A 130,445-nucleotide genomic window follows, 5' to 3' on the forward strand; every position below is an offset into this window, starting at 1 on the left:
GTGAAAATAATTTGAATAATTTCCCGAATATTTTCGCACGTGCTCGGGCCACCCTTTTGCCGTGGATGATAATGAGCCAGTGTGCTGGAAAGTAACCACTTTCCCGCCTCGAATGGCCAACTGTCGTCGCAATGACGGATATGCATTGACATGGCAAATTAATATTAATTTCTGACACACGCGCCAGTGACACTTTTCCAAGTTTTCAAGTTCCCCGAGTCGCTGCTGAAAAAATAACACGAAATTATTCTCAAAACATTTATTTTGTCTGCGATTTCCAGGGGCAATGATGAGGCTGTCTGGTTCTGGATTTCGAGATGCTCGAGATGGGAAGTGAGGACGGTCCTAACTGGCATCCTGTGACAGGACAGGATATCAAGTGAAATGATGCGAGCGTCCGACGGAGCGGCTTGAGTAATTAGTTTGGATTTTGTGGCATTATAAAATCTCCTTTTTCGGGGCGGCTGGCGCACAAATATTTATTCAAGTGTTAAAGTGTCTGCCGCGCAAAAAGTGTTTTCTTTGAGCACTCACTCCGCGCTCTGCACTGAATTCCTTTTCCCTTTCCCACTTTTTATTTGTGCGTTCGTTTTTCGTTTTATATTTAAAAATTTCATTGGCCCCGGCGACAAAGGCCGTCAATCTTGGCGTTCTGTCTGCCGTCCCGCGGAAAACCCTCGCGAGTGCCATGAAAAATTAGACACCTTATGCATCTTTGCATTGAAAAGTTCTCGCAGCGCGGGAAAACATCATTTTCATACACAATCAATCCTTGTAATTGGCCGTTCTCGCGCTTTTTTCTAGTTTTTCCCATGAAAAACGTAGCGCTAAATGAAACTGCAGAACGGAAAGGCGGCAAAAAAGGGCAGAAAAGGGCAGAAAAGAAAAGCGCCGCCATTTTTTCCGCGGCCAAAAATCAAAGAGCAGATGAGAAAAGCAAAACTCACGCACAGCAAAAGGGAAATGCCAGAGAAAAGTTTAATTTCACTAATCACAGCAGAGTAATTACGTGGAAAATGAATTCTTTCTTTCCGCCGCCAAGGAAGTTCTGGAGTTTCGAGATGGAAAGGTACCGGAACTTCGGGGCAAACAAATAACTGGCAATTTGTACGTTTTAATTTTTGTGTGCGTTTTGGAAAAAATTTCAATTTTACTTTGCTTATTAATCAAACCTAAAAGTTGCCAGAGGTCGAAGGGTTTGGGGGTGGCCATGATCCGGGGTCATAGAACTTTGAACTGTGGTTTACTTACGAATATATCTCTATAGTGTAAGAACGGACTTGTTTGAGCTAAGAAACGAATTCAAATATTTTAAATATCCAATTGATATTATTTTAATGCCACATTGTTTCTGTGTAACCACTAAAAAATCGTTAAGTTAAAGTGAAGGGCTTGCGAGCATTTGAAATGGCTGCTTATTAATCAACGAAGCTGTCAGAAGCACGAAGGTTTCTCAAGGGGAAAACACAAGACGAATGGAGGGGTCAGACAAGTTTGAGCTGCGGATTGTTAGACACTTTCGAGTGATCCGCGGTGGAGCGGGGTGGAGAGGTGTGGAGCGGGGGAGAGACACTTGTTAGTGAAAAGTCTGCGGCACACATGGCTCTCCGATGAGTTTCCCACATTTTCGTCACCCGCTCGGGACGGGCTGCACATAAATCGCTCGGAAAACTAAACACGCAATTCGAGAGTCTAATAAAGTTGCGCAAACAAATGATGCGGTGGCCCCTGGAACACCGAAGTGCAGCATCAGCATCAGCACCAGCATCCCACATCCCATGCCCTAGCCATGGCCCATCCCATTTTTAGGCCCCTAATGCACAGCACAGGGACAAAGATACAGATACATTCTGCCACTTCCCCTTCAATAAGTAGACTTTTTTTAATTGCATCGAGAGGCAAAGTGTTAAAGAGTTTATGTGCAACATTTACGGGGGGGACACCATTTCCCAGACACACTCACACAATTATAAATGCAATAAAATACTTTTCAAGCGAAACTCATAAATTTCCAAAAGCATTCGTACGTACAAACCTCGATGGCGACACACAAAAGACTCGGATTCTGTCCCCGAGCTCCGAGGAGGAGTTCACCACCACACATTGCCCCTAGGTGCCCCTCGTCCCTTCCGGATCCGTGAGAAATTCCGGGGGACAGGAGCACCCCTTTCGAAGCTTAGAGCCCGGAGTTAATCACGCCAGATGGTAATGGGTTTATGGAGATGTTTGCTTTATGGCAGGAGATATATACCATTCTCAGCAAGGTGACATCATCATCATCGGATCTTTGCACAGGCAAATTAGTATTTGGAACTTGCTGCACATATAATAAAGTTTAGCAGTATGGTACATTTTATATTCAAGGTTTGAATTTCAAACCAAGCCTAGAAGTTCATCATTTTTAACTTATAGTAACGATGTTTTGTCCTTTTTTTTCAGTGCACCCCATTGAGTTAAACTCTCTTGTCAGACTTGGTTTGTTTATTTGTTGTCAGCGCTGTTGAATGATTTGCCAGGGACAAAAACTCACAAAATGGCTCTTTTATGTCGGAGTCTTCGGTGTTAGGGCATCTCCTCTGTCCATATCCGCATCTGTGCCAGCCGTGATCTGTGATGATAATTAGCCATTGAATCGCAACTAATCTCCCGGGGAAGCCGCTCCCGAGTGCCTAAGTATGAGTATCATCAATTACTGGCCACAATTGCCGGCGATGCACATGCCACATATAGAGCAGTGCGAGTATCCAAGTGGCCACCGAGTGGTTCCAAAAATAAAACCCAACAGCCGGGAGCGGAACCACTCCTCAGCTCGGTCCAGTTCGACGGGTCTCTTGCGCCTCTGCGCACATGGTAAATAAATTGCCAAACAAATATCAACATGACAAATTGATTAATTCATGTTATTATTCCACTGATGTGCTCGAATGTGTCCCGGAAAAGGCGGCTGAGAATAATGCGGCCGTGGCGCATTTAGTTTTTGGTTCTAGTCACACATTAACCAAATGAAAATTCGGTGTTGACGCATTTGTTTTTCCCACTCTCCGGAGGAAACGGCGACAAATGAGCCAGGCGGTCGGCAGCTGACAAGAAAAACAGGGACAACAAGTACACCACTGAGGCTGAGATATGTGGAAATGGAAACGAAAATGAAAATGGAGACATTGAGCACGTTGCTACATTTGTCAACGATTTCCATATGGCAAAGTCCGCCGACCATCTCTTCTCTTCTATTGGAATTTTAATGATGCGCGAAATGTTAATTTTTCATCTTGATCGCCTCGAGTTCGCTCCGAGTTCCGTCAGCCTCCGTTCCCATTTCCCAGCCACTTAATGAGCCGGCGGCTGAGTCATCCGCGCTGGCTTTCAATTAACGTTGATCACCTCAATTGAGGAACGTCGCCGTTAAAGGCACTGCGAAAAACTTAGCACATAGTTAACTTAACTTACTTTTGAGATCACAAACCAAGATCTTAGAGATCATTAAGCATTTCAACATTGGAATCTTCACTCTCTGGCATAATTTCGTTTCTTACTTTTAGACCTAGATGCTGATATTATTTTTCGCAGTGTCAGATTGTCCCCCTTTATATCGGCCAATTAAGGAACATGGCTTCTCTACCTCCTCCAACTTCGGCAGCGGCAGTTGGCCCGAGATGTGGGTACATTCCTGTGCAGGGTGCATCGCGACCCGACTTGGCCATATAATTCCTGCTAATTGAACCGAATGGCTTGGAGTAGATATTAAGTTACGCCCCGCGTGGCGGCGAGGTGAGGAAGAAGTTTATGGCCACCTACCCAGCCCAGAAGGCCAGCAGCTAGCGAGGGTCGCGTGTTTAATAATAATTTCTTTGGAATATGTTTATGGTAAGCCGTGGTCTAATTAAAATCAATTGCCTTAATTGAAAGTACAACAATGGCAAGCCAAGGAACCCTGCCAGAAACTCGGCTGCCGCGCTCTATCGACACATGAAGGTAGCAATTTGATCGCCGGCATTATTTATGGGCCCGCCGAAAGTTCTTTGGAGCGTGGAATCCGCCGAGCTCCCATAAATCAGCATCACTTGGAGCATCAAATTGGCATAAATCTATGGGACTGGCCGATACAAAGAACTATAGCTGGCTTGCATGTTAATTTTTCAAAACGCCGCGACAGTTTGCGCTGGTAATTGCGGACTTGGCAAGTGCCATATATTATATTATTTGGCCAAAACACTTGATATATGGCCGGGCCAATGATAAATCTCAGACGATAGTTGCGCTCCATTCTAGACCCACACTTTGTGTGGGCTTTGTTCTTGGCCATAATGTCGCCAATATTCCTTTTTCCTTATCTTGGCCCGAACAATTCATACTTCCGAATATCCCTGGCATTTCATATGCAATTCTGTTTATTGGCCTGCAAGCCTTTGCCTCGACTTTCTCGGTTTGCTCTGCCAATTGTCTTGCATCGTAAATTATGTAAATTGTTTTGCGAATACACTCCGTTGGCAGTTTAATTAGCTGACATTATTTCGGGGGATTGGAGCCAAGTGGAGTGGGAACACTGTGTCATAGGCAAAGCTAAGAGCCAATAAATGGTATAGTTTTCAATAATTTCTTAAAGCTTAAATTAAATCCATCTATTTAAACAGATCAGAACATTATGATCTTTTTAAAATGTACATTGAGAGTTGAATAAACAAATAAATTGTACGTTTAAACCAACATAGGCCTGCAGACATAAAAAGTGTTTGCCCATTACACTTAATATTTCATCGCGAACTTCAACCTCAATTATGAAAATGAAAGGGAAGCGCCGCTACTCGCAACTCGTATCTTGGCCTCACCCACCCCGGGAAAACTGGGAAAACCCCAAAGGCAAGCCACTCCACCCCGTAGGCTGTTTTTCGTGGACAAAAACCAGTCGAACATACCTCAACTCGGGCATTTTAAAATGGTAAAATGGTAAAATGGTTCGGCGCACTTTCGGATATGAGCAACCAGAAGAATGAGCACATAACATTAAATGGGTTCACTTACGGATGCGGGTTTACGGGGATAGTGGGCACCGTACGAGCATCATATGTGGAAAATGTACGAGAGCGGGGCAAAAGGAAAACAAATTTCAATTTAGCTTAAAGATTTTGCACATAAAATTTGTAACACTCAATTAGTTTAAACGACAACGAAAAATGTTGCCAGACCGAGTCACAACAATGGCTAGAAGCTACCCCCATCTGTTTCCTGCTGGTTCTTGGTTATTTTCGGGGATCCTGGGTAAATCGCATAAATGCGGCGACGTATGAATTTCGCTTAATATGATTAGTGAGCGGTCCTTGCCACATCCCCGAATCATCGGATGATATGCGAGGTACTACAAGTGCACTAATGGAGTGAAACACTTTCGCTGCATACTTGCGGCACACATCATTATGATGAGCTTGCAGGGGATGGAGATGCTGGGTGGGTGGTGGGTTCTGGAGCAGCCTCGAAATCAATTTCATTTCGCTAATGTCGTGTAATACTAAAATCGTTTACGCTTCTGTGCCATTCAAGTGGGATTGCCCGATTAGAAACAAATGCTCTATTCCAAAGTTCGATGGGCGGGGATGGCAATCGCAGCTGGTCGAGGTGGGTCAGTCAGTCAATCACCGAGGACCAAATCTTTATTAATTCTGATCGATGAGCCTCGTCCCCGAGTCCTCCGCAGTTGCAACAATCAAATGATGGAGCGCTTACAACAAAGCTCTCGATTCCCAGCGAACTGGAGACTGGCCACTTTCATGCACTCATACAAATTCGACAGCTGAAAGCGTTTCCGTTTCCGTTTGCTTGTCTCTGTTTGTCCATACATCTCCCTTTGGCTCCCGGCCCCCCATTTTCCACCTCTCCAGCAGGGCTACTGTCCATCGATGGTGCAATGAAGCGCGTTTATTTGCCGCTCGTAATTTATTTACTGCCCAACTCCGTGCACTTCGATTCCATTCGGATAGAACCATTCGAACGTCTCCTCTGCAACTTGTTAGTTAAATATTGCCAGAAGCTGCGACGCTTCCTCCAGATGCACTGGGAGAAATGCATGGCATTACCTATCAATAAATCCATTTCACTAAAATAAATCTGCTTTTGAAATTGCGATTCTATTGAAATGAAAGAAAAGAATTTTAAGAACTTCCTAAAACGAACTTTATGTCAATGAAGACAGAAGTTTGGAAAAATAGAAGTACTCATATTATTGAACTTTTCGAATAATAAGCAACAGTACCTTATGATTAGCTAGGGTATTAAGAGTGCTCATTCCATTTCTGAGTGCACTGCCTGCAAGTGATAAATTAATCGCTACATCAGTTTTTAATTCCGTGTTGCTGGCGATTTATCTTGGACTCCATGCGTTGAGTCTTTCGAAGCACTGGGACAAGGTTTTCCTGAATAGAGACAGAGAGATGGAAGTGGAACGAGATGGGGCTTTCAATGAAAGCCAGGCTGTGGCTAAAACACAGTGATCCCTCACTCTGCGCAACCTTTATCCCTCCCCCAGGCTGCACTGTTTAAAATGATGTATGGCACACATTTTGACAAATGTACAAAAATGAGTCATGAGTTCGCGGGGCAAACAGAAAGCGCTTCTTTGGTATTGCTGCTCCTGCTGCTGCACTATTTTCTGTTGACTTTTTCATGTACTGGCTGTTGCTGCTTTTGTTGGCATTATCCATAAAACAAACACAAACTGGCGGAGAAGATGGAGCTGCTGCTTACACATGTTTTGCGAAAAAGGGGAATGGGTCTGGAGCCTGGCGCCGTAATTAATCATTTATGGTTTACCTTAACTGGGAGCTCTGTGCTCAGCATGCAGCAGATTTAACTCCAGCTTGGCTGTAAACAGAGCTCTTCCATTTTGTTTCGCACAAGTTGTACTATAGGAGAAAAAACTATTTTATGGGAATTTAGTAGGGAACAGCATATATTCTATACATTTCCATCGAGTGGGATTGAAATCAGTGTCTCCGGGCTGTTAGAAATCATTTGGAACCCTTTAGCTCCGACTCCAGTCCCTTGTCTCGCGTAGACTTATCAACAGCGTCTGGAATATCGAGCTCCGGACTTTTTCTTTCAGCGTTTGGTACTCCGTGTGTCCGTGGTTAGAGGATTGCGTGGCTACGGCTAGGTATATATATTTTAGTAGGATTGGGACTAGGACCTAATAGCATGGCCAATCGCTCCAGCCAGCGGGACCAAGAGTTCAATCGTGATAATACATACAATTATCGAGACCATAATCGGGACAATCGCGATAATCGGGACAATCGCAGTAATTTCCAAAACTATCGCAATCGTGACAGGGATCGCGATAGGCAGCGTCAGGTGCCCACGGAACCACCTTTCATCGCTTATGTGGGCAACCTTCCCAAGGGTCTCGTCCAGGGCGATGTAATGAAGATCTTTTCGGACTTCGAGGTGAAGAATGTGCGCCTGATCAAGGACCGTGAGACCGATGAGTTCAAGGGCTATGGCTACGTGGAGTTCGAGACTCTGGCACAGCTGAAGAGTGCTCTTAACTGCAACGGCCGCATCAAGCTGGACAACTTTTCGGCCCCCCTGCGTATCGATATAGCCGACCATCGCCGGCAGAACCCGGGTGCTCCCAGCGGAGTTGGCGGAGCTCCTCCAGTCGGAGTGGGCCACGAAAGAGGTGGTGGCGCCGGAAGAGGTGGTGGCGTCGGAAGAGGAGGCAGCACGGGACCAACAAACGGTAACAGTCCCTACTACCAGAGGCGCAACTATCGGCGCGACGACAGCGTGGGATCCCACCAGTTTAGAAGGAGGGAACCCCGCAGCACCAGCAGCAACCACCATATGTCCAATAGCAGCCCCACACAAAGCACCACGTCCATTAACTACAACCGCACCATTCGAGGTGGTTTCAATAGCCGTGTTGGTGTAGGTGGAAATGGCAATCGTTACCAGGGAGGAGCTCCACGTAACTTCGATGACCGCGAGGACCAGCAATCGACCGGCAGCGGAGGATTCCAACGCAATCGCACTTACAACTTCAACCGGTAAGAAATGAATTGCCAATGCAGCACTCAAATGGTCTTGACTACATATTCATTTTCCAGATCCATGAACAACAGCGCAGGCGGAGGAGGTGCTGGAGTAGCTAGGGGCGGCAATCCGCAGCGGAACTTCAATGGAAATGGAGGCGGCGGTGGATTCGGGGTCGTAAATGGAGGCGGCAACTATACCAATTTCGTGCAGAATCGCAACCGCGATCGCCGTGGACACTACAATCCAAACAACTCTGGAAGTTCTGGCGGCTACAATAACCATGGGCACAGCAGCTTTGGCGGGGACAACAATCGTCCTGTGCACGGAGCGTCTGAGTCGGCATCATGTGGAACAGGTCCATCTTCGAGCAATCAATTCGCAGTACGCGATGATGATGATCGGCCCAAGCTAGTGCTCAAGCCCAGGACTGTGACTGCGCCCATAAACTCTCTGGCTGAAACCAAACAGGCTGCTCTGATCTTCGGAAATGCCAAGCCTCGCGATGATAGCTCCACTCCCGTCTCCTCGCCACGCCAGGATTTGGACGCCAGAGCCGATGGCTTGAGAGCGTCTTCCCCTTTGTCAGGATCGTCATGTGCCCCAAGTGATCATGACCATGATCCAGGCGTGGGCGACAACTAGATCGGATCATACGATGTTGATGGCAGTCTAGACCGGTGGGGTTCAGCATGGCGAGACCTTTCAATAAACTTTTCATAGGCCTCTTATATTATTATTAGATTTGTATCCACTGATGTTCGTGAACTTCGTCCTCGAAATCAAGACTGCAATCGCCTTACTATTTAAACGTATTCAAAATTCACATTGTGCAATTCATTGGCTTGTTTCTTTCGCTTGTGTTAAATTCTGTGATAAGGCAAAGAAATAAATAAATCATTGGTTATTAAGCCCATGTTCATTAAAGGAAGCACGAATAATACGTTTAACTATTTTCAGATCATCTGTAGGCTGGATGTACAATTTATTCCTATTCACGAGCCAGCAACCAGGAAAGGTTATTTCCCTAATTAGGTCCTGATCAGCCCCAGATAACCATAAACATCAGGACGCCAGCGATTCCGCTTGGAGTGGCCATAAATTGCCAAAGTTAATGCTCGGTGACAAAGTCGGGGCAGGAAGATAACTCACCTCCGGCGGACAAAAAGGACATTCGCGGACACTTGGAGCGGCATTAACTAGTCAACTCGAACTAATTGAATTGAACAAGATTAAAGAATTTTACGCCGGAATAAAGACGTTTGGCAAGTGAGGCGAAAAGGAGCAGAAGGCCCTGGTATTTATGGGCCAAGATTTACGAGCCACAACAAGTCGCGGCCACTTTTGGCCACGGCTCCTGAAATTGAGCCGCACATCCTGGCTTGTACAGGCAAATTGGCTTAATTTCTTTTTAATTTGCTGCCGGTTTTCCCGGCTTTTCCTTGCTTTCCACTTTCACTTTCCGCTTGGCCTTCTCAGGAGCTCTCGAAACGAAATTCAATTTGAAAAAGTGGCAGGCACAGCGGATGTGAGGTGACCTGGCCACGCCTGTTTCCATTTAAATTTCTGGCCGATATGGAGAGCATCCCCGACCCAAAAGCCAATTTACGCACGAACATTTTTTCAATTTGCGCCGAAGAAACCGCAGTGACCCCCCATCTAATTTCCCCATCCCACACCCCGCTGCACTTTATAGAAATCCCGCGGAAAATTCACGGCATTAAAGGACTTTTCTTTTATTTTCTCCTCTCCTTTATTTCTTTTGAAGTTCGCCCACTGGCCGCGAGTTTTATTTGCCTTTTTTCCCTGTCTGCCAAGGCTTTCCCGCTTTTCGCGCCGGACTTTTCCCGTTAATGTGTCACACGCACTTTATAAGCAATTGTTGTTGCCGGAGCTGGGAGGGAAATGGAGGCGGTGTTGGCGTCTGGAAAAGTTGACGACGCCGTCGACGCCCATGGCGCAATTATTATGATTATTAGGTACAGCTGCACTTGCCCAGCGGCTGCCACTTATAAACAAAAATTGTAATTTACCTCAGCGCTGGAGCACACTCAGAGAAAACTTTTCTAAGTCATTCCCACAATAACCAAGAAATCAAATATTCAAGCTGTTATCAAAAGCAATCATCCAGCTTCTTTTGAAATGAAATTAAACAAATTAATGTTAACTGCATTCTTCTGGTCCCCGTTTCGACCTTACATCGATAGAAACATTTTCTCTCCGTGCACTGGAATTTGACAGTTCGTTCTGGATGCTGTGCATCGCCTTGGGGGTCACGCGTTAATAATCGCGCTGAATGACTTCATAATGAAAATATTAAAGGTGTTTGTTGCCATTCTTGTTGTTGCTGCTAGCCGCCGGCCAGGATCAGGATAAGTATATACATATAGAAGGAGCACCCGCAGGACTCGCTCACACAAAAGGCGCAAAGTTTATGTTTATGTCATGCTCTCGAATGGCAACGAAGAGGTGAGAGAGGGGACTTCTTGGGTATAATTTAATAATAATGCTCCTTTTTTCATTAAATGTAAGTGCTCCATGGGCAGAAGCTGCCTCAAGTGGGCCAAAGTGAGCCAAAGGGGAGGTCGGAAAATGTTCAACTCAGTGCTGGGCATTCAAGAAGACCCATTCAGAAGGTGTAATATATTAAATGCTTGATTAATCAGCATTGCTGCTATGAAGCAGAAATATTTAGAAACACATTTATTGATAAGGGAAGCTCTCATATACTTTTCCTTATCAAAATCTATTTATGCTTGTGCATGGAGAGAGCATAAACTTAAGGTTTTATATGCTGCGTGATCCACGTTTCGTAGAAAAGAGCATTTGTGTAGACACCTGGCCAGCTTCCCGAGCACCAGTAGTTGCCAAAGGACATAATGCCCGCAAGGACCCAAACGCCCTCGCGGAATGCCATCAGTGGTCCGCCGGAGTCCCCATTGCAGCTATCACCCTGACTTCTACTTTCGACGCACAAGTGGGAGTCATCCACGGCAGGTCTAGAAGCATACAAGCGACGACACAGGGCAGGCTTCACGTATATTACCTCCAATTTCATCTTGACGGGACTGCTTTCTCTGGTGAGAGTTCTACCCCATCCTGCCACGGTGAACGCCTGACCGGATGGCCAGTTTTGCACACCCACAGTCGAGGGCAAGCAAATAGGTCGTATGCTGGGCGAATAGGCAACCTCTCTCGCCAAGCGGATCAGACCAATGTCGTACGACATGTGGCGTGTACCGAAGCTTTCATGTACGTGGATCTCCTCGACCGCGATTCTCACAGGGCCCGGTAGGCGCTCTGCATTGTGGGAATACACGATGTCACTAGTGTTATGCACGCCCAATCTCACAGAGACTCTGAAAGAGGCAATAGTTAATAAAAAAAAAAAAACCCTAGCAACAAGTATAAGACCGTTTACATGTCTCCATAGATGGCCTTGTTATTCGACAGGCAATGAGCCGCTGTTACAACATATCGGCTACTGATCAGTGATCCCGCGCAGTGAGTTCCCAATTGTTGTTCACCATGACGACGGTACTCTAACAGCACCATCCAGGCAAATTCCGTGACAACGGTTTCATTGCCTCTAGTGATGTGGTATTGGGCTATGTTGCCCCCACAGATGGATTGATCGGGAAGCGTCGTCTTGTAGTCCGTATCCTGAGTGCAGCAGACGAATGGCGGATTGTTCTTGGTAGATCCGCAGCGGGAGTCTCGCATGAACTGGATCTCGGAGTCTGTAGGATTACTCTTCGCCAGCACGGAATACAGTGGCACACACCTGGTGATGTCCACGCAATATCCAGTCTGCTGGTTGGGATTCCGGCAACTCTGGACTGTAAATAACCACAAATACGAAAACCGAGTTCAATCGAGTATCGGTATGCAGTTTCCATTGAGCTGGCTTCTTATTTGGGTACTAATTTCCGCTTTATGCACTTACATTGTCCATGGGTCGTGCGGTTAATTAAAAAGCACAGCAAAACCGCTGCGATCACCTTCATTGTGTTTGCGACTGAGCTCCGTAAGCCTCGACTACGATGTATCACAATTTGGCAGTCTTCCTTGACTTTAAATAAAATTGATTCTAACTTCAGTGCGATTATTTCTGTTGTTTTGTCAACAAGTCAATGATTACAGATTAATCAAGAGAAATACCGCAAAACATAGATTTGTCATTGAAAAAATAGACCGTTGGAAAGTCCCGAATGAATAATGATAAGAAAAAAAGCTATACAAGATATAGCACATTGGCAATTAAAACTCGCTTGAATATAGTTCTGAAATCAATATATATACATACAATAAACCACTTGTCATTCTCGACGAATAGTCAATAGTCGGGATATCAGCAATCCGATTGTGTTTGCACTTTCGACAGACGATCCCAAGAAACAATTAATGCCGGCAAAGGACGAGGGCACAGGATACAGGACCACAGACTCGGAGGACCACAAGTAATATTTTAAATGTAGTTTCGGGCTAATTGTCATGCCATCGACGGCGTCTTATCGGGCGGTAGCAAAACAATTTGGCTAAATTTATGCAACACAAACGGGCTGAGAGCCCCTTTGGGGCAAAGGGACACGAAGGACACACAGGACATGCAGGATGCCCAGATGGACAGATAAGTCAAAAATGCTGCCATTAAAATGCTGGCATTTGCAAGTCTATCTGGGTATCGACAGGGCTTCGCAAAAGTTACGAAAGGAGGTGAGCGGAAATCTAGCCGTGGTGGTCATTAATGAACATGGGCCAGTGTCCCCGTACAGTGGAGTCCATTAAAAAGGACTAAATGGCAATTAAGCACTGGAGTCAAACGGCAGAATCGGAGTCGCAATCAGAGGCTGAGGCAATTAAGCCTCCCCTTTCGCTGCAAGGACACTGGGCAATTAAGCCGGACCAAAGTTGCCCAATCCCTTGGAGTCGACCTTATCCTTTTCACCTATCTCTCTGGCCGAGGAAAACTTAAATGAGTTTTCCGAGAGCAGAGAGAGAGTGTCCCGCTGCGAGCATTCAAGTGGCTGCAACTTTGATTGGCTGGCCGCTTGAGTGGGCAGCAGATTTATCTCCTATTTCCGAGCCCCCCGATTGCACATAAATCCCTACGACGATACCTACGCCCGGCCAGGCAGGGATCCAGGGATCTAGCCATAAAAATATTTCGAATACCCAACGGCACATGTGTGAGTTGAATTTTAGAGGGCGACACATCTTCGATATGCTCGTTTAAAATAATTTATTGCACTGGCTCTGACACCCATTGAACGTCTGCCACCGGTTCCTAAGTAAAGTGTCCCAAAACGAACTCACAAGATAAATTGCGCAAATAGAAAAATGTTCTAATTAAAATTATGCACAAATATTTTGGATTTCTTCTCGCTGTCCTCCATCTATGGGGTGCCAATTAAAATTGATTGGAAATTCCGGGACGGCATTCCTGGCATTTCTACGGCACGTGGGCGTTCCTCAGCGCCAAGTAGCAGCTGCCCGAATCCTGTAAGGTATCCTTTCACTCGGTATTTGCATGCAGAGCCTTGCTTTTGAACTCGGATATGGGACTATCTGTGTGTCCTGACCATTCCGCATGAATACCCACTACGGAACACCAATAAAAAGAAATCTCAATTAACACTCTTGTTTCTGGTACGAAATGCAGCCAGATGGCTAAATGCATGCATTTAAGTCGCCACCCCGACCTCCGCTAATGTAGCAAATAAAACGGTCACCTTAATGGATTTCTGTTACGCGGTCTAGCTTCGATTTGGACAGAAGGTGGTGAGGCACGGGAACAGGACGCCCAGGACTCTCGTGCTGTTCCATTGATTGTCCTTGAATCGCCGTCGTTCGCCACTTAATCCAATCGCGCACATGTTGAGTCCTAACAATGGACTCCTGCCTCGTCCTCGTCCTCGTCCCCGTCCATCACCCCATCCCCTCATCCACCTTAAGCGGCTTTCACCTTGACGTTGCCACCACCAACAAGGGCAACAAGGAAAGCGAAATAACACCACCAGGATCTGCCGCGGATTCGGGATGCGGCATGGGGCAACTTTGGCCTCGACTTGATTTTCGCACTAGCCTACACTAAGCGGTTTTCAAAGTTTTATAAAAATATGAAATGCGTAACAATCCAAATCTGTTATGTAAATACTTGGAGCTAAGAGATACACACACATTTTTGATTTAAAATTTCTCTATGGAACACTTACCTTACCAGATGATAAGAAAACGAGAAACCATTTTACGCATGTGAGAAGAATATTGATGCATACATTTTTCCCAGTGTAGGTATAGTTATGGGATGTGAGGAAATCAAGGCGAAAATAGGGGCTGTCCTGAGGGTTGTGTGCATTACCAACTGTTGTGAAAATTAGAACGTGTAGTCCGGCGCTTTCCAGGACTTATCACACACACGCACGACCGCACCACTGAGCCACTGAACCACTCAACCGCTGCACACACACTGCACCACCTTTGCATTGACTCGCGATGATGTATTAGCAGTGGAATTAAAATTAAAAAGCCCGATCAGGTTGCCCCTTTTGATGAGGTCTTTGTTGCGAGTGTACATGGCGGCAAAGAGCCCGCCCGTTCCTAATTAATCCCACAGAAGAGAATGCAGAAAGCAAACCGAACTTAAGCAACATCTGGGCTCTCTGACTGACATTAACTAAAGACCGACGCCACTTGAGGCACAAATTCGGCCGAATTTCAGCATTCCAGAATCCCAAATTGGGGCTGACAGGCGCGAACGGAGCATACGAAAACCACATTTGGGCACCCCGAATGAAAGATCATTCAGCTGTCAGAATCATTAAGAAATGTGAAATCGTTTAAATGTGCTCTGCAAGAGGTTCCATCATTTTTCTTTCCTAAACCAAGCTTTTTTTTTCGAGGAGAGCTGATTGGATGCGGGATGGGGTGTTGGCGCCCAGTGAAACCGACACACATGGAGACTGGACTTCAGAAGTTAGCTGGAACATATCTCTAGTACTGACTAATTTATGTATTATGCAAAAACTAATGAAGCTGCCTGCTGATAAAAGAGCAGTGCATTACTCATCCATGGCGAGATTCGTATTTATTTTTTGTAAACACTTGTGAAATGAGTTCAACTTGTTTCCCCCAAATCGTCGGCACTTCCTTCCCCGCTCCACCCGCTTCATTTCGGGAGGTAAATAAAAATGTTCAAAAATTAATGCCTGTCTCTCATTTGCGAGGCCTTTTTGCGCCTTCCGCTCGGAACCATTCCGTTTTCAATTTCGCTCCCCAAAATCCTCACTTCTGGCCACACGTTTGCCAGTGCGAAACATTTTTATTACGAATTCGTGAGTTTCGCTGCAAATAGCAGCTCGCCACAGGCGAATATATAGCCGCTCGGGAGATATATGTCTAGTTTTACACTATTATGCACGGAATCGCGAGCGCGGGGCACGGGCAATAAAAATACCCGAGCATATCAGGCACCAACTGGAGGATGGGGGGCACTAGGATGGTGCCCGTGCTCCAGGCGGGCCAGGCAGCTGCCTCGACTTCGTGTGCCATTCGACACGCCCACAACATTCGATTGTCTTAGGCTCGCGCAGATACAGATACACATACACATCTTACAGTGCACCTGAAGAAAATCTAGAACAAAGTAGTTAAAGGTATAAAAACTGGCATAGCACAGTTTTTTGCACATTCACTAGCTTTGTTTAATATAGTTTTACTTTGAATTAATTAGATTTTAATATCATCCATGGACTATACTCTTCTTTTTTCCAAGTGTACAAAATCATTTAAATTTCGGCGCGTTCATTGAAATTTGAACGATGAGCTGACGATAAAAGTGGACGCCACGGGCTGGTTCGGAAATTTTCATATAAAGTACCTTTTGTTGGCATTTTAATGGCGCGCTTTATGGAAGGATTAAGCACATAAACTTGTCAATAACTCGAGTGCCGCACACTCATATACTCGAATGCTCATATACCCATATATACCCAAATTGCCAGCGACTCGGCGACTCTCTTCCAATAATAATGTCACCGCACTTCGACTAAGAAACCCTGAATGGAGTCAAGTCGCCGAGGGGACAGCGATTTTATTTATGACCTCAACGTTAAATTGTTGCCGCATATGTCGAGCGGTCCTGGAGAGCGGGGTGAAGAGTCGGGTCGGGGGCGGGGGCGGGGGCAGAGGGCAGCGACTTATTAAAAACAATCATGAGCCAAACACCAGAAACGCTGAGCACATTATTGATAAACACACAAGTCTGAGGCAGGAGGAACACATCGGATAATGGATTGATGGGGTGAAGGAGAAATTCTCATAACATAAAGTGGAGCCGATAACGAGGACTCTTACGTTTATGGGTATTCGTTGTGGATATGATATGGGGGAATTAGAGGGATTACGCCAGGAGCTAGCTCAGTGCCCATGAGGAAGAAAGTGCTGAATGAAAGTCAAATAAATGGTATTTTGTAAACAATTCATATAATGCATTGAGTAACTTTAGTCTTCATTTCACTCTTGCAAAATGTTTAAAGCAAGCTCACCTTTTCGCGATAAGCAATCGATGGAAATCCCCTAATGAAGTTGTTCAAATCTCTGGCTTCAGGACTTGCCAAGTATGCCAAACATCCATAAATATGTCCCTCGTGTAAGCCGCCGTTTGCGAAACCTTTTAGCTGCTTCAAAAAATGAAATCACGAAAAATGGTAAGCCAAATTTGGCCGAAATGAAAATTGCAAGCCACCCAAACCCAGAAGATTACAAACCCCTGCGGCAATTATTTTACGATGCACAAAGGTATTGTTAAATCGCAGGAAGGAAGGAAGGAAAGCGAGGAGCAAACACGCCGGCAGCCAAAGTAAAGCCAAATATGTTGAAATGCGGCCAGGACCGAGCGAGATCCAGGACAACGGGGGAAAAGTCCTGGATGCGAACGACGCCGCAGTTCAATATGCAGCGGCAGGCAATATTAAAATATCTTAAGGATATTATGTTATTACGCACACATTACACAGCAGACTGCGGGCAGGATATCGAGATGGATGGATGGATGGAAGGCAGGGCGCGGGGCAAACTCCACTCAAATGAGATAATTCCCTGTAAAATAATAATAAAATAAGCAACCTTCAGACAATGTTCAACCCACCGCTCCGCTCCGCCCCGCCGAAGGTTTTTATGATTTTCATATTTTCGCAACCCCCGCCGTTTAAGTGCTTTTCAATATGAGTAAAATGCATTAAGGTATATCTCTCGGATTTTCCCTTCTGGCCGCCGGCTAAGCAATCTGAATACTGGGCGGGGGCGTGGCAGATTGGCCAGGGCACTCCCGCATTAAAACAAAACACACCAAGCCACAATCAGGCTTCGGGGCCAGTGGTAAAAGAAAGGACCAACCAACCAAACGGCGATCTGCCGACTCAGCAGAAAAGGACGAAGCCCGTACAAATGAGCCACATCGCAGTGGAACATGGCAAATGGGAGACAATTTTTAGTTTTGATCTAAATGTGTCAATAAATTTTAACACTTTCAGTCGCTCGGGCGACAGAAACAAAAGTCGTTTCGAGGCTTACAATAAAAAAGGAGCAGGCAAACGAGCGGTTTAGGATACCCTAGAAAAAGTCAGTGCAATGGGCTTACTACTTTTCTTAAGAGATTTTAGATATTTCTGTCCTAAAACAACACATCAAATGTGAAATGAAACCTCATAGATATCTTATATAAAAACTATCTTAAGACTTATAAGAGAATATGTCTATACGTTTCATGTGCTGAGTATCGGTTAGTCGAACCCGTGACTCTCGCACACACGCTCCACTTGCTTTTTGGCCACCTCAGCACTTTCTTTTACTTCTGTGCCAGCTCCGGCTTATCAATGGGCTCATTTTAAAATCAACGCCTAGTCCTGGGACTCCTGCGAGTCCCGCTTATTTACGAGAGATGTCAATGACTGGGTTTTCCCAAGTTTTTCATTCCATTTATGGCTGCGAATCTGGGCCGGGCTAACTTATCGCTCCATGTGCATCTTCAGTGCCACTTTCAAAGGGCTTTCTTCGGGGCGGTGGACGGGCAGTGATACCCTCAGTCAGTCAGTCAGTTTGTCAGCTAAGGACTGTTGTCCTGTGGCCCAGAAGTGAAGCATTCGCAAAGAGTTCGCAGTGAGTTTTAGCCCTAATCCAGCAAGGGGACGGTCATCGTGGCACATGGGCAAACACTGCTGCCATGGCAAATTTATCGCCGCTGATAAGCGTTAATAAATTAATTAGAATTATTGAAATGCGTGGTCTGTCGAGGTCCTGCCACCGCATATCCTTCCGCTCCTGTTCCTGCAGTCGAGTGCAAACACAGCCATGGCCATGGGCATGAATACGGCAGTGGATCGGGCATCGTGGTCCATGGCCATGGAAGTGGACATGGATGGCTGGATGGCAGCCATTATGCGCTGATTTGTGTTGCATACTTTTGCGGCACAGGCGGAAACAGGACGAAACAGTGCCACATCCGGAATCGCACAGGACACGCACTTTTGAATTAGTTTGTTTGAACTCCCGGGCCTTATCTCAAGTTGTAGATTTTCAACATTTTGTAGTCATTTCCGGCCGCACACTGCATTTGCATTTCGTGCTGCCCGCTTTTATCAATTCAATTTACGCACTTGCATAAAGAGGCTTCTGCAAAAATGTTACGAACATTTTATGGCAACAAGAAGATCATCGTTGTTTATGGTCGCTGTCTAAATTAGGCTTGCATTTTTAGAAATTACCATTCAAAAAGTTCCATTGAATTAGGTATAAAACTGCAATTTACTTTAAAAGCTAGTTGGTGGATTAAGTTATGTTTACGAGTTAAGAGAATTTTTGTTTTTTAACCATTTTTTTTTTTTTTCTTTTTGATTTGACAGGACAATAATGAATTTTTTCCGTGCAGTCTGGTTGGCTATTTCCTTCTTCCTTCTTACCTTTTAGGCGGTGGCAAAGTTTTCACGTCTTGTAGCGCCGTTTTTTCGTCCTTTAATGGCATTAAAAACTTTGTCCGCCGCTGGCCAAAGTTCTCAGCACTAAGGTGCCTTTTTTTATTGGCGCCAGGACGTGTTTGCCCCGCAGGAATTCACCTCCCGTTCTCCACTCCCAGGTCCTTGAGCTCAAGGTGCAAGGAAAGGCAAGGAAAAAAAGCGGAGGAGAAAAAATTAAATAAAACTTTTTTAGCTCACAAATGTTTTGCTGCTAATTGAAAATATCTGTTGGGTTCAGTTCAATTAGACGATGCTGCACCGTGCGGCGGCTTAACCGGCTGACTGGCCACGCCCCCACGCCCCCGCCTCCCGTGAGATAAACCGTAGAAAGAAAAAAAAACTCGCTGATTTAAGCAATTTTTTGTGCAACTTTTCGCTTGTGTGGCGAGACTTTTCAGCTTTTCACAGAACAACTTGCAGCTGATGGATCGAATTTCAGGCCGAGGAGGGGCAATTTGATTTCACACAATTCTTAATGCCCGAAGAAAGTTTCTCCACACAGTTTAGTGGCATACAAATGAGGCGGACAAGCTTCACCTGCAGCTGAAGTACGCTTTTTTCGATTGAAACTAATCCCAAGAATTGGAAAAGTTCTGGCCAAAGGTTAATTGGATAGAGTGGCGAGATGGGTGCGGAAGTTTAATCAAAGGTTGTCCGAGCTTAAACTTATAAAATATATACTATATATACGTTAATTGTGTACGTTGTACCCAGAAGATTAATTGGGGTTTCTCTTCACTGTTCCGGCTTAAATACATTTAATGAGCCAGCCCACACACACAATAAATAAACAAAATCAGCCATCAAATGGCCAAACACAAATTGTCAATTAAAAGGTATTTAAGCTTAATACCCAGGTCACACACTCACGTCGAGCGCTTAATCCACGTAAATTAGTGCAAAAATCAAGTGGATACCTTGATACCTCGCTCACACATTAGCCCCCAAATTTCCAGGAGCAAGGGGGAGTGGGGAAGCGGGGGTCAGAGCGCACGGCAACCGACACCAATAAAGCCAACAAAGCGTTTTTAGGGTTAAGTCCATGTCAAAGTGTCAGTTTAGTATCGGTATCATGTCATGTTGTCTGTTCGTTCATGGTGGGGATGTTGCTGTTGTTGTGGCTGATATTTCGGTGGCAAAAGGGGAGTGGGTGGGGCTGCTCATGGGTGGTGGGGTAGGTTTTAATTTCGTGTGTACTGTGTGGCAACATCAGGCCAAACAGACGTGTGCTCCGGACCCTCTATCTCTGACTGGAAATTGCGCTGAAGGTGCAACGTTTTACTAATGAATTTAACAAGGATGCTGGCTGGCAAAAAGTGGGTGTGAAAAATGGGGTGGTACACTGAGAGAAAAGAGTGGATACACTTCTTAGCAAAATGGTACTTAACATTCGAGCACTGACTTTAATTGGTAATGGCATACTTTTCGATTCTTTTAACAGTGATTTCAATAAGTATTTTCTTTACTGCTAAAACCACTCAATGTTTTTTTCTGTGTGCGAAAGGGGCACGTTGCAGCGTTGCATGCTCATTAAAACGTCAGGGCGGCAGAAAGCAGTCTGGAGAGGCCAGTTCGTCTGGGGGCATCAGCTGCACTTTGTGGCCCTGCTGTTTATCCTGCCAACATATTTTTCAAATGTTCCGTTTGCATAAGTGAAAAGGCCAAAAAAGGAAGATAACACACACATGGGCGGGGGGATGGTGATCCAAAAGGGGGTGGGGGGTGTGAGGGGGCAGGCCAACATTGGCGTCAACACAACAGGAGCATCCCGGGGTTAAGGTATTAGGGAGTTGGGCCAAATCTGCCAACAATGGCGCGTAAATTTACGACTCACCTACGCGACTAGACGGCTTTTGACCGGGCCAACAGCTCCAATGGGGTGGACCAAAAAACAAGGAATGGGCGTGGCTGAGGCACATGTGTGCGGCATATTTAAATTTGTTTTTATCCGCATTTCAGGTTGCGCCTGTTAATCCAATAAAATTGCGTAATTAAATTTGCGCTTCATTTGGCGTTTGTCATGTTTGTCGTTGCGGTGACAAATTTAAAACCTGTTGTCTGCCGGCCTAAAACCCAACCCTTTCCCCCACTTCGAGGTGCGAAAAAATGAACTGAAACCGAAATTGTTGTACACGTAGTAATTTTTCAATTGCTGCATAATTGAAGGCAAACCAGCGGAGTAATTCGCACCGCACCAGAAAAAAAACTGGCAAAATATTGGCAGCAAATTGTCGGCATGACAAAGTGGTCCAGGACCAAAAACCCCGGCTCCTACATTTCGGCCTGTTGATGTGTGGCTTTGTTTGCCACTTTTTTTCTTTGCCATGGATTCGTGTCCTCTGCGGAAAATGGAAAGTTGACTAGCAATTGTGTGAACGGCAGATGAAAAATGATTTTTAATTGCTGGGCGTTGAGTGCTGAGGGTTTTGTGGTTGGAGAGAAAAGGGTAAAAATCAGTGGAACTGCCTCTCATTTAGCGGGCTTTTTTATGCTGGCTGCAGATAAAGCCCTGTGCAATTGTGAAATTGATAAGCCCGAGTCGCCGACGACAACACACGGCACTCATTACTTCCGGCCTTTCGGAGCAGGGCCTCGAAGGAAGTCGATAAGGTCCGTAGTCCGACGGACCCGATAAGACCACTGCAGCAATCGCCTCGGCGATGCAACGAAACTACGATTAACTCAAACGCTCCTCAGATGGCGGGCGGCAAACTTGAAAGGCGCTGACAATCTTCAGCTAGAAAGCATCACACTTGAAGAACGATTTGCAAGTTATCTCATACCACAAGCATGGAAATCACTATCACCACAAACTTTGTACATATTTTGGAGTTATTTCTTGGTAATAGTCCTATCAACTCTTATTTTTTGCGTACCAAAAATGTGTTGGAGTCACATTTTATTTCCGGTAGGTTAATTTTCTGAGTGCATGATGCCACGGGGTTTGGGTTTCTCCTATTCGACAGCCGTGCCAAGCACGGAAAGTCACTTTTCTTATCACTTCGAACTGCGACTCGGTTTTTAACGGTTGGCAATGGGATAATGAGGTTGGTCGGCTATGCCATAGAATTTCCTCAAAGATGCCCGGTCACCGAGCATCTCCTCAAGCCCCTGGTCATTGAATTCGCGTGTGCCCGTTTCCCATTACTCAGTATCTGCAGTTTATTCTTGCGTTCATGTGTTGCGTAGTTTTCACAAAACTACGAGTTAAAACTTAAAAGAAATACCCTTTCATATTTTTACATTAAATTAAAGCGATCTGCATGGCAGTAAATTAAACTTACATAAAACAAGAATACTAAGTACACATTTTTCATTAATTCCAAACAAACTGTAAGGGCATTTTGCGAATCGGATATGCATTTTGTAACGGTTCTAGGGCGCCATCTTGTCTCGGAGTAGCGCGAATTCTTCACTGATATCTGCGAAATGCGTCAAACGTCGGCGGCGGCGGCGGCTTGTGCCACAAATTCGGCGATTAAAACAGAGTGGAGAGTGGCCCGGATCGGGGGCAACATGCATATGCTGCATATAATACGAGTGATGTGAGTGTGTGGACGCTGGCCATAATGACGAAATGTAATTTGGAGCAGAGGGATGGGAATGGGGGGCTGTCGCGCTGTTATCGCTGTCGCTTTTGCTTTGAGTTTAATTAAAAAGTTTCGCTCTTTGTGGCAGCGCAACAGCCGAAAGCAGTGCTCATTCAAATTCATACTTTGATTATGCGTTTCGTTTTTTATATAATTAAAATCCGCTCCCGAATGCACTTTGCGGGCGTGGCTCTGGCCTGCTTTTCTCCTGTCCAGCTGGCGGAGATGGCCCAAGATAAACCGAAGAGCAAAGGATGCGATATTAGTGTGTGCAAGATATTAACAGCATATTTGACATAACAATATGGTGAGTGCCCTGCGAAGGCAGCAGCATCGCCAACAGGAAGCAATTTCTCATCGTTTACTAGTTTTTATTAGCCCACTCAGACCACACGCATTCACATCCGCCCACCAAGAAGCATTCATGGCATCCTTATAAGGATTCTTGGCTTCGGCCAGGACATGCCGGGCAGCTCATAAGACAACATAAAGTATGACAGACATTTTGGCAACACTTTGCAGACCGTTAGCAGCCCCGGCTTTTTAAATTGTTAATGCTGCCACTCGGGGGTGTGGCGTCCTACTTCCCCGGAAAGACAAAGGAGCTGTCATAATTCGCTGCAAAATATTGTCACCCAACCAGATGCACTCTCATATGGGGCCAATTTGCCTTGGCCTGGCACTTCTTGGCTCCGTTTTCTGGCAAGGCATTAGTTGGCCATTATACGGGCTCGTTGGGCCCCCAAATCCTCTTCGGTTGCCCGGAAGTACGCGCCATTCTCTAATATTGCAACGGAAGCAATTAATATGATCGTAACAATGCGAGAAATCCCAGCAACAGCCGTCTTAATGGTAATGCCCTTCATCAAGCTCTCGTTATGAGTTGGAAGTGCAAGAGAAATGTGGAGACAGGATGTTTATCCTTCGAAGAGTACAATACAAGGGTTACAAAGTTACTATCATAAGAAAAATAAACGATTTCCGAAACGAAGTAAGCACTCACGCATATTTTGTTTATTTTCGAATTACCTTACGTCAAGTTTCGAAAAATTTTTAATATAACTCATCGTCCCAAAGCCAAGTTAGCAGCGACATGTCCTCGCCCACCGATTTCGACCGATCCATGCTGGTGGAGTTCAGTGCCGCATTTATGTACTACATTGAGAAGCACAAGCTGATGGAGGTGATGAGTCGTCTCCTGGCCGAGATTTCCGTGGCGGATGGAGTGACAGATGTGCGAAGATGGATGGGCGAGAACATAACCAGGATCGGTGTGGAGATATACACCAAATCGATGGACGCCTTCCATCGGGGAGTAAGGGGTGATTTCTACCAGCTGCCCAGGAGCTTCTACCACCGAATAGTGCTGCACGGCAAGCCGGGATCAGGACGAAGGTCCTTGGCATATGTGCTAGCCCAGCGCTGGGATCTGCTAATACTGGATGCCGATGTGCTGGCCTATCACAGCATCAACAAACAGGACCAGGATGAGCACTCTAGATTCCTGCAGGAAGCCATTGAAAAGGACTGTGTCTACAAACGGTCGGAGGCAGTGGGCAATCTCATCCAGAACAGACTCCTCCAGGAGGACGCCCTTCACAGGGGTTGGATTCTGATCAATTACCCAAACAACAAGTGCGAGGCTGAGGAACTCTTCGAGGGCTTCACTGTGCCCCCGAATCGATTCGTATTCCTGCAAATCGACGAGCGTATGGCTCGCACGAGAATCATGCTCAATAGCTACTCGCCAGGACCTCAAGCTAACGTCAGTTTTATGGACCGCCAGATGGCCCAGTTCCGGAAAAGCGAACCTGCTCTAAACTCCTACCTCAGCCAGCGGAGGGAAGTGGTCTATGTGGATGCGTCACCTTGTTTCGAGCAGGTCAAGTGCGAGATCATCTCGGAACTCACCAAAACTCCCTATGTGCTGGGTAAAAAATACGGCGAGGCAAATGCCAAAATCTGAATTTGATTCCAGCCACTCTGCATCCAAATTGACTAACAATGTGTTCTTGGAGTCCTTTCTGTGATTACTCTCGTCATTATTATTATTTGCTCAAGTGTCTGTCGTTGTTTGTGTTATTATTGCCTTGGTTTTTTGGGGTCAGGCCTATCAGACTTCTGACCGTTTCACCATTCCCCATCCAACAAAAAAATATTGCTACGTTTTCGTTTAGGTAAACAGTAGAAGCAAAAGAGAAACGTGTGGTGAGATGTACCGACTATAGGATACCCATTAAGAGTATTTTACAATGAATACAGTAGAAGGAGTTTCGCTTCATCATTCTTTTTCATCCAAAACCTGGTACACAAATCCCCACCAAGTAAATCACCATCCACGCCTTGAAAACGCTGAGTAGCAAAAAGTGATTTTCTATTTGAATTTCCACCACTGAAAAATGTGAACAGAAAAACAATAAAACGCAGGAAAAATGAGAGAGAAAAACAAATGATTTTATGACCACAACTTAAGTGCTCAATTTTTAATTGTTTGACGACGCTGATAAGACCCGTGGAGGAAAGCTGCCGAGGGCGGGGAGACTTTTTAATGGCACCCAAAAGTTCAATCAAAGTTTTATACATTTTCCTTCTGCCCGAGGCGTCCGGGGGTTCAAATTAGTCGCCAGCAGGTTGATGATTATTGGAGTAAATATCTTTATTCCTTGAGGTTTTCCCCAGTGGGCCGTAAGCCAGCTCACTTATAATTAAAAAACGCACGAAATCGTTAACAGAAAATAAATGCATTCGCCGCAATCAGGGGAACAGCCAATATAGCTGCTTGTATTTTAAGAAAGTATAGGAATAAAAAGCGCTACTTGCACATCATTTAAACATCACGGTAATTTATTTTATTTGGGAGAAAAGGTATAATTCACTATTTAATTTAGCGCACATGCAGCGATGGCAGGAATCAGCGCACCACCTTGATGTCGATGGTGAAGCAGCAGCGCTTCTGGGAAACCGGATCCTTCAGAGCCCAACGGATGGTATAGGGACTCAGGGGGAACTTGGCCTCGATGGGCACCTGGGTGGTGTAGGTCTGCTTCACTCCGGATCTCACGGGGCAGGGTGTGTACTTGCAGGCCGCGCTGTCCATGGTGAGCAGGGGCAGCTCCACGTTCTCGCTCTTGGCCCAGCCCAAGCTGGCTACCAGGGTGTCCGCATCGAAGTTGGGCGTGAAGTCGAAGCTCATCTCGCTGTTGTGCTTCCGGCGGATATTGCAAGCCGCATTGGAGAGAGCCTCCGGACACGGCGAGACTCTCACCTGCTGGATCGTACAGGTGTCCACGCTATCCGCACAGGGTTCAAAGTTGACCACCTCGGCGGAAGCGGATGCCGAGATCAGGAAGATGGCGATGGCGACAGCCTGCAGCGAACTAGGACGCAACATGATGGATCGAAAGCCGGACACGGAATGCAGGCACTTCTACATCGGACTTGGACTCAAAGCCGGGCTTATCTCCGTACCCGTTTGACCCGTGAACTGGGTCACAGCTGTGGCTACAGGCGTGCAACAGCTGATTAGATTCGAGCTCCTTATCGCAATGTACTTAGAATTATAAGGGTGTCGGAGACGGCACTTTACAGTTTTGTAAAATTCTAATCAAATGTTAAAAAACTTATGACTGTTCCAACATTTTTAGTAAATAGAGTATTTATATTTTCAACTAGAAGAATTTTTTTCAACACTACTAAAGTATGTAACCCTTCATTTAATTGGCATGCTCTACCTAATTAGTCATTTCAAAATGATAATTGGCACGCTTATCATCAGCATTCGTTGTTCTGCTGACATATTCAAGGTGAAATGAGTCCAGTTACCGCGAGTCATCTACTGATTATGAACAGGTGCCGCTAATTACACTAGTCACCAAGAAATCAAAGCCAGCAATGGACAGCACACCAAACTATTGTGTGTATCGACCCACTTGTAAATCACTTTAATTTCGAAGATATTTAAGATATGTTTAAAAAAAAATGTATTAATCCAAATTTTAAGTGGAGCATCCATTACGGAGAGCATCTGGCTAGCGCACCACCTTGATGTCGATGGTGAAGCAGCAGCGCTTCTGGGAAACCGGATCCTTCAGAGCCCAACGGATGGTGTAGGGACTCAGCGGGAACCTGGCGTCGGCGGGCATGTTGTTCGTGTAGGTCTGGGTGACTCCGGATCTGACGGGGCAGGTGGTGTACTTGCAGGCCTCCTGGTCCATGGTGAGCAGGGGCAGCTCCACGTTCTCGCTCTTGGCCCAGCCCAAGCTGGCTACCAGGGTGTCCGCATCGAAGTGGGGCGTGAAGTCGAAGCTCATGGTGAAGCGGTGCCTACGGCGGATGTGGCAGGCGGCATTGGCATTCGCCTCCGGACAGGGCGTAACCCGCACCTGACTAATCGTGCAGGAGTCCACACTATCTTCGCAAGTCTGAAAGTTGACTATCTCTGCGGAGACGGATGACAACGCCAGAGCAAAGGCGACAGGCAGGAGCGAGCTCAAACGCAACATGGTGGATCGAAAGTCGGACGCGGAATGCACGTACTGCTAAAGTCGATTGGATTGTGGCGATAGAATGCTATACTCTAGAGAATGGAGCATGCCAATGTTTCTTACGTAATTCAAATTATTCAAAATAGTTTCTAACACCGAATGATGTTCGTGTTGAAACGTCATTACATTGAAGCAAACAAAAATTTAAATATAACCAAATTTTAAGTAAATGAAAGGCGGATTAAACCCAATAGTTAGAGTACAAAAGCAAAATTTTCAAAAATCTCGAGTTCCTAAATAGTTCTTATCAACGGTCGGGAACTAAGTGTTATCACCAGAGCATATATATATAGAGTATAATTAATTGTTTTATAATAGGGAACGAGACCATTATGGAAACCCGCCGACAAGCACTAGTCAGCCTGGAATCTGAGCCCATCGTAAGAGTTGAATATAAAGCAAATGACAGTCGCATCCAGGACAAATGAGGTCCAGTTGAGGTTGTCAGTGCCCGTGTCGCAGATCTAAGGCATCTGCCGGGCACGAAACCAATTGATTTCGGCACCCCGCGCCACATGACAAATAAATCGTCACACTTTTCACAGTGTCGGGACCCCGAGATGGAAACCGACGGTTGTCAGTCAGGGAAGCCAGAGATGGAAACGCGGGAGTGCTCCACGCTGCGACTCTGAAACTCGAGACGAATCCCGCGGGTCCAAGGATGAGGTCCCGTCCCGAGATGTACATGTGCATCGAACTATTGACTATCGAACTGGGAGCTGTCAATAGGAGGCAGCCCGACAATTGCACGGCTCATTTGCGGGAATGCATGTCAACAATCAGGGACAACAAACAACAGGCGAGGCGATTGACAACCTGACACCCCAAGCCAGCCCAACCCCAAGGTACACTGCGAGAAAATGTCAGGGCTTACTCAGGTGCAATGATCCAATTAAAAACCAAATGCAATGAGATGGTGGATGTGGAATCAGACCTAGAGCTTGACTTATCATATATTTCGACAAATCAGTAGTGATTTTTTCGAGTGTTCCCCAGCAATTGCAATGTGATGAGCGCGATTTTTCAACTCTTATAGGGGAATCCCCAGGAGTATGCAATTAGCCGCCGAGGAAAACGACTGGCAAAGCGCAACATTTTCCCTGTTTTTCCCCAATTTCCATATCTCCGTTTTCATATGCAAAACATGTTTTTGCGCTCTCAAATTTGTATTCTCAAAAATTGATAGGAAAGTTTTGCAGCCAGAGCATAATTAACACTCGACAAACGCGTTCCTCCGTTTTCCCTAATGTTTTTCGCATAAATTATACGAAATATTCGAGCCCCTTTCCCCTGGCGAATGTGCCGCAGTTTTATTTCCGCGGCGACTTTGCGCCTTTTTTTTATCAAAGTCCAGTGAACGGTGAATCAACAGAACCGAAACCCAAAGCGAAACCAAAACAGAATTAATTCATTAAAGAAATATGCAAAGCATTAACAAAAAAAAAAAACAACCAAAACAGCAGCGAAAAAATGGGAAAAGTATCAAGAACTGGATGACGACGGGGTGTTGAGAACACAAAACTGAAATTTATGTTTTATTACTTAATGAACTTACCGCAAATTAAGCCAAGGGTGGACGAGGTTACAGGCCGGCGGGAAAAGGGAAAAGGGCGCTGGGGGACGAGGCCGTGTCTTCAATTAATATGCAAAAAATGTCAACATGGACTGCTGCTCATCAAAGTGGCAGCAGGAAAAGCGGGAAAATCGGGAAAAGCGGGAAAGTCCAGTGCCGAACACTTGAGACGGCAGCAAGGAAGTGACCGGACTGCAAATTGGTTAGCAATTAATGGTGACCATTTTTTAATTGAACACACGAGCGGGGAATTGAATGGGGTAACATGCCATCTGAATGTGACAAAAAAGGGGTGACTCTCTCGAAGTTTAAATTAAAGGTTTTATATAAATTGCTTGGGATAGTTAAATAAATGCAAATATCTGGATAACCGATTCACTAAGTCCTCGCCTAATTCGATTTCATTAGGTTGACTTAGAGAAACTCTTTCATGAATTGCAGCTGGTGCCAAAGCCGGCCATCATTTGCGGGTTAAATGTAGCTTGTGATTTGGCCAGATTTCAGCTCCACTAATGTGAAGCCCCCGCCATTTTCCCCAAGTAATCCCCTATACCCCTGAGATTTTCCTCGAAACGGGGCCGGCGAACTTGAGCAAATCACCTCAAGGGGCCATAAAAAGCGAGCGAATGGAAAATACAAATAAAAACAAGCGCCCAGCAAAAGCCGCTACCAAAACGAAAAAATAATGAACCCCGGCTATACTTGAGTATCTCTGGGTGCTCTTATGTATCTGTTGGATTTTTATTTCTTGGAATAAGCTGGCGAGCACACGACTAATCTTCGTTTAATTTCATTTGCGCCAAGCTAACCGAAATTGAAATAGTCCACGGGGGAGTGGCGGGTGGAAATACCTCCATTTGCTCCGCAAGGACAATGTAAGGACATTTCGCGGAGCAGTGCAACATTTCATTGGCTGACGGGGGAGATCAAAAGTATGCGACACCGTGGCTTAATTCGATTTTAACAATTGCAGCCAGCCAATGGCAAATGCCAAAGGACTCGAGGTCCTGCCATTCCGCTCCCACTGCCATCTAATTGAAGCGAGCGCGAAGATGTCCTGGAGACGCTTCTCCTTGGGGCACATAAAATTAATCCGACGTGTGGCGCCGCTTCTTTGTCAGCGTCCTCAGCGATTTGAATTTAAATGTGGCTCTTCTTTTTCCACTCGCCTGTTTATTCCCCCTAAGCCAGGCGAAAGAAATACAAATAAAAAAGAAGTCGAGTCAAGGAACCTTCGCGAATTGAATTAAACGTGTCCTTCGCCTCGCGACGCTCAATTTTCCCTTCTAGGTGTGGACAAAGGGAGCCCCACAATCATCATCGCCATCAGAACCATCGCCATCAGCATCTGAGTGTATTGAAAACTTTATTGCCTGGAATAATTAGGCGAATTAAGCACACAAATTAATTGCCACTCGCAGCATATGTGAGAGAAAAATACAAGAACGCAGCGAGTTCAAACTGATTTACTTTTATAGGCACAAAGCCCTGGCTCTGAAAATTACGAGTGCCTCGTTCTTTCGAACTGATAAAAGTGAACTAATCACACTCGGAGACAATTGCACGCAGAGGAAATGAGCCGAGTGAGCTCACTATCCACTGATGCCTAATTGATCTCACTCATGGTGAACTGGGGGTCATGTTCTTCCACTGCTGACTAACCGTCTTCCGTTGCCAGAAACTCACTCCTGTTACCATGATTCAGTTCCAGAAGATAAGCCGGCTAAGCCGTGGTTATTCTAGACCAAATGAAACAGCAGGCTGAGCTTCTGCGATCGCAAAGTAAGAAAGATAAATTCACAGACCTAGAATCTGAATCCGAAACCCTTTAATTAATATCCGACACTACTATCCTGCAATAGTTTGTCACTTGGACAGCAGAGTCCAACTTTCCACAAGTCTTGTGCGTACAATGTAATACTTTTAGCCCAGTCCGCTCATCCGTTTCCCCACGAAACCCCTGAATTAGTGGAAACATATGCATCATGCTCGCAGGCAAACAAAAACATTTCATGCAAAAAAGGTTTTTAATTTAAATTTCTTGACTTGACGTGTGGCATGTGCCGACGCTGTCGTCTTTGTCCCCCGATGTCTGAGTCTGAGTCGAGACTCATTCTCAGTTGCCGTCTGAGTTCTGCGTTCTGGAGTCTGCACAGATGTGGGCAAGCGGGCGAAGACTCGGGGGGCGGCGACGGGGCAGGGCCAAAGAAACTACCCACATACTCCGGCGTACATTGGCCATGCACAATTGACGCTTACATTGTTCTCAAGAATTATTATGTGGTTCCCAGCATGTGTGCTCCTGGTTTCAGTTCCTGTTTCCCCAGCTCCTGCGGCAACCTTATCACTTTACCTACAGGCGGCAGCAGCCGAAATTGGTTACAATCTCACTCAAAAGAATGGCCATTTTATCTGGGCCATCAAGTCCAACACACATGTGGCAGGCCCTCAGACTCAAATTGAATCCCTTGGCGAGCTGAGGCGGAGGTGAGAGTGCTCCTTAACCCACTCAGCCACTTACCTCATCCCTTGCTTAGCAGGGAACGCCTTCCGCACTGGAAAAAATGACGGGTCACCTCTTGGAGAAGCTAGCAGAAGCGGGCTGAACATGGACCCCAATCAAAGAGGTAGTTCTTTTGAGTTCCTTTCCATACCTCAACCCTTTTCCCTCAGTGCAGACGCCTTGGCTTGCGGTCTTTCCAAGGCAAGACAAATTTGCCCTAAGCCTTTAAGAGGCGACCACTGCCGTGGCTTCTGGAAACTGGATAAGCCGGGGCCAATTAATAAGGCTAGAAAACGGAGGCACACATTTTCCTCGGGCCGCCGCTCATGTGTGACCCATAAATTTTCATTTTATTGGCCAAGGTGCGCCCGTTTTCCGGCCAACAGGCCCCAAACTTTTAATTGTAATTAATTTCGAAACATTTCTCGACGGCCGCGCGGGTGGTCCGGACTTTTGGGATTCGCCCGCCGACTTATATGCTGATTCGGTTTTGGATTTTTGTTTTCAAGTGCTGCCAAAGTAAACACCGTCGGACACGGCGCACTATTTTTGCCCAGCATTGAGACGCTTCGGAAGCAGATAATCATTGTATATGCACAGAGAAAAATTGCTTAAAAGTATGCAATTTATCCAAGATTTCTTCAGTGTACTTTTCATACATATGCCACGAATAAACCGAAAATACTTAATATTTATAGTTTTATATAAATCACGATCGTAAAACGACTAAATATTTCTCGCCGTGCAGTGAAATGTAAAATGCAAGGCAGCAGTTCGCGGTTTTGCCCCAGTCTTTCGCCTGACTGACGTTTTGTTTGCGTTGCAAAAAGCCAAACTCCGTGGGTGGCCACTGAAATGCAGAGAAAGAGATATTTTTTCTAGAGGAAAACGGTGTCCCCACCGAATTTTCAAATGGTTTGGGGCCTTACCAGGTGATGCTGGCACTTGAACTTGGCGCGGAACGAGGAATGTGGCCACCAGAGATGACAAGGACACACATTCAGTTGACAGGCAACCGAGGTGAATGACAGCTGGGTGAGCAAATAGAAACGGACAAAGTTGCACGATATACCTCTGTATTTTTTCTGCACATACCATTTTGCATTTTACCATATGAAATTGGGTATCATATCTCTGCATTACTTTCGAAGCAACAAAACTTGTAACAAACTTTCGACCCTCGTATGCAAATGTCTTGCTTCTTTATCGGGCCACAAAGTTTCTCATATCCCGCAGGACATACAGGACGTACAACATTCACATAACAGGATTATAAACTAAGAGCTCAAGGAACGGACAACGGACAGAAAAGGCGACAAGTGCGTGCCGTGTGTTAGAGCACTGTAAGAAATCAGGAATGCTAATAAATTTTAATCTATATTTGAATTTGTAGATGAATTCCATAGTGAATGTAGCTTGATTACAAAGAAGAATGCTTTGAAACATTAATTTCATTTTGAAATGCTTTTCCTCAGTGCATCTAAAGATGTCCATTCCAGATGGGACTTTGCTGAGACAAATTTCTTGCACTCAAAGGTGTTGCACACACTCCCAACCTCCCGAGAAGCTACAACATTCGGAGACCCTTTGCCAATTTATAAAATTTAACTGGCCGACATTCAAGCTCATTAAGGAACGAACCATAGTTAGTCGTTAAACTATTAAGACTAATGAGGGTTGTCTTCCACTCCATGTGCCCAGAACTTGCCCCCCCAAAAGCCGAACGAACCCTGTCATTTATAGAAACGCAAATTTATCAGCCGCATGATTTCATTGCCGTCCATTGCTGCGCAGCTGAGGCCCTGAACCTGAATATCTGGATCTGAAACTGAAGCTGAATTTGAATCTGAATACGAATCCGAATGTGAATGTGAATCTCATCTGGCCGAGTCACGTAAGATATGTCGCATGTGGGCGGTTCGTCATCGTTGCCCTCCTCATTTCGAGATGCCGAATATGTATCTGAGTGTGAATGTGAATCAGAGAGCGATTCCTCGCCACCATCTCGGTATCGTCATCACAAGGTGCCGCCTTCAAAAGTCGAGTGTTGAGCTAGCAGATTTCAGCACGTTTCGCATTTCGGGGCTGTGTGTTTGTCTTGTGCTTTCCGCGAATCGCGTTTTGGGTGGCCAAAACAGAGGTTCCCCTGTACAGCAGTGATCGCCTTTGCGATCTCAGCCCAAAAAATGAAAACAACGACAAAATTCAAGCACGGCTCGTGACCTGTTTGTAATCAAAATGAAGTTGGATCTGCGCATTCGAACCCACAAGATTAATTCTACCATTTTGAAGTAAGTAATTTTATATATTTATTAAAGATGTTTGTTCCTCTAGACCCACCAAATGCACAATCCAAACTCCAAAGTTCCCACATATCTTAGCGTCAGCAACTTTGACTCTTATTATTTGCCTTTCGCCGGTCGCGTCCTTGTCGAGCTATCACCTATCGAAAGCCAAGTCTTAACCGCAAAGTGTTAAAGTTCCTATACATATGGCTTACCTTCCCCCGCAGATCCTGTCCCCAAAAAGCAATTTGCGGACGTGCATGAAAAACTTTTACTGGCAGCAAATTGAAATTAATGTGAAGTTTCAGTAAAAGTGGCTTAAATGCACACACGGGCCGCATTTGGGGAATTGCTGCAGGACAGGATGGACTTGGATGGGATAGAAAAGTTTCTCCGAGAGGGCAGAGGGGGAGGGGTGATTCCGAAGGATACTTATGTTATTTTGAAATACTTAGACGCTCCCACACATACTGAAGATAGTTTTGTGCCTTTGGCAGTTGCTGAGCCGCCAAAGCTGTTGATTATAAGTTTCTTTTTCGTTGGGGACACCTTACACAACTTCTGGCGAATGATACGTGAAGGGGGTTCTTAGGAGTCTAAGGAGTCTCCTCTTAACCCATTACTGAATGGCTCATTTTATGGAATAACAAGTATTTTTAAAAACCATGTAGATAACAAATTTTCAATATAGTAATATTTATACGATAACTTTCTACATTTTAAACATTCCCATCAATATTACGAATGTCTTATTTAATGGGTTAAGGCTTTCCTCTTCGATTTGCCAAGTCCTTCGCCTGAGGTTGAGCTAACGATTTGTGAATTGCACTTCCTGTCGGTAAATAAGAGAAAACTATAAATTCCTAAAATGTTCTCCGCTCCTCGAGAGCAATTTGCATGCATGCGTGATGCCTCTTCGGGCTTCCTTTCTTGGAGGTGCTTCTGTACCCACGCGCATCTGTTCTGTATCTGCAGCTCCATCTCCATACGTATCCGTATCTGTGCCTGTATTTGCATGTGAATCTGGCCTGGGTTGTGTGTGTTTGCCTGGCATTTGTTGGTTTAACAGCAAAAGTTTGTCTTTCAAATCGAAAACTAGAAAAACGTTGCATTTCATGCGAGTGGAGCAGCAGTTTGGGCTGCTTCAAGGATCTTAAAGGCAATATCCTCGAGTGCAACTTTATCCATATGTATGCACTGCGGAGGTTTCTTTTCCGCCAAGTGCTCGCCTTAAAGTTAGCTTTGATTACTCAGATATATGGCTTCCGTTCAGGTGCCCCACCCCCACCTCACATTTATGCCCCGATAAATGCCCGATATCGGGCTCACTCAACCGATTCCAATTCGTTTTGCCTCCTTTGCATTTATATTTGCATTTAATATTTGCTTGTTTGTTTGCCTTTCTGTGCAGCGCCCAGAATCCTTTGTGCGGCGTGTTTGTTTTAAGTGAATGATGCAAATTTGATGCTCTTATATAAGCGCAAAACTTTTGCACATGAACATGAACAGAAACTGAAGCTGGGGAAACTGGAAAGCTGGGAAACTGTGAGCCAGGAACCGAGAACTGGGAACTGGGAGCTCTAAACTGCGACTTTCGAGAACGAATGGAGCATTGAGGAGATGCAAACTTTTATTGCGGACTAAAATGAACTTCCGCTCGGGCAATGGCAAGGAAGTTCATAATTTCAGCTGATTTGCGAAAACTTTCGCCACATTCGCTGCTCCCCCTCCACGATCCAAGTGCATATACAGCATAGTATAGTATAGTAGGGTATAGTATTTCCCCGCTCTCTCGCAGTTTAAAGGCAATTTGCCTGGCTTGGCTTTACTTGGCTCCACTTGGCTCACTTCGGTTCGGGGCTGTTGACGCTTGTTGACAAAGACATTTGCCGGGTCAATTCCAATTCTGCGATTGTTTTCAAGTGGTCGTTGCACTCAAACAAAAGCATAGCAAATCTTGTAAGGAAAAATACTTCGTAATGGCTTTATTCCCTAACCATACTAAGTTAAAGCCCCTGTCTTAGTTGATAGCAACTATAAGAGGAATTTTTCAATTGCCAAAAGATGTATTCCATTGTTTATGAAACTAAGCAAACTGTTTTCCGCAGTGTGTCCTTGTTGTTCTTCATCGTGTGGCGCGAGACAAAACAGCAAACACGCAGAACATTTGATTTGTTTACACAAAGGATGGCATGAGGATTCCCGCGAGGGGAGGAGGATGTATGAGGGGCAGGGAGTATCGGCAGCAGTGACCAGAAGGCGTAGGTACACACAAACTGTATCTGAACAGCTGAACGCCCGAGTATCTCACGGATACGCAGCCCAAGCCCGACTCACGGATACATTTCTCGGCGGCATTCGGCCATGTGTTGGCCAAATGTTTGCCACGGCATGTGAAAAATCTACCTCCCTCCTCAACGAAATTCTTCCATCTACAAAATCCGCTCTGAAATTCTCCCCGTGAGGTGTGAATCCGCATGGAGCTGAAATTTCGACTTCGAGCTCGCAGAGCAAACGGAAATCAAATGCAGACACGGTCCTCGCCGCATCCTTTTGCCGCATTTTTATTTTAGGTACAAATTTCACACTTTGTTTATGCTCGAGCCCGCCTGCCGTGCGATCCTTTCCGAGTTCCGAGACCCTCTAAACCTCTCTTATATCCTGCATCTCGTGCCAATTTTGCCAGGCGCACCGGCGCTTCCTAACTGAAAAATCTGAATGGGCGTTAACGCCGCTGTGTATCCTCGACAGAGGATACTCCCACTCCTTTCCTCTCCTGAGTTATGATTTCACACATTTTCCGGCCACCACATGAATGGCTCACGGTCTTTAAAGGCCAATGAAGGCATTTACAGCACGTTTACGGCAAAAGCGGAAATAAAAAGATGTTGTTCGCGGGGAAATGAATAGCATCTATAGAATGAGTTCTATTCTATCTGATCTCACTGCACTAAACACCATTAGCAAGCTCAAAACGTGTGGGAAAATTCTGCGTATCTGGAGTTTCGCAATCTCAATCTTTCAGCCTGCTCGGTGAACTCCATCGATCATTGAGAACTGAGTCTGTGACCCAGTCTCCTCACCATTTGCACTTCCCGTTCATCTGGGCGTCCAAAGTCCAAGATTCGCGGCTTTGGTATGTTGCTCGTTAATTAGACAAGATGCACCAAATGCACCATCGCGGTCATTTGTCTTCATCAAAGATCCGTTGATAATGTCACTCGTGAGCTGCATTTCCATTTCGAATTCACTTCGGCAGTGCAAAATTTGTTTAGGCGCCAGCAAATGCATTAAGTTTTCCTAGCCAATCGCCTGGCGCCTATTTCTAGTTAAACAATTAACATTATATGCGAAAAGTGACAAGTGGACGTCGCATACCTCAATTAGCGGCCAAAGGAGGAGCTTCTACGCCACACCACCCCCTCGCGACCTTCCCACCCCCTCCCGACAACCACCCACTCCACTGCTAATTACAACGGTTACAAAATATTAATGCAATTGCCAACGGCTGGCGTCTATTTTTAGATCCAAGATGACGACATGAACCAAGTGTCAAGCGCTTCTTCGCACTTCTGCACTGAGACAAACAATACACAATAATACATATTATACAATGGAGTTACAACATAATGAATACAAGTTTGTTAAATTGTTATATATTTAAATACTTAATGGGCATTAAGATACAATGCTCTAAGAATGCCTCAAATTTCAAGCATTGTATTAAGTTTTTTTCGCCGTGCTAAAGTGCTTAATTAAAGTCAATCCAGTGGGCTGAGCTGCAGCTTTGCCAGGCCAGGACATTGACTTCTGGTCCGCTTGGACGGCAGCTGCTCCTCGGCGGAGCGGAGGACTGGGAACTCGAAGGGGAAAGGGCATCTGAGCGAAGGGCATCTGAAGTGGCCGCTGTCGAATGCGAAGTGTCGGGCGGAATGCGATGCGTTTGGAGGAGCGACAGCGACACATTACACAACAGTCAATTAAAATTAATAACTTTTGCAGCGGCAGCACGGCTAAAAAAGTGAAGAGGAAAATGGTGCAGCCACCGCCGGGGCTTCACATGTGTCCCAGCAGGCCGAAAAGTCGGAAAGCCGAAAAATGCATCCGACAGATACTCGTACGATCTGCATCCGAAAACGCCGCTCAGAGGCTTCAAAAAGCACGCACACGCGTGTGTTTGCGCCTTTAAAACATGAAGTTCTCGCCCGGCTCTTATTTTATTAATTTTGACGCGTCATTTTTATGAACTGCCGCGCAGAGAAAGTTTCAGCAAATAAACCAAAAGAATTCCCCAAGCCCCCAGTGGAAGTAAAACAAGCATGTGGCGGCTTATTGACGTTGAGCGCTTTATTGGGCCCAAGCGAAATGGAAAAATCAAGCGGGACGATAAGTCACATGGCTGGCATTTCTATATTAAGTCGGCAAGTTGCGATTGGATCAGTTTAAAAAGGTTGTATGTATACCTCTACAAAAACTGTTTACAGTGTATAAGCTCATAAACTTAAAGGGCTGCATTCAAAGCCGTTCCGATTTAATCTTCAGTTTAGATAAATGTAAATAACCCAGCCGTGGACTAATGTTATTTTCACACTTCGTACGGCTTTCAAATAGTTTCTATTAAATTACCCGCCACCCATGTGCCATAATCCAATACGGAGTGCATTTCAATGCCATTCTGATTGAGCCACTGTAAATAAAGGCAGACAAGGAGCAGCTCGCTGAAAAACTGGCAGATGATGACTTTCGCTTGGTTTAACAAAATCCGTATTATTTACACCTCCGGCAACAAGGACCCGGGATCCGGGTCTAAGACCATTAGTTCGTGCAACAACGGAGGCGTAGAAACATGCCGTGCAACAACTGCGACATTCACCCCAGACTGTTCGCATTTCAATCAATTAATCTAATTTAAATTTTCCCTTTTGTGGCGTACACTTTTTTTGCATTTTTCTACGGTTCGCCCTTCGTAGCCACCACCATTGGGCAAGTTCCTTTTCCAATTTTGCATTATCATGCTCTGCCAGGTTGAGTGTCATTAGCGGATTCGAGTGGCTGGGGGTTGTATGCTCCTGGATTTCGACAATCGGTTTACCTCTGGCGCAAAAAATAGCTCGAAGAAATCCACGAAAAAATCCAATTGAGTTATGCCAAGCCACCGAAGTAGCAGTTCCTCCTGCCGCCTGGATAAAAAACCTCACAAGGAAATGCGCATTAAATGCCTTTTCAGTGTAGCCAAAGTGCAATGAGCCATTTCCTGCTTTTCGCCGGCAAAAAACTTGGCCATAAATGTTGAGCACAACCACAGACATACCGACGAACCGATGTTGCGAACCTGGGAACCTGCTCTCTAAAAAAGTGCAGACGAAACCAATCTGCTATACGCCCACTCGTTCAACTGACAGCGGCCACGCCCACGGCCCCCAGCAAAAAAATAGGTGAAAAATCTGCAAAAACTGTAACGTGTGCCAGCAGCAAGGATGCAGTCGATGCGTATCCATATCCCCAGCCACTTTCCCATTCCCACTCGCAGAACCGCATCCAAGGGATTCATCCACAGGAGCCGGCTGCAGGACATGCCATCTGTCAGCCGGCATTTGAGAAGCCAGCAGAGCAAAAACAAAGTCAAAGGATTGAATCTGCCACAGAAAATATGGGAGAAGCAAGAAGAGAGTGCGGGATGTTCGAGGGGTGGGGAACGCATCAAAACCTCACCCGAGATACAATTGTATCTTTGAATTTCAAACTGATTTGTATGCCCTTGCTTTGGGTAGTTCGCCTCACTTTTAATTGTTTTCTGTATAATCACTAGGGAATATGGGTGCATTGAGATACATCTACCTCAGTTAGGAAACCCTTCGAAAACATTCATAAAACCTCAAAATGATGTCATTACTGACGGTGCTTTATGAAAGGTGTTTTTTATGATAAATCCCTAATATCTGTTATATTTCAAACTTTTCATATTTCGAATAACAGTTGCAAGAGTATTCCAGGCTTAACTTCTATATGCCTTAATTTCCAAAGCCTGCCCACTTGACTTTCCAGTCGTGTACAATATCCACACCTTGGCCCACGAATATCTCATAACTCAAAGGGCGCAACAGTGGGGCCCAGAATCCGGCACAATCGCGATGTGGCAACAAATGTGCTCTAGTGCTGGGAGCGGGAATCCGAGACTACCCTCAGCAGAGAATCTGGAGTCCTGAGGACCCGAGAGTCTCAATCTGCGGCCTGAACAATTGAACAATGGAACAATTGCGAAGGGGCGAGGGCCACGAGAAGGATTAATGCTGGTCGTGCTGCATGCGTCGGGCATGCGTCGCTTATCCTCACTATATCCCATTTCAGTCGTTCCTCCCTTTCGGAAAGGTGTCGCCTCGAAAACCCCCGTGTCGCTATATCGCATCGCTTTGCAACCCCAAATTGCATTCGCTACCCATTCCCCGCTGCCTTCATCATTGGCAACTTTTCATTATGCTAAACCGTAAATGAAGAGGGTTGATGAGCGGCTCGGGCGCGGGGAGGTGGTGGTGCTGCGCCAGGTAAATCCAACCGAAGGTGGAACAAAGGACGAGGGTGCGCAGGGGGAACACCGAGCGTGACAGATTAGCGCATTGCAAAATGCTGACATACGGGCGAAGGAAACCGGAGTTCGGCTCACAGCCATGGAAAGCTGTCCAAATGCGGGGCAATCTTGAATGCCAAACTAGTCATCAGACCAGACCAGGTTGGTTCCCCTGCTGGGTGGTTCTGCACTTCGAAAAAAACTCTATACTCTATAAAATAAAATTATTTAGCTATAAAACACAAATGTTCCAAAGAAGCTTTTCTAGTTTAGCCGGTGGAAGATTTCATTTACAATATAGCAAAATCTTAAACTCCTAACTTCGCACAGCATTTTTGAAAGTGCAGCGCGTTTCATTGCATACTTTGCGGCAACTTGCGCACTTCCGGCACTTTGGCCAACATCCGCTGCCAACGTGCGTCGCCTCAGCTGCAGGGGCTTACCCACCTCCCCCCGGAAAACACCCCCTACCTTCTTCCTCACAACCAACAAACACTCGCAGATAAACCGAGATAGAGAGCGTCCAGTCCGGCAGACGCGGATATTTATTTACCTTTTATATCAGACAGACAGGAGTGCATATGAAAATTATTTTTATTGCTTTTGTACCCTGGACGGGCACTCCATGAAGGATCCACTGGAACGTTGGAGGAAAAGTGAGCAACTAGCTGGATTGTAAAAGTGCACTAAAAATATTTATACTCTTCAAGAATAAAACGTTTAGCTTTGATCGATCTAATAATTGAAAATAAACGTTCTATTTCTCCATATATTCGAACACTATGTCTATCTGCTTTTTATCAAAGAATTCTCATTCCCCAGGGGATTTCCAGTTTCTGAGTGCCCGATTACCTATGTACGAGTATAATTCCAATTAAAATCCCACACATTTCTCGGTGTTTTGACTTCAAGAGGTTTTGCGTCAATCAAATTCTCTGGGGAACCTATAGGAAACAAATAAGAAAGAGACACAAAAACGTGTGAGAATTTTAAAGATATTTTTCTATTGACCTTGAACAGCGTAGGTTAAATTCGTAAAATAATAAATTGAGATTAAATGCCGCCAACTGGTTTAAAAATATTAAATTACAATGTAATGACTCATTTACGTTCTGAAAAATTCTAGTTTACTGAGATATTTTATGAATTTGAAATTCGTTGGGTGTGGAACAGGAGAGCTCAGCAAAGCACTTTTGAAATATATTTTATAGATTATATTTTATAAACACAGTCACCGCTGGAAGTCTCCAGGGTATTTTTCAAACGATTCCCTGCCACTCGATTTGCTCATTTTCCTCTCTATTTATCTTTTGTTTTATTTTTGCACCCTTTAAGTGGACAGCTCTGCAGTTGCTCCAGCGTTAATCATTAAATCTCGGCACGCACACATGGCCCAGCAGCGATAAAGGTGAAAAATAAAATCATCCACATTTATTTACTGGGGAACAAGGTGAAAAAGCTACCCCTGGAAGCATGGATGAATGGATTCGCTGGTTACAGGACCACTTCCCACGCCGCCGATGACGAAAGCACCCACGGCGAATCTCCTGCGCAATTTCGCAAATATATACGTTTCGGGCCAAAAAAAAAAGTGGAAAATCGCTTTTGGGCCAAACCTAATGAGTAAACGTGGCGGCTTCCACTGCGATGACGCACATGTTGTCGCCAGTTGTCCTTGACGCCCGCCCTGCCATTTTCCACCCATCGATGAGGCTGATGATGATGATGACGGCGATTACTTACAACAAACTGAGGTAGCTGCAGGCCAAATGGCCAAATGAGGGCTGATCCTGGGCAGAAAACTACCCCACAGTGCCTTCTGATTTCGTCCCTTTCGCGATGATGTCAACAATGCGATCTCGATTCCAGTTCCTGCTGCAATTGAGGTGAAAGAACAACAGCAGCAGCCGAAAGGTGGAAGTCCTGGCCTCCTCATCCCTCTAAACCCCGTGTCCCATGTTCCATGGTCCATGTGCACATGTGACTGACTTTTGTCTTCTGTCTGACTGCCAACCAAAGAATCCACCACCAATCACCGAAAAAAGGTGACTGAAACTTGTTTTTTTCGCCCGTTAGCTGGTTGCTGGTCGGGTACAGTGGTCTAAGGTTGTTGCAGAAGTGCAACGAAAACATTAGAATGTTCAGAACTTGAAATTCCTTAATTGTATCTTATAACAGGCATTTGAGAATGTCGATTATTTTTTATATATGCTAAGGTTAATTTAAAATACTACTTTTGGTTCTCGTATTAAATCCGATCGAATAACTTAACTATTTTCCGGTTTGGCCCCACTGTACGAGTCTGAATCGCTCTGATTTTGCTGCTCGATTTCTCCGCTCGCGAGTCCTGGATTTTTCCTTTGTCCTGTGGTAGGTCGTCAGACGCGTGCCGCAATCTCGCTTCCCACTGCTGCTTGCTTAATTTTTTTGTATTTTTATTATTGTGCTTTTTCGGCGAGCGTTCATTTGCTTATTTGTTTGTTCACTTTGTCCGCTGATGCGGCCGCATCAAGGTAAACTTCGGTTGGCGAGCGTGTCCTGATCCTTTGCCTGTTTGTTATTGTTTTCATTGAACGGGCTGCCGGCGGCCAAATGGGATTTATTATTATTTTTATACTTTGAATATTGTTTCTACAGCGGCGGAGATGGCTGCACTTTCGTTTTGCATTTTTTATTAGCTTTTCGAGATTTCCTGGCCAACGGAGTGTTTAACCTTTTAGCAGCTAATGTTACATCTATTTGAAGGACGTGTCCGCAACCTTTTCGAGAACCGACTCAAGTATTTGCTCAGCTGAGCGTGAGTCCTGTGACGTGTGCCCTAGTATCTGTTTCAATTTTCGTTAATTTCCCTCGAACGCAACGCAAACAGTTTTTGCGTAAAATAAACACGGTCTAGAAAATATTAAATTACCGGATTCGAGTGGGGAAACGGTAAAGTTTTCCAAAATATGCGGGTAAACTTCGATCTCTCTTTAGCTCTCACTCACTTCTTATCTCATTCGGAAAACTCACTCCTCTACGTTTTCAAGCCCTTATTTTACAGTATTTCCCTCGATAGTTCAGGTAAACCGTTAGGCTGCTTAGGACTACAAAAGCCGAACCACAAAATCAATGCCATACAACGCACACGTGCCCAAATATTTCCAATATATCTGCCCTCTCTTTCCCGCAAGGACCTTTTCCAGCTGCTTTTCTTTTCGTGAATGAAAATGGGCACGGGGTTTAAGGCTGTGCGCCGACATTCAAATGCAGTTCGAAACAAAAGTCAACAATTGACAGTTATGAAAACAGATAACGATGATCGCTCTGACAACGTTTAGGATGATGATGATGTTGTTCGGGTTGTCAAGGATAACAGTTGTTGTTGGCACACTTCAAGGATCAACTGAAAGGATTAGAGGAGAAAGAAAGCAGGCAAGCAGGGCGCTAGTGTGAGTCAATCAAATTGTCTTAATGAATAGTTCACTGAAAATTTTGATAAATATAAGCCTAAAGGTTACATATTAATGATTTTCTACATTTAATTAATTGCCTAAATTAGTGGCAACTGTAACCATCTCTGCTTGTGATATTTCATTATTTCCAAGACACGAAAATCAAACCAGGAATCGCACTTTGCGCCTGGGACGAGCACTTTTCACGAGGGGGAAAATCTTCCCACACAAGAACCACACACTTGACTAAAGCCACCGCCCCAATCAAGTTCTAACCCTTGAAAAATAGAGGGGGAAATGGGGCTTAGACCGCTGTACATGCATTTTGGGGACGATGAGGAAATTTGACATTTCCCCGCCGCCACTTAAATGTCACATAAAGTGTTAAACGAAATGAGGCAAAGGCGGCCGCAGAACAGAGGACACTTGAGATTTCGATTCCGATGCCGAGAGTCCGATGTTTGTGGCGACCCCAAAAATGTGCATCACTCTGCACCACCGAGGCCAGCACCACCACCACACCACTTTATATGCCATATAGAACCACCACATTCTGAAAAGTATTTATGCTGTCATTACTTTTCGGTTCGGTTTCGAATTGAATTGGTTTCGGGTTCTTTTGTTTTTCGGGGCCGCGCAAAGTTTACTGCTAATTAAAAATTGTGGAAAAACGAGAAACATGCATGCAATTCAATCCCAAGGAGTGTGGGAATGCGATGACCCATCTGGAGATCTGAGATTTACAGCCAACACCCCGAAAAGGATTGCCTTTTCCCAGAGTCCTTTGCTCACTTCTCGGCGATCCGTCGATTGTAAAGTGAAATTAATTGATTCCTCCGTCGATGACGTCAATGCGGAACCACCGAAAGTACTTAGCTAACACTATTTTATGTGGGTACCAGCAGCGGTGGGTGAGAATTTCGAAGTCGAAGAAGCACAAGCGAGTGGCAATCGGAAAATGATCGACAAATCCAATTTAAATGAAGAACTTACAGTGGGTGTTGCCTTCGCGAGCCTGGGAAGCGAATCCTCGAGTGCGAATGCGGGACGTGGTAATTGAAGGTACTCGCCCTTCAACTCGGATGAATTTCGATTCGGATGTGTGTCAATTACGTGGTTAATGAGGGCAACTCCTGGGGGAACAGGAAGTGCTGGGAAACAGCAATCGTCCTGATCCTGATTAAAAATATATACATATGAAATATGAAGGCGGATTAAGATCTACAAAACTCGGGGAGGTACGAGCTAAGTTAGCCCTTTTTGAAAGAGATGCATTATTTTGCAGAAAAGGCATAAATATCTATTCTGGTTTATTTTCGCATATATGTTTATGAGTCATTTCCCCACTTCATCAGCCTCCAATTTTCCCTGGGGCTTTTCCGCCAATCGAGCGAGCGCAACAGGTGCAACCGATGGACGACCAATGTGCGCACCTTGCTCGCTTCTCATTAAACACCCACGCCACCTCACACAGATACTCAACACACGCGCACGCGAGTGAACGGCAACTAATTAACATACATAACATACAAAATAATTGCGAGGCAACAAAAAAGCGGCCTCTCCATCGCTATCTCTCTCTCTCTCTCTCTCGCTTGCACCGCCGGCGCTCTCTTTCCCGCTCATGGCAGTACGTTTCAAGTGAGAAAATTATGAAGCTCCACCTATTTTACACTTACACACACGTAGCGACCGCGTTTGGGAGTGTATGGGTGTGCGAGGGAGAGGGGGAACACATGTTAACCGCATTAAAAATTAATGTACAAATTGTTTATTATGTTGTCGAGTCCGCCTTTTGTTTTTTTGTTTTTGCTTTTTATCAAAGAGAGTATTTTTGTTTTTTTTCGATAACGGAAATTATACCAAAAATATCTTTTTATCCATTTGTATTTTAAGTTTTCAAATATATATCTTTCTTTGAGCAGCAAACTATAAAGTACAAAAAAAGCAATATCCCAAGGGGCCTCCAAAACTTGTTGATGGAGCCAAAGAAACAAGCCACTCGCATTCTCCTCTCTTCGTTAGAATTCTTCGCTTCTCCGGGATCTCTTGGATCTCTGTTCTTCTGTCATTTTGTAGACGTGTCCATTGATGGACATTCTCAAGAACTCGCCCATCAGCAAACGATGTCATTAATGTGTGGCAATCGCGGAACGATTTCGGTATTTCTTACTCGGAAATCGCAGCAGAGGAAATTTTGCGATCGCAAGTGCAAATGAGTTTCGTCCGTTAACGCAGCGATGTGGCCAGGAAAGGGTTAAGGGATTCCCTGGAAAAAATCCCCTTTATCCCACCGCCAAATTTCCCCGAAAGAAAAACGATCGAAAGCTTTCTTGAGTGGGGAATTAATCATAGCGATATGCATACATATGTGTGTAACTCCCACACGGGGAATATTTTGCCATAAACTTGATTCATCAGAAGAACTTGAAAAGTTATAATAAAAGTATATAATTAACAAGTTTATTGCTGTTCTATTCTGGGAATGTCTGTTGATTCGCATTTATTTCTGAGTATTAAACTGTTTATTGAAAATATTTCCTAATCATAACAATTAAATATGTAAATCACTTAAGCTCTACACTTTAATATTGATACCCAGCAGCACAGAGTATTAACGAAATAACACCGAAATAAATTTGATGGTTGGCGGAAAAGTTAATGGAAAGACTCATAAGTCGCTTTATCAATAAAACCGAAATTTGGGCAAATGTTAATATAGTCAAATCCCGCATAACGGCCATATGTTTACGAGCAGCGCGATGAACAGAAGGGGCCACCCTTACGTAGTGCTTACGTCACGGGACTACGAGAGGAGAGGCACTAACAGCGCCTAACATTTACGATATGCGATAACAGCGAGCTGTTATGTTAAGTAGAAAGCGCTCTCGCTGCTCTGGCACCACCACCAACACACCCCCCATCAGAGCATTAGAGCACCAACACACTACCCCCGCCCGAATCACCTCGTACATCGGAACGGTGAACCGTTACACCGTTATATTATGCTGGTGGTGGCACGGAGCACACACACAAGCAGCGCCGCCCTCTCTCACTCGCTCTCCGTGGAAACCCCGTAGAACCCCGTATGGCCCTCGCCCGAAACGCTCAGTTCGCATCCGACGGATTCGGTAGAGGACGTCGGTCTCTGTTTCGGTCTCGGATTTGGCTTGATGCTGCGAAAGTTAGAACTCTGAATTCAGTTGCATCGTAGACGTCGCGACGGCAGCACACGCGTCGCTCCCCCACAGAGAAAACTCTGAGCAGCACACAGTAGAATCACGCAGATATAGAACGCAGATCTGTGAAATCGCCCACAAAATAAAAACAAACGCGACACTCGCAGCGGCGCATCGCGAAGAAAAATCCCAGTGTTTCCCATGTTCGAAAGATAAAAACCCAAGGCCCTTGCCCAAATGGCCGCCACACGTGTGTGCTCTATAAGAAAGAAATAACGCCCAGCCCAGAAGAACCCACTAGCCAACTAGCCAAGCAAACTATCCGCATCAAAGTAGAGCAAGTGTTGCAACAAGCATTCCAAATGTTGTCCTGTCTGGCGCCGTCGTCTTCACGTTTCGGCCAAGAGGATACCATCATTCAGCAGAGCATGCCCTCCACCTCCCCCTTCGCCATGCAGTGTAAGTGATCAGAACGCGGATCTGGAGCGCAGATCTCGGGTGATTCATACCCAACCCGCCTCCATTATCAGCCAGCCGTGCCGTAGAACTTTGTGTTCGAGAGATTCGCGCGCCAAGTCTCGGTAGCTTCGATTTGAAGATTCAATAAAGAGGCACATGCAAGCTTAGCAGTTTCCCAGAACCCATCCGCCATCTTGGGTGTATGTGTGGTCTCCACCTCAGGGGATCGTAAGAATGAGAAGCTATAGAAAAACAAACTCATAAACAGCGAGTAAGGATCGGGGCAGGGCTCGAATTACCCTTACCTACTCCTACGCAGAGAACGGGCTCCGGTTCTCAAAAAGAAGAGCGAGCCCGAAAAAGTTTGCTCGATCAGCACACCGAGAGAAAAGTGGGTCACTTTGTGCGACTTCTATGCGCTTTTGTTTTCGAACTATAATCATTCGATAGTTTCTAGCTATTAAAGTCCTTTTCCATGAGCCATAACTATATATAGTTAAATTTAGTAAGGGTTAACATGGCAGATCATTCGATTTCTTATATATCTTGGCCATAGCACGCTCTTCACGCATGACAGACGGCCAGTCGATCTTGAATAATGGCATTATTCCCTGCCCTCGAGGCATAGCCTCCTCTCAGTTCCTCCCAGTGGCCGCCGACCAATTGCAGCCACATCTCAATTTGATTTGTTGGCACCGCCGAAACAGCACCGCCGCCTTGCCAGTAATCTCCACCCACCGAGAACCAGGTAGCAGCTACCCCTGAGCAGGAAAACCGCATGCGCAGGTTGAAAGCAGACGACAGGTAGCTAACTTGGCCAACACCATCATTACCACGCAGGCCGCACCTCCCTTGAAGAACCTGTTTTATGGCCATATTGCTGGTCGCTGCCACTCTGTTTATCGAGTGTAAACAAAGCATAAAACTGTCAGTGGGCAGAGCTCATCGGCTGAAATGGAAGGTGTGAAAGAGCCGAAATTAATTGAAAACGCTTAGCGGGGAGCATTGGGGATGGCGCAATGCGGGGAACGCCCACGATTCGGCCGGTGCCGGTCCACTCCGCCGCTGACAATTGATAAGCCAGCTAAGGAGACGGATTAATTGCACATGTTCGGTGGAAACGGAGGCAACACCGCAGCCATAAATTATAATTTATGGCTATTTAAGCAGCTCCGTTCTCTGTGGGCGGAACTAAAAGCCATCGAACACGATAGTTTGGCTAATCGATCAGAGATGGCTGCGCACAGGTTGGCCCACATACGTATCTCCGATCCGTATACTTTCCGGTTGTTTTCCATCTCTTCCCTGACCAAACCGAGCCGCTTGATGGCGCTGGGCAGCTGCGACTGCGATGGATATTAATCGCCGGCAACATACGAAATGCTGTTCGCTGGGCTTTTGGAAAAGCCGGGGGAAAACGCCAGCCAGTCAGCCAGCCAGCCAGCCAGCTAGTCAAGTTGTACTAATTTTCCGGCTGCTCGGCGTGTGTTGTGTCGCATTTCGAAACGGCTCCAAAATGCCGTAAATCAAAGATTTCGCCCTGGCGAAAACCTGTCGCCTGTTATCACCTTCGACTACGCCCCTTTGCTAAATATACTCTATGTATTTAGCCACTAAATCAGCGCTGATTTCCATTTCCATTTTCACCCATCTTCACACTGAGCAGAAATTAAACATTTATCTGACATTTGCATCTTCGATTGGGAATACCTAGTGTGTTCCAGCGCCAAGATTGCCTCCTGTCTAATTAATCATTTTGGCTGCTGTCAGTGGATGTCAGTTTTATATGCTGGTGCTGTCGGTGCTGCCATTTATAACTCCTGGCCGGCTCATCCTGCATCTTTCGCCGAGCACAGGACTCTGGCCGCCAGCTGGTAATCGAAATTAAACAAACTTGGCCCCACAAACTATCTGGCAACTGGCATGCAAAGATGATTAATTTTGCCGATGCCTATCTCAAGTGGAGTTGGAGACTTCGGCCCGACTTTGCCCAAAATAAACAGACTGTGTCTTTAAATTGCAATTGAGCTACAGAGCAAAAAAAATATAGAGAAGGGAAGCTCCCCATTTGCAACAAACACAAAAGGACAATAAATCAATGAGGGGAAAGTCCTCTTTGATATCCTGCTGCAGATTCCCTTTATTCCGTGTTCAACCTGCCGCAGCTTTGGGCAAATTATTTGCCACATTTTACTTTTATTTCGCATTTTGCCAAAAAGTAAATTGTTTGCCAATATTTTTTGCTGCTCGCTTTTTGCCGCCGTCGTGCACACAATTGAAACAAAGATAACTTTGAAACAGTTGTAAAGTGAAAATTGCACGGAATGCAGCCCGCCTCCTTGCGAATATATTTTTTCTTATTTATTTAATGCCCGCCGCGCTCCACGAGACAACAATTGCTACCCGTGCTGCCCCCCGAAAAAAAGTGCCAAAAAATCGGCGCAAACAAAAGGGTGCTCCCAGCCCCCGCCCCTTGCAACCCCCCTGAAAAAAGGTGTTGCCAAAGGGCAGGCAAAATTGCAGCGCCAAAAAGGAGGCTCTAAAAAAAGGAGTGAGCAGGCACAATTTAACATGTAAACGATTTTGGTTAACGGTTGCTGGCATTGAGAAAAACCGGAGTGGAAAACCCGGGGAAAGCCATGAAATGGTGGGCGGAGAGGGTTCAGGGGGGCACTTCCCTTCTGATTGGCGTTCAATTGCAATAAATTTCGCACAATTGCACAATAATTGTTAAAAGTTTTAAATAAACAAAAATAGTCAACAGCTCTATTGTGGTAGCGCCAGCTGAAAAAGTTTCAATTGCACTCGATGGGCTTTATTTCGGAGTTTTTTTTCGAGGGCGTACAATTTATACACGAGTCGAGAGGACCAAGTGAATATCAATTAGCCAAGTTAAGCCCAACTTTGGTTGTAACTTGCTGAATTAATGAAGTACGTTTCAGCTGGCTGAAGCTTCAGTTTTTCGTATTCAGTTCGGTATTTATACATGTATATTAATAAGGCAATTCCAAATAACTCATTACTATCGTTAAAGTGCTTTATAGATCTCTTTAAAATGGCGAATAAAGATTTTTTGCATATTATTCAAACTAATTAAAGTAACTATTTCGCTCCCTTTGAGGAACAAGATGCCAAAGTATCTCATGGATGGCCGGGCATTTCCTCCACGATTTTCCCTGCTTTGAACACACCTCTGTGGAATATTTCTCTAATTGCTTTCGGCTCGCCAACGCACTGCAACTCCAATTTCAGAGCGTAGAACGCCCACACCACGACATCACACGCGGTTCTGCATATTTTTTCAAGGTAAATCGCAGAAATAGTTCGCCCCGGGACACATATGTTTCCCTACCCTCCAGATAGAGCTACTATATATGTGCATGTGTGCAGATGCAGGGAAAAAAGGACAGGGACACGAACGCGGACACGGCTCGCTTGGCTATTAAAATTTCACACTCAGCAAAGCAAAATGCTACATATAAAATAAACGTGGCAGCAGCAACTAGCAACGTGCAACGTGCAACATGCAGCAGGCAGCAAGCAGCAAGCAGCACGCAGCATCAGCTTGCTGAACAAACAAATAAAGCAAAGGGCAGAAAGGAGAACTCTATTTATAGGCGATCGTCTGGCTCCGAATCTGCACCTTTGCATTTGCCACTTGAAGGGGCACACAACGTGGCCACCTTTGTGCCCATTCGAAAGTGGAGAGTAGACCAGGGCAAAGGTGCGACACTGCAAGAAACTGGTGCTTCCAAGCCACATTTTCGAAGGAGTGAGGAGTGAACATACAGAAACCCCTTCATATAATGCGTATCTTTCGCTGGCAATTGTTCTCAGTGCACGGATCTCTAGGTAGGCAAGCCCTCGAAAGGGCATTCCAAATTTAGAGCGATTATCGGGACAACTCCACATGCCGCTCACATGTGCGCTGTGCCCAAAGCCGATTGCCACTTGAGATCGGACTTGGACCCTCCTGGAATTCCGATTCGATTCGATTCGAGACGGGCTCGTTCTCCACTCGATTGCGCCCATAAGTATTCGCACGTCTGAAACCGGACGAGGCAAACAACTGAGCCGTAAACCTTCCCACAGGTTTTCATTTACAAATTAATTGCGACCGTCTGATAGTGTCGTTTTTCGCTTTTCCCCCTTTTTTCGTGGTTTGTTTTTCCACTGGCAATTAGCTAGCTCTGTACTAAGTGTTTTTGCACTCGCTCTCATTTGCAGGCAATTTATATCATAAATATGCTAACCACGTTCATTGACTGCAAATGAGCGCAGGCCCGGAGGTCTGTTTATAATTAAGTGCTAGAATTTATGTTTATTTGCATTAAATATCATCGAACCCCGCTTCGCCAGCGGGCGCCACCTGTCGTCCATTTGTCTGCAACTGCGTCAGCAATCGCTAAACAATTTTCCGGGCCCCAAAGAATTTCCCTCACCTGTCGGCGCGGGAGCGCCGAAAATTGTCGTGACAATCGGCTGTCAGTGAAATATTAAAAAACACTTTGGCCACTGGCAGCGGGGAAAAGCTGGGGAAAGTCAGGTGGAAAATTCGGGGAGCAAATAAATTATTCGCATGAAAATGTTGAATTTTCAAAAGCGTAGAACGGCGCAGGAGAAATAAATAAATTTGCATTAGCCGGGCTTAGTCGAAATATGTCTGGCTAATAAAAGTTGGCAATAAAAACGAGCGCATAAAATTAGTGGGTGTATCTCGGGTGTCCGTCCATGCTGCAGATACAAATGTATCTCTTCTCGCTTATTTTGCCATTGATTTACGCCGCCTGCCCATCTACGTATTATTTATAATATTCAGACCTCCCCACATCCGTTTATCTACCCTATTTTCGAATATTTTTCGCTGCGCGTGTTTTCCACCGCACAGGTGAACCAAAAAAAAAACAGAATCCGAATCGGCAGCAAACACTTGACATCGTTCCAGAAGATTTCCCCTCGGCTAGATTTTGATTGCTGGCGTTTTGGTTTTGTTTTTGGCAAACGTGCGGCCGAACATAAATTGCCCCAGAAGTCCCCCCTCGCAAGCATCCTAAAAAATAAAAAACATAATGCCCCAATCAACATTTTGGCAACTGTCAAAGCAGGAGATTCGTGGCTTTTATTTTCATATCTCTAAATTTTAGAAAGTATTTTCAAAATGCCTGACTATAGTATCTTTCCAACGTGGGCCCATAAAGTTCAGGTTGAAATGGAAGATTTCAAATACCTTCTTCTTGGAAGAATTCAAATGCCCGGCGCTCTCTCTTCCGATTTCTCCGCCCCACACCTAACACTATCAATCAACTTCAATTGGTCCGCGTTGGCCGCAAAATAGTTGAAACCGAAAGATGAGACCGAACCTATAGAAATACACGAAAAACGCTCGAGTTCCGTTCCGAAAATAACAGAAACAAATACAAGAAATTCCTTTTCACTTCGTTTCGGCGGCGCACAAATTGAAATTAATTTGCGGGACACTTTCAATATTTCAGCAGCGTTACGGGGCGGAAAAACAAAAGTGTAAAACCGATTGCGTTAATAATTCCTCGGTTATGAAGAATTGATTGGGCTAAATGAGCTGGTGACACACTTGTTGAGCTCCACGTTTTCCCCACTAGCGCATTTTCCTTTGCAGCACATTATGCTGATGAAACAAAATGTAGGGCCATAAAAAAGTGTTGTCGTTTTACAACTTTCAATAAAAATGTCATTAGGCGGACCAGGCGATATAAATTCTTGGACTCAAAATTATAATCTCTCTGTATACATAGCATTTAGTCCGAAGATACGGAATCCAAAGATATGGATCTACGTGTCTCAGCTGTTGTCCTATAATGACTTTTAATGGCTTCTTAAGTGAGAAGGTGGGAGGCATCCGGCGATGAAGCATCATCATCAAAAAGGAATTAATTTTTGATCGGAGCCCGCATCGAAATCAATTAAGATTGCAACTATTGAAAGTGAAAACGTGCAATGAACTTTCGTAGATTGCGCTTGATTGAACCGACCGCCCTCAGATACAGATACTTCTGGCAGAAAGGTGGCGATAAAACAGGGTTCATTCATTCAGTGCCCGTATGTGAGTATCGCGCATCTGAGTATTCCAGTATTCCAGTATCTGAGTATCTGTCTTCGTCTGCCGCCAGTTAATTGGCTTAAATTAAGGTAGCGATCAAATGGCAATGGGAACAAAGACTCGCTCTGTTGTGCCCTCTACTCACTCTATAGGAAAAACAAACCGAAGACCCAAAGAACAGAAACTCCATTTTGTGAAGTATTCCACCTTCTCAGATACAGATACAAAGTTTCAGAGCGCGAGCGAGAGGGCAATTGAGTGACCCTCGGGGGAACAAAGCAACAGCAATCTTCTGGGACCGCGTCTTGCCTCTCTGTCTGCCCCACACAGCCCGTCTCTTTCCTCTCTTCGCCATGGCTGAACGCTTTTTTCAACTGATTAAGTCAACTCTTCTCTCTCAAGTGTGCGTGCGTTCTTCAATTCTTCCACTTCTTTTCTTCGGTTCTTTTGCCCGTTTCTGTTTTCTTTTCTTTGCTTTTTTTGGTTTCTGTGGCGGATCGAAAGAAACCATGAGATCATCGCCTCTACGGATTTCAGTCTTGCGTGAAGGCCTGCGAAGTTGATTTGCCACGAAATTAAGTCGATCCACCAGTTCTTGGGAACACAGAGAAAATAAGATTCAATCAACCGTTCAGTTTTAAATCTATACATTTTCTTAGTTACTCCAAAGTTCCTTTTTTGAACAAGTCATCCCACTGCTCTTAATTTGCACTTTTCTCATCTTTATATGTAAGTTAGCCCATAATTTCTCTCTGTGGACTCTGCAGCACCTCATCCAGCACTCCATACTTCTCATTTGGTTTTCGAGTTCCCTTTTGCATATTTTATGGTTCTTAAACGATCTGGCAGTTAATTTGTTTTCCTCCCCATCTCTCCGCAGTTCCCTCGCTGGCCTCCACTTTGCTCCACCACAACCAGTCGCCGAAGCACAGCAATCCCGGATCCAGCGGGATCCAGGATGCCCACCCCAACCAGCCAGGTGCCGCTGCAGATGCCTTCCTGGTCAAGTGCACCCAGTGCCACAAGCGATTCACCGAGTATCAGGTAAGACTTTTGATAGCCAACAGTACAAATAATTATTACTGATTAAAAAACACAAAACAATTAAAACAAATTCTTGTAAATTGGTTTTCAGTAATTTAAGAGTAATTCAGCTTACGCAATTAAAGAACTTTCGTCATTTAAGATTGAAGTGGGGGAAATATCAAGTGATTATGGTGTTGAACTCGAAGATAATAGGGCTAAGTTCATGGGGTTAAACGCCAGATAGGCGCCATCTTAATCAAGTAATAAATTTAAATCCTTTTTCACTTGCACAGTCCCTCAGCGAGCACATTGCCAGCGAGCATCCACACGACAAGCTGAACTGCGGAGCTGCCCAGCCGGAGAGCGATGCCGAGGACGAGCAGAGCAACATGAGCGGCAGCAGCAGGCGGTACGCCAAGTCGCCGCTGGCCAGCAACAACAACAGCAGCACCGCCAACGCCAACAACAACAGCACCAGCAGCCAGTCCATGAACAACAACAGCGAGCTGGCCAAGAACCACAACAGCGCCAACAAAATGTCGCCCATGTGCTCACCTGGCTCCCTCACCCCCGGCGACCTCTTCGCCCAGCTCCAGCACCCGCCGCCCCAGCTGCCGCCCCACCTGCACGCCCAGTTCATGGCCGCCGCCGCCTCCCTGGCCATGCAGTCCGCCCGCACCGCCAGCTCGCCCAGCCAACAGCAGCAGCACCAGCAGCAGCACCACCACCAGCAGCAGCAGCATCAGATGGCCATGCAGCAACTGCTGCCGCCGCAGCTGCCCGGCAGCAACAGCAGCGTGGGCAGCAACTCCGCCTACGACCTGGACCTCAGCGCCCCGCGCTCCACCTCCAGTCCGGGCTCCACCACCGGCGACCTGAGTGGCGCCTATCCCTGCATGCAGTGCACCGCCTCCTTCGCCAGCCGCGAGCAACTCGAGCAGCACGAGCAGCTCCACTCGCCCTGCGGACCGGCGGCGGTCAGCAATGTCTCCCAGGTGAGTTCAAACACAACCATCCAGAAGTAGGACCCATTTACAGAGCATATCAATGTGCTAATGTAATATCCAAAGAACTATTTAAAGAGTAGAGATATCGCAAGAATGTCAAGGCTGAAGTTCTGTAGGGAATGAGGCAGAGTTTATAGTATACCTAATAATATTTAGGAATATTTTATATACACGCATATTTCCGAGAAGTGATAATAGCTTTGAGTCAGTCACGACATGTCGAAAATATTGTTTTCTGGTTAGACAATCAGCTCGAGGAGCCGTGGAACCCAGTGACTAAACCTGCGGAATGCGGTGCGAGGATCGAAATTCCTGGAAGCGTCCGATAAGAGGAGTTACTTGTTCTTATCCCCTTCGCCTTCTTACGTGTTGGAGATCGCTGCTCATGCGTAGTCGGAGTCAGAATCCCAGGCAGGGGTGGGAGGAGGTGGTTCTGGGGGCACTTGATCTTTGAACACATCACGGCGGGCGTAGCACAATGCGTGGGCTTTGTTCGCGGCTAACGGGAAATGAGCCAACCGATAACGGCAGTGCGGTGCCAAGTACGGCATCCAATCAAACCCCAGGCCATCCGATCCGGATCCCGAGCCAACCTTATGCACATTTCCTGTTGACAAATCGTCAAAAAACAGCAACGCAAGTAGCGAAGATATACATATTTCGAAAAGCAAACAGCACACCCGATAGTGACTAAGAGTGAACTACTCACTTGGAACTTAGTTTTTTCACATATGACCCCAAGGTTTTTTTCTCCGTGCACGCCTCGAGCACTGGCACTTTTAAAGACGCGTTCGAGAAACGCGCCTCACTCTTATCGCCTACCGCCTACCGCCATTCGACTTTTGTTTTATCGGCGTGGGGCAACAACAAAACAATAGTAAACTATGATAAGGGGCATAAAAATAAAACGTAGGCGTTCACCGGACCGAAGGAAAAATAGTAAAAACGAAATTCCCCAATGGCGGCGACGGGGAAAAACAATTGGGGGTGTTATCACAGGGGCATAAAAAGTGTGTGTTTGTAGGAATATGTAGAAATATGGGGGAAGACTGTCAGTCACACGCTCATAACTCCCAATTGTGCAGTTGTTGTTTTTTCTAAGGCCTGCCTGCGTGATAAGGCATTGAAATGAATGTTGCCTCAGGCAAGTGGAACCTGATAACACCTAACCGCACGACCCCGCCCACTTGGATTTCCACTCGCCTCCGCTTTTCCTGTCCTTCGTCGCCATCTTGGCCTTATGTGGCGGCACACGAGTTGTAAAAAGAAAATACCCAGGCCTGCCTCGTACGTCACATACGCGATAAGGAGAAAGTGGAGACGGGTCAGGGGTCACAGGGAGAGGCGGAGCAGGCACTGGTTCACCTTGGAGCTACCCAGCGGCCATTAAAGCCACATAAATTATAATTTTGTTGCACTCCCCCAATACAGAATACAGTCTCCATCCAAAGTTCTCCCCCACCTCTGCTAGTCATAAATTCATATGGCTAGTTTGTTGTTGTTTTTCGTGTATGATGCTTTTTTCGGGGGCTGTATCTTTTACCTTCCCCATTTGGGGGGAGAAAGCACAAGTGAAATGAAAAAGTTTGACACCACCCCGAAAAAATGCGAGATGAGATTTCAGGTTTTTTCGTCAAACAGTGGAGCAAAGTGCTGCTAAGGGAGTAACCTGAATAATCGTATCTTGATAGTAAAGAATAGTAGGCATACTCAAATGTATTCTCTTCTTTTAGTTGTAGATTTTCCAAGAATTTCGAATACATCTTTCTGCTTGAATATACTCAAAAATCCTAACTTAGCCCACTGTACAGTTACCCTTCTATTGCCTTTTTTCACTTTTCACGACTGCTGGCCGTTATTAATATTTACCTAAGCCGCGATGATTGCCAGCCTGGCCAAAAGCTAATAAAGTTGGCCAGTCCTGGAGCTGAAGAGCAGGTTTATGAGTTGCAACTCCGCGTGTGTTGCCTCTCTTTGCCACCCGACCAGTTGCCACGCTGGTTGCATATAATTTACGGCTTCGTTAATGACATTTAAACATTTAAACACATGCGAAAAGGCCAAAATGGCAACAGCCACATTGACACATGGCCAAGTGTGCAAACTATACGAACAAACCAATTATAATTGATGTGGCACATTGCATTTATTTAATATTGTTGGCCATTGGCTTTTACACGTGTTCGCCGTATTAAATTATTATGTGTGAAAACAATTAATTATGCGGCAAACAAAAACAGTGCCAGAAATAACAATAATGCCGCCCCTCGGCCAGCGAGACAAATGGCTCATTATGGAAATCAGGCTGTCGACTCACAAAAGTAGGCAACAATTTTATTGAAAAGGCATTAAAGCGCTGGACAACACTGGACGGCGGGGGCAGCGGGGTGGGCGTATCAATCCAACATTGTTGATGCAACATTTCAACATTTGTTTTTAAGGTCAACATCATAAACCGCGGAGGGGGAAGGGGGGCGGGCTGGTCGAAAGGGGCAGACGGCCGAGCAAATGGCAGGCCATAAATTACGGGCGAAAAAAGCAGAGGTCCTGGCCAACTTTCAGCAGAAAAAGTGCAGCAATTAAATATTTGCTTAACTGCAAACGCACATGGCTGCAACTTTTTGGCCACAACTCATTTGCTGGGTTGGCTTGCTGCCTTCCGCTCTTCCGTTTCCGGTTTGCCACCTTTTTGGCCGCCACAAACTGGGGCAGGGCGCAGACAATTCGAATTGAAAAATTATATGCACTTTAGGTGTAGTCCTGCGAGTGCTGCGAATCCTGCGAGTCCTGCCACTGCTGCCAGTCCACATATCCACATTGGGTCGTCGTCTTTTGGGCGCCGCTTGACGAACGGAGCGAGTGAAAAATTAATAGCAATTTATTTCGCTCAACCCTTTATTTGCTCGTCTACCCACTTTTAAATGTATTTTTATGCTTTTCTGCGTACTCCGTAAGGTCAAAGGTGACGGGGAGCCGGCGTTTGCTGCCGTTAAAAGTTTCAAAATTATTCGCAATTAAAGCAGACAAATTAAAAAACTTTTAAACACAGCGAGACTACGATTTATGGTCAGTGGCATTTAAATATTATAATTAGTTGCAAAGGATATTTATATTCGCTCATAATCTCGATTTACACGCTTACAAATCATTTTAGTTTGTTTTAGTTTTTTAAATGACTCTAATTGGAGCATCTCCATTTCCACTTCAGTTTCTCAAATGAAAACCCCTGTCTTAGGATCATTTTTTATGGTTCCCATTCCCCTAAACACATCATCATCATCATCATTGGGAGTTCCTGTTTCCTCGAGGATATCCCCTGGTTTTCCCCAGGTTTTTCACCTGCCTTCTCCACATGTCAGGCGCTCGACTGCAGTTAAAACTTCTTGCTCATTTCTTTCTCTTATTTTTAAGTTACTCCTGAGATTTATATCAACTTTCACCGTGAGGGCCATAAATTATGTGGCTCCGCTTGTGGCGCAGTTTCTCACATGGAAATTCCTCAGACGATTTCCCCCGACTTTTCCGCTTTCCTCGCTGCAAGTCCCGTGGGTTTTTTCACTTGTGACGTTTATTGTGCGGTTGTTACTTGATATGTTTAATGAGAAATGCGCAGGCAGAGTGGGAATTCAAAAGTCGAGGGGCTAAAGGAACACGGAACGATGTGATACTGGAGCACTTGACATTTCATTGGGCAGTCTGATTGTGAGAAGAGATTGCACTTGAAGACGACTCCTGAGAAAGTCACAGCAGAAGTTTCAAATTGCAGTTCGTGAAGTTCTTAAAAGGGTTGGTACATTAAACAGACGCTTACAACACTGTAAAATGGTCTTGGAAAGTGAATACAAACCCAGATTAGCATGAGCCAAGCTGGCACAGCTTTTAGCGTTTCATTGGAACGGCTGATTAAAACTACTTCCAGCTAAAAGTGATAGCCACACTGGGAAAAGTTAGCGCAACACTTCGAATTTAGCGCAGCATCTGCTGGGACAGCAAATCATGTTTTTCAGCGACACGTTTCCTTAATTTCCCAAGACAGTGGCTTTTATCAAGAGTGATAAATTTAATTTATACCGCGGCGTCGCCTAATTTATGTTTTCCTAATACGCAACTAATTTCGCAGCTCTCTCGCTGACGGCGAAATCAGGGCGTCCTCATCATTGAGAAAAACGTTTTATTTATAAACAATTAAATTTGATTTGTCGCTGCGTTGGCGAATGAAAATCGAAAACGAAACGCAGACAGAAACAGCAACAGAAATTTGGGCAAATGTTTACCCGCGCCTCCGACTGAACTCGAGATGATTTATGGAAAATTAATAATTTTAAATCCCAGCGCTGCTGCAGATCCCCCATATGTATGTGTGGGTTTGTCGTCTGCACAAAGCGGCCATAAAATATTGAGAAATGCGGCAGCGAAGTGACCGCAATGGCTAAAAGTATTTCCCTGTTAACTGCGCGTGTTAATCAATTTCCCAATGGACTTAATGCAGCGATGATCGCGCCGAGGAAAGTTAATGAACCCGCCCAGCAATACGTAATGGCATCCCTCATTGTTCCTCGGCAAAAAACAATAAATTAACCGATCAGAAGTCCGCGCTCTACCTCCGGATTATCAGGTTTTCCCGCGATAACCCGCCGACCTCCTCGATTCCACGAGGTACTACAATTAGTTCCCTCTCTCTGCCTTCCCAGAAAGGTACGTCAATGGCCCGACTTGGGGTTTCATTCATTTGAAAAGCCTAATCAGTCGTAGTCCACTGATGTCTTGGTACTATTTTCTTGTGGGGCGGCAGCTGCCAGGCGATAAGCTAAAAATTGGGTCGCGTATTTCGCTATAAAGCAGTTAGAGATCAGACACTATTATGTTCGTCGTATTTTTCACTCGAGTTCCTCTCCCTCGTTTCATCTTTTTGCGCTAAACATTTCATTGTGGCGTCGTTAATATTCTGCTTTTTTTATATTTGCCTGACCTCAAAAGAATCACATAGAATAAAACAAAAACAGAAGCAGAAACTTTGAGCTTGTCGCTTTTTGTTATTTTTGTTTACGCATTTCGTCAGGCGACAGGTGCGCTTCTATATCTATCAGATACAATATAGACAAGTCTATGCGGACAAACCGCATACAGCGCGTTCCAAAACTTTAGGACTCAAGTGCTACATTTCAAGGGAAACCAATGTGTTTTGGTCCTTTGAGCCGGATTTAGCTTGATAATTCATTAGCAAAATAAACATGTGTATGTAAGTTATCCCACCCAACATTCTTTACTATCCCAAAATCCATAGATTTTCGAGCCCCAATGTACCCCCATACATAGTATTCCCCCACTTCGACATCGTTCGGTATTTTGTCAACATTGTTTGGCTTGCCTTTGGGGTTGACACTTTGAAAGCCGAACGATCTCCCTTTGGACGATCATCTTTTACGGCCAATTATGCGCGCTATTATGGCCAAATTCCCATGTCACTCAGTGCATAAGGCATTTTTCAGCCAGCAATCGTGAAATACGTTCACAAATTAGCTTTCTGTCCGCGCCGAGACATTATCTTAGCGTGTCTCGTTCGTTTGATTTGTCTATTGGTGGGGCGCACCATTTTCGGCCCGGTCCACATACAGCCGCCCACCTACGATGCGTTATAATTATAGCCAAAAGGCCTGTCGCCCGCAATTAACCAGGCTAAAATGCAACTGCTGGACCATCCGCACACTACGCCCAGTACAATTAAACTTGACGAACGCTTTGAAGACGCTGCCACTGCGTGTGGTCGCTAGTTTTCGTTCGAATTTGGGCATTTCACACTGATAAGTTGCTGATAAGTAGTCAGCCTCCCGCTGCTTTCAGAGTACTTGTAATATTTATTTTTGTACTCACCTGATCGAGGTTATCTGCAAAGAGAAGAGATAGAGAGGGGTTAGTAATTGTTTTGGTCGCCTAATCCGCATCCCACTCGACATCCCGGCCCTGATCCGCTCGGCGGTTCGATTGTCTACGAGCACACGCGCCTCTTCGAAATCGATTGATAGTGATAGTGTGCGCTTATCAGCTCCGAAAGACTCGCTTGATACATATGTGCGTACATAGTTGAACCGCGTCAACTTAAGGTGAACAGTGAAAGTACCCAGACGCAGAAGTAGGGTGGGTATTACATTTATCTCAACTGCTTCTATCGGTCTGATCCGAGTCGAAGGACTAAAACCACATCTTTTTCATCCAAAGTGTCCATAATCTACATCGTTTTTCCGTGTGTACCCAGCCCAATCGCTTTCCCTCTCACATTTTGAACGCTTCAGATGAAATTTAATTAATTAAGCAGCTAGCAACATGTGTAAAAGAAGGGGCGATCGAAGCGGACGTAGTACGCACGTGTGCGTGGCTTATCGACACTAATGCCACGGAGGTTAGACTGTACCTTGAACACTCGAGTGGTTTTAGCTTCCATTTCCATGTGCGCGGGCCAGTCGCTTAGTGGAATCAATCAATTTTCAGCTTCGGCTCGAGTGGCTCCCCTGAAAAACACTTGAGTCATGCACACAGTCTGTCCATCCGTCCGTCTGTCCGTCCATCAGTAGTTAACCCCGGGGCTGGCATCTTCATGGGGCTTTGTTAAAGGTAGCTTCAATTGGCATTTCCGCTCATCGCAAATATAATAATAACAAACTGTAACAACAAAAGCGCATAAGAAGAATCCGGCTGACGCATCGCAAATGGAACTTACCTTTTGTAAACGTGTGCAGCACATACGAACACACGCACATGCAAGTATCTGTACATAGTATCTGTGTGAGTGGCGTATCTCACGGCTGCCATTTTCATTTCCATTTCGTTTGCGCTGCGCCGCGCTTTACATTTAATTGATAACGCCGACGACAACAAAGCGCTTCCATTGTGAGCTGCTCTTGCGGTTTAATGTCCGCTCTGGGAGGTGTGTACAGTAGAAACTCGATAGATGGAGAGTTGATTTTACACGTACACCTCTATTTATGCTTGAGTTGGTAATATCTGAAAAGGAAAGAGGTTACATATTAATGTACTGATATAAAATATGCTCTTCTACATTTATGAATATCTTTCGTCACAGCCAGTTATCACTGTAATGTTTCTAGGCTGTGTGGTTCCATGGTTTCTGATTTCTAGGTAGGCGTTATTGCTGTTTACAGCCGAACAACCTGATTAAGAGAATGCGTGCGAGAGAGATGCAGACAGCCCGACTTCATGTGGAGAGATAACGGGTTCTGAACTGCGCTTGTGTGAGTGTGCATGTATGAGTGCGTTTGTGAGCGGGAGTGAGCCAACAGGTGGCCATTTTTATACTATAGCTATTTATCGCACTCACTCACCTGACAAACAAATGGCCGCACGAAAATGGAACTTTTCCTGGAGAATGAGAATGGGGTGAAGGGTGACGTCACAGGTAAAACAACAAGCGGAAACGGAAACTGTTAGTGCTGTCGAAACGAGATGAGAATTTTCCGTTCACTTTTTACCATCAGCAGCAGCACAAACAAATTAGAAGGCCCGCGCTATAAATGTATTATTATTTTTTCCAACACGCCTAAAACAATAAACACCGTGTCACGTTAACGAACAAACTAATTACAATACATATTAATAGTTTTTTCGGAGTGATCTCATCCTGAGTGGGTAAATTGGTTATGAGTTGATGTTAATGACTAATGCGCAATGTGCGTTAATTGAAGCTCATGAGTAACCGTAACCCCAAATCAGGGACAAAGTCCAAGACAGTACAGTGGAACTTGACTTTAAAAGCCATATTTATCTGGCGACGAATTAAAAGAGAATCATTCCATTCCTAGAATCGCATTTAGATTTTTGATCTGATTACGATCTGGAAAATAAAGCATTTTGCAAGAATAACAATTGAAAAACGATGGAAACGAAGGTGAAACGGCAATAAATGGAAAGTTCAACGGCTGAACGGTAAACAACACACACATAAACACGCGAGCACACACGACCGAAGGTGGGAGGGGGACAACAACACGTGTTGCCATCTGTCCGCCAAAGTACCGCAAATCTTTCAACGCAGCCGCTAAGTGGAAAAGTGGAAGACGCCGGGAAGTCGGGAAAGCGGGAAAAGCGGCGCTGCACTTTCGTTTTCCTTTCCACTCCCATTTCCACCTTTTTATTTGATGCGTTCAATTTGTTGCCAAACAAATCAAAGCACAAACAAAAACGCTCCCCGAAAAACCGAAAATTTGATTAGCATCAGCTGTTGAAACATATTGATGTTTTTTCGATGCTCCCCGCTGCACTTTTGTTTATTGTGTCGCAATTTTCCAATTGAAGTGGAATTTTTATTGGAAGGCAGCAACAGCTGAGGGCAGCTTTTGCTTTGTTTTTGTTTGGTTTCTTTTCTTTTGGAGTGACAACCTACCTTCGCTGGAAAATAGCGCCATCTCTGTCTAGCATTCCGCGGTCTTTTTCGTCCTCTTCTTCATTTCATTTCTTTCATTTCTTTGCCTTCGTTCGTGCTGTGCGCGTTCGCTTTTTCTTCATTTTCATTGCCGCGTTTAATTGAAGTTTCGGCGTATTTTCATTCGAAAACGTTTGCACAATTCACCAAATATCACGAAATCACAAAACGTCCACTTTTACGACTCAGAAACACACGAGCAGAAAAAAATGGCCTGTTTTCCGCGGTCGCTTTGGATTTGGCCCGCTTTTTTGTGGTCGCAGCTCTCGCCTTGAAACAAATTAGAAAGCCATTAAATTTAAAACAAATAAATACGCGTGTTGTCTTAAACAGTTTTTATTACCTGTGCGTTGGTGTTTCGTTTTACCCCTGACTCCCCCCAGCACGGCACCAAAATCCAGCAACAATGTCGGCGGCCGCTTGCCTACTGGCTTCCTCTTCTTCGCTCGAGAAGGTAACCGCGAGAAAAAACAAAAGATCGTAGAATGCGAGAAATGGCAGAAAGATGCGTGGGCAGCGAAAGCTGCCAACTAGAGGTGGCAGTTTTTAACAGCAAACTATCGGCATCGAAAACTTTTTTCAAATAGATTTAAATAGTTCATTGACATAAATGCCTCCAATAAATTTCGAATGAAGGAAGTTAGTACTGCGTATCTAGGGATAACATACATATCTAGTTTTCCTACTACTCGTAGCATTAGGAGCCTCCTTCTCATGTTCCCACTACAATCGCATTCTACCTTTTATTTGCAGACATGCCGCATCTGCCACAAGGCCTTCGCGAACGTGTACCGCCTGCAGAGGCACATGATCAGCCACGACGAGAGTGCGCTGCTGCGGAAGTTCAAGTGCAAGGAGTGCGACAAGGCCTTCAAGTTCAAGCACCACCTCAAGGAGCACGTGAGGATCCATTCCGGCGAGAAGCCCTTCGGATGCGACAACTGCGGCAAGCGGTTCTCGCACTCGGGCAGCTTCTCCTCCCACATGACCTCCAAGAAGTGCATCAGCATGGGCCTCAAGCTGAACAACAACCGCGCTCTGCTGAAGCGCCTGGAGAAGAGCCCGGGTTCCACATCCTCCGGATCCCGGCGATCGCCCTCCGATCACGGTAAGGGAAAGCTGCCGGAGCAGCCGTCGCTGCCGGGACTACCCCATCCGATGAGCTACTTCGCCAGCGATGCGCAGGTGCAAGGTGGAAGTGCGGCACCCGCGCCCTTCCCGCCATTCCATCCGAACTACATGAACGCGGCCCTGCTGGCCTTTCCCCACAACTTTATGGCGGCTGCAGCTGGCCTGGATCCTCGGGTGCATCCCTACAGCATCCAGAGGCTGCTGCAACTTTCGGCCGCCGGGCAGCAGCAGAGGGAGGAGGAGCGAGAGGAGCAGCAGAAGCAGCAGCATGAGGAGGAGGAGACCCCCGATGAGTCCAAGCTGGTGATGGATATCGAGGAGCCGGAGACCAAGGAGAGGGCACCCACGCCAGAGGCCACCGAAGCAGCCACTCCCATTAAGCGGGAAGAGAGCAGGGAAGCCTCTCCAGCTCCAGAGAGCTACCGTTCCTCCTCGCAAGCAATCAAGCAGGAGCAGGAGCCCCTGAACGTAGCAGAGGAACGTCAAACTCCTGTGCAAGAACACGCCCCAGTGGAGCATGCCGCTGATCTGCGCTGCAGTCGCTGCTCCAAGCAGTTCAATCATCCCACTGAGCTGGTGCAGCACGAGAAGGTGCTTTGTGGCCTGATCAAGGAGGAGCTGGAGCAGCACTTCCAACAGCAACAGGCCACGTCCTTCGTCTTGGCCTCCGCCAGCGAAGAGGATGAGGAAGACGAGGAGATGGATGTGGAGGAGGAGCCCCGGCAGGAGAGTGGCGAGCGGAAAGTCCGCGTGCGAACGGCCATCAACGAGGAGCAGCAGCAGCAGTTGAAGCAGCACTACTCCCTGAACGCTCGACCCAGTAGGGATGAGTTCCGAATGATAGCAGCCCGTCTGCAGCTGGATCCCCGGGTGGTTCAAGTGTGGTTCCAGAACAACCGCTCCAGGGAGCGCAAAATGCAGAGTTTCCAGAACAACCAGGCGGCAGGCGCAGCACCGTCAGTGCCCAATGACTCCCAGACATCTCTAACCCGGGAGGATCAACCGCTGGACTTGTCTGTGAAGAGAGATCCCCTCACGCCGAAGAGTGAGAGCTCGCCTCCGTACATAGCTCCACCGTCGGGAGAAGCCCTCAACCCCGAAGCAATCAATCTCAGCAGGAAGTTCTCCACATCCGCATCGATGTCACCGGCCTCGATTTCACCGTCATCCGCGGCAGCCCTCTACTTTGGAGCTGCCCCGCCGCCTTCGCCCCCAAATAGCCAGCTGGAGTCCACTCCTCGGAGTGGCCAGGCCTTTCCGGGACTACCTCCCTACATGCTGCCCATGTCGCTGCCCATGGAGGCGCTGTTTAAGATGCGCCCGGGCGGAGACTTCGCTTCCAACCATGCCTTGATGAACAGTATTAAGCTGCCCGACTACCGGGGCACCAGCTTGAGTCCCGGCGGATCGGAGAAGCGTTCGTGGCGGGACGACGACTCGCGCATCTCCCACGAGGACGAGTTCGGCGCCGGCGTCCTGATGCCACCGAAACCGCGGAGGGGCAAGGCGGAGACCCACGGACACGCTGGCGATCCCGATCTGCCCTACGTGTGCGATCAGTGCGACAAGGCCTTCGCCAAGCAGAGTTCGCTGGCGCGACACAAATACGAGCATTCCGGTGGGTAGAACGAACTTCAATGACCATAGAATCCCCACTAACTCCGTGATTTGCATCTTCCCTAACAGGTCAACGACCCTACCAGTGCATGGACTGCCCGAAGGCCTTCAAGCACAAGCACCACCTCACGGAGCACAAGCGTCTGCACAGCGGCGAGAAGCCCTTCCAGTGCTCCAAGTGCCTGAAGCGCTTCTCGCACTCGGGCAGCTACAGCCAGCACATGAACCACCGGTATTCCTACTGCAAGCCCTACAGGGAATAGGTAAGCGACACCTCAGTGCCGCCCACCTGCCAACCAGGAGCCAATCCCCTAGCGCCGCCGGCGACGGCCAGCAACCGGGGCCGTCGTCGAGTTCAGGTTCCGGCGGGGAACCCCCCGTACCCGCCGCATCATCAGCACCCACACCATCCGCATCTGGCGGCCATGGCTGCCTTCCAGCAGCAGCAACAGCACCACAGGCTCTCCTGGAATGGAGGTGGAGTGATGCTGCCGCCGCCACCCAGCCAGCAGGCGCATCGTCCGCCGGCTCCACATCCGCCTCCATTGCTTTCTGGCTCCGGGTTTGGCCAGCCCCCAGCGGCGCAGTTCTTTCACCACCATGCGGGACTGCTGCCGCCGCCGCCACCGCCACAGACCACGCCCACGTCCGCGCCCGCCTTCGACTTCTTCAACGCCAAGATGTTTCAGAATTGAGCTGAGAGAGCCGAGCAAGCCAAGCCAGCACTTACAGGCTGTACTTAAAAACCGACGAACAGAAAATCTCAAAATGTGCAGGAACACACTGAAAGAAACACCCCCAAATGCACTTTAGACCCAGTCAGAGTCAGAAAAGCAAGAGAGAAATATTTTTTATAGCCATATAGCCAGGGGAAAAGTAAGAAGCCGTAGTTGAAAACCTTTCGTTTGAGCGAATTTATTATTTTTACAATGTTGCAACCACTTTGTTCTTAGTATTTTATTAGTTTACCTTAACTTAGCTTACCGCCTAAGTTGGAGCGGGGCTGAATCATTTTGTTTGGCCCCCACTCGCCTAAGATATCGTTTTATCTATTTTTTTACGCATTAATGTTTTAGCTTTTAGTTTGAGGAGCTGGAGAGACCAGTACCAAGTGCTGCAGAATACTCAAAACTCGATCGTTAGTAAAGAGCTCACTCCTTGATGGAGTGCATGTATATTTTCTACGATTATGTATTCTTTTAAGCTGTAACTTTTAGTTTTCGGTTAAGCCAGGCTGGGTTGACATTGCGCAACCGCTCGAAAGGAATTTCCACCCACAACCTCCGGACCAACGCAGAAGAAAGCAGAGAAAGTAAATGAAATGAAGAAAATACAAGCAGACAATACAAGCTACACACCCAGATACAAAAGTATTAAGCAGCGACTCTGTATTAAAGCCACCCCATTGTAAAGTCCACGCCCCAATCGCCCCCATTTCGTATATAGTTTATGTTAAATGGAAAACCCACCGCTTGCCGCGCGTTTCAAGCTCACTTACTTAAGGAAAACCCCAGTCGTTCTCGAACTACGCTTTAAATTTAAACTTGCCCCTAAATCGCGAAATGAGCACAAACACCTACAAGATCATTCCATTTGGCCAGAGCCGCGCCCACACAGAAGGTGCACGTCATGCATTTAAGGCCTCCGGCTGCCGCTTGCCACTCGACAACCCAATAAATCTAAATCTAAATCTAATGCTAAACTAAACTAAACTAATGCTAACTAATATTTAAAAGAAAAACTTAATTTGGCCTTATTACGGATTATTTAACGATTAAAACGTTTCACAATATTCACATAAAACTAGCATGTAAAGCGAAAAGAAATCATTTGGAAAAGTCTCGCGAAATCTATTAGCAAAATTCCATGTGCGTACTAAATGTAAAAATCAAAAATCAAAAATGAAAAAATCGAAAAAGAAACCAACCAAAAAGCCCCTATTAACTATCGTAATGTTTGCCATGACAATAAATTTATGACTAATAATTGATAATGCTTTCGATTGCCGTGCTAGCCAAGAGGAAGAGAAGTCAGGTCAAAGTTCAATTAAAATCGTTTCTTACTCAGCCGCAGACTAAAATTAGTTGAAGAAAAACAAGGTTTCCAGAACAACGAACATTTCTTTTTGATGTCTAACTTGTCCAAGGAATTTTCGCCCATGATTTTCTTGCTTTTCCAGACACGCAAAAAAAAAACGAGAGGAAGAAAAACTCACAAAAAAATGCATTTAATACTTAATTAGTTTTTATATTCTTGTATTTTAACGGGCAGGAGGCCGATCGGCGGTATATATATGTGTACATACATATATTTTTTGTAAATTATTTCGCAAGAACAAAAGCTAGAGAATCCAAAAGCAAAAGCAAACAAGCGCAAACTGTTAAACTCGAGTTGGAATACTTCAGATTTCGGATACAGCCGCACACACGTTAGCATAAATTTAACAATAATTACTATTACACGCGTAAATACTTAGCCTAGTTGAAGAAACCCCTTAACAACAACAAAATGTTAACTTAAACACTAAAAGGAGAACTTATTTTTAAGCGCAAATACTATGTGGTTTGTGATGGATATTTGCACTCTAGGGCCTTATATGAAATACACACTACACTATACTACACAACACAACACCCACGTACATAAACAATTGTTAGTTATTTAAATACGCTACACACTTAACTGGCGGAGGATCGTTTTATGTGTTCCCAACCACCCAAGTCCTCAACTTTTCAAATCCCCGCTCTCTGTTAAAGTTGTTCGCCCACTCTATGTGTAAATATGCGGAGCAGGAAGTCCAGTACACTTGTATTATTTGTTTTACTTTATGTCCAACAATAGCGATCCCTAAGTTAAGCACCTCGTTGAAACGGCATCAAATGTTCATTTTATTGCTCGTCAGAGAACACCAAAACCCAAAAACCAAAAAAACACCGCCAAACATCCGAAAAAAGTAACCGAGAATATTGAGAGACGAATGAAAGCGATTCAAGTAACTTATATTTCAAATATTACGCATAAATGTATTTTAATCAAATTAAGCCACGTGGATAAAAGCGCATTCATATAAATGAATAAAACAATTTTGTCTTGATAAATTTACAAACAATTATTATAATTATTAAATTTACAATGTGAAAATAATAAAAAAATTATTAAAATTTAAGCGCAGCTCTTTGTTATTTACGGGGTTAATTTGGGAGAAGGCTGAACAAATTCTGCAAAAATTACCTTTAAATTTTGAAGAAGAAAAGCGAAGTTAAGCAAGTTTAAAAAGTGCGCCTTTTAACATCAGTGTGACCATGTCTGTAATAGATTAATCGATGGTAACGTTCAGAGCATTCATTGTATATCGAATATATCCAGTGAACACAGTCTCCACTAGATGGCGCCAGTTGCCCCGTTAATGTTCTGTGATGTTAACATAAACTGAAATTTTCGATTACACTTAGAGAATTAATCACCTCAATAGTTTTCTTTTGTATAATAAGAGATTTAAAACTTTTCCCACCTTCCCAGAACACAAATCAGACGCCTCTTTGCGTACGTTTTCTTTTCCATTTATTAATTTGCTTTAGTAAACTAATTGGCCAAGGCACACAGAGTTTGTTTGTATTTCCTTCAATTAGCTCGATCTCACATTTAAAATAGGCTCCACCCCTGAATATTCAGATGGATTATGTATAATTCACAATAAAAACACACGCACACACAAACTGAAGCTAATTAAAGAGAAAAACAAATCGTTTCCCGTTAAGCATTTTCCAACGAACCTACGACAAACAAAAAAACCGATGTACTGTACTCTCGCTTAGTGTTAGGAATTAAACTAGATTACGGTTAGCGGTCTATAAACTAAAAAACATCTTAGGGCGCTACACAACTCTAGCATAGATTACAATTAACGTGTTCTTTACAATATTACATTAAGAAGATTACAATTTCCTCACATCTCCTCGTGCTGTTTCTGTTTTTTTCCGTTTGCTATCAGAGAATAAGTGTTGAATTTCCCCCGCGCTTTCCTCGTGGGGCTAAACAATTTCATTTGGCATTCAACAAGTTGGTCTAACATTGCTAGCTTTTCACATAGGCTACGTCTAAGTTTGTTCTGTTGGGGAGGACACAGTTGAAGAGCAGTGGTAGACGAATTGGATGGCAGGACACCGATTACACATGGGTCCTGTTTTCCCAGATTAGATTTAGATTAGGCTTATAAGACCCGCTTATATCGCTGCCGTGCGACGTCTGGTCTCCGTTCGTTCTCCATCGCGCACCTCGCAATCTCAATGCTGAATGGGAAGTCGTGGGATGGCCGGATTCAACCAGCCTGCTGAGTTCGAATCCGGCCACCGATCGGAGGTGGAGAAGGGAGAGGAGTGGAGTGGTTGGGTTGGGTAAATTCGCGATCTCGTCTCGTCTCGTAGTTTAAGGCGTTTTGTTTTGCGTTGCTTTGAGCACCAGAAAGGTTCGATTTCCAGTTGGTCCCTTTGAATTCTAACAATTTAAATATATATGTATGTATGGTTACAGCGTTTGTTGTGGAGCAGCAGAAGGATATACTATGTTCAGTTAAAGGTCGAAGGTCCTGACTCGCTCCTCTCGTTTCATCTCTACTCGGCTCCGTTTTATATTTATTCAGTTCATGCCCTAGGGCATATGTATATATATATGTATATTATTTGTATGCATATACGTAGCTCCCGCCTCTACTGTCTCCTATAATTTATATTATGTATATAGTTTCATTCTATAGCCACGCTTTCTTTACAATGCAAGCCCACTCGATGGTTTCTATCCCCTCTTTGTGACTATTTGACTAACAATGATTCGGGGGTGGGGTGGGGTGTTGGTGTTGGGCACATGGATGTTCTTTTCAGACGTAAACCGGCGCCTGATCATCCGTCATATCCGGCGGCTGCTTGTCGTCGAAGAAGCGACGGAAGGTAAATTCGAAAAAGCCGTGGAAGGTGCGGTCGTTCTGGTCGACATCGTCGCCGCTGCTCATGGTGGAGTCATTCGAGCGCAGCTTCTCCGGATCCACGGGATCAAAGTTGGATGTGTCCGTCGGGTGCTTGATTTCCGGTATGTAGGGCGCCTTCTGCTTCCGCATGTCGGCAAAGTCGATGCCCTTGAAGAAGTCGTGGCCCTTGACCTCGTCCACGCTCTTGCCCAGCCGCTTGTCAGCCGACGCACAGAGCCTCCTTATCAAGTCCGTGGCCTCGCGGGATAACTCGGCCTGCGGCGGAATATGCAGCGTTTTCTCCCAGTTGATGACCTGTAATGAAGCAAGTCATGGTTATGCACTTGGCTTTGAAAGGAATCCGAAGAGCGAACCTTTTGTTGCGTTTCCAGCGGACTGTTGGCCAGGAAGGGCGGCTGACCCACCAGCATCTCGTAGAGGATGACGCCCACGCTCCAGTAGTCGCACAGCTGCGTGTACCCACTCCTCTCCAGCACCTCGGGAGCTATGTAGTTCGGGGTGCCCACCAGCGAGTGGGCCAGGACTCTTTGGTGATCGCGCATCCGTCGCCTGCGAGTTCGGCATACTTTTATTAACGGCCGATCCTATTAATTAAGTGTACGAAACTCACCTCTCCAGCACGGTGGGCTTGGGTCCGTTCTCGGAGTATTCCTCCCAAGGCTCCATCGAGTCCTGGCGCGAGTGATTGCCTATCAAAGCAGGAATGGTATTATTACATGTTAAACACTTCGTTAGTTAATTGCATCTCACCGTTCTCCTGGTAGTACTTCGAGTTGTGCGTCCATCGGAATCCCGTGCACAGGCCAAAGTCGGTGAGCTTTATGTGTCCATCCCTATCGATGAGTATGTTGTCAGGCTTGATGTCTCTGTGGGTGAATCCGTAGCAAAATGTGAGTGTGACTGCGATAACTGAAGCAACTGCTAACCGCTCCATTACCTGTGAATGAAGCCCATTTTGTGGACACTGTCCACGGCGCAGGTGACCTCGGCGATGTAGAATCTGGCCAGTTCCTCCTCGAAAATGCCCAGTTTGATGAGCAGCGACATCAGATCACCACCTGTGGATTATTCACCATTGGCATTTTCACTCCGATACACTTCGATGGACTGCTAAGTTTCCACTCACCTGGTATGTAGTCCATCACAAAGTACAGATTATCCTTGTCCTGGAAGCTGTAGTACAACTTCACCACCCAGTTGTTGTCGGCTTCCGCGAGGATATCCCTCTCGGCCTTCACGTGGGCCACCTGATTCCGCTTGAGAACGTCCGCTTTCCGCAGGGTTTTCATCGCATACAAATGGTTGGAGGTGTCGATCTTGCTCACCAGCGTAACCTCGCCAAAGGCACCCACTCCAATGGGCTTCAGTTTGACGAACATGCTCTTGTCCATCTTGGCGCGCTTCAATCGAATGTAGTTGCTCTCCTTTTGGTTCAGCATTTTCCTCATCTCGATTTGGGTCTGATCGGGCAGTCCCACTTTGTGCATCTCCTTCTCCAGCTGATTCTTGCGGTACGTGCGCTGGCGGTACGACTTGATCACGTTCTCTATGTGCTGCTCCATGAAAAACTTGAAGGCCTGCGGCGAGTACTGCCTGATGCGGAACTCCTTGCGCTCCTCCTCCTTCTCCTTGGAGATCTTCTTGCGCTCCGGGATGGGCGAGGCGTGCTTGATCTTCTTGCAGGTGGTCGACGAGGAGGCGGTGGTGCCGGTGGATCCGTTGCTGCCCCCCGAGCTGTTCGCGCCCGTGTTGGAGGAGTTGTTATTGTATTTGGCAGGCGGAATGGGCGGGGTCGTCGCCAGGTTGCTGTTGCTTATCTGTATGTTGTTGTTGTTGCAGCTCGGTGGTTTGATCTCGCTGTTGTTGTTGCTCTGATAGGGCGGCGGCGGAAGCAGCTGACGGCCAGGATTTCCATTGGCCAGCTTCTGCTGATCTCGTTCCCGCTCCCGTTGATCCCGCTCCCTCTGTGCCTGTGCCTGTGCCTGGAGCACCCTCAAGGCCTGCAGTTGCTGCTGCTGCTGCTGGTGTTGCTGCTGCTGCTGCTGTTGCACCTGCTGCTGCTGGACCTGCTGTTGCTGCTGCTGCTGCACCACCGTGGCCGCCTTGGCCTGCATGCTCTTGGCATAGGACGGTGGCTCCAGGCAGTTGGGCTTGCTGTTCAAACCCACCAAAGGCGGTGTTGTGGGCGTTGGTGGTTTGGATTGCTGGTGCTGATGCTGCTGCTGGTGGGCCGCCGCTGCTGCCTGTTGCTGCTGCTGCACCACTGCCGCGGACTTCTGAGGGTAAGAGGGTGGAGCGGCCAGCACGTGGACTGGTGAATTGCTGGCCGAGGCACTCGATGGCGATTGGGGCGCCACTGCCGTTTGCAGCACGGGCTTCTGGACCTGCGTGCTCTTCACACTCTGCATGATGATTGGCTGCTGACTCCTGGCCTGGTAGACTCGTGGTTGTGGCTTCGCCAGCGGCGCCGGCGGCAGGGACACGGTAATGGGACTCGGCGAGCCCGCCGATGTGGCCGAGTATATACCACTGCTCGGGGATTTCCTGTAGTCCGATTGTTGGGATTGCGTGGGCGACTGCCGCGACTGCATTGAGGCCGTGTAACTGGGTGGTGGCGGCGGTGGAGCTGCTCCTCCGGCTCCGGCTTGGATTAGGTATGGCGGCGGTGGCTCCACCACTGCTCCACTGCCTCCGCCGGGGTACAGGTTCAGGGACTTCAGCTGCTGCGTCAACTGCTGTTGCGGGTTCTTCAGCCCGTTCTGGGTTATTACAGGTGAGTTGCCCCGCTGAGTGGGTGGCGCTATCGCCGGCGGGCGGTTGTTCAGGGCCGGCGATCGCCGCTTCACATACGCCTGGCTGGTGGGCGGCACTGGCGGTGGGGGCGTGGCCGCGCTGGAGGCGGTGGGATTGCGTGGCGGCGGCGCCGGTGGAGCCACCTCACTGAAACCGCTTGGCGACGGAGAAAATCCACCATTTCCGCCCGGATTCCCCACCGTCCTCGCGCTCGGCTGGTGGGTGTGGTGCGAATGGGGGCTGTCCGACCGGGAGCTGCCGGCTCCGGAGTCCAGAGCCGGACTGCAGCGCAGGTAGTGACTGCTCGCCGTGTCCCGCTCGATGCTCGGCTTCCGGATCAGCTTGTTTGGCATCAGGGCCGTCATCATCTTTCGTCCGTTCGCCACGCCCACAACTCCAACGCCCACACCGGATACGGATATGGAGCCGGCTCCAGGCTGACCTACAATGGCGGGCGGCGGCGGGATGACCACGTCCGGCGCAGGAGAGGCGGAGGGTGGCGGCTCCATCGGCTGCTTGGCGTGGTGATAGTCCGGAGTAAGTGCATCGTTGCGTCCGTTGGTCGCCGTGTATCGCAGAGGTGTGTAATTCTGGAAGAGATGGTTGCAAAGGATTAGTTAAATCATGGAAATTGCAGATCATATTTGCATGCCACTTCAGAAATCCCCTTATTAAATCCTTTCCACTACGCCCCTGTGCGATCGACTTCCTGCACTGAAAGAAATACCCCACATTCTTTTGAAGTAGAGCGCTTCTATCAAAAACCAAACAAAAGGCGTGCATGCTGAAAACAAAAACAAAGAGCAACAAAAGCGAATCGAAGGCTAAAACAAAAGACCCAAGAAACGAGGCGACCAAAGCAACGAAATAAAATTCTTGCCGTCGTCGTGAAATTCCTAAAAGTCAGGCGCAGGCCATGTGAGCGAGCGAGACGGAGCGAACGGATGGGCGGGGGAGAATAGGGAGCAGGAAGAATAAGAGAGGGGAAGAGAAGGGTAAGAAGAGCCGGCTGCCAGATGCGCTCCAAAACACAAGAACACACTTGCAGCGAAGGTTGCCCTTGCCTCCATCTCGCTTCCACTCGCTTGTTGGTCCTGCACTGCTCCTTGTGCCTCTCTTTCGCTCCTCGGCAGCTACCCGTTTTACGCGTTCTTTTGATACTCCTCCTTCGTCGGCCCACCCTTTCCCCCCGCCGATCATCTCTTGCCCTTTTGTGACTGATCCTCGATTTTATGACTTTGGATGCCCCCCTCTCTGTCTTTCTTCTAGAGATGGAACCGTGATGGGAATTCGCATGCGATACTTTGTTCGAATTCTTAAGAATTTTGTTAAATTTCAATTTAATTTATGCGTGCTAAGTTAAAAAAGCAGTAAATAACTCAACAATCTGTAAGTCATTTAACTGGTACTTTAATGCAATTAAAATTATTTATTAAATTCACGCTTAAAAAGATAACAAATCGATTAAAGTGAATGAATGTAGACCGGTTTGTCAAGGAATTACGTATTTTACTTAATAAATTACCCTTTCAGTATAATGTTTAAATTAATAATTGAGGATTATAAGTATTAAAACACGATTTTTGGTAGAAGTTATGCATATATTGATCACAGCCGCTGTGGGTAATAATCTTTGAACTTTGAATGATGTCAAAGTGGCCTCTTTCTTTGGGGAATGATTCTGGGGAATTTCACCCACTCTACATGTCGCGATTTTAATGGGCATCAAATTAAATCCAAGGACGCGAGCCAAGCGAAACCCGACAAAGACCCCCAGCAGACTGTGCGTCGCTCTTTGAGGGGGTCTCTTAGCCCCGCATCCCGGTGCCCCTCCCCCCTTCCTCCTAGCAGTCTTACATGAAAGCCAATTTACGGCAAATTAGCGAAAGCCAATGGGCTCACTAAATCAGCAAGTGCAACAAGAAGACCGCGAAGAAAGTGTCGCCCACGCAAATTGGCATTGCTACATTTGCCACATTTTCAAATAAAATAAATTGGATTTACGGCGGACTTTAGGGCGACGGCAACGCGAACCGTAGAATTGCCGAAACACTTTCGCTAATCCACTTAAGCTCCTCTGCTCTGCGGTCTCCAATGCACTTTGCACAGCGATTAGACTGTGGCAAGGTCAAAGGAATTTGGGATTACTTAAGAATATACCTTATATATACAATTTGCAGAATGTGAGTAGTGATGTAAGCCAACATCTTTACAATATAAGTTATCAATAAGTTACGGAACCAGGAATGCAGGTCGGGGTCACCTTTCTGCACGGATCAATGGAGACGATCAACCAAGTATGCAGCCTTGAACATGGCATACTATGTAACTGAGATTCCCTTGGCATTTGGCGAAAGTCGCAATGGGGCATAACCAACTGAATATATCAAAATTCGAAATTCTTGGCAGCTCTGTAATAGTTGTGTAAAATGTGGGTACAGGGAAGACCAGCTACGAGAGTCGCCTCAGTTTAGATTAGATTGGCATAGGAAATGCAAGTGCTTCCATTCTTCCAAGTCAAACTAAAGACTCTTGGTTGTTTTAGGGAAGAGATCGTTCCGTAGAATCACTATATGGATATGGCCAAACATTCTTTTGTTTGTGTTTGCACTTGGGGGCTGTGCGTGTGTCTGTTGTCTTTTGTTATTATTAGAGGCAACACACATTCTTTTTCGGCGATCGCAGCTTCTGATATATGTGGGATATGGCTGTACTATGTGCGATATATATTTAGGTGAAAATTCCTGAGAAAAATCGCTGAAGCACGGAGCAGAGCGCGAGAATAAAGAAAATCGAGCGAAAGCGACCCACCGACAGGTTCAACAAATTTTTCGCACGAAAATCGCGCAAATTAGTTTAAAATTGCACCCCAAGGAATTCCATTTCGCTCGAAATGAAATGTGTCCCCCATAAAATGTTCACAGACAGCGAAACAGTGCCAACGAAAAGTGTTCCGATACCCTGGGATACCAGAAAAGTGTTCCCTTCAAGGTACTATCTCCAATCTATAAGTACACTACTATGTACAGTAGTGCACTAATGTTGATGGACAGATGGGTAGACCTACTTTTGACACCCACTGTGCCCACACTTATTATAAATAGCTGGGTTCGCACCAAATCTAAATGGGGATTACATGTGTAGCACCAAATATGCGACAGATCTTGAGGATGGGATGTACCCGATTGGATTGGTAAGAGTTGGGACCTCCGCTTCCAGCAGTCGACTGATTCGTTTTGTTTACTAATTTATTTATGGATTATTTTAATTTTTATTGTAATGGCATTTGGCTCACTGCTGAATGCGTTGGCGTCGCGTCTACTCGGCGGCTTGTTTATTCGCTTTGCGTTCGGTTTTTTATTTATTATCGGCGTTTGTTATTTTAATTAATTTCTCTGCATACTTGCGGCCCAACCATTTTCGATATGGATATTTATAGCAGAAGCTGAATGAGTTTCAAGGCGTTGTTCGCTGGTAGCTAACCGGCTAAAACGCCGCCAAAAAGAGAGGTCTTACACCGAAGAGTGGACTATAAGATACCCATTACGATAATAGTTACAGTGGCATTAAAAGCACAGACCGAGTCAAAGTAGTTCAATAGAAATAAAAAGTTAATAAAAATATAAATATGTGTGTGACTACGTTTTAAGGGGTATCAAATAGTTCATCAGCCTGTCCGATTGGCAATCGTTTGTGTGGGCGCGAGCAAGCGCGCTGAAAGTGTTGATCGGGTCGTGCATAAATTTCATGTTTATTTATCGTCTATCGTTTATCGCCCCGACATGGACTGCCCACATATGGAGGAAAACCCGCTCGGATAGAGTATTCCGAACATATGAGCCATATATGAGCAGATTATGGGTTTCTGGTATTTAGCGCTCAGCATGACCAATTAGCCGGGCCATTGTGCTTGGCCGTTCGGGGAGGCGTAGGCCGAAAAGCCGGGCGAAAGTTGGCCAAAACCGAAGCCCCCGAACCCAGGAGCCACCACCGTCCAAAGAGCAATGCCAATGGCACCGCAATTGCAGCACTAAATTGGCCTGTCCGAACTGGCCGCAGTCATAACAATTAGCCAGCTCCTCGCAGGCATATATTTTATGGCCAAAACCTGAGCACGCCCATCGCCTGGATTAAGAGAAAACTCCGCCGCCCTGCTTCCTCGTAGCCTCTGGAATTTCGTTCGCTGGCCTGATCCTCGAGAGCGAATCCAAAGAGCCGGGAACATAATTTACAGGCGCAGCAAACAGTAGCTGGCAAGTGGAGGTCGTAAAACTTTAAATTGATGACCCGTCAGATAATATTTAAGAATTTTTATGTCCTCAACCCGCGACTCCTTTCTGCGCAGCTCTTTGGCGTTTCTTAAAGCCCGTTTCGGAACTTTGGTCATTGCAGCGATTGAAATCTTTAATAGTGGCTTAAAGGAAATGCTGACAGAGGAGCACTCATCGAAATGGGTTAGTCATCAAAACCGCCGGCTTTGGGAGTCGTGAATTATTGAAAAGACACTCACTCTCTCAAAAAACATCTAAATAACCATAAACAAGTCATTTCCCAGATAGTTGCAGTCTCTTCAAAAGAGTAGCATTATGAGTTGGAAATCAGAAGGTATATGCACTCTATTAACTAAGAATCCTTCGGATCGAGGAGATGATCACCAGTTAAGAGGATTAGATTAGTGCTAATTGCAGACTTGGTGCTGAAACCATTAGTCATTCGGGCGCTGCTGTGCAATCTTTTGGGGAATTTTGGGCATTCACTGAAATCAATAGCAACCCACTCATCAATTGGCTTGGAATATATGCACATATATACACATATTCCGATCGGATCGTTTGAGTTCACAGTGTGACGTCAATGCCAAGAATCCAGGGCGATCGCGTGCACGCACACTTCGGAGCTCTGAAGATCGTCTCGTGTGTGTGCTCTCGATTCCGCTCTTTCTACACGGAAAGAAAATTCATTTAACAATGGTAGTATTCAATGAATCGTTAATATTAACTTCAAAATTCTATATTCCATTCTAGAACCAAAGTAGGCTATATAATACTATATTTTTCTCCCCCTTCTACTCAAACAAGCTGCTTTTCTTTCCGTGTAGCTTGTCTCTTGTCCCTCTTCCGCTGGTCACTTGTCTGCCCGCCCGTCGCCACCCATCCACCCACTCAAAAGGCAGAAGGTCAATTGCACTTCGCCTGCCAGTTCATTAATTTGGCTTATTCATATATGTAGCTCGTCTAGCTATTTGCTTTTCAGCCAGGCTAATGGCCAACTCCAGTGGCTGGGTTTCCCACAGCTGACCAACCCACCTCCCAGTCCGCCCACCTGATGACCTTGTGCAAACTCGCGCGCGCAGGTGAAAAGTCTGCGGCTCGTGCCAGTTTCTAAATATAAATCTTACGTTATTCTTGGCAGAAGAGAATTTCGATTGTAGGCTGGGGTTTGTGATTCTTTAGATCCCAGACACACTTAATTGATTTAACAATATAATAATTTAACTGTATAATAGCCATAAAATGAAGTATCCACACTTTTCCCGTCTGGCCACGAAAAACACCCACTCTATTCGAAAGATATATGTATATTGTTCCTTTGTGGCTGGCATTTATCTGGTTGTTAGTTTTTAATAGTTGTCTTCTTTTCTGCCTTGTGTCGTCTAGGTTGTCGCATCATTTGTCGACCGACCATAAAAACCGTGATAAGCGTTTAATGGCATAACTTCCACGCGAGAGCCAAGCCGATCCTAAGTAGCATGGAGCCGGGCTAAGCCGAGATCTACCAAGATGAGCTCTGAGTGGCACGGAGCTAAACGGTTATTTAAATTCCTTAAGCCTGTTCGGCAGCTCGAATCGAGCATTCATTCGGGTGAGTCAGATGTGGAAATACTTTTGGAAAACGACTAAAAAAAAAAAGATATACTATGATTGTTTGAATTAAGTCTCAAGAACTTGTGAATAAACTGAGAGTTCGCATATCTAGTTTTGGTTTATCTTTAGCTGTTGTGTTAACTGAATGAAGATCTGTGTTCAACCCATTCATCATTTGATAAGATCTACGATCTGATTCGCAGAACAGACTAGCAAATGCATGCAAATTTATGCAACACTGGTTGTAGAATCCAGTGTAGTGAATCTCTGGCAGTTGCTGAAGAATTCGCGGTGATAAGAGATACTAATTATACTATGTTAGACCATAGTATATATTTGTATATTTACCTGATTATTCCTATGGTTATTTTGTACTTCGAATCGGGTTAGGTCCTGCTTGATGCTCTCGAGGGCTTCCGCCGTGTATTTATCATTGGGGCGACCGCCCCTTTTTTCGCCCGCTGGATGCATGATGCTGCTGCTTCGCCCTGTGGCATTTAGCACTCATATCACAGAAATGCTCCACACACTAACACTGGCACAGCACACACACACACACACACACTGGGGCACATCGGCGGCCGGGAATTGGATTTGGCTCTGCCTCTCTACGATTATTATTATTTTTATTATTATTTAATTGGTTGTTTTGTATGAAATACACGTAAATAGATGGATTACTCGTTTGTCTGGCGATGCCGAGCACCTTTTCGCCTTTGAATATCTGTGGCGAATATCTGTGACTACAACGAACTAAGGCGAGGGTTTGGGATGCTTTATTATCTCGATCTTGATTTTGTTGCTCTCAATAAAGATAAATGTGTTTGCACTGCTCTTTCTCGCGGTGTAGGCTTCTGCTTTGTTTGTCGTCGGATTATTTATCACTCGCGCCGGGAATTCTTCCACTCGCATTCGCATTCGCGTTCACATTCGCATTTGCATTATAACAGAAACCCCCGCTCGCCTACCCAGCATTCATTTGGCATGTAAATACTGCTCCCCGCGTTTCATTTGTGTTTGTATTTGTTGTTTTCCGATTTTATTCCTCCGCTTTATCAGAGATTCTGCGCCCGCCGCAGACACAATTCAAATTCGAAAATAGTTGGCAGATCCGAATAAAAGTCGCAGGCGATGAATGAATGCCATTTGAATATCTGAATACCAAAATATTAGTTGATTTTAATTTGATTTGAGCCGATTCTCGGCCTCTCGGAATCTTAATTGATCCTACGCACGAATCGATGGCGGCCAACTTGGAGCTGAAAATAGACGGAAGACGGGCAGTCGGGTGAGAAAATTGATCAAACGAAAATTGTCACACGCTCTACGCTAAATACCAAATGCCAAAAGCCACATGATGCGAATCAGCCGCCTCCAAAGTGACCCATTCATTGGGAACCCACACGGGGCTCTTGGGTTCACACAAACTGAACTTGATTACAGTGGTTCCGAGAAACCATTATGAGAAAAAGATAGATATAATATTATAATATTATTCTACATATCTCTGCTTTCCCAACACTCAACTCAATAGCATTATTTATATGGAATTCCGTGGTGGATCTTCCAAAAACTCTAGCTACTTCACCGGTAAAAGAGTCCAAATTGGCAGCACTACCTTGCCCAGTTGATGGGTTTGTCGGCCCATTTGAGTGCCAGCAACGTGAGTCACCCACTATCGAGGGTCTTAAAGAGCAGCCGGAAAATCCCCACTCATTGTTCGTAATGACCATGGCGACTCGTGGAGGAAGTGCTTCTTTTGCATGCTTTTTTCCAGTGATTTTGAGACCCTAACTGCCTCCAAGTTGCAGCAGATCGGGGGCAAAATGCGAAAAGGTGGGGGTGCACACATAAATTATGCTCTTATGTCATGTTTCGAATTCTGGGGAAATGTAAACGAAACAAAAATCCCCCGGCAACGCAAAAACAAACCCAATTTTATGACGAACCATTAAGTTCACACTATATGCGTGTATCATATGTATGCATGTATGTATGTAGATTTGGAGCTGTGTGTGTGTGTGGAGGGGGAGGGGGTGGAGCTCGAGGGGAGGGAGTGGCGTGCGCACCTGACTATGAAATAGCCATCGACAGATAGATGTGTAAACAAACACGGAATTTCGCCGAATTTGTGCCAAGTGCAAATGAGTAAGGAAACGCAGCGGCTGATCGAAGTGCATGATACCCTGCAGCGGGGAATACAATCCAACTAGCCAGATGTTGCCTATTCGATTGCATTCTGATGAATTTGAAGCCCAAGAAACAATCTTGTACTCACAGATACCTGCTGCATGTATCTCGAATATTTGTTGGCCTAGAAGCACTAGCACTGCCCCCATATTAATGGCTCCATAAAGTTAGTTGACATTCCGCGCGACGCACTCGTGTCCACAAATGTGTGTACATATATCCGGAGATAATGAGCCATAGGCATCTGCCGACATCCAAACACGAATGACTCGGTGCCTTGATCCGCAAACAGCGTTTTGATTGCCCTGTAAATTCAGTCGAACATAAAAAGCTGGGAGCCACGAAATGGCACGGCGAAACATGAGTTTTAATTATTCTGTTGACAAAAGTTGTTTTGTTGTTTCGCTTCTTTACTTTAATTCCGCTCTATTAGCTCTTGCCAAGGAATGCGAATTTGGCCGGGGTTGAGCACACATGTACATAGATGATAAGAAGTCGGCGGAGCATATGGATCCCGGGTGGGTAAACATCTCGGCCCCACGCGCCAAATCCGAGTGTCAACAGAGATCGGCCCTGGCTGACTATATAACTATGGTGGCTATATGTATGTATATATGTTTTGGTGCCAAGTTGGGAAACTTTCGCATTCCACGCATACCGCACAGTATTTTTGCGCAAATAGACGGCTCGTAGTATCCAATAACTAATTAACAATCCAAACATTCAATTCACTTGCAATCCACGCCCCTCTGACACCCCCTCCCCCTCGCCGCATCGCACTGCTGAAATATTTTGATTTAGATGCGTTATTAAGCGGCTACGCCATGGGAATCTTTAATTGTTTAATTGCGTCCAAAGCTGTGCCTCCACATGAAAGGGCGAGTGCCGCTGCGTATCTAAAGCCATATCTAAATGGCTTTTATTTCCTATTTTCGCTTAGGCAGAATTTCGCATTTAGCATTAATTGAGACACTTGATGGCTCGTTAGTTTTACACATTTTTCATATTTACCCCCTTTTTCGAGCTGTGTAACGCTTTTCTGGAGCAATAGTCTCTAATCACTTTCCCATCTGGGACTGCATATTTGCGTTGTCCAGATTGCGTTTACTTTGACACCTGTAATGTGTTTAATCACCTGAGAACTACACTGTGTACACAGATTTGCTGAAAGCTGCATGTATCTTTGGGATTAACTTAATTGCCATTTTGTAACCATATTTTGACTTGGGTTTACTTTTTCAGAAACTACAAAGTTTCACTTTATTCTTTTTCAACGTGTTTTTCACACTGAAAATAGACTGTTGTTTATACTAATTTATCAGAAATGTGATTTTGGCCCATAATCTACCTTCAACTTTGATAACTTATCAACCGATAGATTACGAAAGCGTAGTAATGAACCGCAGATCCCGAAATCCCAAGGGAATTACGTGCCCCCGAACGAGAGCGAGCGAGAGCGAGGGAGGGAGTGGAAGAGGGAGAGAGAATCACGCTGCAGGGGGCAAACACTAGAGTACCCCAACACACACACACACACACACACACACACGCACAGGCAGGCGAAGAAGTGTGCGACGCGTCAGGGCAGCAGATAAAAATAGTATTAGTTGCTGATTATTATTGCAAAAATGCGCATTCCACAGCGGCTGAGAAGAAGAAGAGCACAGGCGGCAAGGGGCGGAAAAGGGGAGGCAGCAGGCGGAAAAAGGGGGCGGGTCGGCGGCTGCTGGGTCGCCTGTGCTCTTGCTCTCTTTCTCCCGCTCGCGCTCTCTCTCTGTTTTCGTTTCGTTTTCCCTTTTTTCATCCACTCTCTCACACAAACACACGCACACTAGTGCAGATGTGTGTGTGTGGAGGGGGTCGACGAAAAGGGGGCGGGGATCGAAGCAAGCAAGAAAAACGAGCTAAATTGCATTTTCGTCGTCCACATCGCTCGACTTGCATTGCAGCGAAGCAGGGGCGCAGAAGGGGTGCGGAAAATTCCAGGGGGTTGGGGATTTGCATTAGGATTAGCCCACGATCAGCGAACACCCCCACAAAGCCCACTCTTTATATGGGATATACGATCTTTGGGATAACAGCCTAATATTCTTCAATGTGATTTAGGAACTAGGATGCTCAATAAAAATCAAAAATCATTTCATTTAAAGATTACAGTGGAACCATATCCACATAGCACTATGCTACCCCACTTTCTGCGGGGTATCCCTTTGGTCGTCACTATCCCCGCGCCAAACTTCCTCTTCCTTTTCTTGTTTTATCGTTCATTTACTTTTAAAGGCGAGCAACAACAGCAAAAACAGCCCACTGTATTGGTATTTATTGCCCTGCTCTCTGCTCGTTGGCTATCTGCGCTCGTGTGTGTGTGTGTATCTGTGTGCTCTGTGGAATGCACACGATCGACGCCAATGGAGCCTCACCTGTTCCAGCAGCAGCAGCAACAACAGCTACAACTACAACAAAGGCAGCAACAAACAACAACACACTCACATAATCCACTGCGAATTGCATGCTGGAATGTGAATGGAATCCCAGCGATTTTCCAGCGTCGCTGACGATGACGCCGCTGTTTGCTGGTTTTAAGCAAAAACAACAATCGCAACATCGCCAACAAGCACAAAAACAACAATAGTAGCAGTAGTAGTAGTAGTAATAGTAGTAGTCCGTCCCACTAGTGACTGCAACAACAAAGTTTTGCACATTTCGGAGGCGTTTTTTGGACTTTAGCTTCGATTTCAGTTGCAAGTTTTGTGGGCTTGTTTATATCATAGCTGTGTACACATAATATTTGGAATTCCGATAGAGAATAATCGATGGTTTACTTCCATTCTATACCAAATAGTGAATGTAGAACTAAAATCTGCTTTTGATGGCAAGTAAAAAAAAGTTTGAAAAAGCAAGTTTTAGAAGAGTATTCAAACTACAGATGGCTGTGTCACACACATTCTGCATCTCATTGCAATTAAGTTTATGAATTTTCGGCTGGCTGGCTCCGCCAAGGAGGAGGTCTGGATGTCCCGCCCCTTCGTTTCTTGCTTTGTGCTTCGTGTTTCGTGCTTTTGCTTTTTCGCGAGCACAAACGGGCCGCCTGAGAAATTATTGTCGCACTGACATTGAAGTGGCGGCGCTGCCTCTAATTACGAATTACAATGGGCCGCAGTTACTTGTGCCACATTTCGCATTTACATCTCGCGTCTGAGCATTTACTGTGCTGCTCCCGCGGATTTTCCCCATTCCGCCGATTGTGTGCTCTAGTCGCATGCAAATCGGAGGCAGCTGCTGCCCACGGTTGCATCAACACCGCGCATACTGTCACAAAGTTGATCTCTGCTAGGACTACAGTGGCCTCTGCCTATGTGGAATAGTGAAGAATATGCTCTTTCAATTCATATCAATATGTGGGATATGATTAAATAGATTAGTAACGCTATATAATGCTCTACAAAATCTAAATAGCACCTTGTGATTATTCGATATTTGTGCATGACTCATACTCTTATGAATATGAATATGTTATATGAATATGAACATGAACTAATTATTTGAATATGAAAATTCAATTTGTTTACTTAAATATTTTCATACTTTCAAATTTTAATGCTTCAAATTTTCCTTCTTAGTAAATGTCACAATTCTACAATAATCCTAGCAGTTTCTCTTAGTAGATCTTCACTGTATGCAAATCTGGCTACGTTTTCGTCATGTTTTCCTTGTATTCCCGCAATTACTACTATTATTATTGTTATTGCTGTTACTCTAATTGTCGTACTCTCAGTTTTCGTTGTTTATTGTTTTCTTTTTGATTTCTCGAATTTGTAATTCTTTCGACACACGAATATCGCAGCCAATTAACCGTTGTTTCAGTTGGAAAATGGTAAGAGGAAACGGGAAAACCGAGAAAAGTGCGTGCATACATTGACCTTGCCTAATGTCGTTGGGAAAACGAATGGCATTCCAAATTATGCTGGAATAAAGTTAAAAATTCTACGAGATTGATAGTTTTCCATGGACACCAGTACACTCCGCCAGAAAGAGAGGCAAGACAGAAGAATTTAATCCGATTTGTGTAGCAACCTCTCGCTCGCTCTCTTTGTCTCCTCCGTTCTCCCCCACACACACACACACACTCGCACGCAGACGTACTGATTTATTCCACGAGAGAGCGAGAGCGAAATATGTAAATACAGCCTGTTGCATTTGTGTGTGTACTTCGCATTTCGTTTTCAGGCACTTTTCCGCAAATTTTTGATTGCTTTTCGTGCGTTTTCCGTGCAGTTTTCCTCGCTTTTCCACACAGGCAATTGGAAATGCACACCAACACACACATGGGGCGCACACCAGCGCAGCCACACACGCACTGGCTCACACACACACTCGCACACATTCAACAGATATTGCATTTTCTTTTTGGACTGGAAGATACGCAAATTCCAGCTGCAAACGTTGCATTTTCACCAGGCATTTTCCGCAATTACCTTCACTCCTTCGCGATTTCCACGTTTTCCACGCAATTTCCTTGCTTTTCGCCTCTTTGTTCTCGCCTTTTTCGCGTTTCCCACACACGGCACTTATTGCTTTTCCTCTTTTTCTCCGTTTTTCCTTGCCTTTTGACGACAATTCGCTGATATTCGCCGACGTATTTTCACTTAATTCACTCGCGTTCGCAATCAATCACTCTTCGCGTTCATTCAATCGCATTTTCCAGGCATTTTCGAAGCGCGTTTGGCTTAAATTTAGAAAAATTAATTCGTGGTTTTGTTGCTGCCGTCGTGCTAGATATGTTCACATATCGATAGACCGATATCGATAGACGGGGTTCTAGAGAGGATCATCTGTACTTGGTCTGGCAACCACATCAGATATCGATATGACTGTGGCATATAAACATCGATATTATATTGAAAACTAATATAAAAATATTTCAAGTGATTGATTAGTTTATATAAATTAAAGTAGTATTACAGTATATTAAGACCGAGTAGATGTTATCGCTTTGAAATTATAGAAGACCTGTTTGAATTGTTAACGAGGTCTCAAACCAATTCTGATTAGCAAGTAGCATGGACGCAATCCTATTCTTATATAAATAAAATAAACTGATTTCAAAGTCTTAATATTTCAATACTAATGCAAAACTTTATTTTGAGTAAGTCTGAAAATATTTAGTTCCTGTGAAAAACAGAAGTTTTGAACGCAGCAAATTAGTCGCCTAACTCCAATTTGAAACAAATTATACAAGTTTTTAGTTTGCCGCTCAGCTTTTGAAAAAACCTCGATGACGAAAACTCAAAGCTGCGTTCGTAAACTGGCTATCGATAAGTTATCGTATCTGCATGGTATTCTTTAGATTTTCTCAAATTTCAAGGCACTTTTCTAAGTTTACCAAGATGTCGAAAAGCGCGCTGGTGATTTTGGCTCCCGGAGCGGAGGAGATGGAGTTCATCATAGCCGCCGACGTTCTGAGACGGGCGGGCGTAAGTGCCCCCTACTTTTCCATTAAATCACTCTGTTCTATACTTATACTTTCCACTCTATGATAGATCAAGGTCACCGTAGCCGGTTTGAATGGCGGGGAAGCGGTGAAGTGCTCGCGGGATGTGCAGATCCTGCCGGACACCTCGCTGGCCAAGGTTGCCTCGGATAAGTTCGATGTGGTGGTGCTGCCCGGCGGACTGGGTGGCTCCAACGCCATGGGGGAGTCCTCGCTGGTCGGGGACTTGCTGCGCAGCCAGGAGTCCGCCGGCGGACTCATCGCCGCCATCTGCGCCGCGCCCACCGTTCTGGCCAAGCACGGCGTCGCCTCCGGCAAATCCCTCACCTCGTATCCCTCAATGAAACCCCAGCTGGTGGATAACTACAGGTATGCCAGCTCTTAAGTTTATTTTCCTGTGATCTCCATCCTATTCCATTTTGATGTTTTCTTTTAGCTATGTGGATGACAAGACTGTGGTCAAGGATGGCAATCTGATCACCAGTCGAGGTCCAGGAACCGCCTACGAGTTCGCCCTCAGGATCGCCGAGGAGCTGGCGGGCAAGGAGAAAGTCCAGGAGGTGGCCAAGGGTCTTCTGGTAGCCTACAACTAACATATTTACACTTATTTATGAAAACAGAGCAACTCATGCAAACAAGAACTGAATTAAAATAACATTATTCAACGCAAAAGTTGTAATTTAATTTGATATTACCTATTTGCTATTTAAATTGACAGCTAGGAAAATGTTGAAAAACATATCAATTAATTGAATAATTTGAACTGCATTTTAATACCATTATTTGAAGCAGTTTTCATTTAGTTCGATTTTAACGATTTTCAGGAAGAACTCTATAGTAATGAATCTCAACCGAACTGAAATAAAAAGATTGTTCATAGGACTTAAAATAAATTTGCCATGAAGAATTAGTCAAGAAGTATAAATGGATACCTGAAATAGATATATGTATGCTATGAGATAAAAAAAAAAACATAAAAATGAATTAAAATTACATTAAAATTAAAAAATGCAGATTAAAAAATGCAGATATTAAAATGGGATGAAAGTATTGCTGGCGAGATATTTGCAAAATAGTAATTATATTATATATATAATTAGTAATATAAAATATTTACAAACATTCTGCTGCAATTAATCATAAAAGTTTAAAAATAGCTAAAAGTAATGGCCTACCGGGGAATACCCCTAATGGGTTGGAGTCCCTGCACACCCCAACCCGAGCCGCGAACCGTGGTTGCCGTCCCCGCTAGCGCCAAAAGGGGCTAAGTATTTCGCCGCTAGCCGCCGCTGGTCCCACTCTCGCAGCCGCAGCGAACGGTTGTTGTGGTTGTTGTAGTTGTAGTGGGAGTTCGTCGGCGTGTTTGCGTTTCGCTCGCTCGTTTGGCGATTTGCTGTGATTATTTGCCAGTTTATTTGTGGCAAACGCGCATTTAATTCGGAGGAAGTGAGTAGTGAGTGGCGAGAAGCGGAGACGCACTGCCGCGCTGGAAAGGCGGAGTGAATCGAGTGCATGCGAATGGGTGTGGATAGCAAACCGAAGTGCAAGTGCGTGCCAGCGAATAAGAAGAAGTGCGAAGCCGAAAAGGAAGCGAAGCAAGGTGGGCAGTGAAAAGTGCAACGAAAGCGGCAGAGGGAACTGCAATAAATCAACAAAAAAAGGAAAATATTCTACGTGACGCGAAATTAAATGCGCTCGCCCCTTCTCGCTCGCACGGGCGCCCCGTCTCTTTCCCCCGCGCTCTTTGTTGAAATTTAACTGCGAGCAGAACAGGGTCAAAAAAAAACAAAAAAAAAAAAAATAAAGAAACACGTCGAGAAATACTCGTGTATATAGAGTTCTAGGTAATTCCTACCTTCCGTTTTTCGCGGTTAACGCGCGTGATTCATAAACCCGTCTTCAAGATACGAAACCAAAAACAGAAAACACAGCGTGCATTGAACCTGCTGGAAGCGCTGGCCACCAGGAATCGCTTCAGTCATGGAAAACAACAGTAAGTTGGCTCCTGCAGCCAGTATGCCCGCCGAAAAGTAGGGTATTTGAGCCATAACAAGATCTATTAGTAGTAGGTAGTAAGTAGTTAGTATCCTTAAGATTAAAAAGCTATGATAGGCGATATAAAATAAATATATTTCGAAAACAACTGATACAATGTGAAGATTTGGGAGATAACTGCTTATATGCCAGCTAGATTTTATCGTAGATTCTTGGAACTTATCACCAGACCTTTCTTCTCTTCACACCTTTAAAGAAGGGTACCCCGCGTTCAACTACCCAAACTGCAGTTCCTTTTCCACTTTGTTGTTTTTTTCTTTCCTATTTTTCGGGGTGGGTCCCGCCTGTTTTTGCCGTCTGCCTTTGCTCGCCACATTCGCATTTTGTGCGCCCGAAAAACTCTTCTCTTGTTTTTGTTGCTTTTCGGGGTGGGTGTGTCATCTTAACCCAAGGACACTTGGTTTTCCATTTTCCTCTTGACTCGAATCGAATACCCTGGAAATGCGCCTGACTGACTAACGGCGTTGTTAAGGCCCTGTTGTTTTTAACACGATTTTTACAGCAATAAACCCAAAGTTGGCCAACAAACAAATATAACATGGGCTAAAACAAAACACTTTGTATGAGAACCGGTTTTCGGGCGAAGAAAAGGCATTTGAAATGAGAATTTCTGCGTTTTGATGACTTCATGCCGCCATCAATTTCATTTTCCCCCTGAAAACTTTTCAAATTCACAATGGGAATTGGAGAACAAATGTTCTGGGATGCAAATTAGTGGATATTTTCCTTCTCGCCCGGGTCAGCTAAAAAAAGCCTCTGATTCAGGTCGAAATCCGATGAAAATATTGCGGTTTTTTAGCATTTTAATTAACTCTTTTGTAAAGCCCTTTGAATGAGGGCTAATTAAGTGTTTTGGCCAGCCAACTATTCATATAAAAATGGAGTTATAAAGTAAGGTTTTGCTTTCGTTTTTTAGTGTTGTTTAAACATTTTGAAGCTACTTGCAAATTGATTTGTTTACCCTTGAAACCCGAGCAAAATCAAATCGGAATATAGTAATCATGCTTTGCCTCCTCCTTTGTGTTTTCCAAGCTTATCTGGTGTATGGGTTTTCCGACCCTTTGCTGACCCTTTGGCTACTGTTCAGTGGGTTCCGTGGAGAGATAATCCGGGATCGATAGGCACTACTCGTACCACGGAAGTCTGCTCAGTCCAGACAATATTAATAAATCTTAATGTGAGTTTCAACCTTGTGGTGGCTTCTTTGTGGATGGAGCCCAAGATTGAGGAGCCCTCGCCTCTGTGATGTTGCCTTCTGATAATGGAGGCTGATTGAAAGACCGCGCCTCAAAAAAAAAAAAATATGCACCGCACCCGCAGCAGTTTCACTGATGATTTCAGATTTCTGATTTCTTTTGATGAACAATTTCCATGGGACGGCGGACAATGGAAAGGCCAGCTCTCTGTGTAACCATCTACTACATTTGCATCCCAAACAAAGCTGCTTTCTTCCGCTGCTTTAAGTGATTCCGAGCGGCGTTTATGTAACGCCAACACAAAACTCAAAACACGGAAAACAGAGGACAGAAAACAGAAAACGGGCAACAATGGCAATCAATGGTCAAAGCAAATGGATCGCCAAATGAAAACATTTTATCGGATTTCTTATTTGCCGCATTTTGCTCGGCCTTTATCTTATCACATCATCATATCATATCCATGTCTAAGGGGTTCCAGCACTCCTCGCGCCAAAGCTTTCCTGACAATTTAATAAATTGCCCATGCCACGCCTGCATTTTTATATTCCGTAATTGACTTTGGCGTGGGCTGGAAATGGGAATGGGACCACGCCCTCACCAGCCACTTCGCATAGATAGAACTCCTTCTCTGCCCACTAATCCCTTATGTTCACCACTTGGCCAGACCTGATGGATCGCCCATGAGTCACTTGGGATTCGCAGAATTGCTCATGACAATATCGCGACTTAAGGACATAAGGGAACTCTCTATCTCTATATAACTTAGTGACTCATTTGATTTATGATACGAACATTTGTCCAATTATGATGTTTTACCATCACAAGATTGCCATTTCTATACACTTGTTTAAACAAAATCATTTTTAGTATGAATTTGGCCGGATATGCTCTGCTAAGAGTGCTAATCAACTAAGTAAAAACTGGCAACGAAAGTTCATCGTTTTTGTTTTCAATTATTTCTCGTTGTACTTTTCGAGCTTAATTTTGTTTTTGTTTTTATTTTTATTTGTATTTGTATTTGTGTTTTTCACTTTTTGCTGGTCGAGTGCATTCAACAGTTGTGACTGCGGTGACTCAGACTCGAATTCGAATGGCAAAATTGTGTTTTAGATGGCTTTTTCGCCTATCTTATCGCCGTTCCTCAGACTTTTGCTGGCCTCGCTTATCAAAATGGGGTAGGGAAGGGAGTAATAGAGAAGCAGAGATATGAGTTCTCTTGCTCTTGCTCAATTCCTAATATATGCTTCCGTCCCTGACTTCGGATTCCATTGAAACTATCAAAAAATGTAAGCCAAGTGCATGAAATGTTTGTTCTGCGATCTGGAAATCAACTTGAATTGCCTTGGGCCTCTTTCCGTTTATCTTTATGTTTGGAGCGAAAATATGCGGGTTCCCCTCTTCGTTTAAACTATAAAGCATTCCATATCAATGAACTGATAAGACCCCAATGAACTCCAAGGCCCCGTTTCTAATGGCCCTTCGAGTGGATTAAGTGCAGTCGGGCTCCCCAAACATTCCGTCTATCTAGCTTTGTTTGCAGTTCTTGAGTAAATACTAAGCCACCAATGATCTCCACTGTCGTTCAAATAAAGCTATGAAAAATTAACCCAAAACTACTCGGAAAAGCCGCTGCAATCAGCTGGACTCTCTTGACCTCCAGCTGCTCGTTTCCACTTATTTTCCCCGTTTCATTTGGCTAATGCACAACTCATCAGCTGCAATTGCCGATAGATGGATGGATGGATGGTCGCTCTGCTCCTAAACACTTTCCATCGTAAACTCATCGGAATCAAGCAGCGATCGCCGCCACATATTGCCACACGAATCACATGGGCGGTGGGGGAAACCCGGAAAAGGGGGGCGGGGCACGACTTTTCAATTGAAACCTGCGCTGTTCAGCTTTTCCATGCTTCGGTTGCCGCGCTGAATTGAAATGGAAATGCATTCAAATGATGGTCAAGTGGAAAGAGGGTTTACACTGGAGGAGAATTTCTGAAGAGCGAAGCCTTTGGAAGAACTTTCGTATTACTTTGGAGATGATGTAATAAAGGGGGTTTGGTACTTTCAGTGATGTTTTTCCAAACAAGAAATTTTATTACATTTACCATTATTTTTTTCCGATTTTGGTTGGCTTTATTTTGACACCATCTTGACATTTTTCCAGTTCCATTTTCAAATGGAACGCGTTTTTTTTCAAAAAACGCGTGTCAATGACGACACCTCCGGCCATGACTTAATCGAAACCGAATGTTAATGCCACTCTTTGTTTATCGCTCTTCAGTTTTCCACTGTGGCGATAAGGGTCGTTTCCCTGGCTTATCATTGGTTTTTGGCACTCTGATAGCAGTGATTCACAAAATGTTTACGGAGAGTTTACTGCATGTAGGGGTCATAATTAGCCCGCAGCAGGGATCTCTTTCTGTGTGCATCCCCCAATTAAGACCAATTGAAATGCAACTCGCATTTGGCGACAAGCGAATTAGATTGCTGCCTCTGCTTTTCACACGCAATGTGCGGCCTTGAACTTGAGCAATTGCTTTCGCAAAGCTCATAAGTCAAGGTCACCTGGGTGGGCAATGGAAAAGTGACTTTGGGCTCCTGGGCGACAGCCATTTTTGTCGCTTTCTCGTGTGCTCTGGAATTGATTTTGAAGCTAAGTTCCTGACTTGCATACAAAGTAATTATAGTAAGGGTGGGCAAATGACCTAAGACCTTTACAAATTGGCAGCTGCTGCTCAGACAGAAGGGTGTTTTTCTTTATGTTCAGTCATGCACGATTCAAAAGCAATGATTCTGAGAATTTCATCCGCCGAGATTTTCGGTGGATCTTGGATTCAAAAATCGTATACCTACATGCGACTATTAAATATTGTATAAAATTATTGGTTTTTACTGTGCCAGGCTGATTAAATACTTGCCAATCAATATCCAGGCCCTCTGTGCCTGCCCCTTAGCACTTAAACCCCCTCGTTGGCCCAAATAGGAGGAATAAAACTTTTAACCGGGTCATGCCAGTTTCCAGTTGGAAGCCCGCCCCCCCGATGAAAACAAGCAGTCAGACAGGTCAGCTCCATTAACTCACTATATCTGCACTCACTTATGCATGGGGATAACCCCTTTTTTGGCTTCTCCCCTCTTAAGACCGCTGAAACCCGTGGACTTGCATATTTAAAAGTCGAACTCACGCAAAGGCAATTTACCGTTTACGGTTCATGGCATCTCTCCCCCACCATCAACATCTCACCTTTGAAAGGAATGCACTGGGAAAAAATGTTGATTCAGAATTAAAATATATGTCTGTACAACATATCTATGCCTTGTGTTTGTATAGGTTACATATAGATTCTTGTTTAATGTTAGTTGAGTAGTAAAAAAAAAGAAAAATTTAAATTCATATCTTTGTAGTTTTCATTGATTTTTCTCTGTGCCAAAGACAAGCCAAGCAAAACCGAATTTCAAAGGCAACCAAAACCGATAGTTAAACCAATTAGCATGTTCTTGTTTGCCCACCTCAAACGGGGTGGGTGGGTCGTGGGTCGGAGGGGGTGGTGTCAACTGGAGGGGGAGGTGTTTGTTGAAGGTGTTTGTTTTGAACGGAACTTTGGGGACTCTGGCCGCCAACAAATAAGTGCAGCTGCTCATCTGAACCGGTTACAGGTTATATTTTACATATTATATGTGGAGCTCAACCGTTTCTGCAATCTCTTGAATGCATCAGTTGAACTTCATGCATATAGGGGGAGAATGCGGATGAGGGGCAGGGGAGGGGAGCCAGCTAAAAATTACTTTATTTTTCATTTGAATGTAAAGTGTGTGGGTATACCAGATTGTACAAAAAGAACCATCTTGTAGGGTATAATAAAGTCGTAGTTCGGCTGTTTAATAACACCTCGTACCTTCAGCTGTTTTCGAGCCATATTTTTAACTATCCAGTAACCGATTTGCATATCTTTATGGCCGACATGATGTGCTGTTTGACATTGGGGGAAGCTGACTTCACAACAAAACCCGATATCGTAATGATCGCAGATATGTCCAAGTTGCAAGGCAACAAATGAATGCACCAAACACCCACATGTCCGTGACGACCAGCACGCCCTCTGGCGGCGACAGATGGCGGCTGTGGCTGTCATGCGATTTTCTCCGCTTTTGACACATTTACACATTGGGTTTTCCCATTCGGCTCTCGGCTCTTTCATCAGGCTTTTCTCACGACTATGCAGCGCGTTTCCTCGCTTTCCACCACTTGGCGCCCGATTTTCACCATTTTTGTTACACAGCAAGAAATTGGATTAATTCTGCAGCATAAATATTTGAAACCTATCTAATGCAAGTATGAGAGTGTTGGAAAATCGGCCAAATCTCGTCCTATTTCAGTCCAGCATAGGGATACCTAAGGATATCCTTGGAACCCCATCTAGATTCATGGTTTATAAATTGTTTTTACATTAATAAATTGCATAGCCCTTTTAATTTATTTTCCTCGCCGTGCAGCTTTTCCAGACGCGGCTCATTTCGCTGCTGCATACCGCCCATTCTAGGCCCTCTTTCAACACTCTCCTCCATTCTTTCCACTCATTCAGCGCGCTTTGCGGTCGCTTATTATTGTTATTCAAGCGTACATATGAGCGTATGAGCGAAAACAAAGAGGAAAGCGGCAGCAAATCGCCAGAGAGGAAGATGAAAAAGTTTGAAAAACAAAAACCGCATTAAAGGTTCATTTGGCTGTCGCTTTGTTTGCCTTTTACAGTCGCGTAGGTTAAGCAGTGTGTCTGGAGAAACAGTATCTGAGATACTCAAATACTTGGCCATTCAGATACTCAGATACTCAGCCTAGACACAAATTGGCTCTTGGTGGCGATGCAACCGTGACACGATGTCATTGCATTTATCAAATATGTCATTGCATTGATTTCTACATTCATAATTATACTCAATTCTTTTGTCCTAAATATTTTAAATTCTGATTTAAGTGGAGCTTGCAAAGAATGTTTGATTTACTTGTTAAGCATCTAACTCTCTCACATTCAAATGTAGTGCTTACCTGGTATTGCATCAGAATCTAAGTGCCATACCCAGTTAGTTGTCTTTTGCTTTTCAAGCTTTTCCCCAAAGTCTTTGATGCTTCCGTCCGACTGTCTGTCCATTTGTTGTTATTGCGGTGCGTGGCTGCAGCACTTTTGCCACTTCATCACCGGATCTCGATCTCAGACGGGCTCGGCGACTTTAACTGGAGTGAAATTACTACTGTGCGCTGTTGACGAAACTGCTTTGGATAACGATTGGCAGCCACTTCAATGCTGGTGGCCCCATCGCAAGTCCCCCCCTCCGCCAAAATCCCCCGAAACGCCTGTCAGTGAAAGAAATGTTAAGAGCTGATTTGAAACGAGCGGAAAATGGAAAGCACTTCGAGCCGCCTTAATGCCATCAAGCGATCAACTCCAATTGCTGGCTTTACGCCCATTAAACGTTGGCCAACCGATGACAATTTTCAGTTTTCCTTCGCACATTACTCATCGAGTTCTGATGAGTTGGCTGGAACTAGACGGCGAATTCCCCTCTATGAACTGACCCATATATAAAGTGTTGATCTAAATGACATCACGTAGCCCAGGAATTTATTATCATGTTTGTTTATTTGTGGCCCTCTTCGGTTGCTTCTTTCCTCTTCTAAGCCAATAAGTGTTTCCAATGCATTTCAGGTTTCCTGAAGGGGCTTCGATACTCTTACCATTCAATAAACCAAGTTATTGACATAGCTCAGTCTTTCGTTCTCCAATAGAGGGTATTTCCATCACTCACAAAACCCATCCAAAATTTGACACGGCATCCAAACACTCGAGAAAAACAAGAAACATTTAAAAACTGAGTCAATCGTGCGGGGGCAGCAACCTCCAAAAGCCAAATAAGCTCAGCATTGCGGCTATTTAAGTTTTTTTTCATTTACATTTTCAAGCTGTCGCCTTCTGCGACTCGTGGTAAATATAGTTTATAAGACTGGTTTCTAATAAAGTGTCAGTCAGTCATGGTCTCATTGTTTTCGACATGCGTCATGAAAAATTGTGTTCTGTCCGCTTTGCTGATGATTAAGTTTGTTAATGCGACTAGTTTAATGGACATTCAAAGTTGAAACCAAATAGCTTTGCATTAAAACGCTTTCGTAATAAGTAGCTTTTCTCGATAATGCTTGAAGATTTTATAGGGATGTTGCAGATGGATTATCTCCGAAGTAAACTAAAGTTACATTAGCAGTAATAATACTTATTACTAGGCTTGCCAGACACCTAGTTCTTAAATTGTTTTAACATACATCTTAAGACAGTCTTAAGATAATCTCATGCACTGCCACTGGATGACTCCATTCTAGCTGAGATTTGAAATCATGGTCCGGGAAAATGCCGCAGTGCCAAGTACTTGGTGACCCATTTACGACAGATTGTTTGATTGATGGATGGATGTGGATGTGGATGGAGTCCCAGAGCACGATCCGTGATTTGTCATCGCCCACGACAGAAATTGTTATTCCCGTGCCATAGATGGAGTGTCATGTAACTTTTACTTTTTCAGCGGCATCGAGCAGCCGAAAACGGGAAAAGCAAAAGACAAATGTCACGTTTGAGAAGGGGGTTGAGTATATTTGTGTATATGGATGGGCATTAGAGTAGGTTAAAAGTTGCGCAACCCGATACTATTTCGCATATCTGCACAAACATGTCAGCGTTTTATGCCATAATTGGGTAACTCATTTTGCGACTCGGTTTACTCTGTGTCCTGATATCTGTTTACAATTTCTAGGCCACAATAGTACTAGCAAGCTTGCTTTTAACATTTTTGTTAATTTTTATTAGTCTGCCGCAACTAGTTATAAAAAAGCTAAATAAGAAGTATGAACTGGTCTTAATAAGCCATTTTTATTTACCGATCTTTTTCCTTCCAGTCTGTGCAATAGTCGAATACGAGTACGCGGCCAAGGAGCCGGACGAGCTGGATCTCCAGAAAGGTGCCATCATCCATCGGATCAAGCAGATGCCCGGCGGCTGGTGGCAGGGCACCCTGAAGGCCTCCGGCGTCACGGGGATGTTTCCGGATAACTTTGTGCGCGTGCTGGAGTCCGGAGTCAGCAGCAATGGCAACGGAACCACTGGCAGTGGCGACCACATCGAGGAAGGCGCCGCTGTGCAGCTGAGGTTCGTCCACTTAGAACACTTTCAAATGACGCAATAGCTGATTTTACATGTTGTTTCGCTTCTCCAAATTCAGGGACAAATCCGCGACATCGAATCGCCGCTGCAAAGTCATCTATAGCTACACACAAGTCAACGACGACGAACTGACGTTGGCCGTGGGTGATGTCATTGAATTCCTAGGGGAGGTGCGTACACGCAGGGTAACGGGGGGGATGGGGGTGGCTTGCTACCCCCATTTAACCTATTGGGCCAATAGAAATTGAAATTCGTTGCGCACTGAGAGAAAGAACCACCCACTTATTAAGCAACATCTTCATCGCGATGTGCAAATGTTAACAAATTCCAAAGCTCTTGATTGTTTGATATTTTTTGTTTTTGACATATGAATTAAATGCAAATTTAGCTTTGGCGCTTGTAAGAACATTCGGTGCTTTCTCGCAGTGCAGTACATTTGGTTTCAGTCTGTTCATTTCACTCAATTCTGCTTCACTCTGTTTTCTCATTTAGGTCGAGGAAGGCTGGTGGCGCGGTCGTCTGCGCAGCAAAGTCGGCGTCTTCCCATCGAACTTTGTGCAACATATCGAGCCGTCTCCCGTTTTGGCCTCCAAACGGCCACCGACAATTGGCGCCACCGTGACCACATCGGCGCTGACGTCCAAGGCGGCCAATGTGGCCAATGTGGCAGCCACATCCACAGTACCAACCGGCGGAGCAGTGCCTCCTGCGTCCACCAGCACCTCCACCTCCACAACTAAGCAGGCAACCAAGAGCAGGGCAACTGCAGCAGCAGCATCTGCTCCAGCGGAGCCGGCGGCCATAGTTTCGGGATCGGGAGCAGCAGCTGGAGGAGGAGCAGCGGCGCCAGCGGCAGCAGTGCCCATGTTGCCGCCCAAGCCGCAGCGGGAGTTCTGCCGGGTGGAGTTCCCCTACGCCCCGCAGAACGACGATGAACTGGAGCTGAAGGTGGACGACATAATCGCAGTTATCAGCACGGAACTGCCCGATAAGGGCTGGTGGAAAGGAGAAATCCGCGGCAAAGTGGGCGTCTTTCCCGACAACTTTGTCAAAATGCTGGCACCCTCGGAAGGTGAGTTTTCACCAAGGATTTTCAACCGCTTCACCGATTTTCTCTCTCAATCACATCGCATTTTTGATTTCGGTCTGTCAAGTTTGTTGTCATCAAGAGTCTCCACCTCTCATCAATGCATTTTCCCCCTCTTAATTGGCGGCAATTTCCCAACGCATCGGCTGTAAAGCGCAAGTCGTTAGACTTCGAAATTGTTGTCGTGACGTAGCGGGGATCAAAGTCAATAAACGTTTGTTGTTCGTTTGGTAATTGAATTAATTAAAAGAAAAGACACCAGCCAGCCACTCCCTCCCCGACTTCCTCCACCCGCTGCATATCTTTCGGATCGTTGGTTTTCATCGTCTGTGCAAAATTTGTAGATGACTTAATTGCCTCCGGCGCATATGAATCAGATAAACTTTATTGCCGATGCGTAATGGCATTATATTTAACAAAGGATTTGTGTACGGAGCTTTTGATAGGCGCGCCGTAAATTGGTTGTCTAATGTTTGGTTTTAAAGTTTTTTGCAGGTTATTTTTTTAATGGTAAACAATGTAGCAATGCAATTTACTAGTGGGCCACAGGGATCATTAAAGTCAGGGAAACTACTTTCCTTGTAAATAGGGAATTTTTCACATATACATATATAGTCCAGCTAACATTGGCTACAGTGACATCAAAAGACAGTAGCTAATGGGATAAAGTTTAGATTAATTTTATGGCTAGTTTTCCCAATTGAGTCGCTGGCACATCGGAAACATATTCATTACACGCACCTCATGCACCACGCACCACATTCAATTAAACCATTAAAAATGTTTCGGTTAACCACATCTTCAAGTTCGTTTTCCCAGTTTTTATGACTTGGTTATGGGAAATTTTGTTTACGTTTTCTCCTATCTACTTGTACTCTATCTCTTGTTTTATGTATCCACTCCACTCGCATATTTTGTATATTATGACTCCAACCCGTTGGTCTTCCTCTCTGTAATTTTCCTCAACACGTTTCTCTTTCTCTACTCCCCTATTTATTCTGCTCCTATTTATCTTTCCACCACGATTCTACGATTTTGGGTCTTTAATAAATGAAACTGCAACACTGTAAACACAAAACACACGAAATCCGGTGCATTAGCAACAGCAGCTCCACCGTTGCCACGGCCACGCCCACGCACCCGGCCCAGGGGCGGAACGGGAGCCGGATCCGGGTCCGGAATTATAGATGGGGTCCGTACTCCACGGCGGACGCAGCGAGGCGGCTCTTTCGAGTTCTTGGGCGCGCGTATGGCCAGCTTTATCACCACGATTTGTATGTAAACGAGTTTTTCCAGTAGGCAGCCGCAGAGTGAACACCTCCTCCCCTCCCCGAATTTCCTCCGGGCTCTTGGCTTTTCTTGTTTTTCCTTACTTTTTTCGGCCACTTTTCATTTTCCTTTCTCTGCCGGCTCGGTTGGTGCCTCCTTGAGGCGTTTCTTGTGTGAAATGGAAAATTGTGCGGCTTTGAACGCCCCTCTTCCTTCTCTGCTCATAATTTCTATGATTTATGCTTTGCTTAGTTGTTTACTCTATTTCACTGATCGAGGGTATGTTGATAAGAGGATTGGAGTATTAAATTTACATTTTCACTATTGCAATGTATTTATTTAGTAATATTTTGAAAGCAGATAATATAATTTAGATGTATAGTGTAAATATATAGCTAGCACTTTTGTGATTATTTATATTTGTGATTCGGATATTCAGTTATCTATGCAGAGAATCTAAGTGCATCTTTAATATTTAGTAACTTCTTTTATTTTTCTTTTTAACATTGAATTCAAGAGACCATCTATTATTTACTACTATATAATCTACATTATTTTGGCTGCTGCTCTCATCTTTCGCTGCATTGGTTTATTTATTTGGCTTTCTGTGGCAGTCGAGATGCCAAAGGCGTGGAAAAGAGGGGGCTGCACCGCGGAGAAAGGCGTGGCAGGGGAGCTGGAAGCGGTCCAAACCCAATCAAAGCGCTTTGTTTTCGATCGGTCTTTCTGTTCAATTTGCGGTGCATGTTTGTTTTGCTGAATGCCAAAGAGTTTGTTTTGTCATTTGCATGGGCGACCGAAAAACTTGTTTGTTTTGTTTGCGCAGTTTTCCTCGCTTTGTTTGCGCGAAAAAAGAAGAGGTTCCCCGCATTCCCCGCCTCGAACACTTTGCAATTTGTTGTTTGGGAAAAGTTGAAATATTATACTTAATTAATACAAATTATTTCGCAGCATACTTTGCGGTCGGCGGCGGAATTCCAAGCTGCTGGCTTCGAGCTTAGCAAAATTATGCTTGGCATTTAATTTTTGCTTTTGTCAACGTCGCAGTTTTTGCTTTTTGTCTTTTTTAACCAACCAACCAACCACCAACCACCTTCGACACTTGAGCAGCAGCAACATCATTAAAATAAACAACAGTTGGCCGTAACTGGTTTTGTGCTACGTTTCTTCGACTTAACGTGTCTCTCTGCGGTTGGCAGCTCTTTTGTGCTGCGCTCTCTTAGCTGAAAGTCTCTTTGCAGATCATTATGATCATCTTCATTAGCAGCGTTTATCTGGGATTCCCGCCTTTTGGGGGCCCAGCCCCTTTGTTTTAGTTCATCAACAAAGTTGCCAGAGAGCCGAGAGGCACAAAAACCAGGCAAAACAAAAATCACGCCGCTCTCAACATTTTGGTACCTTCGCCAGCGTTTTTGTTTACCTTTCGGGCCAAGTCAGTACGCTGTGATTTCTTGACCATTTACGTTATTGAAATATTTTCGTCGTCGCGGCAAAACGGCGAGGAGTAATCGGTAATCATTTTTCTTGGCTCGCCGTGGTGCGTGTGCTACGGTTACAGTTACAGTTCTTGCGGCTTTCTTTATTGCTTCTTTTAGCCAGTTGGTGTGCAATTGCATTCGTCATGTTTTTCTGCCACATGGCCAAGAAGCTTTCTTCGGTTTGGGAAAGGGGAAAAACTGTTTGGGCGCGCGCTTTTCTAATTATGGTTTGTGTGTCAGTCAGGTGTAAATTAATGATTATAATTTGCTGCGTGTCTCGGATTCAAAGTCATCATTAAGTCGCGTTCGTTGCTTAAGTCTTTCGATTTGCCAGTGTTGAGGTGTGCGTGCTAATGCGTGTGTATATACTGCCTTTGGCTACGAACCCGTAAAAATAAAAAAAAAGCAAAAACCGCACAGCCGCCATCATAATGACAATCACCCAACGCTCAATTACTCAATGCTAGAAAATATCAAATTCGCGCTGCTCTTTTTTTTATGGCAAATTTTATTTCGCTCCGTTTTTGTCATTAAAAGCAGTGAAAGTCGTTGGGCCGAGCGCTTTTCTTTTCGGTCACCTTTATTTAGAAATTCGAGCATGACAAAGCCAATTCTTTGGTCGGTTACCATTATGCCTCTTTGGATTTTGGGTACATTGGCTTGTCCGTGGGAATCAAAAGATTGATGGGCTGTGTCTAAATTTGGGCACACTTGAGGTTGAATTTTGTAAAAAAACGCTAATAAACATGGAGAATCTGATGTGTAGTAGATATGACATCAGCAGAACAAGTGAGATTATAATTAGAGATGATTGCTTTAGTCAATCTTGGCTTCGACGAGGAACCGTTAAAATTTTTTATTAATGGGTAATATGGCGATCTTGCCATAAATAACAAAAATACATGCATAGATATACGATTATAAATCTCATTTCTTTAAGAACTGAAAACAGAACACGACTAATATCATTTGGCATGAGTTGGTAATTCCTGTTAACTACACTTTTGATTACAAGCTGCTGAACTTACATATTTAGTTGAGAAAATATGTATCAAATCACCTAGTAGTTATCAGTTTCATTTAGTTTTGAAGTTCGTTTATTTTTTGAAGGGCATTTCCAGTTCGTTGCCTGATCTTTAGATTGCTCTTTCCGGTTGGCTATTGCCATTTCTTTGGGTCTGACCTTTACACATTTTAAGTTGTTACTCAATAGTTTTCGTTGCCTTTCGGTTTTGGTTCGGTTTGGCTTGGTTTGGTTTGATTTGGCTTCTGTCATCACAGCCATTTATTGGCGTTTATTTATGTCGTTTGCTATTTTAGCCCGCTTTGATCCTCTCCTACGCCTCTGATTCGGCTTCAAACTTGAGTTATGGTTCGGCTTTCGTTTGTTTTTCTATTGTACGAGTATTTCCCTGAGCGTTTCCACATTAGTTTTATTGACATTTAGCAACAAGTTGCCAGAAACCAGTTTCAAGTTGTTTCGGTGCTCAGCTGTTCTGAAGCGGGATGGTTAGTCATGGACCACCTCATCCGAACTCGAATACTGAATACCGAATGGCAGTGGATATCGGCTAAAAGATACAAAAAGAATGATATTGGTTATAATTTACAAACAAAATATCACTAAATTTGGTTATCTTAAATCTTTCAACTCGAAATCTAATACGAAAAACCTTGACAGCTGTGCATTTTAATCGATTTCTACTGTTGGTAAACAAAGTTGAATGTTTGCATGTCATTTTGTAGGTGCTAATTGTGTCCAATGTAACTAATCTTCGACGTTGTTTGCCAATTTTCCAGTTGCACCGATCAACGAGCCACCGAGTGCCACACAGATTACGCAGAATCAGAGGAAGGTCAGCAACACCGCCAGCACCAGCAGCCACATGACCACAACGAACTCAAGCAATTCCAGCACCACCTCGGTGACCACGCAGCAGCAGAAGGAGCAGATCGGAGGCAGTTCCTCCACCACATCGAAGGTGTACATCAAGAAGACCGGGAGCAGCAGCAACAGCACCTCCAGCAGCACCACCACGGCTTCCTCTTCGGCGGGTCGCAAGGAGAGCTTTGGATCCCGTGACTCCCTGAACGATATCCTTAGTGAAACGGGCCTGCCCACCGGCAATGTGGCTGCCCAAAGGAAATCCCTGGAGAACAAGAACCTGGACTTGACCAAGCCACCTGGAGTGGGAGCATCAGTGGCCATTGGACAGCAGCGGAGCAGCACCTCCAGTGCTACCACCTCCTCAGCCACCACAGTAGCCACTGGACTAACCTCATCATCAGTGAGCAGGTCCATGGAGAACATGCTGGACGAGAAGGTCAAGTCGCCACCACCGCCGGTGCTCAGCAAGAAGCCCAGTGTGCCGCTCAAGAAAACTCCCACCGGCGGAGTTCCTGTGACTGGTGAGTACTGTACAGTAGACTCCAACGATGCAGCGGAGGTGTCAGAAATCCTTAAAACAATGCTAATATTTTATCTTTCAATCGCAGGTAACCTTTTGGGTGGCAAGAAAAAGAATACCGATGGAAAGCTCACCACTGCCGTGTCCCATGATTTGGCGGATGGTCTTGCGGCCAGCAAGATGCTTTCAGGTGCTAATCAACTGCCAGAATCTGGAGCAGCTGGCAATGTAGTTATCCGGAGAGCTGCCACGATTGCAGTGGAGGATACAGACTTCGATCGCGTGGAGAGGGCTTCCATACTTACGGATATGCGGCAAGGACGGGTCAAGGCGCCAAAGAGACGTCCACCATCGGCGGCTATCAATGTGCTGGGCGAAAGCAATAACAATTCCGTATATGTAAATGGCAGTGGAATGTCAGGATCCGGTGGAGCAGGAAGTGCCAGTGAGCTGAGTGAAGATGGCGGTGCTGGTGGAAAGACTTCTGATGACAATTCCACCGGCGAGGAACCACAGTTGGCCAAACCGAAACCACGTGAGTGGGAGAAGAAAAAGGCGCCCTGGATGGAGGAGCTGAAGGCCTCGCAGGTCACCAGGAAAAAGACCTCACCCAGTGTGGAGCCACGAGGAGCTTCGGTGGCCGAAAGGACCTCCAAACTATTTGCAGCCGAGCAAGCTGTCAGCAGCAATAGCAGCAGTACCACAACGAAAGTGCAATCTTCAGCGGTGACCTCCTCCATGTTTGTGGAGAACTCAACGACCAGCAGCTCGGTGATCACCAGTAGCTCCCACACCACCACCAACGATGCCATCATGTCGCGCAGCTTGTCGGCTGCCAAAGTTCAAACCGCCAGCAGCGACGAGGAGACGAGAGCCACAAGGCCAAACAGTCTAGCTATACGGAATCAACGAAGTGTTTCGCCTCTGGTAAAGAGCTCCAATGCCAGCAGCTCGCAGTCCCAGGAGGAGAAGCCCTCCAACCAGCTGAACAACCACCAGGACGCCAGTTCCTCAAGGGTGGCCCAGCTGGAGCAACGGGTGGATAAGCTGGAAGGGCTGGTGCTAAACCAACAGCGAACCATTGAGGAGCTGGTGAATGCCCTGAAATCGGAAGCTGAACGCGTCAAGATTTTGAGGAGCGAACTGGACAAATACGCGCAGTGCGTGACGCAAGTTTGAGCCTAGTTGAATCGCCTTTTAGCTAGCTTTTGAATCCTTGATTTTTAGCGTGTGCTGAACTCTACAATATACCCAGGCCTAAAAGCGTAGAACGTAGTAGAGTAGAGACCGAACCCAAGACAATCCCAAATATCTGTACTCTGTGTTCTGTACTTATATACCAGAATGATCTATCCAAAACCACTAGCGATCAATCGTTTTTGCATGCCAAAACCGTTTTGTTTTTCGCTACAATACTTTGTATTCCCCTGTATATCTGATAATTTCGATAAGTATTTTTTATACACTCGTACATTCCGAAGAGCAAAAGGGTGTGATTTCTTTTAGCTGCTTTCGATTGCGATTTGTTTTGTTTATTCGATTTATGATTATTTTTTAAAGATGTATTAAAGTTATGAGTAAACTGTACTATAAACTATATACCTAACGAGAGAGAAACATACAAAGTTCGATGGAGTCGATGATGATGCCTAAAACTTAAGCAATACCAATAAATAATGCAAATAAATACTTCAATGTTTTCTGAATGTTTTTCATTTTCTTATTTCGATGTGATTATGCTTTTATTTCTTCTAAATGACTGATATAGATAGTTAGCGATGTAGAGAATCCACATATCTAAGCCCAGATAATAAACTAACACTTTTGATAAAATCTCTTTTTCAAACAGCAAGCAAACTCGTCGCGGGAAATTCGACAATTGGATGTTTTAAATGATCGGCGGATCGGATCGATCGATTCAGACATATTGTAATCCCTTAGAGATTTATAACCCAGACCTGCCTGTACAGAATATTCCTTTTTTTTTGTGATAAGCCTCTGCATAACCAGCTTTGTATCTGTAGTCTAATCAAATCAATCTGCGTAGCTAGCCACCCGCCATTCCCGATTGTTAGCAAATATGTTGTGGTTTACTTGGAAATATCGCATTTTGTACCGCTTAACATGTAAATATTATTGTAAATTAATATGGGATATTAAATAAACATTTCATATTTAGTAAACAAACGCCAAAGCTAATTCAACTCAAAGGTAGATGGGGGATTTTTATTCCATTTATTCGTGTTATCAAGTTCCATCTAAACGTACTATAATTTTTACATGCTGTCTATTTCATTTCTAAAGTTCACTTTAGACATTACACCTTGGCCTGCTAACCAAAAAAATTATTTTTTTTAATCAAAATAGCTTAACATTTATTACTTTTGTAATTGATAAAATAAATATTGGTGACCAATTCTGCTTTGTACTGGTTCATGTCTTTGCTAATATATCATAGACACATTTTACATTTTACTTTTCATGTAAAATGGTAAGCTTTGATCATGTTGAAGTAATTTAAATTGTTAATAAGTAATTATTTAAATCAGGTAAATAAAAATATACGAAAATATTAATATTTTTGGGCCCATATTTCCACATTTTATTGTTTAGAATATATATGTATAAAATAATTTTACCAAATTCTGGGCTTAGAATTCAACTTTGGTCAAGTGTCCACGCGACTTGACTTCTAGCCATCATCAAATGTGCGAATCTTGGCGAGCACAAACTGATCGAGAGAGCCTGACTTTGGGGCGCGATTTGTTTGCTGGCGGATTTATGTTTGTACTTGCGCTTTTTGCTTCGCCTTTCGTGTTTTTGGTTTTTGCCTTGGCACTTGGCTGAGTTCTGTTGTGAATGTGGCTTAAACCTGGTGTTTGAGCCAAGTCGTACGCGACCGCTCTCGGAGCTTTTCAGCCTGGCTTCTTGGGCGACTTATCAGTTTCTGATCGCTGTGGGAATTCAGTTAATTGTGGACGCTGTAGCCAAACGGACGCATGCGCGGCGCTCGAGAGACTTTCCGAGGTTTTCCTGAATAAAATCACTACGTGTTTCTGGTCGTGAAAGTATCTTTTTCAGTTAGGCAGTGCACTCTGCAGTGGCCCCACCCTTCCCTCCTTCTTCTCAAGCCTCGACAAGGAGCCTTTTCAAGTCAAAACAGAAACGCGAGCAACACAGCTGAAAACCTATTTAAGGACCGTTCCAAAAACCAAGGATACATTTCAAAGACCTCTTTCGACCAAGTCAGTTAAATACAGAGTTTTCAGAGTGTGTGTCTGTGTGCGTGTGTCAGTGTGTGTCATTCAAGTGTGTGCCTTAATCCATTCAATGTAATTAAGCCCGTATCAAAACAAAAAAGTATATTAAGTCCGCGAAACGAGCAAATACAAATACTTTTGAAAGAGCCATAAACAAATCGCAGACTGCGAAATCCGTTCAAAGCTCGCGCCAATATTGCTCCAATTTGAGAAAACGGCTTAGCAACAATTGCATTGAACAGTCGAACACAAAAACTGAAGCCTAAAACAGCAACAACCACCCGTAAATATAGAAAGCTTAACAATCAAATCCAGCAACAACGACAACGAGGGATTAAAGCCACTAACAACTATAAATGTGGTGGGTGCATTATTGGTAAGCTCGGCGGGTTTGGTAAAAAGTAACGGTTAATAATATGCCACACGGTAAAAAAAAGTGACGAGCATTACGGATTTGCAATAATGTGTATTTAGATTTTAACGCCACCAAAAATGTGACGTTTGGAGCAACGACAAAATAATTTACACTGTAATCACTTTTAATATTTATTAAGGCACATTAAAATGTTTTATAATTTCTAAAACTAAAAGAAAACTGCTGTAGATTTTGTTTTTCAATTTTTGGAATATAATTTTCGTATTATTATTAATAGTTTGTTAAGAGATTAATTAAAATGTTAGCAGTTGGTATCTGAAATAACATATCTTTTATTACTGCTACGAAAATTCTGTCTGTGCAGGAACCAAATCGCAAAGTGTATATATAGATCGCTATACTGCCAAATGGCTAAAATTGGCCAAATCCAAAGAGTTTTTATGCGCAAACGCGTTTTTTATGTTTTTAGGATTTTCCTCCCGCTTTTTGCGAATTTTTTTGGTTGGTTTTCGTTTGTTTTGCACTCGGCTTGTTACTCAAATTTTTTGCTGCTGAGTTTTAATTTTTGTTACAGTTTTTTCTGCATTTTGGTAGATTTTTTTTTTTGTGCTTGGTCGGCTGCCTTGCTCAACGAGCGGCTTTGTTATTGTTTTTGTTTTCGCTTTGGCCACAAAGTGGATTTGTCTTCATGCCGTGGAAATCTGGCGGAAAGGCGGTGGGCGGAGGGCGGTGGGCGGTGCCGGTTGGGAGATATGTCGGCCAGTCGCCTCAAGGTCACGGATGAAAGTCTATCGGTGTGAGTCAGTCAATTGGCATGCAAGTGCATTAGTGTTTGGGTTTTGAAATCACCAAAAAACGACGGAGAGACCGAATGAAAGAGCATTTGTTTCTTTTGTCCGGCTCGAATTCGAATTCCCGATTTTTGATGGACGGGCGTGGATTAAGGCATTAATTTATTTCGCAGGCAGATTCATATCACAAACGAGACTTTAATGGTCCCCATACATATGTATGTATGTAGCTCATTATTTTAGACGCCCTGCTTATTCCGAACTTACCGAAATAATTAACGGTTCGCTTGTAATTGGGCGTTGATTTAGTGACCCACTGTCCCAGCTGGCATTCAGATACAAAGTCCGAAAAAAACAGAAATAAATCGCCGTGGAGTGAATTAATTTCAGATTTGTCAGATTGAAAGTACGCTGCCAGCTGAATGCCAAGGAAAAGCTTGAATATCCATCCAAGGGCAGTAATTGTGTGCAATGGATTGTTTGAAGGAAAATTTATGGCAGCAATTTAGCGGCATAATTTACGGTCTTATTTTCAATGGACCCAGCGCTGAAACAATACAATTCGATCGAGATTATGATTGAATTTGTATTCAATTAATGGAATCATAACAGGGAGAACACGTCTGTAATCCAACCAGCCATTCCAACTGCCAAATTGCTTCAAATTAGAACACATTGGACAAACGAGGTGTTTGGATTAATAACTCAACCAAATGACCGCATAAACAAAAGAGCTAAATCTTGATTTATTTTATTGGCCATACGTGTAATGAAGCGATCAATTTTATAGCAAATTTATACATACTATTTATTCAAAGCCTTGGTTTTCAACTGGGAAAGTTCATTTAGATAACAAATCAATGGAGAAAATGCTACTGCTTTGTAAAATAGATACATATGGGTAATATTTCACTTTGAATACTTTTTGCTTCCTGTATGAATTCAAAGAAAACCAAACTCCCGGCGATCATTTAATGACTCCATCAAGTTTTTGTGTTTTATTTGCAATAACCAAGCGAAGTACTTGCAATCGCCATTAAGTAAACACTTATGTCATTACGCCAAGTTTTCGTAGCCTTAGCTCGACCCTTAATCAATCAGATAGTCATATCGATAATGTCTATAATCTAATGGCCCCACATTCTGAGCCAGATTGCAAAAGTGGACGCGTTGCCAAACCGTTCAACATTTTTTCAACAAAATTATTATTAAGAGCGTAATTGCACCGCAAACTGCCTGTAGTAGTCGCTGAGCTTTGGCCAAAACAATTAAAGGCTGCAAAAAGTTAAATTAACAAATTATATGCTGCGGCTGAGTAAAACGAAACCAGCGGCAAAAACGCTGACAAAACGCCTCAAAGTCGCGCGACCTGCGACAGATAAACAAACAGGTTGGGATTGCACTGTTTTGGCCACATTTTCAGTTTTGGTCACAACAATGCGATGACAAATGGCCAAAAGGAGTGCGGCGTGTGGAGTGCAATAAACTCTTAGAAATTCCATGGAAACATAAACACAAACAGAAAACGCTCCAATTAGAGCTCGCTCGAATGTCTTTTGTGACTTTGGCAGAGTTTTGGGCTTTGCATTGGCTTTGTGATTGCTTTTTATGGCCTTGAAGAGGGTTGTTTTTGTTTAAGAGAGGTTTTTTGTTTAATTAAATAGCTTATTTAAATGTTCTAACTTTGGTATGCACTTTCCCAAAGTATGATATTTTTCTCAATCTTTTTCGAGACAAATTGAGGACTTTCAAATGGGGAAATATATTAATGCTGTTGATAATATTGCGCATACGACGTGTGGCCTCTCCCTTCTTTTGCCTTTCGGCTTTGAGCCTGTCCGTCCCTCAACTCAACTGAATTCAACTCAAGCCAACCGAACTGAACTCGAATCAACTCCACTTCGATTGTTAATGAATTGCAACCGTGGTTGCGAATGTTTGACAATTTGTCACAGGGTCCAACACTTGTCTCGTCCCCGTCTGAATCTCAATCTGTTTCTGGATCTGAATCGGAGTGAATTGCGGGTGCGGGCCACGTTTGTCCATTTGTTACACATTTTCATTTTATTTCGCCTTTTGTTTGTTTTGTGTCATTTGTACGACTATGTATTGTGTGTGTACTTAGTGGCAATTTATTTGCCATTACCTTTTGCCCGCACTGTTCACTTCTGGTTTTAAATCAAGTTTATTAACCGGAATCTGTCAGTCGCCCATTGTCCACCGTCCTCACCTCGCCGCTCTGCGATCTGCCAGTTCCCCGGGCTCTCGTTTTCAGGGCGTATCCATAACTATCGATTAGCATTCTAATTTATATACTAACTGCCCGAGAGTGCGAGTGTGGCACAAATTTAGTAACGCCAATGGCCATTCACGAGTGCGATTATTCCATTAAGATTTCAAGACCAAGCTGCGGTTGCTGCACTACCAAAGAAGGCAGATCGATAATTGCAGAGAATAAATTGATGCAGAATTATCTAGACACATTTGATTTACAACTAATGACATCAGTTTGATTGTTCTGCAAAGTTGATAATGGTGCGAACATAACTCCTTTTCTCTATCATCTTCACAAGGCAGTCCATGTGTGCGAATCCATCAGTAATATATATATTTTTTTAAAGATCTTCCAAGTGACCAACAACTAGTTCCAAAAACTTGTTTCTATCTAAATATATTATTACCAAGAATAAACTTAATTGCGGTTATATTTTATAGCCAAAGAGTATTCCAAGTTCATTGATTTCCCATATTCCCCTGCAGTGGTTTTTGGTCTTAACCCAAGTGGTCGTCAGAGATACATGCTCCCAGCAAAAGCCAGAACTAGAACATACACCGATTTCGCTTCCTATGACAAGTGGGTGCAGCTTTAGTTATAGTAGTTATAGACTAAATTGCGGATAATGAATGTGTGAACAAAACGGCGGACGTCAGAACTTTTACTTTCCTACGGGCTTTACAACTGACTTGAAAGGCCAAGGAACTTACAGAGGCACCTAATGATGAACATCTGCCAACAGGGCAGCTAAAAAAAAGACAGAGAATAAAAGAAATTAAGATGACGTCAGACAGAAGGCAACGAATAGAGCAGAACCGAACCGAACAGAATGAGATATAATGGATGCCGGCTTAAATGGGAGGTTCTGGCATTTCCATATGACTTTGGCTAATTAATGACCCCTCACTTGGCTAAGAACGAAACTTGGAAACTTTCGTTTTTAATGAGATGCCTGCCCGCCATAAACATATTTGTTTTCCCCGCAGAATTCCTCAGTAATTAAATGCTGTCTGGTAAAAAAAACTAACTTTAAAATATCTATAGAGGGCCATGAGTAATTATATGGCCTGTGAAGAAGGCTTGATAAGAATTAGAACTGGTTTTCGCCTGTGTCTGTCTTTCTCTGTCTTTCTTTCGGCATTTGTCTAGCCTCAGTTTTTTGCCAAAAGAAATATGATTTTTTATGAATTTGACTTTGGCTGGCGTTTAATTACATGGTCTCCGAGTGGCGGAAATGCCTGAGAACGGTTAATTAAATTATGCCTGGCCAAATCAAACTCATCGCCGTGGATTTCAGCCATCGATTGCAGCAGCTCCGGCCAAATCTCGGTACCCACTTCAATGGCATGCCAATTGCTGGCAACAAAAAGCTATCAAAATACCTTGCCATTAATTATAAATATGTTGAAACTGCAACAGACGACTGAGCATCTGTCTGGGCTATGGATTTTCGGTTTTGGGCTTGGCTTTTGGCTCTCGACTCCGCTTATTTTGTTTTTGGCCAGACTCTGCAACTTGTTGGACGCTTCTTGAAGTTGCCAGTTGTTAGTTTGTGTGGCCAGCCTGCTGCCAATACAAGTTCAATGATTCTTCTACACAAAAAAAAACTCAAGCCCTAAAAAGTCCTTGAACTTGGTAAGTAAACATAGGAGCAGGAGGTGTGTAAGGTGAGTAACTATTAATAGTTACTAATCAAATTTAAAAATATATTTTCGTGCATTTTAATTCGTAATTTTTCGCTAAGTGCATTGAACTAACTGCGGAATCCGCCAAGACTCTTGGAATTAGCTGCAAGTGCTTGCGACTCTCGGCGATTTCTGGTGTGAAATGCACCTTGACATTTGGCTAGGATTTTTCCCATGGCTTATCGATTGAACGCAATGAATTTGTTCTCGCCGCTCGATTTGTTATACGTTTGCCAAGTATTTTTAATGGGAGATAATTTTGGTGCCTTGCTTACTACCTCGCTGGCTAATTACCACTTTTTGTCCTCCCTAATTGCAGCCATTAACCAAATCCCCAGAGACAGTGGCCAGAATGATCGCAGAGCAGCTGGTGGTCAAAAGAGGCCCCATGATTCACTGAGGAGCCCCAGGAAAGCGATCCCCATTAAGCACCGAGAACAAAAGAAGCATTAAGCGCTTGATTAACTGGTGGACAGGTGGACTAACCGAAAGCGGAATGGCACACTTTTGCTGGCTCCTTAAATTCGGTTTCTTGCTGCTGGTAAGTGTCGCATTAAGTTGGTTATTCACTTCTTTATGGCCAGGTGCTCGCAGAATTCCAGGGAACTTGAGCAAGTTTTTGGTCAAAGAAACGCTTAAGTTCAAGGCTAAGATTTGGCCACCTTAGCTACCAAACAAAACTAGTTTACACTCCATTCCAAGCACTTCCAAAAGTGGTTAGTAATTGTCTTTATGGTATGTAATTCCGAAATAGTTTGGGCGCTGTTAAAGAAAACACACTTAAATATATCTGGCATTAGCTGCTAGAAGCTGTGATAAATTGAAAAAAGCATTTCAAAAGCAAACAATAAACTGATTTTCATTTCAACACAGCCGAAAGCAATCAATCAATTGATCTGATCTTCCACTTGGAAAGTTTCGTCCTCCATCCCCACGACTTCGACTTCAATTTAGCAATCCAACGCAACTGATTCAAATGGCATCGTTCGGAAACTTTAAACTCCAATTGAGACCTCATCTTTATGGCCAGCAAAGCCCAGGCACAAAAATGCAATTGCCAAATGCACTCACATGGGGTGCACCATTAGCTTGGCCAATGCGTTTTGAAAAATGGTTTAATGGTGCGATCGCACTCCATTTGTTTGCCGACTTCGGTTTTATTAGCCCAAATCATCCATAATTCTGCTGGCTGCTTGGCCAGCAAATGCATTTGGAATTAATTTTTACCACACACTCGCTTTTCTGTCTGGCCGGCTCTTTATTGACTGCTCATTAGACAGGCCAAGTTGATTGTGAGTAATGTGGAGCGGAGTAAGCCAAACTGAAGCCGAGTAAACTAAATAATTGCACGCGATTTAACTGCAGTCGGTAACCACTGTACTCAGAGAAAAGATGGCAATTAAATATATTTTATGTGATAAATAATTAAGTAGATCTGCATATGTGTAATTCCTACAACGATTGCAGGTGTACTTAATATAATGGTATGTTAATTATTTTTGCTTAAATTTTATTTCGAGTTGTTTATCTAATACTTATTGCTTAATCCTTTTTAGTTAAGAGTTATGAACAGTTATTACCTAATTAGGGACTTAACACTACGACCTTTACGTTTATTTCTTGGAAATACTTTTAAATTATATTTGCAATTAAATATTGACGGTTTCATTTGCGAAGTGAGAACTGCTCGATAAAATTAATTACACATTTTTTGCGAGTGTTTGCTTGCAACTGACGTTTGGAGTGCCTCTGTTTTGTGGCTCCAACTTTTGCTCTGTTTGCGGCTAAAACCCAGACTGTCTTTTGGCCATTCAAAGGCGATGACTACGGCAATTTGCAAATTATGCTCAGCGGGGCAGGGAGTGGTGCAGCATTGTCAGTGGTGCAACTACATTCTAAACTCGGATTTTCTAGGCGATTATAAGCCATTATTAACCCACCGAGGCACATCCGAGTCTTGGGTTACACGAGTATTCATCAAATAAACGGTTTTGTTTATGGCTCTGAGTGACTCCTAAACGATCTGGGGCCAGCATGGGTTAATTCCCACACGAAATGTGTTTTCGGTCTGTGTCTCTGCAGTGTAATTAATAAATGTGTGTTATTGTGCCACAGCCCAAGTTGATAGCTGCAATTTGGATCGACTCGAATGCGAACTGGAGTCCGATTCGGATTCCGCCCCAACTTGTGGCATTGAGCGCGGCCCTAATGTGGGCTGCACTTGGCTGGGAGATCGATAGACCGATAGGAACACTCAGGAAAATAATGATTGAAATGGAAAATATCTCTTGATTAAATGGAGGTTTATTTTTCCCCTCAGTTTTCTTATTGCATAAACCTCCGCTGGCATTAGCTTGTAATATTGTGCACACAATGTGTTCCCCAGCTGACGACAGCGGGTGGTGGCTAAGACCGGCGAATGTCTGATGTCTGCTACCAGAGATTAGACTTTGGCCTGGCCAGTTTAGGCTGGGCTTGTGGGGAAAATAGACCCGCTGACACATTCACTTGGCCACCGACTGTTTTGGCTGCAAATTGCAACGGTGGCTGCTCCTTTGAAAACCGCCCACTTCTAGCACAAAATGCCCGCGGACACCACTCGAAACAGGCAGAAATGCCAGAAATGGGGGGTTACATGACTTTTTCCGCATTCGATACCGTAGTTCGTGGCCTGAGTCACTGGCCCCTCTCCAAATCCTGTTTACATAGCACCCAAGTATACATGGTCCCATATCAATCAAATTACTTCCGAAATTTGCATAACGCAAACATGAATTCAATCTGTCAACCCGTGGCGTTTGTGTAGTGTCAAGCGTAAAAACTGAAATCACGACGATTGTGGCTAATTAAAGCATCGGGTATCGAGTATTGGGTATCGAATGGCAGCATCAGCGGCACTTGAAAGCCAATCGAGTGGGCCAAATGATCCTAATAAAGAGAGCGCTCATTAAGGCGTGATTATTGCTTAATTGTTTGCTGGCTATTCACGCGCACACAAGGCGGATACGTGATATTCTGAAAGTTGACTTTTTTTTGACACTTCCGCTAAGTTGACAGCCGTGAAAATTGTCGCCAAAACGCCACAATCGAATGATAAATGGTCCACTTCGGCAGGCAAAGTGCAAAAGAATGTCGAAACAGGATTAGCTACCTGATAAATCAATCAAGATTAATAATTGCTTATCACTTTTGCGCTGGTTGAAGGAACCCAAACCCATTACCCAATTCATTCATTAAACTGGAGCACGTCACTGACCAGGCGTTTTAAATAACCCCACAATGGAAAGGAATTCGCATTGTTCCAGTTGGCTTGGTATTTTTAGAACGTTTTTTTCTTTGTCTTCGGGCGAAACCAAATAGTTGGCCCTTTTGTAATTGTCACTCGGATAATTCGCTCCCTGGGCCGTTGATTTAGTGTCAATGCTAACTGTCGCTTTTCCATTTTCCATTCAACGCCCGCGGTCGGTTACTTCTGCAATTTTAGACATAAAAGGCAAGGCGACCCGCCGGATGACTAACCGATCTGGAGATATAGTATTATAGTAACTGGTTGGTCAGTCAGTCGGTTGGTTGGGCTGCTTGGTTGGTGGGTAATTTTAGCACATGTGCGAAGGTGTTCGCTCAAATCTGCTCTAGAAAATGCTCGGCGACAGGCGCCCACTGCACTGCCGGATGTTGTTATTGTTCTTGCTCAGGGGAATACACACACACACGTTACACACGTTAGGGGAAAAAATTGGATATACCTATAAGCAGATTGAATAATTATGCTATTATGTTCGCCGCTGCGATCGATTTCCATTAATATTCGATTCAATTTTCGCCATTTTTCATTGTTTTCAATTTGCGCCTTTCGAATTCGCGTCAATGGATCAAAAGTGTTGGCTGGTAAATGATCTGCCTCGTTGCAATTAGCAATGCTAATACTTATGGCCATCGATAAATATCCATAAATATGTTTTATTAGCTCGCTTCGATCGGCGGGTCGTTTGGCAGGGCGAGTTCGTGCCCTAAGTCTTTTGTTTATGCGGTGGGTGTGTGTCCTGATAACAATTTATGGCCGATCTCTGGCCATGAATTTGCACTGGAGTGTTTTGAATAGTGTTATGCCAAAGATGTGGACGTAGATAACCAAGCTACTAAAGTAATTTAATGGTGCATTAAATGTAAATTGATGGTGTGTTGAATGGCAGGGAAAGGCAAAGAAACTGTAAGTGATTTTTAAAAACATTTATAGCCCTTTTGTATTTTTTTTCAACGTGATGATCGTGTTTCATTTTCCTAAATGTAAGCATTAGTCATCGAAAGGGATAAAACCGAAATACGAAAAACAGAAAAACTGGTCGCTCAGTTAGGTTGTGAAATGGACTTCCTCAGCAGCAAACAAGTTTATAAGTCACGAGATGAGTCAATGAAATGCATGCAAATCGGTAGGAACATAAATATCTTAATGACACTGAGTGACACTTTGACCGGCATCGTTTAACTAGTGTTTCCATTTTCCACTCGAGCGATCTGCTGCCATTTGCCCATTGGACAATCAATAATCCACTGCTCGAACTGTTTACTGGTTCGATGGGTGTTTTCGCTACCTTACGCCACCCACTTGAGCACTTGCAACGCGGTTAATTATGCCACATTCGCCACTTGACCAGGGACTCCACAGTAACATGCGCCACTTCAAACGGAGCACCGCAGCATTCCTCTGATGTCTTAATAGACCAGCCGCATTATTATTCAAATGCCATTGAGCTAAAGTCCAGATCTCGGTCGCCCGTTGCATGACTTTTGCATATTTGCTAGCGACGTGAAGACATAACTCAGCTTATGTGGATCGATACAAATGATATTTTAATTACGCAAATTTATAAATAGATCGCTGAGATAAGCTCATTCCCCACTGCAATTGGATGAAATAAGCTAAAGATTTCTTTTTGAATTACCCGTTTTCTAGTGTCGATGCTCTCACCACCGATTGCACTTAAGTAATGTCGAGCATAACTAACACTCCTTCATCTCTGACATTTCAGATGTTGTCCGGCGGTCGGTCGCGCCCAGCCCCCTTTCCAGGTGGCAGGCAGAGTGAGCTCATCGCGGGCAACGAGTTCCTCAAGCTGTTCCTCGATCATGATGACCAGCAACGAAGCCTCCACAGCGGTGAGCAGGATTTTGGGGGCAGGGCAGAGTCACCATCGTCGTCTCCGCATCCCCACCAGAGAGCAGCCACCGGAAGAAGTCTGGATCTCAGCAGGAACCGCTATAGGAACTCCCTGACATCCGGAAACTCCCAGACTGAGGAGCAATCCGACTCTAAGCAGGTGGTGAAGTTGGTAACCTCAGGCAGTAAAATAGTGTTCCTCGAAGATGTCCCTAATAAATTGAAAGGAAAGTCCAGCGACGAGGTCAAAGTGGTGGCCGTTAGTGTGAGTTCCTCCAGCAAGAGAGGTCCTTCGAGGAGCAGTGTTTCTGGCGTCACAGGAACGGGTTCGGACTTTGTCAACCGCTCTCATAAAAGTGAACTTTCGATTGAGGAAACGGAGCCCAGATTGGCTGCAGAGTCCATGGACAGCGAGGTGGATTCCCTAAACAGTGCCTCCAATATACAAAGTGTACTGGCTGCTCCTTTGCTGGCGGCTTCCTCTACGCATTCCTTTTTAAAAAACCAAAGCGAAGTGACTGAAGAGGAAGCCGGCGTGGGAACCGCAGCTGGAGCAGGTTTACCCTTTCAAACGGTGATTTACCATGATACCAAACAGGGAAGAGGACCTCAGTCCAGGTCAATATCCTACAGTTCCATCTCCCAAAACGTGGAGGACTTGCAAACCTGGCAGCAGTCGAAAAGTGGCATTTTGGCGGAGGCCCAGAGAAATGTAAGTGAGAGCTTGAAACATGCGCACTCGTCAGAACCAGCCAAGTTCTACTCAGTACCATCGAAAATGTACAGTGTGCCTAGTAAGTTTTACTCAGAACCAGCTAGGGTGTATTCAGAACCCGCTAAAATGTATGGACAGCCGGAGAAGGTGTACTCAGAACCCTCGAAAGTCTACGGACAGCCCTCCAAGTTTTACTCGGAGCCAGCGAAAGTGTACTCGCAACCCTCGAAGGTTTATGGTGAACCAGCCAAGACGTACTGGCCACAAACATTGACCACAACGGCTGCAACACCACTGGGTAGCACCACCTCGTCCTCCCCATCTTCCACCAGCACCTCCGAGAAGCCACCACTGGCAGCCACCACCTTTGTGCCACTGCGATCCAGACCAAGACCCGCGATTGTCTCGCGCATCGCTTTTGGCGAGGCCCAGAGCACAAGCACCACGACAGCAGCAACACCAAGCAGCACGGCAGCAACATCCAGCGGCACGGCGGCAACAGTGGCCAGCAGGGTCACCACAGTGAAGCCTCCTAGAAGCAGCACCTCATCCAGCATCAGGCCAACCACTTGGCAGCACCATTATCACAGCTACAGCCACCAGCCCCAGCCGGCCCATCCAACTCGCAGAGTACTCTTCAATTTGGATAAATTGCCTTATGATTTATTGAATGCACCGCAGCCGCATCCATTGGAGCCAATTTTATCGAAGCACTCAAGTCCGAGCCACTACCACCAGCAACATCAGCCGCAGCAGAAGCAGCCACATCTGCAGCAACACGAACCGCAACAGCAACAGCCAAGTCCATGCTGGGAGCAACAACGTCAGCATTCATCACCGCCGCATCAACATTCTAATCAAAATGCCAAAGGATTGCCCAATAGAGGTGAGTCGGAATCTGGTTAAACAAATTACACTGTGCAGCAGGGCGAGTGTTGCAATGCATAAATTAAACAGATCAATTTTCTGGGCCCATCAGGTTTAATCGTATATCATTTATAACGACCTGCTTGGCTGGATGATTATGTTTCACTTAGGGAGTAGCCAGCCATTCGTTTGCAGAGTAAAGACAGCCGGTATCGATTGGGGTTCTATTAAAGATCATTACTCATTATTCATTCGTGTAGCATTACCGGAGTAATTTTTAGGAAGTACTCCAACCAGTTGCCCAGTGTACTTATGACAGACAGCGACAACGCAGGGGTTTAACCACTTGAACCCCGGCCAACTAATCTTGAACTTATCAAACATCATCTTTTGTTGCATCTCGCCCCGCAGATCTAGTCAAGTGTGTTTCCAAATTTGCACACCAACATGGAGCAGCGGCGTCCGCGGTGGACCCATCGCCGCCATCATATTCGGGGTCAGGCGGTGGCTATTCGTACAGCTCCAGCTCGTCATCCTCGTCCTCCTCATCCTCGGCCACCTCGTCCGCGAAGCAGCAGCCCCATCTGCAGCACCAGCAGATGCAGCACTTCACCACCGAGCGCCCCGAGCTCTACACTCCGACCTCCGAGCAGAATTACGAAATTGAGGAGTCCGTTAGTGTTATGACAAACGGACGAGCCCATGGACCGCAGGGCGGTGCAGGTGGTGGTGTTGGTGGTGCAGGGAGTGCTGCTGCCGGCGGTGGGGCAGTGGGGCAAATCACAACGCCAGCCAGTCCAGTGCCCCAATCGAGCACCACCGCCAGCCCAAGTCGTGGCATCAACAGAGGACGTGGCTCGGTGGTTTACAATGCAAATGCCAACGATTACTCGGATGGCGACGACGATGGCGATGCGGACGGGGACGTGGGATCAGAGGGCCAGGGAGGCCCCGACGCGGCCTCCGATGACGAAGACAAAGTCGCCTACGTGGTCGAGGGACGCAACTACCGAAAGTACCGGGTCGAGGAGAAGACCGACGACGGCTTCATCGTCGGCGAGTACGGAGTGGTGGACCACAACGATGGAAACCTGTGGGGAGTGCGTTACACCGCCGACTCCACCATCAATCGCAGTCTGATACAGAAGGCGTTGCTCACGTTTCTGAAGCTCAAGTAGGGGCCAAATGGTCAGGCTCCACTCGGGAAAGCACTCGAAGCGGAGGTAGGAAAGTCGCCATTATACAGGGAAATCTTTGGAAAGTACAGGGATGCTTAGGAAATCACTAATAAAGACAGACCATTTTTTATTGTGAATGTATATTACTCATTTACAAGGTGTAGATCCTTAAAAATATTCGAATTACTAGAAATATTAATAACTTGTTAAGTTAAGCGAGAACTAGCAAGCAATTATATGCTAAGAAACCTATCTGGCTGATTAAGTTTTACATTTTATAAGTAAACGTTAATATTAGTTGTAGAGCAAAAACGCAGTTATATGGCGACTTTCCCAATTCATGTCGATGATTTCCCGAGTGTAAAAACACAAGAACCCCGCACTTCCCCACTGAAGAGACAGCTGCAAAGGCATTCACATGTGATCCAAGTCGTATTGTAGTTAGCTTAGGCAACCTAAGCCTAGATAGATAAACCTAGATAGATGTACCCTAGAACTTAGCCACTAGTTGAGTTCCCACGAGATCAGTGTGTGTGTTTAGTCAGTAAACGAATTTTGTTTAATGTTTAGTTAATGTTTTAATTAATTTATTGTAGTTGTTGGTATTGTAATTGTAATCTCAATCCGAGCCTAATTTATTCAGCCGACCAGCACACCCGAAATTGCGCAGAACTAGCAACTTGCCATACAATCCGAGCACCTACCAGCATTAAGAACGAGCGAAAACTATCCTAATTAGAGCATTAAGTGACTTGTGTAGTGAAATAAACTAAATTCCATTGAGACTAAACCGCAGTTGTGCATTACCCATTAATCTCGCAGCGGGCGGGGATCGGAACGGATGTGATTGGGAAACAGGTTGTCCTGGGGGCAGCAGCTCCTCCGATCCGCAAAGTAAATAGCCACTTAAAATTGATTAAAAACATGCAGCCTGCGGCGCGGCGGAGGGAGTCGTTTTTCTGGACAATATCATTAAAATTTAATTGATATGAACAAGTGACAAAGCAGCAGCAGGTCAGCTGACGCCAAGAATTCGCAGCTCACGGGGTAGTTTGCTTTTATGACTACACTGAGAGAAAAGGAGAGTGCGGGGTAACCTAAGCCGAACTGCATATTCTTCACAGTATTTTTCCCAGTTCAGGGATTAAGAAGATAAACAGTTCTGCTTTGGGATAATGATAATGCCCTGACAGCCCAAACCTGCTGGGCTATCAGTCTTCCGAGTGAAACGCGGAAGCTGAAAGACAGAAAAGCAGTGGAATCTCTGAAGCTCCGAGATCGGGGACAAGGAGCCAGTGACAAAGTCAAGGCGGCAGTTTAGGGCCTTTATAGAGCCACGTTTGGCCAATTAAGAGCAGCATTTCCATAAATGTCCAGCGGTTGTTTACTGATCTGCCCCAAGAAACCGAGCCCATGCGGCACTCAACGGGAAACCAAGTGGACGGACTCCAAGTGGATGTGAAGGTCGCTGAACGACCTTGCTTGCGGTCGCCTTCTTTCCACCTTGGATGCCTCCATCCTCCGTCCTCGAAAGAAGCTGCTTCTTAGGCGTCTGCGTGTCGTCATTTGGCTGGTTTTATTGCCCCTTGGGGACTGGATATTGGACTGCAGAGTGGCCGGTAAAATTTCCACTAATGATTGCATGCGCCAGTGCCAGGTTGCAGTTACAGCCTCAGATTCATTTTCAGTCCCTGCTATTTTTAGATATGTAAGACAATCGCAGTTCGGGCTTTGGTATGCTGTCTTATCGCAAACCGGCAATCACCCCGAGCTCGAGTTCGAGTCCCCCTCAGTGCGATTCTGACCCGGCTGCATCGGCGACGCGATCTGCGTGAAGAAATACAGCACATGACCATAAAATCACGAAGGGAACGTGAGCATCCGGCACCGAGACTTAGAATACACTCGAAAATCAGGTACACCAAATGCAATTTTAACACTTATAAACTAATCGTCTAAGCACGGATTGGTATAGCCGCAGGTAAACCAACAAGTAATCTAAGCTCTTCTTTATATTATATATATATTATATATATAATTAGCTACAACTACATATGATTATAATTTAATGAAGTATTTAATGTTATTTATAAGAATTGGTCTCCGTTTTTTAAAACAATTACCATACCCCTTTTCAAGGGTATGGAAAAAGAGAATGTGCCTGGGCAGTTGCAGATTTAATGCGAAATGCCAGAGAGGCAGAGACAAAAGTTTGTGGATGGGGCTTCGATGTGGATGTGGATGGGATGGAATGAGTTTGGAGCTGTAGATGGGGACCTGGCCGTGCCCTTTCTGCGGTCAGCTGCCTGATGGACATCTCCCGGGAGGAGGAGCTGGCTTTCGAGATTCGAGATGGGTCAGGAACTGGTTATACCGTTGCGCTTAAGTGCGGCAATTACCGGGCGATACAGTTCTCCGCGCCTTTTGCAGGAGTGAAAGAACTTAACTGAAATGCAGTATGATGAATGCCGGCAAAACACGTTTCAGTTCCAACGGTGCACAGAAAACAGCGATCATTCCTTTTGATTTTAAAAGACCTCAGATATTTTTAGCATGATATAAAGATTGATTAGAAACCTATTTTTAGAGATAGCATCTTTAGCTTATTACTATTTACTGCAACCATTGAAAACTAAAGCATTGCGCCAACGGATTAAAGATTAAAATTAAAATTTATATGAGGAGTGTTTTCCATTACTGCATTGTTTTTGGTGTAGACTCTCGCCTTTAGGGGGCGTCAATAAATTTGAAAACTACATGACCGCCGATCGCAATGACAGGTTGAACGGTGCCACGCCCCCCGCCCCCATGTCCTGGTTAGTGGCTTTTTAACGCGGAGGGCGTGGCGCCGCAATGGGCATTCTGACAGCTTTCGAGAAGGCTGTCCACCGGCTTCATTAAGCCCCCGATCTCGAGCTGCATCCGCATCCACGTGCACGCGAGATGACCAGCTTCCTTTTACTTTTGCCTTGAGCAGCTGGCAAATTGCTCGCCCATTGATCTGGCTTACAAGAATCGGCACTTTTCGCCTACCCAGCGAGTCCTGTTAATTATTTCGGTCCCATGGAACCACGGCCACTTAATGAAGTCGCCCCCATGCAGGTGAGCTCGGTGAGCAGGCATGTTTTCACAATTTACGAACCATTTTATTCAATATACGAGTCGAGTGGGGATGGCTGATCGATCGCGGCTCGGAAATTTATGACATGGCATTATAATTGACCGATTTGTCTTTATAATTAGCGTGTACACAGCCCAGACAGCGCAGAGCGGCGATCCTAATTTATGCATATTGGGTGGATTATTTTCAGAGAGGACAACGTGGTGATAAAACACGAAACATTGTTGCAACGAGCGGAAGATGTACTTCAGTAAATCACTTTTTTATTACGAGCTAGCAATATTCATAAAGAATGAAGAATGCGCGGACGATGAAATAGTAAAGAAAAAACAACTAGATGATAAAGATCAATAAGGATATCAGTTTACTTTTCAGAGCGTGGTCATTTAAATAAAAAAGTAAGATGTACATTTATCTATGCGTTCTATAATACTAGTAATTAAAAACGTTCTAACTATGCAGTTATCTGTATATAATACATATATTTATGACTATATACACCATAAAAGTAAAAATAATACATATTTATCTCCTTGTATGGTCTTTACTTCTCATATCGATTTATACATTAATTTTACACGATTTGTGTCAAAACTTGTAGCTGTATTGAAATCAAGTATGCCTAAAAGCATGCTAGTTTTTAAATTAACATGTAATACAGTGGATATTCATCATATTGGGGATGATTTTTTTTTAATTAAATTAAGTTTGTTTCTTGCTTTTTCGTATGGTTTTAAATCAATTACTATACTTACTTTACCATCAACGACAGTTACTTAATGTTAATCTCTTATGATACATTCGTTGTAAAGGCAAGAAAGGTAGTTCCTTTCTTATAAATTTCCAACCACTTGAAGATATTTTGAATCAAAGAAAGTATTTAAACAGAACCAGGCCAAGCAAAACGCCCACAAAAAAGTGCAACACCGGAAAGGAAGATTAAAATTACCAAAAGTCATGAATCAAGCTGAGAAGTTAATTCAACAAAAAATCGAGAGGGACGGTCAGATGTTCAGACAATGAAGAATGCAAATCATTGCACTGCCGTGTCCTGTGAATCCTGCGAGTCCTGCAGACTGCAATCGATTTGGAGCACAACTAATTGTCCGCCGGCAATTAGCAGGAAAAGTATTCCTCCGCATTCAACACTTTACTAATCTGCAAGTGTCAAGCGGCCGCAAATGATGGCGATGACAAAAGGAGTTGACAGGCAGGACATTCGGGGCAGGAGTGCAGGACTACAGGCACGGGTGCGGGTTCCGGAGGGTTGAAGTGTGCGTTCCGGGTAAAAAAGGATCGAGGCAGCCGCACTGGCAGCATCGACCTCGAAATTCCTCCGAACTGCTGGGGTTGCTTTTTTGCCACACTCAAGAAAGGCGGCCTGAAATTTGCACTTCATTTTGGCATCACACTGGCTGCAAATTAATATTATTGTTTAGTGAGGGAATTAAAAGTGTAAGAATTCGTTTTAAACATGTACTTTCGATCACTAAATGGGCTTCAGTGTGAACACATTCTAAAAAGTGATAGAAAGGTTTTTGTAGTTTGTTTATGAGCATCCTTTTTTTGAGTGCACTGACTCAGACTTAAAAGGAAGAATGCAGACTCAGACGACAACAGGTCTCGTCAACGAGGCACAAAGGATGGAGCGGCCTCTACCTTTTCGCATAATGAAATTCAAGTACCGCTCGGTGCTCCTTTAACGTTTGATATCAAAGGACATTCGATCGGGCATGCAACATGCGCTCTTTGTCCCGCCGTTGTTGTCAGTTTTACTCAAGCGTTTCTCGTATTTATGGCAAAGATTACATGTTGATCTCGCATATCTTTCATCTTGACGGACTGGGCTCCTTTATTCGAGCTCCGATCCTGGAATCCTGTGCGTGCTTCCCACGTCGCTGACACTCGATACTCGCTGGCAGGCGAAACCAAAATGCCGTCAGTCAGTAGCCCAGTCATGATCGTGCATTAATTGGTAGACAAATCACAAAACAAATTATCCTACATCGTTCGAGAAGTGAATTTAAAGCGTAGTTTGTCGACTGGATGATACCTAATACCGTAGCTTGACTTTATTCCTCGTTATTTCTACACACTATTCCAAAGCAACCCATTCGTTCTTACAGGGTATTATTATGAAACTTTCACATTTATTCATGGAGAAAGAATCTCTGGCCATCTATCTTCTATGGAAATCTCCCTTCGTTGACAACTCACCCGCTTCTCTGGTAGTCCATTGTGGACCACATTTCTCCAGCTCCAACTCCACCTTCCAAAGATTCTATCCAATCGATAAGCTATGCCCAGAATGGCCCCTTTTCAGCTACCTCCAGTTAGCGATTTGATGAGGGTTTCCATGGATTTCCCTGCTCCTGGATAGATAATAATTTCATGACTGAAACAAAGAGCATATTGCGCATGCTAGATTGATCGCCCACTTGTTCGAACTCTAAAAAAAGGCCAAGGAAATTGAAATCCTTTCTTGTGCATTCTTCCACTCGTTTTGGCTAACCCTTTTCTGCTCAGTTCGTGGAAGTTAGTTGCTCAAGATTCGCCATTTATTCAATGCCCATATTTTGTGTGAAAAATATAGAATTTAAAATTTCCCGCATCAATGGTGAATGGATTGTTATGCTTCGTTGTAAAATCTTAGGGCATCAGGTGCCATCAGGTGCATTGTGCGTAATAATAGACCCCGAATTGCCAGTGTTCTGTATTCAATTTCAATCAGCCGTGGATCCTTGAGTGGGAGCTTACAATTCTCTTCCCACGAAACAGAAAAAATGATGATGTTTGTAATTCTATTATGACTGTGGAGCCAAGTGCTAGTTGAAAGGTTGAAGGTTAATGATCCCTTCAGAGCAACGAACTCGGTTAATTGCATAGAATGATAAGGATGGGGATAAATGGAAATTTGAAAGGAATGAAGGGGTCCTGGGAGAAGTATTGAGAATATTTTCTATTCCTAAACGTATTTGCAGTTTAAAAACGCAAAATTTGTGATACATTTTTTGAAGAGCCAATGAGTTATAATACTTCACCTACCATGAGAATGAAGTTCTTTAAAAGAGCAAGGGAGTTTGTATCATAGTTTGCATTTCCTGTTTACTCAGATAATTTTGAAAGCAAGCCTCCTTTGGGTCGTCTAATAAAATCAAAGAGATCTACCGCTCCTAATGCAACTATCTGCCAAGATCTGTGAACACTTTTAGCCGGAAAAGCGGGACAAATTCGGTAAGAGTTTGTAGATTTTCTATCTCCTGTGGAAAAAGCGAAAACATAAACACATTTTACTCGCAAATTTTTGCAAGAAATGTGTAAAATTTCTCGGCATATCGGGGAATGAAATCGGAAACTTGTGCCAACAGTCTCGGGCGTGAGAAATGTAACGCAGATATTAGACTACTCTCTATCTGCAATAATCTGCGTATGACATAATCTTAGGACTTAAAGATGCAAACGAGACGTGGCCTGGTTTCTGGCCCTCTAAATCTTTTCAAAAACAAAGGGCCAGCGGCAAACAGGACATCCTACTTAACAGCAGCGAGCTGGTATTCAATTGTAAAAAAGGCAAACAAAAAGTCCTTAAGTTATGTTGGCTGGCAAATGTTGAGCGCGAAACAAAGAGGCTCCTCCTTGCGAGGACCACAAAAGGTCCTCAAACTCAGACTCAAGACTAAGGTACTGGCACTTATGCAAGGTCCAACTAATACACCAAGAAAAATTAAAAGCACTCGTTTAAAATGCAAAAAAATAATAATAAGAGGCACCATTCGAAATATAGTTCTAAGATGGTATAACTTCTAAGATGGTATAACTTTACATTAACCTTCTATTAAATATCTAATATCTACCCAATTGAGTAGATCAGTAACAAACATTTGTATAATTTTTCTCTTTGTGCAGGACACAACAATCAAAACTGAATTGGAAATGGAAGCAGCGACTTCATCACTTGTTTCCTCTGGCTCTCCTGTTGCATAAATAATCTCGGGGGCATTCAACAGCCTGAAATCGGAGAACTTGGCGGAGAAGACTCGGAATCTCGCATCGGATATCGGGTCGTAGTAGTGGCCCAAATCTTGGAGGTGTGTCCCATTGTTCTGGCCGCGTTTCCGTGGCAGCCACGAATATGAAACCTATCTGGAGGATTTGATTTTGCACGTGCAGGTCTGGGAACCTCGGCACTCCAAGGACCCGAATCTGGCTGTCAAATCCCGACAAAAGTTGCTCAACTTTCTGCCGGCGTGTCCTCCCGACTTGCGCAATTTTTCCGAAGATATTCGAGCACTTTAATTTCATGTTTGCGATTGTTCGCCTGATTTCTCAAGATCAGATTGCTTATCTGTGTCCCCGTTCCCCTGATTCAATTTGCCCTCTGTGTAATTATTGCGCTTTTCCTAGGCTGTTTGTCCTCTTTAGGGTCTAATAGTCCACTTCCTGCCTTCCAAGCCTCTTGGGGTTCCATTTGCACTTCAGTTTGACGTGATTTGCGAGTCGCTTCCTGTGGATCTCGTTCCCGGGAAAGGATATTCGGGGCTATCTCCTTCACTCCCCTGTCTGTTTGCACTTTTCAGTTTGGATTCGACAGGCTTTTTGCTTTTATGAACTGGTGAACTTTGCTGTCTCGTTTCGGCGGAAGTTGTCGTCAAAGGTTTTCGTTTCCGCAGTTTCTGGGTGCATTTGCATATTATGAGCGCCAAAAGACTTCTGATTCTTTGTCTTCTTGGCGCCAAAAGGTATAATTGATGGTTTCTCAATCGGGTTTGGTTACAGTTTGGGAAAGAGTTAGGCCCGCCAAAAATGTAGATTTATTTTGATAATGAATTGCTTTGAATTTTTGTTCATTGTCTAATCCAAAATAAATCTAATTCGTGGATTTGCAAATCTTTAGAGATTAGTACTGTGTCGAGACTAGCGGCGGCCTTTAGAACTTGAAGGGTTTGACAGTGGGTGTATGGGACTTCAAAAAGATTATGCCCAATTTTTATGTCATGAATCCTAAGCAATTTACATATTTTGCATGAATTTGTGAGGACATGTGCTCTGAACTGTAATATTTCTGCGGCACCAAATAGCGACGTGTCATAAAACTGAAACAAAACACTCATCTAATGACATTCCGGGTCTTTCCCATCAAAAGTCTGGCGCGATTCATAATGACCAAAGCGCAGGGTCAGCGGTAGAATATCTGGGGAAATAACCATGGAAACAGGGTCGGTCTTCCCTCGAAGAGTTTGCTCAATGCTCAATGAATTCGGAGCGACGGCGGCAACTTTTGGGCCATAAAAGCGAAGAGCGGGAATTTTCCACCTCCAGCATGCAAATGAAGTGAATTTCCCAGCTATTTAACCCTTTCATTTCGCTCGAACCTCGAATCGCCATTAGCCGTGTGGCGTCTTAACCCTTTTCTCCTAGCCGTCGAGCAATTCATAAAAACGCAGCGAAAGTGGCATAAAAATCGAAGCCAACCCAAACGGTAGCTACCTGCATTCTTCGAAGACAAAAAGGTGCTAACTCGTCATTAAGACGAATAATCGCTACCTAAATCCTTTCGCTTTTCGTCCTCAAGGAACTTTGTAAAAAAGTCGCATAAATTCTGGGAATTTTTTATTCACTTTTATTCATGGGCGACCTTGAATGGCCGTTATGTTGTCGGTGGGTGGTTACCTGGCTTAGGTATGCGATATATAGACTGCAATATTCCGACCTGCCGGTGACTGCTGTTTCAATTCTTGTGGTGGATTTAGCGCTAATCCCCCGGATTAGCGACTGGCCGGCGTCCCGAGTTCATTAAGTAAGGGAGCTGATAGTTGGTCTCAATGAAATGAAAGGGGAAATCACTACCAAACTCAAACTTCCTAGAGTCGTATATTCCGTAACTACAACTTGATGAATGACAAATTGCTTTATTGCCACAATCAAGAAATGTTATCTCTAAAACCCCGATTAATTAAGAGAAGAGGATTGGCCTTTGGAAACTGTTTTCAAAACTATACGAATTATTATTATACCATACGAGAATGACTAAATTTTCGCTTGGTTATGAACATACTCATACAACGTGGGAAGATCGAACAGATGCAGCCTCCTCATCTGCATATTCACGAGTTCCCACAATTATAATTACTCCAAACTCGATGAGCGGTCAAGGGAATGTCAAAAAATTGATATGTCATCGTCATCTGGTTTAGTAGAGCATCCTCCCCCTTGGAAGTCCGGCTAATGATCGGAATAGCAGCACACGCAAGCGAATTCCCATGCAGCGCACCTGAGTTCCAATTAACCACCCCCTACGCGGCAGCATCATCCAGGGGTTGACTAGTCCAATTAGAACCCCTGGACATTGCAACCCCTGCCGACTGTTGTTGATATCATGTCAAGCATTTTATTGATCAAGTTACGCATCCGTAATACGAATCGAAATATAATTGCTCTTTTCAAGTGTCTATCGTATATCAAATGAATTGCATTTGCATCTCCGCCCTTCTGCATTCGAGTCCGTTCGAGCAGAGAGCTGTTCCCACGTTCGAGGTCCTGGATCA

General features: G+C 44.8%; 10 protein-coding genes and 1 long non-coding RNA gene across 15 annotated transcripts; 6 read left to right on the forward strand and 5 right to left on the reverse strand.

Annotated features, from left to right (window-relative positions):
- Positions 1–7,002: 7,002 nt before the first annotated feature.
- Positions 7,003–8,858, forward strand: LOC117145554 (heterogeneous nuclear ribonucleoprotein 87F). Of its 2 annotated transcripts, XM_033311256.1 has the most exons (3): positions 7,003–8,036; positions 8,097–8,702; positions 8,766–8,858. In XM_033311256.1, the coding sequence occupies exons 1-2, from the start codon at positions 7,186–7,188 to the stop codon at positions 8,665–8,667; spliced, it is 1,422 nt and encodes a 473-aa protein (XP_033167147.1). In that variant the 5' UTR covers positions 7,003–7,185; the 3' UTR covers positions 8,668–8,702; positions 8,766–8,858. The 2 variants fall into 2 exon arrangements, with proteins under 2 accessions (XP_033167147.1, XP_033167146.1); XM_033311255.1 differs by having other exon boundaries at positions 7,004–8,036; positions 8,097–8,858.
- Positions 8,859–10,801: 1,943 nt separating this feature from the next.
- On the reverse strand, positions 10,802–12,029 carry LOC117145741 (serine protease 7). Its single transcript, XM_033311502.1, has 3 exons — positions 11,969–12,029; positions 11,444–11,861; positions 10,802–11,381 (listed from the first exon to the last, which is right to left on the reverse strand). The coding sequence occupies exons 1-3, from the start codon at positions 12,027–12,029 to the stop codon at positions 10,802–10,804; spliced, it is 1,059 nt and encodes a 352-aa protein (XP_033167393.1).
- An 11,610-nt stretch (positions 12,030–23,639) lies between these two features.
- On the forward strand, positions 23,640–24,693 carry LOC117143615. The gene has a single exon (XM_033308373.1). The coding sequence runs from the start codon at positions 23,718–23,720 to the stop codon at positions 24,588–24,590; it is 873 nt and encodes a 290-aa protein (XP_033164264.1). The 5' UTR covers positions 23,640–23,717; the 3' UTR covers positions 24,591–24,693.
- Positions 24,694–25,440: 747 nt separating this feature from the next.
- Positions 25,441–26,049, reverse strand: LOC117145094 (MD-2-related lipid-recognition protein). Its single transcript, XM_033310612.1, has one exon. The coding sequence runs from the start codon at positions 26,013–26,015 to the stop codon at positions 25,536–25,538; it is 480 nt and encodes a 159-aa protein (XP_033166503.1). The 5' UTR covers positions 26,016–26,049; the 3' UTR covers positions 25,441–25,535.
- Positions 26,050–26,533: 484 nt separating this feature from the next.
- LOC117145095 (MD-2-related lipid-recognition protein) lies at positions 26,534–27,164 on the reverse strand. The gene has a single exon (XM_033310613.1). The coding sequence runs from the start codon at positions 27,124–27,126 to the stop codon at positions 26,653–26,655; it is 474 nt and encodes a 157-aa protein (XP_033166504.1). The 5' UTR covers positions 27,127–27,164; the 3' UTR covers positions 26,534–26,652.
- A 19,579-nt stretch (positions 27,165–46,743) lies between these two features.
- LOC117142960 (zinc finger protein 1) lies at positions 46,744–69,371 on the forward strand. 2 transcript variants are annotated; one of them, XM_033307287.1, is made up of 5 exons: positions 46,744–47,166; positions 54,123–54,286; positions 54,562–55,263; positions 64,463–66,458; positions 66,527–69,371. In XM_033307287.1, exons 1-5 carry the CDS (start codon positions 47,070–47,072, stop codon positions 66,718–66,720), a joined length of 3,153 nt encoding a protein of 1,050 aa, XP_033163178.1. In that variant the 5' UTR covers positions 46,744–47,069; the 3' UTR covers positions 66,721–69,371. The 2 variants fall into 2 exon arrangements, with proteins under 2 accessions (XP_033163178.1, XP_033163179.1); XM_033307288.1 differs by lacking the exons at positions 46,744–47,166; positions 54,123–54,286; positions 54,562–55,263 and adding an exon at positions 63,847–64,163.
- Positions 61,141–64,132, reverse strand: LOC117142961. The gene is made up of 5 exons (XR_004459586.1): positions 64,053–64,132; positions 63,671–63,979; positions 61,991–62,274; positions 61,685–61,932; positions 61,141–61,160 (listed from the first exon to the last, which is right to left on the reverse strand). It is a non-coding gene; the product is annotated as an uncharacterized LOC117142961 (long non-coding RNA).
- Positions 69,372–70,001: 630 nt separating the features above from the next.
- LOC117142669 (serine/threonine-protein kinase Warts) lies at positions 70,002–87,080 on the reverse strand. The gene is made up of 8 exons (XM_033306802.1): positions 86,761–87,080; positions 80,444–81,354; positions 72,565–74,821; positions 72,376–72,496; positions 72,189–72,304; positions 72,049–72,127; positions 71,792–71,987; positions 70,002–71,732 (listed from the first exon to the last, which is right to left on the reverse strand). Exons 2-8 carry the CDS (start codon positions 80,564–80,566, stop codon positions 71,331–71,333), a joined length of 3,294 nt encoding a protein of 1,097 aa, XP_033162693.1. The 5' UTR covers positions 80,567–81,354; positions 86,761–87,080; the 3' UTR covers positions 70,002–71,330.
- A 527-nt stretch (positions 87,081–87,607) lies between these two features.
- LOC117142670 (protein dj-1beta) lies at positions 87,608–88,431 on the forward strand. The gene is made up of 3 exons (XM_033306803.1): positions 87,608–87,759; positions 87,826–88,145; positions 88,213–88,431. Exons 1-3 carry the CDS (start codon positions 87,619–87,621, stop codon positions 88,367–88,369), a joined length of 618 nt encoding a protein of 205 aa, XP_033162694.1. The 5' UTR covers positions 87,608–87,618; the 3' UTR covers positions 88,370–88,431.
- A 657-nt stretch (positions 88,432–89,088) lies between these two features.
- Positions 89,089–106,180, forward strand: LOC117142854 (serine-rich adhesin for platelets). Of its 2 annotated transcripts, XM_033307094.1 has the most exons (6): positions 89,089–89,769; positions 97,968–98,217; positions 98,291–98,402; positions 98,725–99,304; positions 103,867–104,475; positions 104,563–106,180. In XM_033307094.1, the coding sequence occupies exons 1-6, from the start codon at positions 89,757–89,759 to the stop codon at positions 105,651–105,653; spliced, it is 2,655 nt and encodes an 884-aa protein (XP_033162985.1). In that variant the 5' UTR covers positions 89,089–89,756; the 3' UTR covers positions 105,654–106,180. The 2 variants fall into 2 exon arrangements, with proteins under 2 accessions (XP_033162985.1, XP_033162986.1); XM_033307095.1 differs by lacking the exons at positions 89,089–89,769; positions 97,968–98,217; positions 98,291–98,402; positions 98,725–99,304 and adding an exon at positions 102,084–102,099.
- A 1,251-nt stretch (positions 106,181–107,431) lies between these two features.
- Positions 107,432–121,569, forward strand: LOC117143877 (serine-rich adhesin for platelets). 2 transcript variants are annotated; one of them, XM_033308762.1, is made up of 4 exons: positions 107,432–108,110; positions 113,181–113,402; positions 117,892–119,620; positions 120,013–121,569. In XM_033308762.1, exons 2-4 carry the CDS (start codon positions 113,358–113,360, stop codon positions 120,777–120,779), a joined length of 2,541 nt encoding a protein of 846 aa, XP_033164653.1. In that variant the 5' UTR covers positions 107,432–108,110; positions 113,181–113,357; the 3' UTR covers positions 120,780–121,569. The 2 variants fall into 2 exon arrangements, with proteins under 2 accessions (XP_033164653.1, XP_033164654.1); XM_033308763.1 differs by having other exon boundaries at positions 107,432–108,095.
- The last annotated feature ends 8,876 nt before the right edge of the window (positions 121,570–130,445 follow it).

Source organism: Drosophila mauritiana, chromosome 3R, assembly GCF_004382145.1.
Source record: "Drosophila mauritiana strain mau12 chromosome 3R, ASM438214v1, whole genome shotgun sequence".
NCBI classification, from domain to species: domain Eukaryota; kingdom Metazoa; phylum Arthropoda; class Insecta; order Diptera; family Drosophilidae; genus Drosophila; species Drosophila mauritiana.

Bases quoted from the DNA above. Each gene is read 5' to 3' on its own strand.
- LOC117142669 (XM_033306802.1), bottom strand. From the start codon at position 80,566: ATGCATCCAGCGGGCGAAAAAAGGGGCGGTCGCCCCAATGATAAATAC. The intron at 72,128-72,188 runs GTGAGATGCAAT...CTGCTTTGATAG, and splicing joins GAAGTACTACCAGGAGAACG to GCAATCACTCGCGCCAGGAC. The intron at 71,733-71,791 runs GTTCGCTCTTCG...GCTTCATTACAG, and splicing joins CGCTGGAAACGCAACAAAAG to GTCATCAACTGGGAGAAAAC.
- LOC117145095 (XM_033310613.1), bottom strand. From the start codon at position 27,126: ATGTTGCGTTTGAGCTCGCTCCTGCCTGTCGCCTTTGCTCTGGCGTTG.
- LOC117145554 (XM_033311256.1), top strand. From the start codon at position 7,186: ATGGCCAATCGCTCCAGCCAGCGGGACCAAGAGTTCAATCGTGATAAT. The intron at 8,037-8,096 runs GTAAGAAATGAA...TTCATTTTCCAG, and splicing joins CGCACTTACAACTTCAACCG to ATCCATGAACAACAGCGCAG.
- LOC117142670 (XM_033306803.1), top strand. From the start codon at position 87,619: ATGGTATTCTTTAGATTTTCTCAAATTTCAAGGCACTTTTCTAAGTTT. The intron at 87,760-87,825 runs GTAAGTGCCCCC...ACTCTATGATAG, and splicing joins ACGTTCTGAGACGGGCGGGC to ATCAAGGTCACCGTAGCCGG. The intron at 88,146-88,212 runs GTATGCCAGCTC...GTTTTCTTTTAG, and splicing joins CAGCTGGTGGATAACTACAG to CTATGTGGATGACAAGACTG.
- LOC117142960 (XM_033307287.1), top strand. From the start codon at position 47,070: ATGTTGTCCTGTCTGGCGCCGTCGTCTTCACGTTTCGGCCAAGAGGAT. The intron at 54,287-54,561 runs GTAAGACTTTTG...TCACTTGCACAG, and splicing joins AGCGATTCACCGAGTATCAG to TCCCTCAGCGAGCACATTGC. The intron at 55,264-64,462 runs GTGAGTTCAAAC...TTTTATTTGCAG, and splicing joins CGGTCAGCAATGTCTCCCAG to ACATGCCGCATCTGCCACAA.
- LOC117143615 (XM_033308373.1), top strand. From the start codon at position 23,718: ATGTCCTCGCCCACCGATTTCGACCGATCCATGCTGGTGGAGTTCAGT.
- LOC117143877 (XM_033308762.1), top strand. From the start codon at position 113,358: ATGGCACACTTTTGCTGGCTCCTTAAATTCGGTTTCTTGCTGCTG. The intron at 113,403-117,891 runs GTAAGTGTCGCA...CTGACATTTCAG, and splicing joins AATTCGGTTTCTTGCTGCTG to ATGTTGTCCGGCGGTCGGTC. The intron at 119,621-120,012 runs GTGAGTCGGAAT...CTCGCCCCGCAG, and splicing joins CAAAGGATTGCCCAATAGAG to ATCTAGTCAAGTGTGTTTCC.
- LOC117142854 (XM_033307094.1), top strand. The intron at 98,218-98,290 runs GTTCGTCCACTT...CTCCAAATTCAG, and splicing joins GGCGCCGCTGTGCAGCTGAG to GGACAAATCCGCGACATCGA. The intron at 98,403-98,724 runs GTGCGTACACGC...TTTCTCATTTAG, and splicing joins TCATTGAATTCCTAGGGGAG to GTCGAGGAAGGCTGGTGGCG.
- LOC117145094 (XM_033310612.1), bottom strand. From the start codon at position 26,015: ATGTTGCGTCCTAGTTCGCTGCAGGCTGTCGCCATCGCCATCTTCCTG.
- LOC117145741 (XM_033311502.1), bottom strand. From the start codon at position 12,029: ATGAAGGTGATCGCAGCGGTTTTGCTGTGCTTTTTAATTAACCGCACG. The intron at 11,862-11,968 runs GTAAGTGCATAA...GGTTATTTACAG, and splicing joins CCGCACGACCCATGGACAAT to TCCAGAGTTGCCGGAATCCC. The intron at 11,382-11,443 runs GTAAACGGTCTT...TGCCTCTTTCAG, and splicing joins AAGGCCATCTATGGAGACAT to AGTCTCTGTGAGATTGGGCG.